The 127,865-nt window shown below is 38.1% G+C and overlaps 3 protein-coding genes across 3 annotated transcripts; 2 read left to right on the plus strand and 1 right to left on the minus strand.

Annotated features, from left to right (window-relative positions):
- The first annotated feature begins 2,602 nt into the window (after positions 1–2,602).
- Positions 2,603–68,720, plus strand: LOC139710485 (E3 ubiquitin-protein ligase pellino homolog 1-like). The gene is made up of 11 exons (XM_071622400.1): positions 2,603–3,859; positions 27,831–27,962; positions 31,365–31,494; positions 36,286–36,390; positions 37,225–37,422; positions 45,393–45,578; positions 55,668–55,766; positions 64,978–65,085; positions 66,213–66,332; positions 66,920–67,035; positions 68,482–68,720. Exons 1-11 carry the CDS (start codon positions 3,750–3,752, stop codon positions 68,606–68,608), a joined length of 1,431 nt encoding a protein of 476 aa, XP_071478501.1. The 5' UTR covers positions 2,603–3,749; the 3' UTR covers positions 68,609–68,720.
- Positions 68,721–80,487: 11,767 nt separating this feature from the next.
- Positions 80,488–104,734, minus strand: LOC139710498 (uncharacterized). The gene is made up of 8 exons (XM_071622414.1): positions 104,592–104,734; positions 101,308–101,380; positions 92,660–92,764; positions 91,177–91,341; positions 89,775–90,150; positions 88,863–89,371; positions 82,059–83,424; positions 80,488–80,729 (listed from the first exon to the last, which is right to left on the minus strand). The coding sequence occupies exons 4-8, from the start codon at positions 91,315–91,317 to the stop codon at positions 80,488–80,490; spliced, it is 2,634 nt and encodes an 877-aa protein (XP_071478515.1). The 5' UTR covers positions 91,318–91,341; positions 92,660–92,764; positions 101,308–101,380; positions 104,592–104,734.
- An 8,379-nt stretch (positions 104,735–113,113) lies between these two features.
- LOC139710514 (zinc finger protein ubi-d4 A-like) lies at positions 113,114–127,085 on the plus strand. The gene is made up of 9 exons (XM_071622447.1): positions 113,114–113,568; positions 117,766–118,058; positions 118,335–118,555; positions 118,957–119,044; positions 119,529–119,654; positions 121,064–121,195; positions 123,200–123,312; positions 124,059–124,140; positions 126,921–127,085. The coding sequence occupies exons 1-9, from the start codon at positions 113,522–113,524 to the stop codon at positions 126,950–126,952; spliced, it is 1,134 nt and encodes a 377-aa protein (XP_071478548.1). The 5' UTR covers positions 113,114–113,521; the 3' UTR covers positions 126,953–127,085.
- Positions 127,086–127,865: the final 780 nt, after the last annotated feature.

The following is a 127,865-nucleotide window of genomic DNA, read 5'->3' on the forward strand; positions in this document are numbered from 1 at the left end:
AAGCTCCGCGAGCGGGAGGGGGAATCCCCCTTCCCCTAAGCTCTGCCTCACTAGACTTTATACATACACACAGATGGCGCACATTCGGAATAAGAGCTAAATTCCGCTATTTTAACACTTCGATGAAATAGTATTGCACCAAAAATTTGCGCCAGATCGCTGAATTTCAGGTCTGAAAACCCAAAATCACCTTCGTGTGGGAGGGGATATGCCCCTATCTACACCCTCGTGTGCATGCTTTTTCTGTTTGATTGCTGAACAGACAGCGTTCATGATATTCAGTGTAAGAATTAATACAAGAAGACTATAGCCGTAGTGTATTTAGATTATACCATTTTATAGGCAAATTGTTCCATAATAAACTACACTAAAACATACTGCTACCTTAAACAAGTGGGACTGTTTCAACTCGTTAAAACACGCAAAAACATGCATAAAATTGCACCATTTGAAACATCAAAATGCAAAAAGTTCTTACCATGGGAGGGGGGACGCCCCCCTCCTATTATTATTATTCTAGCATCAAATTGCACCATTTGCAAAATCAAAATGCAAAAAGTTCTTATCGTGGGAGGGGACAACCCCCTCCCACACCCTCCCCCACCCTCCCCTCACACACCCTCCTCTCCCTCCTCGCTCGCTCCGCTCGCTCGGCTTCAGTCGCGTTCATGATAATTATTCAGTGAAAAGAATTAATACTTAAGTGTATTTAAATTATACCATTTTATAGGCAATTGTTCAATAATAATCTACACTCCGCTCGCTCGGCTTCAGTCGCGTTCATGATAATTATTCAGTGAAAAGAATTAATACTTAAGTGTATTTAAATTATACCATTTTATAGGCAATTGTTCAATAATAATCTACACTCCGCTCGCTCGGCTTCAGTCGCGTTCATGATAATTATTCAGTGAAAAGAATTAATACTTAAGTGTATTTAAATTATACCATTTTATAGGCAATTGTTCAATAATAATCTACACTAAAATATACTGCTACCTTAAACAAGTGGGACTGTTTCACGTCGATAAAACGCGCAAAAACATGCATCAAATTGCACCATTTACAACATCAAAATGCAAAAAGTTCCTACCGTGGGAGGGGGGACACCCCCTCCCACACCCTCCCCCCCCCCCCCCTCGCTCGCTCCGCTCGCTCCGGTTCAGTCGCGTTCATGATATTCAGTGAAAAAAATTAATACAAGATGTTTATCTAAATTATACCATTTTATAGGCAAATTGTTCAATGATAATCTACATCAAAATAAACTGCTACCTTAAACAAGTGGGACTGTTTCACGTCGATAAAACGCGCAAAAACATGCATCAAATTGCACCATTTACAACATCAAAATGCAAAAAGTTCCTACCGTGGGAGGGGGGACACCCCCTCCCACACCCTCTCCCCCCCCCCCCCCCCCCCCCTCGCTCCGCTCGCAGACTAACCGCCCCCCCCCCCAAGATGAAATAATGTGTAAAATATGAGAAAAGTCGTTTAAGTATAATGGCGCAATTTATACTGGATGAAATGCTCTTTGCCCTGACTTTATAAGATTATGCGCATTGTATACTGCATGAGTGTAGGCCTATACAAAGAAAACACAAAGAAATAGCAAGAGATAATCACTGTATGAAGTCAGAACTAGTAACCGATTAACAACGTTTGGATCCACATTCATGAAGCTGAACACTATACCTGTGTAACCTCATATGTTCGTCTCAGGTGTCGTGATTCAATCGGATCAAAATAATGAATGTTTATTGCTGCAACATCAGAGTGCATGATGACAATCATCTTCCTCTGTGATGGTATTAGCTTGCCGTGTCTGTTTGAATCAAGAGATCCAGACACTGTCATTGTGGTCCAATTGCCAGCAATAGTATATCAAGTACCGTACACAGCGTTGCTAATTTTGTCCGCCACAATGTTGATCTGCATGTCTATAGTCATAACAGAAGTAAATATGAAGTGAAGAAGAATTACTGGTGTACATAAGTTTTCTGTGCATGATATTGACCAAGTAAATTTCTCACATTGGTATACATGATCCGCCTATGAATGTATCCTCTGGTCGTGTCTTAGGGTGGTATTCTGAAATCCTTCACCCTATAGGAAGAAATTTCTTCCTAAGTCAGGATTTTTTCCTTTATAACTACATGTATAAATGGTATTCTGAAAATCTCCCTGAGTTTCTTCCTAAGTCTGTTCCTAAGTTCTTTTTCCCTCAATTTAGGAAGAAACTTAGGAAGATTGTCAGAATACCACCCTTTAATTCTGTCTTTCCTAGACACTTTGTAAGTTTCTGACTTAGGAAGAAACTTATTATTAGGAAGATTTTCAGTTTGATTTCACTGCTAGTACATTGTATAACGCAAAACTCAAGAGGGCGCACAGCCCAACGATAAGACCGAGATAGCGCCTAGCTGTACGTGCACGTAGAAAATGCTGAAATGAAATGATGGCACAGAGGCCTGCCATGCATGCATGCACTTGTACTGAAATACTAGTACATAAACAGCAAACTGCACAGTATCTATATCGACTGCACATACGGTTTTATTAGGTACAATGCAGGCCTACGTATGTCAACACGTACACAGGTACGATGGAAAGGAGATACGTTTATAGATCATGATGATTTTCTACGTAAATAGCATTCGTAGAAAGCCGTAGCTACTAAGACCAGCGAAGCGAAAGTAGCCACATTCTTCTAAACGATTGTGTACTTCTATGAATACAGTTGCGGAGTCAGAAGATATCGTGTGGAGCTTTGGAGGATTGTGGAGAAGGGAGCATGGTTAAGTTTTTGGTGGCCGGTAGCTGATGCCTGATGGATCCATGGATGGGGCTCTGCCGGTAAATCTACGGCCAACGATGGTGGTGTAGCGACTGTTGTGTGGGAAACGGAGCGGCGTCGATTCCATTCATTGAACAAGCGTATTGAAACCACCCAATATGCCAATGTTTTTGCCAATGTCTAACGTTAGGCTCTAACTACGTGGGACATATCTGGACAAGTTGAGTACAGTTTGGGTCAGTTGAACTTGAAGTGCTAGGCTGTTGCTGAAGATATCAACCTCTGAGTCTGACAAAATGGAGAAAATAGAACCAAGAAAAGACAGCCTCTATATCTCTACCTGTCGTGACAAATGAATGATTGACAATGTTGGAATGATAGTTCTCGACCCTACTTACCGTACTTGCCTACCCTAGTTTAATTTTTTTGTTCCAACAGTCCAATTCCAAAGACCAAGCAAGTGAGCAGTGACATTTTAATTAAATTTGATCTGGACATCTAGGTATGTTTAGTTTTTATCTAAACACTTGCACAATCCAGTGATAGGACTAGGACATAGGAGACACCTGCACTGCTGCGCTGTTCTGTTGCTTGCTGATCTAGCTGTGACTGACTGTGTAATTTTTATGCCTGGATGATTTGATAAGTTTCTTCAAGTAAGATGATCACTTTTTAGTTTTGGATGGATAACTCTCTCATGCTGTTGCCATGCCATTAGTATCCAAACAGTCAGTGTCTACAATTCCGCTGCATCTTGCCTGCACTAGATTTAATGAAGGCTAATTCAAAGATCTACCGGTAACAAAAAGATTGGTGTTTATGCTTAACGTTAGTTTAGTGTAGCTGCCCAGCACAGCCATAGCCAATCGGCAAAGGGAAGGGCAGGCATTTATTGATTGTTCCTCCACATTGGACTTCTCACCATAAACAAGAAAGACTTGCTGAATTTGAAATGTTGCAGTCAGCAGGAAGTTCAAGGATGGACCCAGCAGGAGCAGCAGTGGAATTGGTGCGCCGTGACCTTGTCCCATCAGCTGTCGGTTCACAGAAGAGCCATTTGTTGTGAGTATTTAACAACCCCTGTTTATGTAGAATTCAATAGTTTCAGTTCCTTGTTTCACTCCAAGCCTCCGAACGACTTGGTCGTGTGATTATGATCATTTCTACATTGTATAAATCCTTGGACCTCATTTTATTTGACCCAATGAGACAAAAAACTCTAGATCTCCTTATTCTACAACTACAACTTAGTTTCAGTATGTATATGATCGAGGAAAGGGTAATGCTACACGTTGTATCTTACATGTACAATGTATGTTTAACACAAATGGCAGTGAGAGCATCCCGACTCTCTGTGAGAGGGCAGTATTTAAAAAAAAAAAGTATTATTTGAATCATCTGCAGGAGTCAAATCCATCAAAACCCTTACATTTTCTTGGGTAGTACATTGTATCCTGGTGATATTTCCTCTAAAAAAAATTGCTTTATAGAAATGCCTACATTTACATTAGCTTTAAAACAAAAGAAAACTTGAGTTTACGCACATATGCCCATTGATCAGTGTGTTAACAATATTGGCTTTTGTGAAATTTTATGCTACTATTGTGTCAACATTTTCATTTTATGCGGTACTTCGTATTTTACCAGAATGAAAGGAAAAGGTCTCCAATTATAGGCCCTAGCCATTTTCTTTGAAACAGCAGTTTTTAAAACTTCTTTTTTTTCTCTGTAAATTGGAAAATTGTTCAAGGTATCTTCATGGAACATAGTATATACATGTACTGACTGGCAGTGATTATCTAGAGAATGTAGGGTTCATGGGTCAAAGGTCAGGGGTCAAAGGTCAAGTGCAACACTTCAAAATTTTACTATTTCCCTCATGTTCATGCAATGCCAGCAGGATTATTTTTTTTTTTTTTACACTTGGTGTATGCATGTGTAACTGAATTGAAATTCTCTGGAGAGTTTTTTTTTTTTTTTTTTTTGCCTCAAAGGTCAAAAGGTCAAAGATCAAGTGAAAGTGCTGAACTAACTTTTCCTCCATATCTCAGAAGTGGCTCAATTTATCGTGAAATTTACTGCATATTTATGCATATTCTACCTGAAAGTGATTACTAGTATCTTATGAATTTTAGGGTCAAAGGCCAGATGAACATGGTAACAATTTACTATTCAGTACAGAAATTGCACTCTCTCTCCATACCGGTTTTATTTTAGGTTAAATACAGTTCAGGCTGGTCCACAAGGGGTTTGAGAATGTCGCTGCAACATGCTTGAATTCTCGTACAACATCCCTAAAAAAAAACGAGCAACATGCTACGCAATGTCCTTGAGGATTGCAACATGCTCAAAATGAAATGTATTCAAACATATGAAAAACATAATGTAAGCAAAACTTGAGAAACATCAAACCACCTAAAAAAAATTGTGTGCAAAACATGACACAGAGCAGTGAATATAAGCAACACGAGAAATAAGTCATGACATATTGCATATATGCACTCATGATGTGCATTCCACATACAATCCACAATATTCTCTCATTCAGAGCTTGCGACATGCTCAAATTTCAAGTTGTGGATGTTCCTGATACATTGTACTTACAATTCTGTACAGTGTACCAGTATTCCAGTGGTGCCATTAATAGACCAGTCCGCAGATAACTACTAGTATGGTTCAAATGACCTTAAATTTTAAACCAATTGTTAAAGTTGTATCGAACTATCACTTTACAGTATGTAATGCAATATTACATAATTCAAATATGAAGCAGATGAGGGACATTTTTTTTTAGTTATTATTATTTTTTTTAGCAAAGTTGACTTCGTTTGTTAGCTTTGAATCCAGTGTTCATAAGAATGATAGCATTTACATATAAGAACCAAACAAACCCACAAGATGTATCATACAGAACTACAAAATTTATCAAATCCAAAAATTAAAATTAAAAAGCAGGTGCAAAGTGAAATACACCTACATGTATGGATATCACAAAATGACAGGGAATTGCAATGCATTGATGTACATCTGGCCACTTCTGTGTGAGGATGGTCATTGTATGGGAACAGGGAGTCCAGCTAAAGAAGTCTCCACCTTTGTGTATGAATAATGAGCCCTATCCTGACAACCAGGCTTGTGAAGTTCCCTCTTTCCAAAATAAAGGTAGGGAGCCTTGTTCCTTTGTGGGCTAACAATGCAGTCATTTCCAGTTTCCCCTTTGTTGTGAAATTGCACAGCATTGTAAGGTGCTCCCAAGCCCCAATGAGCACTGTCACCATCCACCACACTGCATCAGAACCCATAATACTGTGTACATGTAGTATCTATCCTACAACGTTCAGATGTGTATGTAAAGACTTCATGTAGGATTTGTTGTGGTTTTGACAGTGCTGTTGATCTGGCTCCAGTCATGATTTGTGATTGATATCAACCCAGTGTCTTTTAATTCTGTAACTGTCCATCATTTGATTGAAATGAAAATATAAGCATCAAGTGACACGTATAAAACTTAAAGGCATACAATGTAATTTACCATTTGCAGATGAAACAAAACCCCAGCATCGGTGCTTCAAAATAGTTCTAAAATGTGAGTTAGGGATGGAAACAACCAATGTAGAAATTTGAACCATTACATTGTACAGATGTACCCGTAATCAATGTTAAGTATCTTCCAGACTAGACTGTCTACAGTTATACTGTCACTGTAGTTTAATGAGAAAAATAGTGATATCTCCTTATATTTTAGGCTTTATTGTAAAAATTTTATACAGTAGGATGTTTTGTGATACAATTGACCTACACATATAATGTATTAAAAGTGATATCTTGAGCATTTTTTAAATCACTGCTCCCAAAGGTAAACATGACCTTTAAGTGAAAACATACAGTACGTACATGTAGTTCTCGTGTGCTTTCGGAATTGTCCACTTTTCCTCTAATCTGTACACTTTAAACCAGTGTGTGAAAATACCATTGGGTAATGACGAAAATGTGAAATATTCACCAAAAAGGCTTATTGGAAGTACATTGTACTACAGTTTCTTGGCTTACCTGATTATGGTTGCTACGAAATGTTTTACATTAAAAAACATTGATTACAAACAAACTTTCATGGCGTGTACATGTACAATGCGTAGGCCTACATGTAAGTATACATACAGGCTGTTGTTTGTAATTTTATTGTTTTCATTTTCACAAGGATACTTCCCCTTGTGTCCATGTAACTGTGCATGTATACACTGTATACCAGCATTTTGAAAATCTGAAACCACTTTGGATTTGTAGGCAGGAGCTTCATACACAGTACAGTGTACAAGTGTAGGTTGTGTTTTTCAGACCATGGGTGTGAGAAAAACATACATACATGTACAAGTACGTTCATGCTACAAGAGTGTACACTGTACATGTACCGGTATTTGCAAATGAGGAGGCACTATTACAACTATCTTGTTTGCCATTTTTTGAGAACATAATTGCAGCAAAATTGGACATCTTCAATCCAGATACAGTATTCCTTATTTAGGTCATCAGTTGGAGTATTCTATTGCATCTGTCTCAAGAGTCAGGGACTTTATAAATTTGGTGCTAAATCTTAGCTGATGATGATACAGACATTTTAAGGATAACAGCGTATGGGAATTCACAAATTGTTCATATACACTGTACTGTACCTTTCTCTAACAGAAGGAGAGTGCTGCTGGCAAAGTGGGCTGTGATGTATGTAATAAGTTCAAAGGTATTTTGGACTTGATTCTCAGCATGGTCTGGCTTTCATATTAGCACTTCCACCCACTCTATGAAATCACATGACCCAGAATGACCCCAATATTCACCAAGGTCACCTGACCAAGGGAATCTTCATCATTGTAGAGTTGTAGAGTCACAGATGGAAGAAACATGAAAATTGATCTCCAAGATTTATATTGACAGATGGTAGAACTCCTGTCTTTGGCTACAGCTGCTGTTGCATGCAACTGAACCTGATGAAAAAGATATAAATAATTATGCTCTAGACTACAATGTACACTGTATGTGCAAGTGGAAGAAAATTGATATGAAAATTGTGTACTCATAGTACCGGTAACCAAATTCTTTTTTTTTTTTCCCCTCAGCTTTCAAAATGATTACTTGTATTACTGTACAACTTGTCTGCTTTTGTATTTCTTTTCATTTAGCCTTCTTTAGTGTATGGTAGGTACACGTAGTACAGGCAACAGTAAGGAAGGAGGATTTTTAGCATTGAGTTGAAAGGAATTCTAGTAGATATCCGAAAAATTCTTTATTCTATGTACAGCTGTTGAGAATACTGGTGCTACAGAGGATTTTTAAAGGAAAAATCATGGCATAAGAGTGAATTCCTTTGTACATTGTAAGTTCCAATGTTGTCCACAACATGCACACAGTATATTTTAGCTTGTATGATCCTTTACAGGTACATGTACCTCATACAATTTGTGCAATGTAGATCTATAATTTTTAAGAACACAGTTATACAAGTGTACATGTATGTAGCAGTCATAACATTGGTCTTTGAATTTGATTTAAACATTGGTCTTTGAATTTGATTTACACATACATGGTACAGTGTACAAATTCAATGGAGAGAATTTCTGTCAGTGCAACATTTTTGACATAAATGTACAAGCATGTACCAGTGTTTGCTGTGCAGTAATATGAAATTTATGTCAGCTACAGTTAAAGGCACATGGTCCCAGTGGTTTAGTCAAATGCGTATGCGGGGCGCACGGCACAAGTTTCCTATAGAGACCTACGCTATCGACTTCTGTCTAGTGCTTACGCTTTGGCCCATTTCTCCGAGTCCGAAGAAGTCCGATCCACTGTAGTCAGTGGTCCGATCACAGTTCGGCTCATGATTCGGCTGAGGGGGATGGCAGCTTTAGCAAACTTCTTTTGTGATGTCGTACCTTGCACATAAGCACGCTTCCTGGCATCACTACAGACTGCGTGACGCGCAGAGAAGACAACGTACAATGTTACCTAGCAACACCTACGCGCTTTACTCTTGATGACAGCTCAACTTCGGCAATCTTCGTATCATGCTAACGGTGATCGGCAGTATCATCCAACAGCGCCCTCTAACCCACAGGGACTATGCGCCTTTAAATGTGATAGATATGCATGTTATAGATTCAATGTTCACAGTGTGATGCACATTGTGGACCAATGTTCAGATTTACAGATGAACACAGTGTATTAACAAACTAAAAAAATTGAGAAAGAAAAATGTGTAATGAAATTTGTACTCATACAACTGCACAGAACTTTCTCTTCATTTTAGTCCTTGATCAGTGGCAAGTTGAAGCTTTACAAGATGAGAAATAATGAAACAGAGACTCCAACCCCCAAGCACCTTCTGATCTGGAGATTCTCCCGCCTGAAACCCCTAGCAAACGGGAGACTCCAACTTGATGTGCGCACGAGCGTAAAGTTCCTTGCGGTCAAGGGTTCTAGATGCTCTCTCGCGCTACACTGTATCTAAGGCTTATTTTTCAACATACAATGAAATTAAAAAAGAAATCATTTCAAGCGGGAGAACGGGAGATTCTGCAAAAATGGGCTTTCGGCGGGAGATCTCCCGTCAAAAGCGGGAGAGTTGGAGTCTCTGATGAAAGTTATTGGGTTGTAATGAATCTTACAGTGTATACCTATTGTATTGTTTTCATACAACTTTGTAGGAACAGAAAAATCAATAGATGGGTATAAAAGCTTTGAAGAAAGGCCTGAAATGAAAATCTCTACCAGTCTCAGTGACATATGGCATGAAAATTTGCCTTGCAAATGAGCATGACTGCCTTTGTTGGCTTTGCTTCTTTGCATAGATGAAACTTTTGTTATTGTTGCTGTATAGTAATTCCTTTTGGTTCAGCGGGTAACAGGAATGTGAAAGTGTCTTTCACTGTAGTTCAGCATGCCATCTGTTTAGAACTATTGTGATGAGAGCTGTTTGCCCTGTCTGCATACACAATGCTTGAAGTTGCATAATGCAATCACTTTAGTGCCAAAAGGCATACTTGTGTAGAATGCTGACAGAAATAGTCGTGCTACTTTAGCAAGAGTTGACAAGATGCTGGTGAAGAGAAGTATGATTGTAAAAGCATGTCACTTTCATCATTGTTGTTGTAATGTCTATATTTTTTCTCTCTGTCAGTCAGTGATCTCTTCAGTCGGGTTGTTTTAATGATATTATGACTGTGAGGACTGTCAGTAAGTTAGTGCCCTTTCCATGTTCATTCATTGTGGCTTCATATATCTTATTGTTGTTATCAGAACAGTTTGCAATTATGCAGTTTTCCTTATTGCTCTTACAGTATAAATGTATACCTGAGCTACGATATGGAAGGTATGCATTGTATTTGTCCATTATTCTGTCCAGGTGTGGGGATTGACCTGACCCCACACAGACTTCCTTCTCCAGTCTTTTCCCTCCTATTAAAGGTGGTGACTCACTGAGTCACCTCTTAAAGACCTGTCATGCACTAAAATGTATGCACACTGCACCATCAAACTGACTCATGAATACTACACACTCCCTGCCATGGGTATGCCCCTCGGCATAAGCCCAATTGACTACCGGTAAGTGTCAAAATACATCAATTTACTCTTCAGCCTCTCATTGGTCGCAAATTGACGACTGCAATCTCCCATTCCTACACAGTCTACATGTTGTATCTCTCCCTGACGTCTTAGAATGTATAACTATGCCTGTATGCATTGTATGATAAAATTCTTGCATGCTCACAGAGTATGGTAAACACACATGGACTTTTTTTCTTCCCTGAATGTGAAAAGTACCCAAAGTTGGGGTTGTGCCTTTTACACCAAGGTGACTGTAGAACCAGTATTCAAATGCACACTTTTACAATTAATGGATATCTTGATGGCACACATGCAATTTTAAGAAAAGTCCATGATGACATAGAACACATAAATGATAAGCATGACAATTTTCCAACGTACACGTTGTACGTGTACAAATTGTACATGGACTAACGGAAAAATAAGCATACTGTACCCTTTGATTTTTGTTTCTCGTGCCTAGAAAGTAAAAGAACAGATTAGTAAAAATTGAAGTTGATTCATTTTATAGAAATCATGATTTAGAAAGTGACTGCTTTGTCATCATTACACTCATTTACATGTTTTGTGAGTGGACATGGCAGATGTTTACCCTAAAACATCTGCATTAGAGGTGACTAGTCACCACACTTACAAGGTGCAATATGTAAATTCTCCCCAATATAATTCTTCATTAAAATCCGAGTGCTATAATGACATGGCCGTCACATTCTTCTCTCTTTATCCATGAAAACACACTACCTGAGGCTGTATGTTATGTGTAATGATTTAACACTGCTGAATAGTGATATGAAATGGGTGATACATACAGTTTTGTATGTGCTGAAAAGGTGTCTAGACTTGAATACTGCATACTGCATTAATGTGTAGGATACAGGCAAGTCTCCAAGCCTAATGTACTGGTAGATTATACACAGAATGTACACAACTGTACATGCTTATGTACACATAGTATGCTATGAGAATAATGAGGCAAAAATTAGGTCAGTTATCAATGGTTAAAACCATCACAATGGCCAGAAATAGTGTGATGAATAGGAGGTTAATTAGTCTTTAAGTATTGACTGTTATTGATTTGGACGTAGAGCAAGTTCTAGTCTTCATTCATGCTGTGCTAATTAAGACTTGCTGTCATGTTCATTAAGTCTACTACATGTATCATTGCACCTATACCTCTTTTCTGTTCAAGATATTATACAGGACCCCAGAGAATTGTTATAATGACCAAACCAGCAATTCAGTACTGTATACGCCAAAAATTTCGCAAGATTTGTATTTTCGCGAATTTCGCGAGTCAGATGCTATTCGCGAAATTAAAGACACAAGAAAATATTGACTCTGATCCCAATGTGTATGTGACGTATGCGTGTACATTTCTCCGGTCAGTACAAGACTCCACAATCGCGAATTTAACCACTCACGAAATCGTCGGGAATTCCCTATTCGCGAAAATTTAGACTCGCAAAATATATGGCGTATACAGTATGCACTGTGTATGATTGTACATTGTGTACCATGGTACAGTATATACAATGTACGTGTATTATATGCATTGGATTTCATGACACTTACCCATCAAAGTTGTTGGAAGTTTCATCTTATTGCTTCATCTTAGAAGAAAGTTGGTTTCAGCAGCTATGAAGCCATATTGATCAGTGAAATAGAAGCTAATGGCTCATTGTAAAATGAGGTACAAATACACTGCACATATTGTATCAGTCAAATGTCAAGAAAAGTCTGACCTTATTATCGTCAGTATGTCAGCAAATGTGGTGCTCTGTGATGTCTAAAAATAACTATTATGGTCATGTTTATCCTATGACCAGTGTAGCCATGAAGAAAATAAAATTCCTTTGCCCCGACTTTACATTGTACATACACAATTGTATGTACACTGTATAGCAAATTCTGTATTCTAAAACGTAATGCCTTTACACACAGTGCTTCTTCTAAAACAGATTTAATTCAATTTTTTTTTTTCAAGTTTGTGAACTATCCAGTGTACAATTGTACGTTTGTATATCTATTCCATCATTTTGTGTCCTAAACAAAAGTGATGACTTCGCAAGAAATATTTTACATGACATGTAGTCTCATGACCAAGACAGCTATTCTGAATTGTTCAGAGATGTACACCATGTACCTGATGGCAGCTGATGTAAAAACATTCAAACAGTCTCAAATTCTTTCTTTGTTAATACCATATGATTTGCCTGCTAAGTGTTTCCCTTCATTCAAAATATTCCTCTTCAGAGGATTATGTTTTCCTGCTAGTTATACTAGTTCACACACTGGAATGTCAGCTCTACCATACAATGTAGCTCTGAACATGTGCCTCTGTGCAAGTTTGATATCCTACACACAACACCCACACAGACTACAACACTTTGCCATCTTGAGTAGACATAAAATTTGTGCACGTTGCTATGAGCATTTTCCCCCTGCGGTATGTAGCAGCTGAAAATGCAATTTATGTTATCACAGACAATGGTGCTTCAATAAATCATACTTTGGGTTGTTGTTTAATTTTGTTTTTCTCCATTTTTGGCTGCTGCACCATCGCCTGATGTACTGGTGGGAGTACATCTACAGTGCAACTGAAAATTGTTAACTCATAGAAGGTTTATTTAGTATCTTGCTTTGATTTAATGATAAATCCCTCCAAGTAAGTGCGTGCATAAATGATGTTCAAAATGGCATTCATGGCCTTCATGTATTTAAATGCTTTATTTCTGCAGAGGGTTATATAATACATTTGTATTAATGTTTGTTTTCTATGTGGTTGACAATGTACTTGAGAGCTAAACATAAATTAATATTTCTTTACGAATTATGAAAAATGAGGGGAACATTTGCGATGTGTAGTATGTTAACAATGCTTGCAAGAACCAATGATGTAATTTCTATCATATAATTAATGATGTAAAGTATGTGAGTATTTACTGTTAAACTGTGCTTGTTGACCATTTGGTTCTAGCTCCTTGATGTGCTATCCTGATTTATATCACTTCATTTAGTGGGATATCAGTTGATTTAGCCAAAAAAAATATATTAAAAGAATATAAAAAATAAAGCATATGAATTTGTCGAGATTTTACCTATGATCAAAACAGAAAGTGGTATTTGTTTTATCCCCACGTACAATAACCTAGGGGGCACAACAAACAGAGCAACCACTGTTTTCAATTATGACTAATCCCCAGTGATCATACTGAAGTTGATATTTATTCCTCAGACAAGTCAATTTAATGATGATGATGTGAAACTGGTATAGTTGCAATTCTCTCTAGTTCTACTGGGTGGAGTACACTGTAGGTCTAAGATGTCAACCTCCCTAGGAGCCATGGTTATTTGCTGTAAGGCTGCCCTCGAGGGGGTGCTTCGTACCACCCGCCCCTTGATCTCCATGTCAAGATTGTCTGTATTCATTCTCTCAGCAAGTAGCGTTCTTTTAGCACAGTGCATTGCCTGCCTGAATGAATAGAAACTGACTTGTCGTAAAGTCGGCCAGTGATGATATAAATCATTTCTCCAGAAACACTGTACATGTATGTGAATGGCTGGCAGACTTCAATTTCATGCCAAATGATTAATTTTTATCACACCTACATCATTCATGAATCAGGCACCCCGACTAATGCCAAGTGTGCACTCAGATTGGATTGTAGGTACACAGTGTGTTTTATTTCTTTCAGCACCTCAGATTAGTTGCACTTGTGTAACTGTCTCAGGACCTTTTATAGTTTACCACATGCAGTAATATATCATCAATCATTAATGGTAGCAGTGATGATCTTGATTTTGATTGAATCGGTTTGTATTTTGTAGAAAGATTTTGTCAGTTATGAGTCATGCTAAAACAAAGAATGATGGAGCATAGTTTCATATTTCTTGTTTTTTTTTTATGCAAACCCATCTCAAGTGTATGAATGTAGACAGAGATGTCTCTTATTTGCACATCACAGCATGGTGCCACATTAGCAGTCAATTCCTGTTAGCCGCCATACATGTGGAATATCAGTGCATAGCCCAATGCTATTGAGATGCGAGCTGTCCAACGGAGTGTGTGCAATAAAGCTGAGCTGTGTCAATATGCATGTGTGATGCGTGCAGCAGAATGCAGCTCTAGTCGAAATGTCACAGTTCTGTCTATGCTACAGTGGGTCACTGTGAGTGTGACGGGGGACCAAGGGACTTGGAGTGCAAGAGGAATGTGTAGCTTGTGGGTGTTGCAGGATGCAATCGGTTAATATGGTATTACTTAGGGGAGATGGGCTGTACCAGTACAGCACAGCTGCATGAAAATTATGGGTTTTTTTAATGTTGTGAAGCTCTGTATTCATATTTCATATCTCACAAATTGGGAAATGAAATATGCATCATGAAACATGTGACTACCAACGGTATGCATTTCTTCCAAGTGACTGAGTTATTCCGAAACCATTTACCGGTATGATTATAAGCAATGGCGTTTGCTACTTTGAGTGAAAAATTGCACTTTCAGAAGAAGATGCTCCTGTATGTTGAATGCAGTTTAATATTCCGTACTTGCTAAGTTACAATTATTACAAGGCACCCACATATAGACGAACATTTGTCATTTGACAGTCTGCATATTTGCTGGCTGAAAGTGAAGTTTACTAGTTTTGAAATAAGAAATTAGTGAAATAATTGTTTAAAGCCACATGTGTTTCTTCTTTGTGTTGATCAGTTCTCCTTATCCCATATACCTGTAAACAGCGGCAGTGCTACAGAATTTCTGTAACGATGCTGTGCTGTTAGTGCGAGCTCTACATCCTGTATTTGATTGTACTTGAAAACATGGTGCACTACATCCTGTATCTCTATCCCTATTTTCTCAGCAATTTTTTTACATGAATGTATTGGGAAAAGAAATATGACATTTATGAAGTAATATAGTGCTCTGATGATGCATTTGTGTTGTAAACTGACAATGTTTTGGTCATGATAAAAAGAGAAAAAAAATTAAATGTAATTACTGCATATATACTGATACAGTATGCTCTGCCAATGGCTGCTGCACAGTACATTGTAACTCTGCATTACTGGAAATTCGCAAGTCGACTCATAATTGTGACCCCACTTGACCTCGACGTGTTGTGCGTAAGTGCGTTGGAACACCTCATTCACTAGCATGCAGCTTACAGTCCGTGTATAGACCAGACTGCTTGTGACAAAATGTTTACGTTTATTTGCAATACATTACAATTTGTAAAAGGAGAATTTTGTTTGAGATGAGGATGAATGGAAAAAGTTACACAACCTTTGTATTAGTCAATGATATCTGAATGCTTTGAATAGGAATGGTTTTTATGTATTTGGAAGCCTATATTAAGAAACAAATTAAATCTTTTGAAAGCTAGGGTTTGTTAGACTTTCTTTTATTGTGTTTCTTATTTTCTTGCCCAAAGAGGATATGACAACCTGTTTTATTAGGCAATTGTGTACAATGTACAATGTATGTAGAGTTTGGTTTTATAATGAGATGCAACGCTTTTGTATATGTGTAGTAATTTAAGATGTTGTACAGTCACTGAGTGTAGTTATGAGTATTGAGATATGGTGTATTAACGGCAGTTGTTGTATGATAGCATTACATAAAAGCACTCTACATTGATTCTTACAATCAATATATCATGTTACAGTGTAATTATTTAAGAAGGATAAGCAAGGACAAGGTGCCATGAGCAATAAGAGAATCAAATTAATGAGTGCTGGTTAATTTGATTGCCTGGTACTAGTGGTAAACTGTTGTAGCTGTCTGAAGGATCATGTGGAACAAATCTTGTAATCATACACTGCTTATACAGTACATCAGTCTGAGTATGTGATCTGTATAGGATGTATCATGTTGATTGACATGGTATTTTAATTGGAGTACAAACTATGTACTAACTTTGCATGGACTGTCATTGCTAGTCTGCTGACATTGATGCAGCCTTCCATTTGGAATCTTGTTACGGGGTGATATACACTTGTATGCGATGCGACATGTACAACTTTATATTAGAATGACTACTGCTCAGGGGTATTGCCCTCATTCTCATACATCTTTGATGAGGTCTTGAAATTTACATCAGGTCAGTTCCAGCTAGTTTGGAGAAGCCATTTATCCTGGGAATGTGGTTTGCTCTGATGAGTAGTGTTGACATTGCCTGTGATTTTGTCATGCAAAGAGAGCACTTGGGGTGTTTACATTTGGTTTTGTACAAGTGTGTAGATTAAGTGCCACTTTCATTCTAAAACGACAGTTTCTTGTTATCATGAAATGTACTAATGTAGATCACCATGATGCCAGAGAATCCAATGCCAGCCATAACACTTCCTTGTTGCTATAACAATGAAGCTCATCTTGTCAGTGCACGGTATACAAAGCCACATGCCTGGGGCAGCTAAAACTCACTGCTGAGCAGGGAATACTGTTTATGGGCAATTGCCTGTTAAAAATGCATGGGGTCCTTCTCTGAATGTTCATTCCTGCAGGTGGAAGGACTTAATTTTGTCATACTCTGGTACAAATCTTATTAATGGTCTTCTTGAAACTTGCCTGACACAGCAGTGATGATATGTACTGCATTCTATGTGCATCTTTGCTATACCTTTCAGGTTTCTTAGACTAATTTTGATCATGTGACATACGTAGATCCGTTACATTTTACTGACTGAATAGATTTCAACAAAGTCTATCATAAGTACAATGTAGAACTTTTTGCACAGTGAAGCTATAACCAGTTATAAGTTTGAATTGAATAAGAATTCGTACTTCAAGCTAAATACAAAACTGTAGATAAAACTCATTTTCATATTACAGTGTATGTGTAACAGACAATCCTAACTTTGTTTGCTCTGAGTAGGGTTTGAAGACTTCTTGCTGTGATTATGTAATCAATTACTTAAAATGGACTTTGCTGTCATAACAGCAAGATCTGTAAAAAAAAACAAAAAAACTCAAGGTATTTGACTTCAGAAATACTGTGATAATGGAGAATCTTCTGATGATACTATCCAATGTGCAGTAACTGTCACATCGTGCAAAATCTTCATGAAACGTGAGGTACAACTGTATTGTAAAAGCTGCACAGATTTTTGCGAATGAGGTCACAGGCATTCTGGCAAGATGTCGTTTTTGAGATTTATCGAGAGTGCACTAATGTCTGTCCTTTCGTGTGTTGTTAAATTTGCACCCCAGCAGTGATTCATAAAATTCGTGAAAATAACAGCTCTTACAGTATTACTATTATGCTCTGTATTTGGGAAATGCAACTCATTCTGATCTCTAAAGCATCAGACTATTCAGAGAGGCATGAAATGCGGCAAAAATCTACAGTTTTGACTATCTACCTTTGTGAAGCATGATGCAACCGTCACAAGTATCTGTTTACCTGAATATGGGCTGACATGAAACATTTACCTAATTCCTAAGTCAGAAAATGGGAAGCATAATTTCCGTCATGCACAGTCCTCCACCCTAAATCTTGCATTCCTGGCCTCAGGGCGCAGCTAAAATGAAGGCATTTACATATCTTATGAAGATGCCCTTGTGATGTACAGACTTCAGCACAGCTACAATCATGCACACACACACACACCATGCCAATGTTTATGAATATCAGCTGAACACATCTTTGCTCCCTCTTGTGTTTGCCGAGGGTGAGGTTTGAACACCTGCTTCTTGCACTGAAAGGCCTGTCTTGTGTCTCTGTCACAGTTGACTCTGAAAGGAAACTGTCACTCCCAGCTTCTGCACGCTGGCTTGCCATGGGTGCCAATGTTCAAGCCAGACATGCTCTGCATTCATAGAGTGAAGGGCATGTATTTTCGTCGTTTAGTCTTGTGCTTCATCAAAGACTTGTGTGTCTACCAACTGCTTTGAATGAGGAAATGATTGCATACACATCTTCTATGAAAGTATCAGAGTTTGTGTGCATTTAATCATTCTTCTTCTGCTGTAGTTATACACATTATAACAGATGATGTAGTAAAACAAGTGTTTTATCATCTATTATAAACCTTGGTATGTTTCTTTCCCAGGAACAAAAAAAGAGTATGATAGTGTCCTCAGTGCACATTGTTTATTGAACTACTGTACTACATGTGCACTGTACACTGTAAGTGCACATGCACACCTTACTTACGCTTGTAACTTTCTTGATTAACATAAAAAAGATAGTATTTAGGTTTCTCAAAAGACACTGTCTTTGTCTGAGGCAGTCAGCCAAGTTGCCAATGAATGTCTCTGGTTTAAAGAAGGAGAACTATGTTGACTCAAAGTGTGCGACCAGCATCGAGTAAAATCAGTAGCATCATAACAATTCTGTTTTTACCCTGGATGGAGACAAAAGGTACAATATACGTGGTTTAATTTGTGGTATTTTTATCTGTGCAAACTTTGTGAGTTGACTGATATTCGCAAAATTTACAACTCACGAAAGCATAGCCTGTATATCCCCAATATACATTTACATACTCTTCCCCTGAAAAGGGATAATAATTATTTATACCTTTTCATAAAAAAAGGATATTAAGCTGTAAGATTTTGTCATAGTAAATATGTACAGGATAAAACAGTAGCTGACATAATGTACATAGAAATGAATGCGTGTGACTCGGATAAGATTGAGAGTGTGGAAAGGAACAGCAATAGGCCACTGACCTTTTGAGGTCCAACGCCATAGACATAATAAGAGTGATGTGTCATTGAAAATACAATATAAATCAGTTATTAATTAAGTAAACATAAAGTATAATTAGCAGCAGGCACAACATACAATCATAGGGAGAACATGGACTTTCAGGGGACAAAATAAAACAAAACAATTTACAAAAAGAGACATATGTAACAGAACAATCTAAGACTACACATTTATGGAATAGTGTGAAATCAGCTGTAACCATATTTTCTCCCAAATGATACATGTGATGGGCTTTGTTTTAAATCTGTACTTATATTGTTCCACATTTTTGGACCCAAAAATCTTATGCTAATTTTGATGCGAGTATATTCAACTTCTTAAAAAGGAGAATCAGTAAGTTTTAAAAGATATGAATTTGCTATAGCAAGGATTGCACACTTCTTAAAAATGTATGCTTTATTCAATAAATAGAGTGCATATTTCCCCCAGCAGAAATACATTATGAATGGTAAAATCATAGTATATAAATTCTCTGAATTACAGTGGTAAAAACTCCTAAGTTATTTCAGAATACTGATAATTTTAGATATAATTTGCCAGACATACACAGTTTTACCATTGATGTGATATTTCCAACTCAAGTACTCTTCGATTATAACACCAAGAAGTTTAAGATGTTTACCTCTTGTGTTCTACTATTTTATGAATATGATCTCATTTCTATTTACATTCTTGGTTTACCATGTAAACAGTTTGATCAAAATTCATTGTGACTTTTATTCATCAAAAACCAATCACACACCTTCAGTGCAGAATCTAATGATTTTATCATATCATGTACATGTTTCTACCAAATAAATGGAATATAAAGGAATTAGATGTGTACTATACACTGAAGCAAAAGTCCCATGTCTTCTAATAATCTCCACGTATGCACCTAACAGCAGAGCTACAATTTCTTTTTTTCCCCCAATTATTTGCACTCTTCACAAGAACTTCTCAGTTGAATATTGATTGTGACTGACACCACCTGGTGACTTACTGTAATATTCATATTTGCATTATAAAATGCAAGTGAGTGTTCCCATGTTCATTAGCAAATAAATTGATTTCAGGGCCAAAATAATGCAATGATATGAAGTAAAATGACAATAGAGAGCTTGTGCTTGAGTGGAGCCCAGTTTATTTCACAGTTCAACTCAAGAATTCCCTTTACCTGTTGGTAGATTGTGTGAATAAATTAGGCCAGTTTTCTTAATTCCTAGAATAATTTTATACACCTGTATTTAATAGATACAGCAGATAGTTCTTGTGTACTATAAATCCTGTCATCAAGCTCTCAAACAATGTAACATTTGGCTGTCAGGCTATAGTAAAGAATTTCATTTCATATACCATGAAAATCACAGACTGTCTCTTTAGAGGTTGAAAAGATGTGTTTAATACTACAGGGTGCCTGTAGAACAAAACTCAGTGTAAGATACTGTCTTTTGTGCACTTCACATCAATCATGCTGTGTATGATACTCAGATCAGGAGGGTGCCCAGTCATTTGGTTGTTTTCATGACAATCTAGTTCCTTGGCAATGGTAGATTACTACCATCCTTGACTGCAGTCCCCTCATCAGGGAATGGAGTTTGCCTGTATGAGAAGCACCACCAGGATAGCCTGTGTGCTGATTGCCAAGTTTGTTTGTTCTTGCTGTGTGTCATCCAGTGAATCATGAGGAACAATTGTCGTTTGACATCGTCTGTGAGAGAGAGAGAGAGGGAGCTCTGATTAGCTGCTATGAGTGCAAACGTGCTCCCTTCATCCTCGGAGACTGATACCTGTTGAGCTATTCTTTCATGGGAAATGATAGAAGACATGCAGATGACTGTTGTCTGAACTCATCGTCATGATGGGTTTCATTGAAAAAAAAAGAAGCAGTGAATATTATACTTTGTGATGATGCTTTGAATGAATGACTGTTACATGAAATGGATTTCAAGCAATGAGTGGTGTATTGTTTTGTTTTGTTTTGTTTTGTTTTGTTTTTTCATGCTGACATTGTCAGCTTTGCCTTTTGAATGACAGGTTTATAATACTGTGTATTCTTCTTTGGCCTTTGCGCTGTACATACAAATATATATCTGTCTTTACTTCTCGGCATGACTTACAATAGATATTGAATTCACCCAACCATAAAATTATTCAAGGATTGGTGTTTACACTTTACACAGTCTTTCATTGCACCATTTAAAAACATCCGTGTATTTCTCTAAGTTGGTGACAACATCTCTGTTTTGGTTTGCTAGCCTAACGTATGTGTCCATGGAAGAATTTGGTGCGTGAAGTAGGTTCATGAAAGAAAATCCAAAAATGATAGGGTTTCTGCTTAAAACAAAGAAGATCTATAATTGTTATTCCATTGAGGGAAATTTGTGAGGATGTGAGGAGACATTTCCTTTCGATTTTTCTAGTCTAACAAAATCAGAATGAAAGAATGCATTGACTGAAAGGTAGCCATGTACTCGTTAAGTCAGTTGAAACTTAGCATATTTTTTAGACAGAAGCTGAACTTATCATCCAGACCCTGATTCATTCTTGATTGATGCTGAAATTCATGCAGACTTCTTCCAGCCATTGGCAAAAAACTTCATTAAAGCTGTTTGCTACCTTCACAGAACAGTTACCAAAAAAAAAAAAAAAAAATAGATGGCTTTAACACATGATACAGTGTTGCTTATGTACCTGCTTCTAGTATCACTGTTTCCGTAACTTGCTTTTTTTAGATTTTATTTTTCCTAGTTTTATATCTATCCCATTTATTGAAGCCAGCTTGACCAGTTTCAAAATTACACAAAACCCGAGTGTGTGTATTGATTATACGTGTAAACATAAGATGTTTTTACCAGAAGCATGTCTAATGAAGTGTTCGTTTGATTGAAGGTCTCAAGGTAAATTCTTACATGCCCTTTTCCAATGTGTCAATATGCTCCTTCCCATTGAATGAGTATGAAACACATCCCATGAATAGAGAATTAAAGCAGAATATAACTTGTGAACCAGGATTTAGCTGGCTATATATTTACATATTTCTGAAATAGATATTTTATGTGTGTGTGTGTGTGTGTGTGTGTGTGTGCGTGTTTCTGTCTGTCCTTTGGAACAATTATCTCTTACAGCTGTACTTACAATTAACTTAAGTAGACCTAGTTTTAGTAAGCAACTTACATTGTATAAATATATCTCAAGAGCTTGTGAATTTTCACAATCATACAGTGTACAAAAGAAGGCATCATATGTGCCTACAAGTGTAGATAACCATAAACTGTAGGCCTACACGGTCTTTAAACAGGTGGAAAAACTATTAGTCCATTTGTTTCCTACTTACTTGTACTTGTCAAAGGTCAGGATGGAGCAATTTAGATGAGTTTAGACAAGAGGATGAACGTGTCAGCGGGTGTTGTTTGTTTCTTTTTTTCCTACCGAGTTTAAAGAAAGATAGACATACACTGTGGCTTTCTTGGCAGATTCTAATGATTTAAGTTCTCAAATTGGAAATAAATATCTTATTTCCTCAAATGCTAATCTCTGTTCTGTGACAGAGTTGGATATGAGTCAACTGCTGATAAAACTGTCATTGTATCTGTAGTAGTTGCCAGGGCTAAGTATCATATTTGTGCCACCCCCCCCCCCTCCGACATTTACTTGCGTGCATGCACACATTCGCACACACACTGTCTCTCATACACAAAGTACAATGCGGCACATCTGTAGACATATATCACTAACGAAGGGCCCCCTGAAATAATCCAGTGGTGGATTAGTAATCGGGACAATCAGTGGACAGTTTAAGTGGTTTGTATCTTTAAACCAAGGAGCTTCAAAGTCAGAAGTCAATGTAAAGTGCTCCGTCGTAGCAGCACTCTCAAATCAGCTCGCCCTCCCTCCTCGTTAGCCTTGCTTTGAGGGGGAGGTTCCATGTGCTGTGACTTTTGTGCGACGTATCACTTTGAGTTCAACTTAATTTGATGTGAGTGTGACATCAGGGAGCCCATTGCCGAATGTAGTTGAATGTATTTTTGCCATCTTGATTACTGCAACAGTGAGGCCTAGTAGGCAGACTATGGGAAGCAGCTAGGACAAGCGCAGGCTTAGACGGAGGATTCACCCTAAGTCTCTATCCAGACAGTGTGCTCTCTGCACTGAAAAGTGAGCCCAGAATCAATTAGTTTCTGGCGAGAACTTTCTCAGAAAGTGTAGTCATGCCGTGAAAAACAAACTGGAAAGCCGAGTTTGGCCTGGTGATGTGGTTGAGCTTCGTGTATTGGGTTCAGCTCTGATTGTGTCAAAATGGGACAGTGTCCAGCCAAGAGGTACATGTAAGTAAAGTAAGAGAGCATGATATGGTTCAGGCTGGTTAGGAGAGGGGCTCTTTTGCCTTGATTCTTTGAGAATTTAATGTCCTGAATAAAATGATCTACATGTAACCTAATCTCATGTATTGCTTGACAAATGCATATTCAATACCCTCTTTTCTGTCATTGATGTTTATTCAGTGATTATTTGATTCATTTTTTTTTCACAGTGCATTGGATGTATGCACTTTTTTAAATCTTCTATGTGCAGTAGATTACCATGGATATCTTCATCTCACAGTCATTATATGTAGTCTCTGATAGTAAGTTAGCGTGTTCAAGTTCTTTAAAACTTCCTTTATTTGAGGTGTGCTACTTGCATGATTATGGGACAGGCGGGAAAAAAAAATATTGAGCTCTTTCTTTGACTAGGAGGTGAGACCTTTATAATGGACCAGACCTATTTGTAGTTTTGTCAGTTTCAGTTTTATGGGCACAGAACTACATGTATGATGAATCCTAGACTCAAAATATTTATAACCAGAATTCTGTGTTTTCAAGAGTAGAAGAAACAGTTGTGTGGTTTTTTCGCTCAGTTAGATGATCTACGTGGTTTGAGGTGACCACAAGCCCTCCAGCAGACTCCCCATTGTTGTGCTGAACTTGACCAGCAGTCACCCACTGACCTGCATTAGAGACCTTAGCCATCACTTTAACCTCCTCTCAAATACCCTCCTCCCCCCCCCCCCCCCTTTCACTTTTCATTGTGTGCTGAGGAAAGTGTTTCTGTTTTCCCTTTTTATTCTGTGTAAAACATGTTTGAAAGTGATTTCATTTTGAAAAGAAAGAGCATTCCAAGTACGTGTGTCCCTGCTAAGGTTGATATTGTTTTTTACTCTGATTGAATGTAACATTGTAGCTTTACTGTACAATGCCATTCACACTTTTTTGAAGCCCTTTTAAGTCCAGAATGGACTTACAAATGTGTGGACCTTGTCCTGGAAGTTTTGGTTCAAATCGCACTCGAAGACTATAGAAAATATCCGTGACTAGAATAGACTGTCACATCACAGTGTGCAGTGTTGTTCTATAAAGGTCTCTGTTTCCCCTGTGGGCCTACATGTAGTCTATTTCAGAATTTCTTGTAGCGGAAAGTAGCCTCTTACCGCGAAAGAGCTATTCTTAGGGCCCAGGCTGTACGTGTTGTGTCAGAAGGGGTTCAGAGGTATAATGTGACGCATAACAGCTACGTATCAGAGTTTATGTTGTAGCAGAAACCCTGACTTCACTTCAGTGCATAATACATATTTTGAATGTACCATATCACAGTCAAAAGCCTCATACTTTGTGGGTATTTGTTGTAGACTATCATATTTCGTTCTTTCCTCTCAATTACAATCATCATCATTAAAGTGCTATTTTTACGTCAAATTGCATCACTGTTTGTCTGCCACTTACATTCAATCATTCCATGGCAGACAATGAATTACATGATTTTTATTTTTTTATTGAATGTCAGATAGAGAACAATGAGATTGCAGGACTGATGTATTTTTTGTAAACCTAGACACATCTCCCAAGGATTTGAATAATGTAGTTCTGATTGTACTCAGTTGATGTGTATGAACACATAAACACTGCATAAGCTTCCAAAGTATGCGTTCAAATGGTGACAATGACATGTTTGTTCAGTGTATACAATGGTGCTACATGTATTATGGTTGACTCATAAGTGGTCTGTTCTGACTCAGAAAAGGAGAACTTGCTAGGTATGCCATGAAGTAAAAAGTCCACTCTGTGTTCAAATATACTTAAAAGTTTGATAACAGGACCATATTCATTAGAATTATGCTGTAGAGTATGTTCACAACATCTAAAATTGTCACATGCAAAGTATATTTGTATACATATGCTTAATAGAATAGTAATATCCCTCACATCTGCAAATATGTTGCTTTAGTCAGAGCATTACAATCTTCCCATTTACTTGTGCCCAATCTTCTCTAGATTTCACTCAATTTCCTTGGTAAACTAAAAGAAGCATTTGCTGTCCTGCGTATGAAATTGTTTCAACAATCTAGCGATGGCACCATCATCAGATAAAAGGGGGTTGTTACTGAATGACTGACTGCACTTTTCATCAGTCAACGTGAACATGGAGTGCAGTTTCCCTTGAAGGACATCATGAAATTTCTGTTTTCCCTACTTTCAGTATAATATCACTTGCATTTAGATCTTAAATCTTTGGATAGCATGGTGAAATGTGAGATCATTATGCCTATTGCTTTTAGAGGGTGCCTGAGGCGTTATGTATTTGGGTTGTGAGGCCATCCATATGCCGCAGATTACGTCTATGTGATTAAAGATAAACCTTTGGTGGATTTGCGTAATACTCTTACTCCTAGTCTGCCCTATCAGGTTTAAATGTGTTCATATGAGTTTTGCCAAATCTCTCAAGGTCAAAGGACAAATATCAGTGAACTTATAAACAAGATTTTTGTCAAAATTCCTTGAGGTTAAAGGTCAATGAACATTTGCTAAAAATTTTGTTAAAAAGGCCACATCTCCAGGAAGGACTCTGTGCTGATGGTATTTGATAGAGAGAATTGGAATTTAAAAGTATTTGCACAGGGAAAAGCATACAGGTCAACGGTTACCAAACATTGACTGAATTGCCATTTCCAAATGTGTAAGTCCTAAGGGTATGATTTTGTAGGAAAGATGGAAATTAGTTGAATGAAATGATTAGGATATTAGCCAAAAAGTCAGGTCAGTTGTCACTGTCTTTTTGAACTAAAATGTCATTTTTAATTGTAGCTATCTCTAGGAACTTCCAGTGGTAACATAACTTGCTTGGAAGGATGGAATTAAAAAGTTTCATTTGAAATTAGATGAATGAAATGTCAAAGGTCAAGGTCAACAGTCATTGAAAGTTAGCTGAAAATATGATCTCTTGCCAGAATTTCTATCCAGAAGTCCAGTGTTTAATGTTATTTGCCATAATGGTTCATAATTTAATGATGCATGGAGTGTCAAAGTTCAGTCCTCAAGGTCAATGGACAAGATTAGAGAATTAAAAAAAAACCCAAGAATGTAAATAAATGACCAAACCTATGAAGAGAATAGTCAATCGCATGTGAAGGTGGAGACGTCACAGTTAATGGCAAGCTGCAATCAAACTTAATTATTGTTATCATCATTATTATTATTGCTGTTGTTTCTGCTAACATCAACACCATCATCATTACATCATGATCATCATTTGTAAACCACACATTTTTCCAAGTGTACATGGACGGAAAACTTTACAGAAATGAAGATGTATGGACAAAGAACTGTGCAAAATATACGAGACTCGTTAGAGTGCAAGTCACTATGTCTCACATGGCATTCACTCAGCCTCCCAAGTGTTACAAGAATGCACACGCTACAGACTGCATGCAGCGGTACACTGTCACTGTCAAAAGTCCTGTATGGCAGCATGAGCATGCCCATTAGATAAACGACTGGTAATCACTTCTGACCAAGTGCAGCCCTTCTTGAGAGGATGCAGCGTTGGAATTCCAAAGAAAAGCGTTCGGCACCATTATCATTTGATGGGCTAGGCATGATGGGAGCAGAGCTGCAAAATCCATCATTCAATCAGGGAGGAATTATAATCTTTATTAGCTCAGAGCTATGTGTGCATCCAGAGACACTGAGATAAGTGTCTGTGTGTATGTGTGTGTAAGGGGAATATATAGGTTGATAGATTGATGTATATAGATAGATAGATAGATAGATAGATAGATAGATAGATAGATAGATAGATAGAAATATAGAAAAAAAATGAGAGAGAGAAAGTGTGTGTGCCATGTGTGGTGTTTGATAAAGAGTATGACATAGAAGGGATGAGATATGAGTGATGTGTAAGATGCCTTTTGCCATAAATATTCCATGTAATCTTTGCATTGAACATGAGGTCAGGAACACACGAAAAACCTTCTGCGCACATTCATGTTAACAAGCATCATTGAGCAGTACGTCTTGACATTCATAGCATTACACATTATGTATTTTGTCTTTGTTTGTTTGTTGTTGCTGTTGTTTTTTTTAGAGAGAGATAGAGGTCTATGTTAAATGACCAGTAATGCAATGAAGATACAGTACCAGTTCTAAGATTCAGGATATTCTTTGTCTCTGAATCAGAGATTGCGTGTAGCTATTTTTATGATGTTTTGGGGACTTACTGCTGACTTTGTGTGTGCACTGGCATTTGATAAGTTTGTACAAATTTTTTAAGCAGTGTTTGATTCACCTGACAGGGTAATTCACTTTATATATGAACATTTTTCTGTGTTTGGTAGTCATGCAAGTTTGGTATCAATACTCTGGAAATGAGACAAAAGGGAGACAGTCACTAATCATGATAATCTTGTATGTTCTTTTTATTTTATGCAGGAGTGGACAAGATAACTGTGGGCTTGGTGTTGTCAAGGGCGAGATTCCACCAGGAACGTGCAACTTTGACGACGAGGGTCAGAGATCACCGGGGACACTAGCCACAAGATATGGACAGCTGGTTGTGCTTGGGTATGTGAAATAACATCACTTTTAATATAATGTAAGAAAATAAGACTAGAGGCACATGGTGTCACTTATTTCTAGTTGGATTGAATGAGGTAGCATATTGATAAAGCAGAATTACAGATAACTGAAAATGTATCAAATCGGTCTCACTTTTTATCAGATTGGTTTTTTTTTTCATATCTCCTTCTATGAAAGGTGTATATTTCCTTTGCAAGATTCAGAACGTAGTGATTTGCTTTTGTAGTGGTGTTGTATCACATTAAGGTTGCATATTGATGTAATCATCCCTCAGTTTCCTCTCAGTATTTTCATCTCTTGGTTGCAACATGTCAGATTTGCCTATCAGAGCCCCCTGGCTTCGCTTCCAGACTATGAAAAAGTTGTGGTATTTCATCAAGGCTAGTTGCTGTTATAAGCTGCTGTTGTTTTATACATAAAACTTCCCACAGTGCTTTGCAAACATGATTGCCGTCAGTGTCTGTGGCTCCCAAACAGAGGCAGAGTTCACCGAAAAGTTCAGGGGTAGTTTAGTCATGTACCAGCTATTGTCAAAAATACACCCAGTCTTGCACATTTCCCATCAGGTGGCCGTGGAAAAGAAGAAAAAAAAGTCTGCATGAAATGACACAATGAATGTTACTGCATATCATTGTTAATAGAAACCCGGACAACTACCACCTAAAGACATCTCGACATATGTTAAACAAAGTATCATGATCACCCCTTTTTTACTTCAGTATTTGAAGGTGTTTGTGATATTACATACATCAGAATGACAAGGCTAAAAAAAAAAAAAGAACTTGTGGTAGAACAGATATGGGCTGTGTGTATCATCTTCCATGTTTCTAACACGTTTTAATACCCACCATCGAAACATGTTTGCAAAGGCCTTTCGGATAGTTTTTTTTTTAGTTGTTGCATTTATCATCTTTATTTTGAGTCGAGAGGAAGACCTTGTCACTGTACAGCACCATTGCATTGTTTGACCCGAGGAGCATGCTGCACATTGGTATGGATCTAGGTCCGAGCTACAAACACACTTCAAAACAACTTTTTTCTGGCTCAAACACATTTGAGATCGCTCTCTTTTTGATGTTTCAGAAAGGCGTTTCAAATGCCATAATCAAAACAGCTTTTTTTTTAATCATCTGTCCAAACCTCCATGAAAGTTGTTTGGAAACCTTAATTCTATGCCAGAAGTGAGTCGATGAATGCATCCTTAGATACACGAGATAAGGTATCTGTGATCACAGATTGTAACTACTGAAAAGTATTGTGTTTGTTCTCAGTAAGTTGGTAAGCAATTTTGTTTTTGTTTTTGTTTGAGAACAAGTTGTTTTACAGTCACTTGTTTACATTTGTAAATCTTTATTTGTATGACCATGTCAAAAGTAAGGCTGTACAGTGAATTTGACCGTAGTCAGTTTAACTTTGGGCACACCATGATAGAGTTGCATAATCATTGGCCATGTCATTTGCATCCAAAATTGAATTCTCCTAATAAAACATATATTTTTCTCTACATACTGGTAGTTTGAGGTAAAAAAAGAAGAAGAAGAAGAAAATCACATGTTGGTAATCTGTTTTGGAAACATACAAATGAGAAAGGGTCATCCAGGAATGTTGGTATTCACTAGCTTCATAAATGCAAAGTGCACATGTGTATGTATCTTTGTATTCAAGTGTTCAAAGCAGTGCAAAGACAATGTATCCTTTTTGGCCCATGCACAACTCTGTCCTGGGGTGGCCAAGTCCATGATGCTATTTGACATTGGCTTTTTGCATCATGTGTACTTAAAGATGGCAGCTGGAGTGACAGCCCTTTTCACGCTTCAGTCCAACTCGCTACATCCATTATTCAAAGGGTGTCTGTGAATGCTTTACGGTGCTCGTCACTGAATCTATGCAGGCTGTAAATTAGCTCTTGCCCTGCCACTGGCGGACTGAGGGGTAATGCGAGAACCGAAAATGTCACCAACACTTAGACGTGCTGCATCCGATGATTGTAAATGCAGGGAAGATGCTATGTTGCATTTCACAGCCAGAAATTGTTTAAATGCTCAGTGTGACATGAGTCAGTGAAAAGAAAAGCCATCAATGAGCTTTCGGTGTACTGGTGAACTAATTGTCCCTCCAGTTTTGGTTCTTGGATCTCGTCTATACTCCTGCAAATATTAGCATAGTTTGCATTACTGACTTTCAGCTATTTGTTCCTGTTTCACAAGAGGCTAATGTACTCATTTACTCGAAGTGAGGGGTAATGACAAATGTCTGCATGTGGAGTGAGTAGTTCTTCAGAGGAAATTTGATTAATCGGAATCGGGAATCGGGAGACTGCAGCATTCAGTCTCACCTCCCTGGTTTCAGCAGCTCGGCACTGCAAACAAAGAGGCATGGGATAAAGAGGCACATTACACAAGAGACTGGATGCAAGTTTGAACTCGTTTCTGTTTCATGGGAATGCCTTCCTATGGTTGACGTAGCATAACCTGAGTGCACACAGGAACTACCTATTTAGGAAGCAGTGTTGGTGGTTACCCAAATGAAAGAAGACAATCGCTGCTATTGACAAGCTGCGCTAGGGGCCCCCATGTGTGATGCTAGGCATCTGTTCTCACTGCATAAGTGGGAAAAATGAGAGGCTGAAAGCTTAAGACACATGGGACAAGGTCTTCGTCTTTATTTTTGAAGTACATTCTCACATTATGGGATAGATTGATTAAGAAAAGTGATCTCTCAATTAGCTTTCATTTGTGATTGGTTTTTTTTTTTTTGGTGTGAATTCAGGTAGTAGATTGTTTACTCTGTACACAATGATATTTAAATGACATTCACTTAGAATATCTGATTAGTCTCGTCTTCGTCCTATTGTTAAGTCAGAGGGCAGTTAGTAACCTGTAGCTTGTAAGGTCATACTCAGTCAAGCTACAGGGCAGTGCTCTACCGTCCGCTTCCCCAACCAGCCGTCCGCTTCCCCAACCAGCCGTCCATACCAGGGCCGTCAGGATATCCCATGATTCATCAGAATTGGAGATGTCTTGTGGCAAGGGATAGTCAACCCATTATGCATGGACTGGCAGGCGAATGTGCTTAGATTTACAGGTAGTTGCTAGGACATACATCATAATACCATGCAGCTCTGCCTCATAAAGCGGGATGATAAATCTTTATGGGTGAAGTAGACAGGGATAACATAGTAGGACAACCTGAATATGTCTTTCTACTGCCCCAAAGCCCACTCCCCCCCCCCCCCCACACACACACACTTCTCAAAAACTTATTTGATATGCATGAAAATTACGTGTTTTAATGTTTGTTTTTTTTATTTTTCTATGCCTCTGTTACCTTTTTGAATTTATGTCATACTAAGATGATGAAGCATGACTCTTTTCCCCCTCATCCCAGGTACAATGGCGTGCTTCCGGCTGGCAATCGTGGTAGGAGGCGTAGCACGTTTGGTCTGTTCAAGCGAGACGCAGCCAATGGCGTGAAGCCTGACAAACAGTATGAGATCAACGCTGCTAAGCAGGGGGAGGTAAATAGAAACACACCTTCACTGATTGGTAGATGAAGATTGGTAGATGAAGATGAAGTTTAATTTATGAAAAATGAGTTATTCTAATTTTGTGTTTTGCCTAATGTCTTCTGTATCTAGCATTGCTTGGGTAGGTTTTGATAAGAGTGACAACTCTCATTGTAGGAACTAGGGCTGAAGACCATAAACTTTGTTTGTGCTGCACTGAAATAAAAACCTTTGTATCTGCAAATACATAATTCCTAATTTTTTAGTCTATCTTTTATTCATTAAAGAGTAGCTTAAAGGGTGTGTACAGTTCTGGTCGAGGTGTAGATTTAGCTTTTAACATTTTGCGAGATATCCAGAAACCGCTCTATGAGATGTCAAAGAGCATGCAGTTCTAAGGTGTATCAAAAGTTTATTCGATGAAAATCGGTTTTGAAATGGCTGAGATATCCAAAAACAAGGTGAAACAAAGAGATCCTAATAAAGTTGTGGCATGTCGCCTTTTATTATTAGCTCTTTTTTGGATATCTCAGCCATTTGAAAACCAATTTTCATCAAATAAACGTTGAATCCTTCTTAAAATTACATGCTCTTTCATATTTCATAAGAGGCTTTTCATTATCTCACTTAGGAATGTTCTAAACATGAATCCCTACCTCAACCAGTACTGTACAGTCCCTTTAAGTTGTCAATAAACAAAGCAAAATATAGAGTTATTTCATCTATGTACTTTCCATCAAGCAGGCCTCTTGTGAGAGCTCATTTGATTTTAAATGGAATAATTTTGAGACAGATCTTGATTTTGGAGTTCTTCAGATGTATTGTTTTCCTACACATGCCAGACATTAGGAAGCAAAGCAGAGATACCATTGATAGATTCAGCTGCATTTGTTTATTGTTTCGTGATCAACAATGAAATTACATGGCATGGAATAGGATCATCAACTCGGTGTAAGTCAGTCTAATAAAGCCCAGCCAGTTGTCATTGTTACATGGACGTCAGTTTCATTAGAGGGGATATATTCCAAAGAGGGCTAATTAGTTTTATCTGCTGATTTATTAGGGGAGAATGTCTGCTGGACAAGATTACTCATGTAACCAGGCAGACGGATATTAAGGTAGCAGGCAGGTTTGTCATCCCTCTGACGTTTGCATTAAACTGCTGATGTCAGAGTTAGGATATGTCATGTGTGAATGAAGACTTGGGTAAAACTGCTACAGACAATTAATGCAAGTTGGCATCAGCTGTTAGTTTGAGGCACAGTTCATCATGTGGTACTGATCGGTGCAATCTGTTGCTTCTAGTTACAACATTAAAGACAGGTTTAGTATTGGATAAACATGTTGCAAAAGGACATTTGAAGGCGCTTTTACATGTGTGACAGTGTATCACTTATAACTACCTGTATATGAGTCAGGTATATGGGGAAAAATGCATCATGTTCACAACATAAATTAAGCTCTTTTTCTGAGGGAGATTATTGTATGTTATTGAATTGGAGTAGTGCGTACAACAGGGGCATATCAATAAATGCTGTACATAGTGTCCCAGCATGCCGTGAAATGTAATGATGGAGCACGATCACAATTGATAGCAGTGTTATGCCTGCAGGGCTTGAATGGTTTGACCTAATATGCTGCACTTCCCTGGTAATAACACCAAGGAAGAATTTAACATATGATGCACGATATGTAGAGGTCATACATTTCTCATTATATTACATATGTACATTGTATGTGATGATAATATAGATGATGGAAAAATAGATTTTGTGTTCCATATGTTGTGGCCACAATATTGTCACTCCCATTTGTGTGCTTCATCTCTCTTGTCCTAAAGGGGAAAATCCAGTCCAAATATCATTCAGTCTGATAAAAAAGAGTAAAATCTTATGAGTTCAACGGTAAAAATTTGACTGAATTTGATGAAAAATAAGAAAGTTATGGCATTATGAAGTTTTGCTAATTTCTGCAAAACAGTTCTTGTACAGTGGATATGAATATACCCCCATGCAAAAGAGTGAGCTAACCGTATCATAACCTCATAATTTTTCTTTGATTGTGTAAAAAAAAAAAGACAAAACTTCACTATTTCTGTCATTGAAGTCTGAAACATGATGTTATTCCTGGTTGAATAACTTAAGAATAGTGATCAGTTAGATATACGAGGATTTCAGCCTTGGGCATAATTGCATTTGAATGAAAAACTGGAAATTTCAAAGTTTTATGTACAAAGTATATCATGGCAAGTTGTGAGGGGATGACATGCTCACTTTCCCATTTGCATAGGCCTATATTCATATTGACTGTTCAAGAACTGTTTCTTGAAAAATTAGCAAAACGTCAAAATGCCATAACTTCCATATTTTTCATCCGATTTTGATCAAAATCATACCGGGTTGAACTTGTAATATTTTACTATTTCTTTAATGAGACTTAGTTATATTTGGACTGTATTTCCCCTTTAACCTTTTGTCTTTATGATGTAGTAAACACGTTTGTTGCTTTACCTTGTTTATGTGATTCTTTGTAGGTAAGGAGTAGTAAACAAGAGTCGCCTGTAATCAAGAAGGTAAACAGACTGACAGTAGGAATGTGAAAGCTGTTTTCATGACTAACAGATCCTAACTTGCTGTTAACTGATGGGAGTAAATTATGGAAAAAGTCAAAACGTTATTTATGTACACACTGCCTTGTATAAGGAGCACAACCAGGTTGTAGTATTGTATACTGTGTATATTATGCAGAAGTCTCTTTACCATGGTCTTTGAAAAGAAGTTTTGCGATGCCGTTAGCTTTAGGTCACTAAACGCAATGCATTCTAACCAGCATGTATAATGAATTACTGATATACATTGTAATAGCATGGCTTGTGTGATTTGTCGTATCTTTGATGATTTATTTTGGTATAGTTTACTAGTTCTTAGAGGATATCTCAGCGAGTATCACTTCATCACTGATGATGTGCTTTCTCTTTGACAGTAGTCCAGATGTACTGGAAATGCTTGTCATATCCAGTCAGCCTTCATGCAGTGCAAGATAGCTATGAATGTTTAACAAGCTGCTCACATACACTGTAGACTTGACGTCATTGCATTCATATCAATCATGAAACATCTAATGTAATAACTGTTTTGTTTGACATGGGAGGAATCATTTTGCAGCAAGCTAGGAAGATATGAATGTCTGATTAGGTTTTATTCAACCAACATTCACTTAGTTCTCTAGGGAGTGTTTTATTTCAGTTCAGAGATGCAGTAAGTCATCTGTCATTCTGTTACAGCTGATTATAACATAGGCCCTGCCTCCTCCATCTCACTGACTTGTTGAGCCCCGCAGTAACAATGCTTACAACCTGCCACTTGCAGCCTTAGTAAGGCTTGTGGTGTTAGAGCAGTGTTTTTTATGTGGAGTAGTCTCAGTAGGCTCTCAAAGGTTGACTGTAAGTTCCCATGTACTTTGAATGGTTGGATTGTAAAATTGTAAATTAGTGGAAAATTGAGCAAAGAAAATGGGATTCCATCGGGATAAAATTATAAACATACATTTATGTGGGACTATCATCTATGAAAAAAAAATGCTTCCTAGTTAGACTCATGCATGTGTACATGTCTGCATTAACAATTAAGAATAATTATGTGTACATGTATGTATGTATTCATTCTGTAAAGGAAATTAGAACATTTTGGTCTCAAATTTGGCTGCATGGGTCGAGGGCAATTACCCCCTGGGCAATTACCTCAGACCTTTTCCCTGACTCTAATCATAAAAATCCTGAACCTAAACCTAACCCTAAACCTAATCTTTACCCTAACCTTATCACTAACCAGTATACCAGTAAGGGGGGGGGGGGGGGGTAATTGCCCTCGGGGGATAACTGCCCTGATATGGGCTGCATTCATGTTATTTCAGTATCTTCTGTTTTAACAAGTGTGAAATAAAAACCATACTTTTGTCTTGTTTCCCCATATAGTATGAGGCTTTGGTATCACCTCACAAATTGAGACCTCTTAGAACCCAACCTGCTCTATTCCATGCATGTAAGCTGGAGCAGTGGGATCTCATAAAAGGTTCATGTGAGGTGTCATAGGCACGCGACTAGATCATGAACCTTGAGTCGTGCATGGTTGATTTATGCGTATGTAGGCTAATTTAATTACTTGGCTGAGTTTAGCATCTTTTCCCAGCACTATTTTATTTATCATTGTGTGTGTGTGTGTGGTGGGGACTGGAGGGAGGGATTACAAATCATTTGATTAGTGGACCAAAGTCAACTAAAAGTGTTACAAAATGGAGCTTCATTACAGAAGAAAGAAGTTAACTAATTTGTTGTCATATATTGTGCAGTGGCTGAACAGAAAAAACTTTATGTGTATCCAGGGAGGTATTACACACATGTGTGATGCAGGTACCCCCTTGGTGTAACTTCGTATTTCGGTCATTACGACAACTGACCCAGTTTATACTTTACATATTTTACTATATAATGATGTGTTAAAATTTTCTACAATGACTGTGCACATCCATTTTCTCCTTCCAGGAAGTTATTATTAAGAAGATGACATGGGAATCCATAGTGTTTGGCTCATGATGCTAATTCTCTCTTCTTTTTTCACACCTGATTCTCTTCAGGAATCCTGCCACTGCTCGTAGGCAGATATGAATACTATATGACAATTATTTGTTTGGGTGTTCTTTTGTACCATTATGATCATAGCACTGCTGCCCGAGAATTCCAATAATTTTGTGTCAGTTTTGTGGTGTGTATTCATGAACATGTAATTGGTCTTCTCTTTAACACAGGCCCTCAAGACGAGTAATAGCAAGCACACGATAGCATACACTCTGTCTAGGCATCAAACAGTTGTGGTAGAATACTCCAGTGATGCAACAACAGACATGTTTCAGGTGAGACATTTGTAGTCTGCACACCTCTGCTTCATATTGAAACAGAGTAGTCATGTATGGAAAATGATGTTCAAGATATATTTTGGACTTTGTTGAAATCAAAGCAATGATCTAACCATTTTCCTAAAGTTGAGTGCTGATTATTCGTCTGCAGTTTGAAGGGCATTTCCAAATAACAGATAGCAATGTTAATCATAAGTGTACATTACTTTCATGTGAAATGATATCAATTATTTTTATTATTTTTTGCGGTGATATAGTGCCACTTGATTTTAGCATGCTAAAATTCTACATTTTAATGCTGAAATTATACTTTTTTTCCATACCTTGAAGGTTATTCAATGCATAAAGGTAATAAAACTAGCATATGGTTTATACGTAATGCATAAATACTGCACAATGATTCTGTAGGGAAAGAGTTTGGCCATGAGATCAAAGGACAAGTGAATATGCTAAAATCCCTGAATACCCGCTGTCTTAAACAATTTAGCCATCCATTTTAATTGAACCTAATTCAAGGAAAGTAAACAGTCAACACATGTTTGACAAACATGTTTTAATTTGATGCCAGTAAGGTGAAACTGTTGTTACACATTGACAAGACGTACTATAGACCTGTTGGGAGAACAATGCATTATGGCGGAGGCATACCAGTCACTGTATTTCTAGTTATTATTTGTGTTAATGTGTTAATTGAACTGTATAACAATTCACTTTTGACCATGAACATTCACTAGCCTGGATTCTTTGTGAGTATTTTGGCATCTCTGTACAGGTAACTAAATAAAAAAGCTCCATTTCCACAAATGCTGTATATTGTTACTTTCTCCACAGATTGGCAGATCAACAGAACCCGTCATCGACTTTGTTGTCATGGATACGGTGCCGGGTGCCAAGACGCAGAAGGATTGTGTTGTCTCAGAAAGCACAATATCACGCTTTGCGTGTCGCATCATTGTTGAGCGGAGTCCCCCACACACATCAAGGATCTATGCAGCAGGCTTCAACTCAACAAATAACATATTTCTTGGGGTAAGGCTGGAGTTCACCCTAATTTTCTGTACAATTATGTTTGCAAATGTACCGTTATGCAAACTAAATGTGTAGCAACAAAATTGTCCAGAATTTACATTCAATTTTTCTTTTTCCGTGGCATTTTATGTGAGGTTACAGCTTATGAAGCTGACAATGCCTAAAGCCATGGTCAAACACAGTCTCACTGTCATCAATGATGGGCAAATTAGTTTCTTGTTGTGAGCTACATTTGCACTGTGCTGATCATTGATAATATGACTGGTAGATAGCTAACGATGAGCTATGCTGGACAATAATAAATATCCGGAAGTGCAACATGTATACCAGCATCTTTCACCCTTTTCTCTTGAGTTCACAGGCAGTCACAATTGCACGGAAGTTGTTATATGTTTTTTGTCTATCCAACAATGCAGAATCCTTTTTATTTTCCTTTCATTAGATATGCTATTATTATTTGTATGGAAACAACTAAAGCTTATCATGAGAAATTTTTGAAACAAAAAGTTTATCTATATTCAGAACTCCCAATTTGATTTTAGAAAATTGAAAAAAAAAAATCAATTTTTGAAAATTGTTTTTATCCTCTTTATAGCCCAGACATAGTGCAGGGCCAGTATTATTTACCCATTCATCAGCAAGAAACCAAAATCTGCTGCTGTTATTTTCAAGTTGTCCCTGCATTATCACAAAAATATGATATGGATAGACCATGAGGGGGATACAACATTTATTGGGTGAACGAGACTAGACTCGGGCAATACGATTCTATAGTGAGGGCAATTAATGTCATATCTCCTGAAAGTAGCCAGTCCCTGTTATTAACAAAATCAGACATCTGCAGGGAACTTGAAAATATTGACAATTAGTACATGCACTAGTAATCACATCTTAACCCATTGGAGACTAGTCCCGAGAATACTTGGGGAGGTGTCTATGGAAAATGCGTGTTATAGCAAAATCAGCCCATCCTCAAAGAGTGGTAATGTATTTCAAAGAGGGAAAGACAGAAACATTAGGGCAACTTGTAATTACTGGATGCACGGTTACGGCTATCGTCGATATGTGAACACTTGCCAATTGTGCGAACATTTGTCAAGTACAGTGGACAAAATCTTTTGCAAGTTTACAATGTCCATCCAAATTCCCCTGGATGTCGGCTCAATCTTATTCTTGCGGTCGGCTACACATCACTTCCGGTTGACTGGAGTGAAAACAAACAGCTTGCAAGCGCGCTAAGCCTGGGGCTGCATATATAAATGCACATACTGCATGCTGTGCATGCATGTGCAACGCGTATTATGTGCAACTCTACGCAGACGTATATGGGGACTGTTTTTCATTATTCATTTTGTCATTTGTGCCATCATTCATGAGATACATGCATCATGTCTTGCCAGCAATATTCTAAAAATCTGGGAACTGTCGATCGATCGGTCCCGGTATTTTGCCAAGGTGAAGGCAGCCGGACTGGACCTGTGCCTGTATGAAATCGCGGCAGGACTCTGGATCAACGACCCGACAAAATGACCAGATGTGCAGTAGAATCTCTTTGAGTAGGCCATACCCCGATATCTACGCTTACTTAGTACCTCATAGAAGGTCTATAGGCCTAACGTTAGTACTGTAGTAGGCAAAGGGTAGGGCCTAATTTAGGGTAGGCCTAGCCTGCCTAGGTAGGGCCTAATCCTGCTGCCCGCACAGCTACAGCTTGTGCTAGCGCTATGCTCGCGGGGCGCCCCGGCAGAAAACACGTACAGCGTTACCACTCCAGGCTCACGCGACTATAGACTATGGTTTGTTTTCACTCCACCACTATCCATCACCCGTGACAAGCAAAATACCCGGATGTCCGACCATGAGAATTGCCTGCTACTTTATGTGCATTTTTCTACTGACTTTTCTGAGGGGGCAAAAACAAAATATTGACTGGTCAATAATGATGACGGTCAAAACTTCAGCAGTAAAGAAATAAAATTGTCCTGTTTAGATGTCTGATATGGTTAATGATATTGAATATCAAGTCATCTTTAGGATGTGTAGAGCAGCAAGAAGTGTCTGTAGGATTTCACAGATATTATTTGTAGGACTGGTTGATTGATTGATTGATTGATTGATTGATTGATTGATTGATTGATTGATTGATTGATTGATTGATTGAGTGATTGATTGATTGATTGATTGATTGATTGATTGATTGATTGTTTGATTGATTATAACTGAGGTCTTGTAATGCACTGTGCTATGGTCTTAAAACCCCTCAGCATGTCTTAAGGTCTGCAGACAACATCAGCAGAAAACCCAAAGCATGTCGAATGCTGAGAATTTGTGAAGTTTGATGCACTTGTGGTTCCTTTCAGTTATTACATAGCAAGTAAGAAGTGGCTAACTCATCAGGTAGTTTATGAAGTGTATGTCTTGAAGGATTAAGCAAAGTAATGGTAAGCATTTATCTCATAAATCCTTGAAATTTGTTTCTGTCTCCCCACAAGCCTCCCACACACCTTCATAATGTGGTAAATTTAAACATTCACTGGGATTTAAAGAGAATTGTAATGCTTGATAATTTTCAGAATGGGGTAGACTATTTCTATGCAGCGTTACATGTTTGATGGTCATTATGGACTTAATTGGAGACTGTGAGGTTCCATTCAATCTTAGCCAACTGACGGGCCAGGAGCCTGTTAACTGTGGCCATTATTGTAAATTGGGGTGTTTATACCCGAGCTATATTTGTAGCGGCGTTCTAGTATGGCTTGACAAGGGAAGATAGAGAGAGCAAGAGATAGATAGAGTCAGAGGAACATGGGACTGTAATGGGTTGCACATCAAACACTGACAAGCCACATGCATCGCATTAGGCACACATTAATGCCCAGGGAGAATGCAGTGACGCGTTCTGGAGTGTGTAATTCAATTCCAGCACTCGCCACAGAATGCCGGTCCATGCCAAGTAGTGGATGTGATTCCTGTCATGCAGTGACATCATGCCTCATTTTACATTCGTCACAAATCATTTCAGGATTTTTTTTTTTCCATGTCAGTATGACAGGACCTTTGGGATAATATCTACTCTACTAAATTTTTATTGTGCATAATTGTGCAAAGATGCTGGGATGTTTTGCGTGTATATAGAAACTGTGAATATTTATCATGTTTTGTCTTTACATTTGATTTTAGTGTGATCTCATGTAGTTACGGCAGCCTGCTCTATTAAGTGACATTACAACATCAAGCATTTCTAACTGTTCCTTTGATTGTCTATTCTTTGTGAGACTATTATGTAATTCTTAAACTTGAACTGATTCTCTGATGTGAATGCACCTGTGTGTCTTCAGTCGTGGGAATGCGTGATTTCATGTCCGGTGTCATGCTCTGTGTGTGAATTTCCAAGCCATGAACTGCCCCCAAGTTCAACCACACATTTGCAAAGCTCATGCATCATAATACTCCACCTCTGCCCACATCCCCCCCCCCCCCCCCCTCCCCCTCCAAAAGAAACAATATCTGTCAATGTCCAATGGATGTTCATGCAGTGAAGCATTCAATGTGCTAGTGTACCATGAACAAGCAGAACACAAATCAAGCATAAGCTTTTCTCTACAAGCCTTCATGCACCAAGTGTTAGGTCTCTGCTGCTATGACCATCAGCTTCATGATGGGGCCTCTCTAACTTTTTTTTTCTTTCTCACATCATGGCAGCACCTGTTTGAGGGCTGTGAATAAAAGTTCAGTGAACCTGTACCATGGACAAATTATTTTTCTCTTTCTCACGCCAAATCTAATCCTGGTTGGATGACCGTTAGTAACTCCCACCATTCCCACCAAGAGAAGATTGACATGATCAATTGACTTTAATTGTTCCCACTTGAGCTAATGAACTCATACACTTGTATGTCCCCTTGATATCAGTTGACATGAATCAGCTTACATTGTCATGTACTCTGGGACGCAAGTTTCAAAAGACACTGTAACAATCTATTAGTTTGTTCTTTATGTGCAGTGATGATTTAAAAAGAAAAACCAACTTGATAGCCCTCAGATACATATTTTGCATGTGTAGAGTGTTCACTACAGAAACTACATGTAGCATCAGTAACAAGAAAATTCATGAACTGTTATATAATCGGTCTAAAATTTTGAGGTGAATTTAGACTCCTCCTATTTCAATACTCACATCTCTAGGTAAAATAAGAAGAATTTTGGAGGGATAAGAGCGGATTACTCCTGTTGAAACTTGAAGTACATCTGTGCTTAGTGACAACAGACTAACAGGAGAATTATTCCAAATTTGCTCAAAATGATTAATCAGTAGTAAGGCAGACCTTACATACAGTGTGAATGAAACTCAAGAAGTTGTACAGAGCTATGTGCAAGTAAAGCTTTCAGCATGATATGGTATCTTGAATGACTAATGATGCTAAAAATCTCTTTAGGTTATGAAAGTGTGATTAAAGCCTTGTTATTACCCTATTGCATTATCAACAAGCCTGTGATTGTTCATAAAATCTCACTTTCACATAAAATATTGGTAATGTGTGTGACTATGCATAAAAGGGATATTTTGTCATTCTATTAGAAATTGAAGAAGAAAAAAAAAGGAAGGAGAAAATAAATCTTATAGTGTGAAACTGTAAGTGTGCCTCAAATGCAAGCATTCAATTTTGAACATGAAGAGATCTTATGATGTTTATGGATGATATCATGTGCAGGCTATTTCAAATGATGACTTCAGTCATAATAATGATGACAAATTTGAAGTTATTACTTACGGTATGGTTGCATTTTAAGTTGGTATACTTTAAAACTGGAAATTTCTGTGTGCATGGCATGAAACTTTCACAAATTTTGTGAGGAGCAAAGATTTGTGAAAGTAAAATGCATGTGGAAAGTTGTTGTCTGCGTAAAGCATTGAATTCCAGCCTCCTTATTGTGAAAATTTCATGCCGCAATTGTTTTCTGGTTTTACAGTATGCTATAGACAACACTTGAGTGTGATGTCACTATATTTTTATAAGATTACTGGCAGACTTAAAGGACAACTTCACCTTAATGTACATGTGGAATGAGTGAATGCAACAATATCAGCAGAACATATCAATGAAAGTTTGAGGGAAAATCGGACAGTCCGTTCAAAAGTTATGAATTTTTGAGGTTTCCGTGCTGCTAATGATAGATGAGAAGACTACTGCTGTTTGCAACATCACATGCATAGAACAACATTAAGAAAACATGAACTTGTCCTTTAATTGACAAGAGTGCCTTCCTTTTAGTATCTAATGCTACTCTCAGTTGCATAATATAGGTATCAAAACAACATGAATGAAGGAATAGAAAGGGTACAGTGTATTTCTCTTCAGATTGTGTGCTTGTATATTATACCTGTGGTATTTTGGTCAGTATGATACCATATGCATGTTTAAAGGACAAATTCAAAGGGCAAGGGGAATAATCTTACCCTAAACATAAGTTAGTAGCGAGTCAAGGGAATGTGCATTTTTTCAAAAACATGAAATTTTGTCAAATTCTCTTTATATTTCCTTATAAATATTGTTCTACGCATGTGACATCATATGCTGTAGTCTTCTCATTCAGCAGTAACTGCGTAAAAACTTGAAAAATTCATAACTTTTGAACAGATTGTCCGATGTTCCTCAAACTCTCACTGATGTGTTCTACTAATATTGCTGCATTCACTCAATCCTTATGTATATGAAGGTGAACTTGTCCTTTAACTAATACCAGGTGTAACGATTAACCCATTTTGTGCCAGGGATTTTTTACTAAAGGATTTTCTTTATCAATCAACACTCAAAGCACAATAGGGGTTAACAGGGTAGGAGGAGCAACCAACCAGAGTATTGTCCTCAATATAACCCATGTGTGTGATTGAGTAATTTAGAGTGTTTCGAGGTTTGTTCATTTTGGGGTGTTTTTTTTTGTTTTGTTTTGTTTGTTTTTTCATTGTACTGTGTAGGCCTACACACTGTGTACTCTAGTGTGACAGGCTTTGAGAGGTGTATAAAGGACTATTCATGCATGACAACCGAAAACAAAGTAAAGGTATGCCGTAGAAAATTGTGAGTGTGTCACCCGCACTGTAACTCAGGCAAGTAAAATGCCTCACTTATTCATGTTAGGCAAACATGGAAGTGTTACAGTGTAACATCCGTGTTGACACTGAACGTTAATTGTCTCACTCCCCTTGCCAAGTACTTTTTGTTTGTTGTTTTTTTTCCCCCTTAAGGAGAACCGACTATGAACAGCTAATACAACATCATAAATTCATGCGCTCCAATTCCAGCTACACATAGAGAGGAATCTAGTCTATCCAGCAGACTCGGCAAACTATTGATAGCTGATAGTGAATATTTTATGTACTCCCATGTGTAATTGTCATGTATTGGAGACAATGGCGAAAGGGGTTTTACAGAGAAATCATGCTGAAGCGTATTAAATTTCTGTTTCTGTATGAATCATGAGGCATGACGGGTGATAAAAAAAGTGTGGCTCTGGTAGAAGCAAATCAAAGACAGTTTGTGTTTTGACACTACACTAGGGCTGAAGCTGAAGGCTGTAATGGTATAGGAAGGGATGAAATGTGACTGAGTATGTGTGTACGTGTTGAAATGTGGGTCTCCTTCATGAGTGAAAATGAAGTGTTGATGTACAAATGTCTCATGGGGGAACCTTTTCCACAATGTGTCTTCATCCAGTAAATGTCTACCACTGTCTGAGCATTGTCCCCCATCTTTTAAAACCACATCCCATAGTTCTCAGAAATCCTTACATTGTAGTAGGTGCGTATGGTTTGCGTTCTTTTTATATTCCATATGTAACAGCCATTACAATGGACATTTTTATGTTTCTCCGTCATTTCCACTGATTGTTTGGAGTGATACCACATTTTTTATTTTATTTTTATTCTTTAATCTGAATCCGGAATCGGATACATCACTTATGTCAATGTGACGTTTTAAGAGGGGCTTATACCGTACCAAGGAACTGTGGGAGTGTGTAGGATATATTTGTGTGTAATATGCTTAGAGGATGTTTTGATGAGTAACAGCTTGAAGTGGTTGTGGTTGCTACCAGACTCAGGAGTGGGTTAGCATAAATATCTTTTTTTTTTCTTTTTCGTGGTGCGTGCCAAGGTTTTAATGAAGACTGGGTGCGAAGGCTGTTTGCAATGTACAAATTGTTTGTGCCAGTGTTATTTTGGGGACTTTGTGAATATGCTGTCCTGGCAAAAAAGAAAGGATACAGTCACTGAGCATATTTACGGAGTATGATTTTAGCATTGGAAGGCAGATTGAATACTGCATACATTTTGCTATGTAGTGGGTGTCAGAGATTTATGATATTTGTTTTCTGTCCATGTTTACAATTTGTACTTAATTCAATTATTTCGTGCACACATGTACAAAAGGGAACTTACCTTACAAGGCCTTTTTGGCTTTATTCAGTTTCTCTCTTCATTTTCATAGTTACAATGTGAATATGTAAATGATTTATTTTTTTCTACTGTATTGTAAACTTTCATACTGTTGTATCTTTTTATCAGAAAATGTGGTGAATTCATAAACAAATTGAATCGAACGGAATTGAATATCGATATATTGTATTTTGAAAGATGTCACTAGTTTAGAGTTTCAATACAAGGAATTTACTCCACTTCCTGTGATGAGAAGATGCCATTTTGTGAAAGAGAAATGAATACTTTCATGTATGCCATCATGACCCATGAAAACAAACAAATTTCAGATTATTTTCATCAGATGTGAATCAGATTTCAAACATGTTAATTAAGACGAGAGAGTCACGATGTATGAGAGTGAAACAGATAGATTTCAGTCTGTTAGGGTTCTTGCACTCTAAAAAGATGTCAATCAAAGTAACTACAGATACGATGCACCGCAGAATGGTTCAAAAATTATGCATGTCACATGACACACTCTTGTCCAATCCAGGAGAAAGCCTGTAAGTGGAAGACAGAGTCCGGGATGGACGGCTTGACCACCAATGGGGTGCTCATCATGCGGCCGAAGGGTGGCTTCCAGTCGGATGCCACGCCGGGGGTCTGGAGGGAGGTATCCGTGTGCGGCAACATCTATTCACTCAGGGAAACGAGATCATCGCCACAGAGAGGCAAATTGGTGAGTGGTGAACCTAGCCCTATAGGGCTCACACGGGAAATATTTCCCTTTAGAGACATGTGTTAAAATTCAAAATTCAAACAATTCTGTAAAATAGCTGGGAGAAATGAGGTGTTTCATCTTCACTAACTTGAAAAAGTGAGATATACCCTTTCATCCATCAAATTTCCAGTGGGGGTTCTTCTGCTCAAACTCTGTCTAAGGTTTCGCAAATCCAGACTACGAATTCTTTTTACTCAAAAAATCACCTATTTTCTGTACGTGTGCCCAATAAAATATAGTCCCTTCAAATTCCATAAGAAAAGCTTTCATCTTCCAACCAAAATGCAAGTTTGTAGAGGAATTCATAATCAATGTATGCCGCTATTCAGTTTTTTTGCCAAACTGCATTTCTGATTTTTTATTCATTTTTTTCTTCATTTATTTTAGTATCTTTGGTATGATTTTGTGAAGCTGTCGGGGACATTCCCGTTATATTTACAGGTGTGAACCCTGTAGGGAGAGTGTTCAGACTCTTATTACACTGGAAGCCCTCATTTGCAAGGCATTCTGGGAGTTTGCTACTAAAATCTGATGATTTCCTTAGTGTTTTATTCATCTCGCTATATTGTGAGATCTTTAAATGCAAAAATTTATTCACAAGATGACTTGACATACACCTGTGCTGCTCTGCCAAAAATCTGAAGGAAAATTCAAATTGCATCAATACGTAGCTGAATTTGAATTTTGTTTGTGTTATTCATACCCTGCATTAAAATTTCAAAGATTCTTTTTTTTTTACATTACGAAGATTAACAGACAAGGACGAAGACTTATGAATTGAATTGAATTGAAATAAAAATTTATTTGATTGTGTCGCAGCTCTGACAAAGACCACCACACAAACATAATGATTTTAACATAAATAATGAATTTTGAGATGAATAATGAAGTTTTAACATGAGACGTGGGATGAGATGTTTGATTTTCTTTTCCATTAACTATTTTTTCCAGAACATTCCATGATAGAATGTTGAATGTAGTAGCTTTTGTCATAGGTGGAGTCTTATCTTGCAGTGACTGTGTCACAATTTGTTATGAACATGCTGATAGTAACGTTTCACAAGAAGCATTTTTTATTTCATAATATTACTGCAAGATTGTCATGTTTGCTGTGGCTTCTGATAGTCCACTTTGGTAGTCTTGTTAGGCAGTATTGATTATTTATTATCTGGTTTAAGAATAACATATTAGCATAATCTTATTAGCAGAATGTATTGGCATAATCATTCAATGATACTTCAAAAGTCTGTGACCCACTTACTGACCAGCACATGATCAAGGTGAAGCTGGGTTCGTACAGTATTGGTAGAGATGAGAATTGGGCTTTAAACTTTTTGCGAGATACCAAGAAAACACTTATGATATAGTACAAAACATACCATTTTAAGAGGAATCAAAGTCTATTTGATGAAAATCGGGTTTGGAATGACTGAAACATCCAAAAACAAAGTAAAACAAAGCAATCGTAATAAAGTGTGGGTCCCACACTTTATTAGAATCGCTCTTTTTTGGATATCTCAGCCATATCAAAACCAGTTTTCATCAAATAAACGTTGAATTCCTCATAGAATTACATGCTCTTTCATATTTCATAAGAGGTTTCTCATTATCTCACCAAAAAATGTTAGAAACCTGAAATTAGGTCTCAACCAAAACTATACGATCCCTTTAACGCTGTAGCGTTGAAAACTAAAAATTCCAGAGTTAAATAGTATGTATAAAGATCAAAAGTTCAACACAAATTTCAGAATAAATCCCAATACAGATAATTTTTCTTCTTGACTAGCGTTCATTTACATTGACGTTTCAAGAATTACCTATTTTTTGTTATTCAAATATTGTAACATGAAGTGTTTGGTTCAAGGGTTTGTATGCTAGAGTGGTAAAGTCAAAATATGATGTTTCTGAGACACTTAGATTTGCTCAACTACATCATGGGTTTGATTTGTATTCAGCGGCATGAGGAGAGTTAGTTTTTTTTTTTTCCAGTCAACAATCGGCTGAAACCCCCTGCTGCAAGCCTTCGTGACTGGCCTCCATGTGATGTGGTATTCTTAGCAGCGTTCTCTTCCCACTAATAGCAGAAAGGCCAGCTTTAGGTCACATCCAGTAACAGGCTTGAAGGGTTACTCCCTTGAGGGGGTGTATCTGTAGAAAATTCTCTGTACTCTACTGGATTAGCTTGAGCCAAAGAAGATCATAGGCTGTTTTCACACGGGTCGAGAAATGCAATTGCAGTGCTGAAATATAATTACGATTTGAAGTATCATCCGTACCCACAATTTCGCGGATTCTGCAGTTTTGAATTTCAGAGCAAGGAGGGGAGGTGTGGCTTATTTCTGACTTCCCATCAATTACCCTTGAGTGATTTAAGTAGTGTGCGCTTTGACTGCAGTGCAAGCATTTGAGAAGCATGTTTTTTTCTGCGAAAGTGGTTGAAAGGTCACTGTAAGCTCCGCCCCTTCTTCCGAAACACAGTGAGGAGGTCAATCCATACACACGGTTGTTTTGTTTCATAATTTTGGAGAATCGTAATTCTGGACCACCAATTGAATTACGATTCAAATCACCCTCCGCGATTCCAATTTGTATCAACACATCCAAAATTTGTCATTTGAATCATGATTCTAGTATTTAATGATCGGTTACACACGAGAGAAAATTCGTAACTTGAATCATCATTGTAATGATGATTGCAATTCGTCTTTAGAATTATAGGACCTTACACACGCTCGCTCGAAAACTGTGATTAGAATTCGAATTCTCGAGCTAAGGCATTACGTTATCCTTGGTGACTTGTCAATCAAAACGTACGATCGAGTGCATGCATGCGGCGCGCGTATTATCCATGGAAGTGCTTGAAAGGTCACGTAAGCTCCGCCCCTCAAAAGATGTTTTGGAGGTCGAGCATTACACATGCAAATTTCGCACCGTAATTTGAGTGAAACTTCACTGGAATTCACCTCCGGACTAGAATTTGAATTCGTGATTGTGATTAGCATTCGTGATTCTAATTTGCTTCCACACGTGCTAAAAGTTCGTCATTAGAATTATTTTTCACTGGAATCATCATTCAAATGAAGAATTTTTGACCGTGTGTAACCGCTCAATGCATCATTAAAATTGTGATTCAAATTACGCACTCTTGGCACGTGTGAAAATGGCCATGGTTGAATTTCTACTTCTGTAGTTTGTAGTCTTCTGCCATGGATGTGAATTATCTCTTTTAGCTGCTGTCCAGGATGCAAACATTACATGCAAAATTTTACATTTGTTTGCACTGATATGAATAGAATAAAATGCATTTCATGAAGATGTATCAGTGATACACAGTACCTGTTAAGTGTCTTCTATATGATTCTGGATATTTGCAGATTTAAAGTGTACATTTTTCCTGGCATTGATTGTGATTCCTAATAATTATTGAATGAAAATCGGTCCTAATAAAGGGTGGGTCCCTCCTTTTATTAGGACAACTTTTTATGCCTCCGCCACGAAGTGGTGCCGGAGGCATTATGTTTTCGGGTTGTCCGTCTGTCCGTCCGTCCTTCCGTCCGTCCGTAATGAATTTTGTGGACAGGGTAACTACCAAAACCTTTTGAGGTATCCTAATGAAACTTGGCATGTATGTGTATTAGGGGGTGAAGTTGTGCCTATCAACTTTTGGGTGCACATGCTCAAGGTCAAAGGTCAAAAGGTCAAGGTCAAATGCTTAAGATTTTACTATTTCCCCCATATCTATGCAATGCCTGAAGATATTTTCTTGAAACTTAGTGTATACATGTACTACCCAATTAAGATTCTCTGGTGAAAGTTTGGGGTCATGAGGTCAAAAGGTCAAAGGTCAAAAGGTCAAGTAAAATGTTAAAATTTCACTTTTTTTCTCTGTATCTTGGAAATTGTTCAAGGTATCTTCATGGAACATAGTGTATATGCATCTACTGACTGGCAGTGGTTATCTAGGGAATTTAGGGTTCATGGGGTCAAAGGTCAGGGGTCAAAGGTCAAGGGCAATACTTCAAAATCTTACTATTTTCCTTATATTTATGCAATGCCAGCAGGATATATTTTTTTTAAAACTTGATGTATGCATGTCTAACCCAATAGAGATTCTCTGGGATTCTTTTTTTGCCAAGAAGGTCAAAGGTCAAAAGGTCAAAGATCAAGTGAAAGTGCTGAACTTACTTTTTTCTCCATATCTCGGAAGTGGCTCAAGTTATCTTGAAACTTAGTACATGCTGAATTTATGTATGTTCTGCCTGACAGTGCTTCTCTTATAAATCAAAGGCCAGATGAAAATGATAACAATTTACTGTTCAATACAGAAATTGCGCTTTTTCTCCATACCTTGAAAATTACTCAGTGCATAAACTTATGAAATGGTCAAAGTCAAGTTAAAGTTCTTAAATCCCCAAATACATGCTCTCCTATTCATCCAATTAAACATAGGTCAAGGAAGGTAAACATTCAATACATTTGTGACAAACATGTCATTTTAATAATTTGCCAATTTTGTGAAAATGTAATCACACATTGTCCACATGTACTACTGAGTATAGACCTATTAGGAGAATCATGCATTATGGCGGAGGCATACCAGTCGCCATAGCGACATTTCTAGTTTATACTCTGTTTTGTTTTTTTCTGTATCTTGGTCATTTCAAACCGATTTCATTAAATGAATGTTTGATTCTTCTTGAAATTGTGTTCTCATAAATATCTCAAATTAGTCTTTTCCAATATTCTTGAATGAAGTTAAAACCTGAATCCCCGTCTCAACAGAAACTACAATGTATACCATCCCTTTAAGGGGCAAGAGCTTATCCTCGAAGTTTAATAGCTCACCTTGAAGTTTAGGATCACCGCCTGAACGTAACTTAACTCACACACTTTTTATAGTGTCTTCCCATATTGACATATGAATTTATGTGTTTGTTTTTTTAATGCTGTGCATTCATTTTCTTCTCCCGAACCATTCCACCATGCCAAGTAGACAGCAATGTTGGACACTGATTAATGAAGCCATCTCGTGTAAGATTTATGTGTGTATATTACTATGCACATTCACGTCTCTGTTCGATCTCATAAATGTGTGGGCCTCCCGGACTGATTATTGTACGTGATCAAGATCATATTCTAGATGTGTTTTGTCGAGTCGGCGGATGATTGATGAGAAATTCAAGCTATGATTGCAATGAGAATTAAAATATTATGTATTAAAATTCAGGGAAAACTTCTGCTGTCATGATAGTGCTTGCATCAAATATGGCTGAATTCCACATAATGAATACACTGTAACAAAGCATTGGCAAGAATGTGCTGCAACAGTTCAGTGCTATGTCCGATGCTCACATCACCATGCTGGTGATGTGATTTTCCCATTACCATACCCCCTTTCCTGTCCTTGCGGTGAACCTTGTAATGAGCCAATTTAGCGAGAATGCGGGTGTGAAAGTCTCCCTGACTGCAGTGCTGAGAAATCTGGTGTGGGATGCTGAGTGGATGGGTATTCTCCAGTAACATGGGGAGGCATCGGTCCTGCACATGCTCTCTGTAAACAAGATTTTTTGAGTACTTTTCAGCAGATCCGTTCCACCTTGGTTTTACTGGGCAATAAACTTGTCTGGCAGATGATCGAGAGTTTTGAGGGATCTCTTATCGTGTGACATTTATATATGCCTACTGGTGTAGATTCAAGCATTGAAATAAATCTCATCAGTTTCCCTTGATAATGGCATAAAATCAATGGTGACAGCCACCTTTTGGCAAGGTGTAAGGCAGTAAGCTGTAAATAGACATCTTTGCATGGTAACCACCAACAGATACACTGTTCCACAATGCTTCTTCCTTTGGGCCTACGCCAAGATTACCAGCAATTAATTTTGAAGTCTTCCTGCCTTCAGGATTGATACCATGTAAACAATGTCCCTGGGAAATGGAGAGGTAATACTTTCTCAGAATTAGAATTATAATATGCTGTTATATACTAGCACGTTTGGAGAGGGATGGTGGTGGGGAGAATAGACAACATCAGGCATTATTACCTATATAAGGTAGTTTTGCTGGGCAATTGTAGTAGGTATTTTGATTGGTCGGGAAACCACCAGTTTCCAGCGGGCAATATTAGTGGGTATTTTTCTTCTTCTGGGTTTCGCCATTAACTTTACATGTCAATGAATTTCTCTCAGATTTTGATATGTTGTAGCTGAGATTTTAGGCTATCGTGAATGTATCCTTCGTTTTTTCATACGATGTCGGGATTACGTTAAAAAACTTGGTTGAATTTAAAGTTTATCTGTAATGTATTGAGATGTTTCTTTCTTTCTGCAACTTTCTTTGCAATAACTCAAGAAAAACAATTTCTATCACCCTCAAATTTTGCACATGCTTAGTTCATGTCACATACATTATTTCATAAAATAACAACTTTTTGATTAGACACTATTTTGGGTATGTAAACTAGGGTCAAAGGTTATAAATGTTTCATCCTGTATCTTAGTGAATACATGTCCTATCTCTTTCATATGTTTTACATTGATATAGCTGATTCTGGGTGCATGCACTGGTAGGTGAGGAAGGTCTCGAGCCTCAGTGATTAAGTTTGCCTTTTCCTCCCCTGGCAACCAGCAGCATGCACCTGGAACCACCATAATTTTTATATCATGTATTTACGATTTTCTGTTTGTATTTTATGTCAGCTTGTATTGTATATTGTATATTGAATTGCCGAATAAATAATAATAATAATAATAAACACTCCAGTCAATCACCAAGAGAAAATACGCACTTCATATGCCGTACACACTCAGCAAGTACAAGCGCGTACTTTAGTCACTCATTTCTGTAGACAACTTCAACCAATCAGTTTCGCGTACGTACGTGTACACACGATGACTGACTGTGACTGTGCGGCTTCTCATTCGTCTTTCGCAGAAAATGGTCACCATTTCTGTGCTAAATTCAAGAATCTGTGTGGACCACATCTGTTGACGTTCGAGGTGTTGTATAAAACAAAGTGATAGTGTATGGTCTTTTATGCTCGTGAAATGGAACAAGATTTCGCACTCGGTGAAAGATGAGACGCACTTCATAGTTACATGATGGTGATAATTTACAGGTAGGCCTAAGTCAAATGTAGCTAAGCTAGATCTATAAAGAGACTCTAGTGTGTTCACATACAGTAGGCCTTGGCCTATTTGCTTAATTTATCTGGGGGATAGGTAATGATTATGATATTGACTGGCCTTTCTTTCAGGAGATACCACAAAATATTGCCCGACTGAAACCATATTGCCCTCATCTTCGATTTGGGCGATATTCTTGCAGTTTGGGCAATATTTTCTGGTATCTCCCTCAAGGCCAGTCAATATTATATAATTAATGACATTCATTGATATACCCTTTGATACAAAATACACCCTAAAGTGGTATATTGAATGCTTTAGACTCAAGCTTCTGTAGGTGAAATGCCTCTCATTAGGGAGATGAGCCTCCCTGCTCTCCACCATACAGTCTGTTTCCTGCTTCGGTCCTCCACATGGTGCTAATTTACATGCAACCAGTCTGTAGCCAGGTATTTATTCTCTTCACCCAAGGACACCCGCTTTGGATGAGAGACCTGTCTGTTTCAGGAATTCTGACGGGAGACTGTGCCCCTTTCGTGTGTTTCTGCTCTGTGGAGTCTGCGGAAAGGGATCTTAATGATTAATTCATCAATTGTACAACTGTAAAGCAGAAAGACCTTAAATCTGTGCATGTTGAATATCTTAAGTTCCTCTTCTATTGGCAAATGATGATTCCACTGTAATTTGTATATTCTGTGTTATGCAGATATCAGTTACCCTCTAGCAGTTTGTTCGTATGAAATGTTCATGATTTACAGTGCTCTACTGTTGCATGACTTTGCATGGTCTTGATAAATCTTCTTTCATGACTGTAAAGAACCAATTTATAGTTTGGGTTGCAGAGTAAAACAAGTACCTGGGTACCATTGTATGTGTATCAAACTCAGGCTAATGTGTCATATTGTGATTTGAAGCTTACAATCCAACATATCCTCGAGGCCTCCAGTGGCCTCAATGCCACAGAAAATTCCCTTGCAGAGAAATTCAGTGTGTGACGGCTGCCAATAGCAACCTTTGTCTAAGCTGAAAACAGCATGCATTAGAGTTTGCACCATTTGATGAAAGATTAGACAGTTTAAGCTAGGCACATGAAACATTAAGAAGATTATGTTATGTATTATAGACTGCAGATATGGCTGACATATGAACTGCACTAGGTCTCTTTGGAGGAGATACAAACTTTGTGCTTATGTGTAGCTCCCTTTTTGGAGTGCCATAATTGCCACTAGTGTGTTCTTCAATTGTACATGCTATGTCAGCATAATCTTAAGTAATTATTTATTCCCCCACCACATACATGTAGTTCATGAATTGTGTTCAATATACCCCTAGTTTTATTGGATCCAATTAACTTTCCTATAATGATGGCATGTCGCAGTGATGCTGTTTCATCTCTTAGGTGAACATTTATCAACTCTTACAACAGTTGGGCATTAAACAATAATAATCCTGTTCAAGTTCAAATGACTACCAACCTGCTTGCAGTGATCCCCTTTCTTCAGTGGCCGCTTTATATCAACCTATAAACAACAGAAAATGCTCATGATAACAATCAGCACTAAAGCTAATGATTCAGTTTACAGGGCCCCCTGGAAAACAGTACTTGATTACTGACGGGGCCACCCTGTATAAATAAAACGACGTAATAGTAATGATAATAATAATAATAATAACTATGTTTATTAGCATTTTTCCTTTTTGTGTAGGTTTTGTGTTGTTCCTTGGTTTTATCTTTATATTTTTCAGCTCAGTGACTATGTCAGAGTAAAAGAGCAGTTTAAGTTCTGTGATCAACTCAGACACCATTGTTAACCCAGTGTTGCAGTGGTTCAAGGAAATATAGTGAATGCTACCATATCACCTTTTGCAATCTAGACAGCTTTCAAATTTACTTGGCTTCAAACCGTGGATTGGATGAATGGAATTGACTGCTATATAAACCCCTCAGATTTGTGCCAGCCATGTAGAATTCTGGCAAAGTCTTGCGAGCAAAATTGTTGACTTTTTTGTAATATAGGAGACATTCCATTTAACAATCTCCATTATATCAATGGCAAGACATTGTGCTCAAAGTATATTTGTTTCTTTTCAAGAAGAAGTAAAGCCGAGTGAACACAACAATGTGTCACCCAAAGCAAATTTCCCATGCAATATTTGGCTATTCTGCCATGAGGGGGAAAAATGAAATATCCTGTCTTGCTTAAAGCACACAAACTTCATAAATATTGCTAGGCTTGTCCTGCACTACACAATTTGCCAACGTAAATCTTCAAGGTTTTCTTAATTTTGTTAGCTTTATGTTTCTGTAATATTGTGCTCTCTCTCTCTATTTCTGTAATAGTGTACACTCTGTCTTTAGTCATGAATTTGTTGCAAAGAGGATCTATATACTGACATGATGCTGGGCTCAAATAAGATGATGCCACAGAGAAGTGTGTGCTACTGATGTCATTGAGTGTTTCTGGCAGGTGATAATTCCGCTTGCGAGTCCTTGAAGTCATTGCCGAATGAGTTGTCAGTGGTTGGATTTGGGGCTATCGATAGGCGGATGGTGGCTCAACGAGTTGTGAGGCTGAATCACCTGGAGGCTGATCTGAGAGCAACCCGCCCCTAGAGGGCTGGGGTACAGCAGCTCTGCAGATGACATTTTATATTCATGAGTGCAACATAATTATGTAGGGGACAGAGCATATACACTGTATATGAAAAAAGAAAGGCCCCACCCCACTGTCTAACGTTTCCAGTTTTCATCCCTTATTTTCTTTTTCACTGTTATGAATAATGCTGTATGACTGTAATAGTTTGCTATGAGACAAAGTGTCTCAAGTTGACCATCCATTTCTGCCTATAAGCAAGTATTTGTTTGCCTATTTGATGAAATACCAAAATAAATCAATGTTTGTTTACTTTGTTTCTTGACTAGATTGAAGATGAAGATAACATTCTAGAGGATGGTACTTTGATTGATCTATGTGGAGCCACATTACTATGGAGATCAGCAGTTGGACTCCTCAACACTCCAGTAAGTTCAAACTATTTCAAACAGATTTCTCAATATTATTGCTGATTAAATTTTTTTTGCTGATGAAAAGATTTTGAAAATGGTTGTATGTGCATTTTATTCATATTAGTATTCATTTCTGGTTGAAGAAAATGACTCGGTATTGTCACGTTAACATTGACTAAATGCGCAGAAAACTCCTTTGATGTACTGAGAAAGCAACCTACCATCCGAGTTTATTTTGAAAGTGAGTTTTCATGGCTTAGGTTATATGTAGCAAAGTCATGAGACGTCATGGGAGGCAGACATGGTGAACATACTAGAAGTCAACTTGAAATGGAACATGAGACTGGCATGTCCTGCTGCATGTGGGAATGTAAATATCTCGTCCATGGTCAGGTGTGATGTAGCTTAGCACACAGATAGCCATTTATGTGTAGATTAAGCAATTAGTGTTTTTAGAGGTAGCAACATTTATTTTGATGTGTCATTGGGCCATGAACATTATTGAATCATATGATAATAAGTCGTTTGCTCAATTCTCGGTGTTGATGTGATATTTACATGGAAAGTGGACATGTTCACCATGAGTAGTCAGAAAACGTGTTAGCATTCAAAGGATATTGTAATGTTGACACTGCCTAATGTTGAGGAGGTGTTGGTCGCTAATGGGGGATATTCCGTTTCAATGCAAATTACTTCATACAAATGAGATTCTGTGCAACGGTGAGATACCAAAAAATGTCTGACACGTTTGAGTTTATTCCAGTGGGTTGGGTGTTGTAATGTTCCATTATAAAAATGGAGTACATTTTGTTTGCTGAATATTACCATATCTGAGATACTCATTTCTAGGAATGCTTACTTGCAGTCTCGTATGCAGAGTAGACTCTTCCAGGGAGTTTGTTGAAGGAAACCCAAACCTAAATATAAATGTGGATTCAGTGAAAGCAGAAATAGTAGTAGAATACATAGGTGAAAGTTTGAGGAATATCAGAATTTTTAAAGTTTTGGTGCCGTCATTGCTAGATAAGGAGGCTCCTACACTTCATGATATCATTATGGACAAAAATATAAAGACGAGACATGAAAACTCGTCACATTGAGGACGAGTTAGGTGATACGCTTGTGGTCATCAGATGACAGTCATCTGTGATCGACAAAGAAAAGAATGTGATATAGGCACCTTGAAGTTATATTGAGCGTACATGCGAAACCGTTTCTGTAACCACTCGGCCACGGGTCATCCACGGAAATGGTAAGACAAAAAAAAAACAATGTATAGATATAACAGGGGGAAAGTCAATGCCCACTCAACCAACGTGGCCGTGTGAACATCTATTGCATTGCTAGACGGAAAAGCGGCCTTGTAACGACTGAGGTCGCTATGCCATTTCTGGCAACTTGGGAAAAATACGTCCCGCAGACATAAAACCTATAATCGGCTGGTTTTCATACCTTGCCTTTAATCACAATTTTCAGTGTAATGACGTCATCAAATTACAAAACAATGACATCGTCTTGAAAGACAATTGTTCAAAGTACAACACCTCAGTCGTCGTCATTACATACTATGATCGGTTTGACAAAGTCAACCTGCAAAATTGTGCTGTAGTCGAAGCAATGTGGTCTCCAACACACAAAAAAGAGGGATATGGCGTGTGTGTGTGTGTCTGTGTGTGTGTATAGGTGCGTTTATATACGTACGTGATTTCTACATGGACGAATATGTAATACAAAATTGAAGAAAAAAAAGTTAAATAGCTAAGTATTTTGTTTCGTGATCTTGTGGGGTTCCAACCCGCAACCTTACGTCTCTGAGACGTCGCCTTTAGCCACTCGGCCATACGTCTCGACGAGAAAATATGGGGAACGTAAACTTATGTATGTGAAAGATACATGAGGAATCGTTTTGTCCACGTTCCATTTTCATTTTCAGTTTTAAACTGCAAAATTGTCAATCTGATGAGGAGATTTCAAAGAATAAAATGCATGATTACTGCAGCTTATTGTCTCAGCTACAACATACTAAAGTTTCAGAGGAAATGAAGCAAAATCAGCTGAGATAGAGGTGCTTAAACGTTGTCAAGTCAATGCATGGTTTTAAAAAAAAATCACCTCCCATAGACATAACACGTAAACTTGTCCGATTTTGTGTCTTTACTTTTATCACAATTTAAAGTATGATGACGTCATCAAACTAGAAAACATCGATATGGATTTGAAAGACAGTTGTTTAATGTATAATATAATAATCGTACGTTGTCAGTTTGCTATTGACATGACGATCAATCACACGAATATGAGGCAGCTATTAGTACCTGTATGAAATTATTATAGGCATGGTTATCAAATTCCCTTAAAATTTCCTTATTATTGCTTTATTTTTACACACAGTTAAGCTATCTCTTTAAACTCGTCACAGTTTAATGAGAATCATGAACATCATACATTAGTACCATATTCAGTTCCATAGCTGATCGCGTTTGCTAATTAATTAAGATTTATTGTCTAGAATGTGCCATATGGCCAACCTGTATACACACGTGGACACACAAACACAATGCTAAATGTATGTATCAAACCTCTGTAACACAACTTTGAACTAACTGTAGAAAGTATCGCTGCACTTATCATACATACTTTTTATCATTATCTGAAACTCCACAAAAACCACTAATTGACAAATAATCATCAATACAGAAGACTGACTTAAAGGAACAATTCAAATACCTTTTTTTACAATGTATAGCTTCTTACATGTATAAAATCAGCACAAAGTAACCACGACTACATTGTGTTACTGAATTGATATGAACAAATTTCATTTTGTTACAATATACCATGATCAGCTTGAAAAGCCCAGCCTGCAATATTTTGCAGCAGTCGAAGCAATGCAGTCTCCAACGATAAACAAAGGGATACTGTGTGAGTGTGTGCGTATAGGTGTGTTTACATGCGAATGTGACTTCTACATGGACGAAGGTGTAGTACTCCATTGAAGAAAAAAAGTAAAAAAAAAATATTATTTTCTTTCGTGCTCTTGTGAGGTTCGAACCCGTACGTGTGCAACCTCACGTTTCTGTGACGACACCTCTAACCACTCGGCCATACGTCTCGACGAGAAAATTAGAGGAACGTAAACTTATGTACGTGAAAGATGAATCAGGAATCGTTTCGTCCGCATTCCATTCTCATTTTCAGTTTTAAATTGCAAAATTGTCAACCTGATGAGGAGATTTCAAAGAATAAAATGCATGATTACTGCAGCTTATTGTCACAGCTAAAACATACTTCATTTTCAGAGGAAATGAAGCAAAATCATCTGAGATAAAGGTGCTTAAACGTTGTCAAGTCAATGTATGGTTTTTAAAAAAATCACCTCCCATAGACATAACACGTAAACTTGTCCGATTTTGCGTCTTTACCTTTAATCACAATTTAAAGTATGATGACGTCATCAAATTTCAAAACCATGACATGGACTTGAAAGGCAAATGTTCAAAGTAAAACATATCTGAATTTGGGGTGATATTAAGCTTAAACAATAGAGATACGAGTAAATGAATGTCAGAAAGAGTACCTCAAAAAAATTAATTCCACTTTTTTGATTTCAGATGATGATATGATGACGTCATGAGTTTTCCTGGCAATATTGGTACTTGAAACGTTATTTCCAATTCATATGCTTTTGTAATATGCAATAGAAATATAGGGTCAATGGACGATTTAAAGAGCTATGGCGACATAAACAAAAACATGTTTTTTCACTATATTTGCAGAAAGACGCGCGCGCGGAATTTCAACTTTGACGCCAGTGCATTCCTTTGTTATAGGTCAAAATCGATCGGAAATCAATGGATATTGTTACTCAAAGTATCAGAAATCCAAATCAGTCAAAAAAATTGCATTTTCATGTTGGTTACGCCCTCTGCGCGCGAAATTGCGCGGACGGACGCGCACGCGAGAAAATGTTTGAAACGCTTAGAATTGTCTGAAACTTCGAGATTTCCCATTGGGAAGTCGTTTTGAGCCTTTTAAAATTTTGACGCGCGCAAACGCGCGCGTAATGATGACCTTGGTAACTAGCGTTAAAACGTAAGATAGAGCCTGACCTGAACTTTATGTCCACCGAAAATGATACAGAAATGATATCTAGTTATGAAGTTATGATCGATCATGTGACAAGGTCCGAAAATCACAAAATGGCGCCTAGATGACGTCATAGATATGTTACTGTCATGAAAACCTTATTGTGGCTAGATATTGTTATGAGACATGTTGACTGAAAATGTTATGTTATTCCGTAATGTCATTGTTGAGATATTGACGACACAAAATGTGGCAGAAAGAAAGAAGAATAAAAAAAAAGAGAAATTTTGACAATCACAATAGGTGATACGCTGATAGCGTATCACCTAAATATATGAAGAAAATTCAACACATTTCACTTTTCTTCCATAATGAAAGAACATTTGACTTATATCTTTCAGAAAGCTGGGGAATAATATTGCACTTAATGTGTGTCAGTTACAAGTCAAGGGAATGTGTACTTTTCACAGGAAATGAAATTTTGCGGAATGCTTCTTATATTTTCTTTTAATATATTGTTGTCCATAATGATGTCATGAACTGTAGTAGTCTTCTTATGTAGCGGTGACAGCACCAAAACACTAAAAATTCATAACTTTTGAATTGGTTGTCAGATTTTCTTCAAACTTTCACTGATGTTCACTGATGTGTTCAACTAGTTTTGCTGCTTTCACTCAATCCACAGTTGTATTTGGGCTTTAGTTTCCTTTAAAAGGCACAACACTGTCTCTCGGATAGGCCATTGAATGGAGGATCTGTGTGTGATGGAGTCACGACTCACACATGCAAAGATCTCACTTCACTTCCTCGCAAAGAGCAGGGTGCTAACCCTGTGAAATGGTCTGTCTGACACACCTACACCAGAAAATGGGTGAATGATGCTGACACCCTTGCAGTCCGTGACAAGCAATAGTCAGCAACTGGGCACATTGCACCATATGAAGAAGAAGAAAAAGAGAAAAGGAAGGAGATATATCATGGCTAATATTAAATGATCAGAATGGAGTATAAACTGGTGTACAAATGGGGTATAAACCACATCGATTCAAAAAAAATGGAGCGTTGATGGCTTTACCAGTTCACAAAAAGGAGGTCTATTTGCTCTTTCAATACCCAGATGGCTTAATGCCTCAAGTAATGTAAAAGTGGAAATTTTCGCGGTGTAGAAATTTTCGACCAGAAACCAGCGCAAAAATAAAAACATGCGAATATTTTTGCATTCCATATGTTTCACTAATAAATGTCTTGATTCTGTGGAATTAAAAACAAGCGAAATTCATCTCACCCAGCCAAGCATGAAAAATTACTCATGTGAAAATAACCATGTTTACAGTACTTGCCCAATTTTGAAATCCCCTGCCAAAACCCACCCTTGCATCCCCCACCCTCAAAATATTAGTATGTTGCTGAAAATATGCAACACACACAGCCTTGGCTGCTTTTTGCTATGCAGCTTTTGTGATATGTTCTCAAAAGTCCATGTTTAAACACTGATTTCACCTCTTGGCAAGTACCCTCACACTTGTTTGTTTGGTTGGTTTTTTTTTTTCAAAATTGAGTTTGAGTTACCTTGTAGATCAGCTGAAGAAAAGATTTGTAATATTTTAGAGTTCAATGAAATCTCCCATTGATTCTTACTCTCACAGCATTTGAATGTTTAAAACAAAACTCTTATCACAGATTGATCTGAGAAGTCCTTGGTAGTTGCAATGGGGAGGTACATTCCTTTTTGTTGAACATTTTTGTCTATCTAATTATTTGTTTATTTATTTATGTTTGGTGTATGTGTGTGTGGATGGGGATGGAGTAGAAGTAAAGGATAATGTTGACAGCTTCCGTGAGGGAAGATCCTGGCATGTTATTCACGGTTCCCTGACTGAACATCCTGAATTATTGATGTCAATCTCATCATGATCACGTTTCCTTGGGAATTCTATGTAAGAGGGATCCTTGAACCCATAGTTGGAAATCCTGGCATCCCGTTTCCTGGAGTCGACATGCCACCCCTTGTACGCTGCATCCCACGAAAGCTCGCTGGAATTGTTTCTGTGTTAGGTATGACAAAAGCGAGGAGGAAGATTGCAGGGATATGACACCACATGTGTTTGCTGGAAAGTGAGATAAGAGGGAAAATATTTTTATTGCCCAATTTGTCGCTGACAGGGAGGTGATAACCCCACTCAACCCCTTTCCTGGTCAATCAAAACTAGTCGTGAGTCTATCCAGTTCTGGTGTAGGACAGGCCCCTTGTTCAGACGCAAGACAGTTTATACCAAGACTCGATAAAGAAACGACGTATAAAGAATCATTGTATAGCTGACAGACCGTTCAGATGCTAATCTCGACTGTTCTAGAAAATGTCATATAGATGTGCAGTTTCCCATTGGGCATGCATTTGTGGTCAATGAGTGACAGCTATGGGGCCACCTTCCGTGCGCGTTGCCATTAAGCCCTGCCCAGTTATACCGTTCTGTGGTCGCCATACATTCAGACGCATAATGGACATGATGGAATGCTGATTCGTTATCGAGTTCTGGTCCGAAACGATGCTCTGACCGTCTTGTCGTTATACGTCATTTCGTTAGTCAGTGTTCAGACGTATAAATTAAACGTATAGCTATACCGTTTTGGTATAGCTATACCGTTCTAGTATGATTTTTTTTTTTTTTTTGCGTCTGAACACCCTGAGGGAATGTGTGACAGGGATGATGATCATTGACACTTGGTTTTCCTCTGTTTTCTAGCTTTCCAGAGACAGATCAGTGCCATGACATAGGACAGATCAGATATCCATGTTGTTTATTAAAGGCCATGCCAGACCTATAATTTGTATAGTGACTTCTGAATTGTGATTCTGCACGTCCCTATTGTTTACCAGAAATACATTCATTTGGTATCAGCGTACATGTTCACTCACACTTTGACTGTATCAATATCCTGTTTTTTGTGATTGCTTGTATGGAGTGGCTATGTTTATACTTTTGCTAGATAGTTTCCTTCAAATACAAATAGGTATAATCCTCTTTTACATCCAGAATATTGTCTACAGACAAACAGAATATGTATTCATCTGTTATGAATGTGAACAGAGTTCTAGAAAGCTATTCCGTATGTTAAACGTAATTGCTCCCTGGATTTCGAAGATAGAGAAATCTTCCATTGACTTTACAAGACAAGCAAAAATAAATAATTATGATGATAATAATGTTCAAATGGAAATGAACCATTTCATTTTTTCCATGTTCCCACTTTAAATTTTGCCACAAATATAGTACTTCATGGCTATCCGTCTGGATTATTTTGAATGATGACTCAAAACACGTTGATTAGAGTGTTATACAATCAAACCTCAGAAGGGTTGTATAGTGATAAGACAGTTTTGCCACCAACATTATGAGTGAAATGAAGCTATGCTTTGGGTCAAATGTAACATTTTGCAGACACAGTACATTCATTTGTACACAGCTGAAATATATGAAATATGAAAGATCAGTTAACTCTGGTCTAGGGCAGAATCTCTGTAGGGTCAGGGGTCAAAGGATCACATTAAAAATATTCCATTTTTTGTTTCAAGATATTTTTTCCAAGTGCTGACTTGGTATGATATCACTTCTATCTGATCAGATTTACGTCACAATGAAAGGGTCAGGTCAGATTCTGACTCAAATACTTGTTTAATTTTGATTTGATATCGATATCACAAAACATTTATCAAACCTCCTATGTGATGAATTCATGACAGCATCATAACAAGATAATCAATTAGATTTGTTACAAACTCTTTTGAGAAAATTACGTTTGGAATGTCAGTTTATGTTGTTAACTGGAGTTGATTAGTAATTGGCGTGTATCTGACATAATATCATCAGAAATGTAATGTGTCCTTGTATTGCACGACTATGACTAATTATGTTTTTGAGTCAGTAGGAGATACTAATACCATACACTTAAAGCCACATAGGTCACTATTACAGCATGGAATGTGAAGACATGATTATCATAGTACATAGTGCAGTCAGATAGCAGGACACGTCTAGTTTTGAGCAAAACTGAATTGCCCGTATACATTCTGAAACGAAAAGCCCTCACACCATGGAATGTCATTTGACATTGTCCATTTGGTGGCAAGTGATGCGTCGGTGTTATTGTTTTGAAATTCAGGTTTAGACCTGTCACAAGCCAGTCATATCTGAGTCAATCCTTGTTATGTCCTCAAACTAGAATCAGACCATCGTCAGTGTCTGATTTCCTTCCACAGCGTCAGATTGTGTTTTTGGCTGTCACTTCCTCTGTGGAATCGGCTGTCATTTTACCTCACAACTATTGTCAGGAATCGCCTGTCATTTTCCCTCAGAGCTATTGCGAGAAATCGTGTCTGTTTTACTTGTTCATTTGTGTTTTTGAGAGTATGGAGAGTCATTTAAAGTCATATGAAAATTCAAAATATTATGCCATTTCATATGAATGCCAATTGTAATATTTGACTTGTTTAATAGGTGATTTCTAATCATTCCCTGTATTCATTTTGTATCATTCCAAGCTGTTTTTCATGAGAAATCTAAGTCCAAGTACAGAAGTTTAGATCTAAAGGACTATGAGCTCAAGCACAATGGTTTCCTGTACCCTGTTTATCTGAAGAAACCTTGGGAGAGTGTGATATTAGATTATTACCAGTAGTTGTATTCATATCCCTTAAGAACAGAGCCATACAATAGCTATACATTAGAAACTGTTTTGTATATGAATTTGAATTTTTGAATGTAAATATTCAAACTTCATATTTTACAACACAATACAATACATATCAATATTGGAAAAAAGAGTATCAAAATACAATGGAAAGCATAAAAACCATTTACTAAAATAGATGCAGTGCTGCATGAATAGGTAAATAAAACATGGCTCATATTTAGACAAATGAAGAAACCAAAGCTTGGAGTCCATAGCAAAAGAAACTGAAACAATAGATGTGGCAAGAGTCCATTGTATGCCACTGAAAGATTGGAATTTGAGACTTTGTGTGTGTGTGTGTGTGTGTGTGTGTGTGTGTGTGTGTGTGTGTGGGTTAGGGGTTTACATTTAAGAGCCTATCTGTCATATTGCTTTGTAATCATTGTTATTTGATTGTTCTCACTCACAGACACAAAGACATCTAGAGAGACTACGGCAAGACATCAATGATACGAGACCTCAGTGTCCTATTGGTTTCAACACTCTAGTCTTACCCAAGTATCGCCAGCATTCAAAGGTAAGTTTCTCTCAAAGGAAACATCCATGTACATCACCCCCAGTCATGCGTGTATTCTGAGAAGGAAAGAATTCAACACCTCCCAGTAGTAACTCAATAACACTATATACGATGGCAACAAGCACATGATATCTATGAAGTTTTTGGCTGTTACTTATATAGTTTCTGTTACAAGTTTCTGTCATTGTAAGCAATAGGGTTCTGATCACTGATGAATTACAAGCTGAGAATTCCTGTCTGACAAATATGAAACATTTTATTATCGGGGTTGTCATTAACCATTAATACTTGGTCTTCTTAATTCAGTTTGCATTTGTAAACATGGCCCTGTTCTGTTTACATCATATCAAACAAAGTGATTTTACAGTATATTGTTTTGTCAGTCCAGCTAATGCAGCAAATGATACCAGGATACAAGTTATTGTAAAAGTAAGAGCTTACCCCAATCATTTCAGGGACTTTCACACACTTTGGTCAATTCATTGATATTAACCCATTGAGGATGGACTGATTTTGCTACAACACGCGTTTCCCTTCGACCCCAGCCCACGTATACTCGGGACTCGTCCTCAACGGTTTAAGAATTTGTGACAATAAAGCAAACACTAAGAATTAGACCATGATATGATATTATGCGATAGCATAAGGAAAATCTGTATCTACTTTATGTTTACTCTCCATTGTTGGCTGACATTCCTTAGTACCATTGATGTATAAGGTTACATTTCTAAGTGTAATGTTCCCTCTTGGACTATGCCAGTGGTATTAAAGGTCCCTTTTTACCTTTGGGAGCAATGAATTGATTTAATGAAATGTTCAAGATATCACTTTTGATGCATATGTGTAGGTCAGTTGTATCACAAAACATCCTACCATATAATATTATGCAATAAAGCCTAAAATATAAGGAGATATCTCTATTTTTCTCATTAAACCATAACTGTAGGCAGTTTAATGTGGAAACATTTTTTTTATAACTATTGTTCCCATTTTGTATATGTAACAATACTTAACATTGATTATACTGGTTCAAATTTTTAGAACTATTTTGAAGCACTAATGCTGGGGTTTTGTTTCATCTGCAAATGGTAAATTATGCCGTTAATGCATTTGTATTCCTCATTCAGATTATGGAAGAGAAGCAGCCGTATGCCTACCTGAAATGTGGCCACGTGCACGGCTACCACGTGTGGAACAGTAAAGAGACACAGAAGAACACAGAGAGAATGTGTCCAATGTGTAGAGAAGTAAGACTGAACATTTGTCAGTAGTGGAGAAATCATGTTGTTTTTTTTGTCTTATTTTTTATTGTTACGTTTTGTGCATTTTTATCTCAGCTCTTTCAAGGCCGATCTAAACTATGAACTAGTTAATTTCTCAGAATTACTGTCAAGAGTTTCCATGTGCATACTCAAGGTAGTGAATATCATGCGGTTTATAGCAAGTAGTGGGAATTTATTGATGTGATGCAAGTGAAGTCTTGTCTTTTCATATCTGTACAGATATATTTCATTTTTCTGTGCCATATTGTTGAACCTTCTTTATGTCCAATTTTTCTCTGTAGTTTCAGTGTGGGCATAATATCATTTCATTGTGGAGGACAGTGGGGATCATATCTTTCTTAGAAATGCTTGTTACTCATCAATTATTTGGAAGAGTCAATTAAACAGAAACAGAAAATCCAGTTAAATACACCAGGTAGTAGATGATAGTGACAGGAATACAGTTTTAAATATCTGTAAGAGAAGTGAACTTACAATGTAATGAGTAGATGACTTTATGCAGGGTTTGTAATACACCCCTGATGAGATGTGTTTTGATCCCCTTCCCCCAGGTGGGACAGTATGAGGCTCTCATCATGGGTAATGAAGCCAGCTTCTATGTGGACCAGGGAGCGTCCACTCACGCCTTCTGTCCTTGCGGCCATGTGTGCTCAGAGAAAACTGCCAAGTAAGTCTATCTCTCGCTCCCACACATTAACCCGTTCAGGACAAGTCCAAAGTACACTCTGGCAAGCATATATGGGAAATGGGAAATGAGTGTTGTAACAAAATCAAACCGTCCTCAACGGGTTAATATGTCAGTGTTTTTGGCATACAAGTTGTGTGCACACCCCATGTACCTCATGGGTTTTTTCTAGTGTTCTGAGTGGTCTGATCAGAGGCTTATTACCTCCGCCAAGGGGGGAGGTTATGTTTTCGTTACCGTTGGTTTGTTAGTGAGTTTGTCCGTGTGCAAAATAACTCAAAAAGTAGTGAACGGATTGGAATGAAACTTGCAGGAAAGGTTGAGAATGACACGAGTAACAAACGATTAACTTTTGGTAGTGATCCGAGAATTTTGGGGGGATTTATGAAGGATTTTGATATTTTTTCAGGTAGGGTCAATGAACTTGAGGTTTGCATGCGCGCACTAAAGTGCGTGCTCTAGTTTCTGCTGGGGTGAGGCGCGCCGTGCAGCTGAGGGCTTATGACGTAACAAAGGCTTCTATATTGGGAAATCAGGCAACTTTCAGCACACAATGCTATAAGTACGTATGGGTGGAAATTACTGATATCTCTATGGAAGAACAAGATCAGTGGTGAAAATGATTTGCATGCTTGGCGGAGGTCTACGCTCTCAGAGTGCTTCTCTAGTTACTCTTCATTTCTAGCAATTCACACCCATAATGAGGATCTCCAAATCAAGTCATGAAATATGATCTGATGGTAAATTTAAATATAGAGTACAAGCTGTGATTCACTTTTTGCACATTGCAATCAAGGTTTCTCTACTTCCTGCATCTATGCAATCAACATACCAGTATTTATGACAGTGTCGTCACTTTATATCACAGTGATAACCCTTGATTTCATATTGATAAAGTGTGATTAGGGAAAGAATGCTAATTTCATATGGCCGAAGCTACTGTAAATCAAAACTTTACCAAGTGGCATGTTTGAATTGCATTGTACCCACATGCGATGCTTTGAATGCCAAAACAAGGGTTTTAGTGAGGACTAACCGATGCTGTTATCCATAAGGAACTTCTGGTATTCTGTACACCTCCCAACCATTCTGAATTTGGAGGAAAGAATCTGAATTTTTGCCATTCCCAGCTCTTGCTTCAATAGGAGTTTCCTATTTTTCTTAATAATTTTCCTACACACTCCTATGGGAACTGCTCTTTCTTTCCTACATTTGAGCCAAATCATACCTACTTTTCAGACAGAAAGGTTGGGAGGTCTGTTTAACTCGCAATGTACAATGGTGTATGTCATTTCTCAATTATGAGGGAAGGACTTTATGAATCATTTTATTTTTTAAAATTCAGATTATAGAATAATGGACTTCTGTAGGAGGACTTCAATGTAAGGTTCACTTCCTGTATGTTTTTCCCCCAATAAATTTCTCCAGATACTGGTCTCAAGTGCCCTTGCCCCACGGCACCCATGCATTCCAGGCTGCCTGTCCCTTCTGTGCCACTGCCCTCAGTGGTGACCAGGGCTACATCAAACTCATCTTCCAGGAGGCCATCGATTAGGCCCTCGTCAAGGCCCATCGTCCACCCCCGTCGTCTGGCTCCCACAGTCCCAGCGCCGAATGGTCCATCCACTGGTGACCAGATGGCCCTAACCTTGCCTCTCATCCTATCCACCGGAACAGTGCTCTGTGGCGGATCCTCTCACAGGAATGCACTGGACTTTATTCTGTGACTAAACTTGTGACACTCTAAGAGTGTCTTTAGCAAGTGAACACTGAGGGCGCTATAATGCTTTTTGAGTGTGGCATTCCCCTGCATGGAAGAGCCTCTCACCACAGTGGACTTATGCTCTCTTGGTCTACTACAGTGACTGGAGTAGTTGGTGAAAGATTTTTAGATGATACAGGGTGCCCTCAGTGAGGGAATTAATGTGGTAGGACATTGGATGGTGTAAACAAACTGCAGATGTGCAACTTCACTGCAAGAATATGTGTATCTCATGTGATTGCTGCAAGATTGTGTGTAAGTCTTAGGTAGGTAATTGATCTGGTGATTTGGAGGATCCTTTAGCAGATTGCATTAATAATTTGTTTATATTGATTAAGTGTTACATACTGACAGTGTGTACCTACTAAAATGAGACAAGCTTTCATTATATTTTGAAATCATTGCTGTGGAATGCATTCCAAGCTGTACTCGTTGATGTCATAATAGTGTTGGGTTTGTTTTTTTTTCTTTCACAACCATATCAAATGTCACTGACATAGTTTAATACCAGAACTAACACATCTTATATAACAGCTTAGATGTAACCTAAGATGAAGAATGACAATCAATGGTTGATGAGACATAGAGTGTGTTCATACAACAAGAAATGATTTACTAGGGACAGAAAGGAAAATTGGGCTTTTGAAAATTCCTCTCTGAAAATAAAAAAATGAAATCCTAGTAAAGTTCTTAAAATTCAGTGAGAATAGAGCAGGCATGAAATTCAAAGTCTGTTTCAAACAAGGCTCATTCTAACATGCTAGATACAGCAAATCAGTGTTTTCAGCTAGTCTTGTAATCCCTTTTTCCATTGACTCTTTTCTTTCACTCTCCTATCAGTGCACTATGATGTAGATAACCTAGTGTTCCCCATGGACTTTTCACACACAGTGTGTTTTAAGCCATCTTTGTGATTGCATTCGCAATTGCTGTGTTTTCCCCATTCAGAGAGGAGAAGTGGAAATACAGAGACATTTTACACACATCAGAAGGAGTTTCTTCAAGTTGTCTTGAGAGAAAGTGGTCATGCCTCAAAAGACCCTCATATGCTGATGAGTAACATACCAGGTGAAGGGGACACCATGAGGCCACACTGAGCTTAACTCCTCGTCTCCATGGCTGCCGTGGGCATGGAGTTGGCAGCCAATCATAGGGCAGCTAATGGAAGCAATGTGGCAATCAGCCAATGAGAATGTTTCAAGTTACAAGTTGTGTGTTGTTGTTGTTGTTGTTTTAAAACATGCAGTTATGTGCAACTCATACATGCAACTGGACCTTCTCCTGTCTGCCATAATTTATTTGCAAAGGAGAGATGTTATCTTGAAATACAAGATGGACAAATTGATGTGTTTGTTGAAGAATAGTGGTGCTGGAAAAAAAAAAGATAGAAAAGTTACCAGAAAATTTCCTTGGCACTGAGTGAGATGCTTTGCTGCAGTAAAGAGTTGAATTTGTCAATATATTTCTGGCTGAAATAAGAAGGGACCCCCTTGCAATGTTGGTATACACTGTATGTGTTGTACGTGAGGATATAATGTGTGATATATGTTGGACACGAAGAATATGATGCATAATATACTTCTGTGTAACTTTGGAGTTGACTCTAGCTTGCATACAAACTACACTGAAATGGAGTGCGAAGCCAATTTGGGTGCTTAGGGAAAGAGTGACACTGGTTGAGATGGATGATGCTGTTGTGATTTGTAATTGACGATATTGCAGAGAAAGGGTTGGTTTTTTTAAACTTGCACAATTTTTCAGTGTATGGGACTATTGAAAAATGGCTTGAAGTGAGTCCAGGGCTGGTCCTTGTGAAAGCTACAAGTTGTTACGAGTATGTGTAGATGTGCTACCCACACATTGCATTATTTGTCTGTATTTTTGGTCTCTGCATAGTCCAAATGAAGTGAAATGAAGTTGTATTTGGTCTCCGCAAGATAGTCCAAATTAATTGAAATGAAGTTCTTGATGATATATGCAACAAGCTACTGTAGAAAGTTACTGGATGAGATTTGCAATAAAGTTTGGTCCTCTTACATCAAATAATGTGATTGATCACAGAAAAAGACAAAATGACTATCAACATGTAAACTCAAGGGATATCAGCCAATCAGAACCATACATCTGTACACTAAAGAGCTTGTATTCTATTGTCACAATCAATCAAACACATTTTCATGTAGCAAGGTCCTTTTTTGTAGCATTTTCATTCTTTTCTCTATTTCAACTTGGCTACATGGTGTTAAATCATGAGTAATTCTTGCAAATGGCAAGAAAGTGTAAAATGGGAGACCCTTGTGATGGCAACTTACAACAATATCCAGATGGTGGCAGCTGTCATATTTCAATTTGCCATGTTTCATGGCAAATTTCAATTTGCCATATTTCAATTTGCCATGCATTATCTATACGTTCACTTTTCTCATAATCTTAAATAACCCTCCTGCAAACTACCGCTAATACAGTTCTCATTTTCTCATTCAGTAAAGGGAACTTCTCTGTACAATATTGTGCTGATAGTCTCCTTTAAGATTTTGTCATCTAGAAACTTGTCCAGGCTTGGGGTCAAGGATTTGACCCCCTAAGCAGCATTAAATACCACCAGAGGAACTTCTCAGTTGCTCCATGGTATGCCAGCAGGTCACTCTGTGGTACCATAAAACAGGATAGTAAGAAGGTTGTGTCCCATTTAGGGTTCCTGTGTGATCCTGGAGAGTCAGCCGTGTGCTTTGTCTTCATGTCATGACCAACTTTGTGTGCCTTTGCTCTACAAACTTCTGATGTCAATGCAAAACCATCCCTAACTGTTTATTGCAATTCCAATGTAGTGCGGCAATTATATCTTATTGATTTATTTACCAGGGGTAGCATATCTTGATGTGTGATTTAAGTAAAATTGCTAAATTGGTGTAAATGTTCTAAAACTGAATATAGGTTAATATGGGACATTACATATGAAACAGACACACAGTTATTTGATAGCATCCATACCTCCACAGATAAAGAAACATATATGCATCAATTTTTGTCGAGTCCAACAGAGGATGTTTTTATCTCTGACTTGCCATACACCTCAATGAGAGAATATTTTTTGCTTCTTGCTGCCTTCTCTATGATATTGTAGGGTTGAATGTGTGTTGAATGAATACATGTAGGTATTAATACCCTGCCTCTCACTAAAGAGATGGGGGGAAAGGGGGTTTGCCTCAGATATTGGGCCAATAAACTCTTGATGGTAAATTAGCATGAGAAAGACATGCCATGAATGTTATAGAGGTCATTGTGTACTCTCTCATTGTCTCAGCTGTGATTTATACATTTTGCATTCACAAATACTTAATGTCAGTGATATTTTCCCAAGAAAATATTGATTTTGAATTATTTCTCCAATTGCTTGAGTATTGCCAGTTTTCATTAATGGTTTTCTGAATAAGAGAATTTGAAAATGATTGAAAAACAAGATCTTTTGTCTAAAAATTGATGCAAAATTTGCTGCATGGAAAAAGCAAACAGTCAAAGATAAACTTGACTGCACAGACATATAACGGAGATACTTTGTACAGACTTTCCTCCTGTATGAATAGGCTTCCCATCCATCCAGTGAACGAAGAAACCATCATTGCAGAACAGTATGTCGTCATTACAAACAGTGTGAATAGTGTCAAATATTCCCCTATGGTCAGTCCAGAAATTCCCACCAGCTCCATTATCTGTGATTATAACCAATACTGACCATCTAGTTGCTTGACCATCACATTGTAGTTGTAATTAATGTCATATGATATGGAATACATGCATCATCTCTATCTTCATCCAAACATGAAATCATTTTTGTTTGATAATTGTATCAATATACTTTCTGTCATCATTATGAAGGCATACACATTAGTTGTCTGCTTCGTGTTACATCACACAGTAACAAGGAAGTGAGTTTTACCAGGGTCCGTACAGGCTAAACTGCACGTAGCTGGATAATAGATGTGTACTGTGTTTGTGTTTATCTTTCACAGGATTTATTTTCAGAGTTACAACAGAAAAAAACAACTCCAATTTGTAAATATAATGTATTGGACTTTTTCCAATTGTACATATGTCTTTTTTCAGTAGAGAATTTAGTATTTGTTGATGGAATTGTGCATCAAATGGAATGCTTCTACACATGTATGTATGTATGTATGTATGAAGACTATTATATTATTGTCTTGCTGGAGCACTTTGTCTTATTTATTACAAATCACTGCTAACTTATTGTCATTGGAGCTACAAATACAGAGATTTTATCATCAAACATTACGTTCTAACTGTCATATGTTGTATTTGTAAATTGATTTCTACAGAGCAAGAGCCTGCCAACGTGTGCATATTGGAGTCTATATTTTTTCACAGAGTGGTAAGGAGCACAGACGTCACTTTCCTATAGGCAGTGGTCATTTGTGTCAGTATTATTTACTTTCATCCCAATTTGTGGGTTGTGCATCATCTGTCAAAAGTGATTTGATTTCTCATTAAATGTCTTCATTGAGAAGTGTCTGTGTCACATACAAAAATAACTTTGTGATGATGTCAATCTTCCAGGAGAGCACAATGGTAAGAAGACCACGTGTCATTGTATGTGACTGTGGATACTTAGTGTTCATTGCAGACCAGGCGTTTAAAGTGGTAGTTCTGCCAATGCAATAATCTATTTTAAAAGGCCTGCCATGGGTTGATTATTCTATATGTGCTGTTTGCCATTAAAATGTGCATTGTGATGATGTATCTGTCCACCACCCGAGCAGGTTTTGCGCAGTTGCAGTCATATTGACGTATTCATATGTTCTTAATTTACCATGGTGTAACAAGAGTTCGAAATCACCACGTAGAGTGTATGAATGTGTGTACATGTGCTCCGGGAAATTTAAATCGTGTATCTCAGTATGACTTTACCCACCCAAGTACATTCCACATTCTAGGAGTGTCTAGCTGCTCATGTTGTCAAGGCACTGGTCTGTTGTCTGTCTACACAGAGTGATTTGTGCAAAACTATTGTGACAATTGGGCAAATATCTTCATGCTTAGTCACTTGATCGAGCATTCAATTGGACATTCTCCTCTCTGTCTTGCGGATTTTTAAGACCTGCTTAACAGATAGAATAATGCCATGGATAGAAAGATGCAAGAAATACAGTGAGTATTGCACAAATGTAGATGATTCTATGAACCAAACAAAGGGGTGAGTGTGATCTGAAAGTGAACTAATTGTAAGCAGCAGGTGCTCTCTCCTGTCACAGCTTTATACTTGTAGAGTGTGTGCTGTGTGAGCTCTGGTCTATTAGTGCTTGTGTGCAGAATTGAGCTCAAATACACAAGTTTTAGACTTTTTTGAATGGTAAGCATGCTCGAATAAGTTGTTAAGTCAGTTTAACATCAATGTCAGTGAAATCAGCTCAACCATTTCAAGAATGGTAACCTTGTTGCCATGCTACTGCATGTAAACAGGTTGCGAATACATGTACACGTAGTAGTTACAAAGATCATTTGATTGAGCACCATCCCTTATTGGAAGATTTTTGAAGTCCCAGTTGTTTGCTCCTACATTCATTGCCGTAAGACAAAGAAATCACTGTTTAGCTAGCTGCCTCAAAGAAAGTGATAGTAATCTAAAAAGCTTTTGCAGAGATGAAAGAATGTATTTCTACAAAAATCTTAGAAAAGAGTGAAGTTTGTTAAAAATTAATTTTTGTCATTAATGACAGAGTTAAATGTGTGTTATCAGTAAAGTGTCAGAAATGACTTTTTTTTTGTGACAATTACCGGTACTTGTTCTCCCCAGTGAGGTTTATCATCTTGACTATCAGTCATTCAACGGATTTTGGCAAAGCAAGCTTTGCCCACAATAGAGATATGCTTGCAAATTGAAAGGTGCATTTGTGTGTTGTGGAGAAACGGAACTCTGCATACTCAGCTAGTATCCGCCTGACTGCCTATACAGAAACTGAACAGATATATGTGTATGCATTAGTGATTTGTATATTGTGGCACAATGTGAATTAAAAAGGAAACCTTTCCATTTTCAGAAAGTCGAATATGTCTCGTGTGAAGTGGATCTCTCAAGTGGCATAACTAAGGTAGCAATCAGCAAACAATGCTCTAGGGAGACATTGTACAGTATGTCCCCAGAAAAGATTACAGTCAGATTTCCGCACTGATAACTTTCAATATGATTAAACTGTCTGAATGCTATTTCAGGGTCTAAAAATGTAAGATCTTACCTATATGTTGCAGGAAACGCCATTCAATTTGGTTAAGTGGTCACAGAAAAATATGGATCATTGTAAAGCATGTCATGGGTCTGTTTCTTCCAAGTTTAACACTTGGATACCTTTGGAACTGCATATTAATGTGTGAACACAATGGACAGAACTTGACATGCTCTACGAAGATCCTCATTTCTATTTGACCACTGACGCAAATTGGATGGTGTTTTCTGTAAGATGTGGGTAAAAAGTTATACATGTAGTTTCATATTCTGAAATTGTATTTGGATTGATTCACTATTAATTGTAAAGTTATCGTTGTGGAGGGTCCTGTTGTAATTTGGGGGGGGGGGGGGGGGGACATACGATACAGTACAAGATGTGAATGCCAGCTAGACAGCCCTTGATAAGTTCACATATGAGAAGAGTCATTTTATGAGAGTTGACTATTTTTGCATTTTTTTCTTTAGTTTTGACAGCAAGTATTCATATTTTAGTTATGTTAGTTTGTCTACACATGCCAGTAATAGCTGACTACATGCAGTAGTTTCCTTGATTATTCACAAAGAATTCAGACACCTGAAACATGTACGGTCACACATTCTTCAAGCATAGAAATTCACCATCATACTGCACACAGAAACACAGTTCATGCCCATAAGCCTTGAAGTTTACAAAATTTGCAATTTTATTATATCTTTTACATTTTCTCTCATCATATTTGCTATTATGATGCTGAGTACTCACAAGTAGATGGAGTGAAGTGTGGGAGAAAGTACACAAAGATAAAACAATACCAGTTTACCAAGACTTCGCTCGCATAACACTATCAATATAGTGGACTCACAGAAAGAAATGTCTACAAAACTGCCAGGTGTATTCATGCTAACCTTGTCCACACAAGAGTCAAAAGAGTTTGCTTATATTTTCTTCATGTACATTTGTCCCCCTTTTCTCCCTACTTAATCATTCAAAATCTGACACACAGAAAATTGCACAAATTACTCAAATGTAGACTCTCGGTGAGAAAAGAGTAAATAATAAAACAAAACAAGGCAAGCTGTTTCTTTATGCCTATATGACGATAGACAAGTTGCAAGAACTGCACACATCTTGGGGGGGGGGGGGGGGGGTCCACAAGCATATCATACAGGAAATATAGTAGAGCAAGACCAGTATCTCTCATCAGAGTTGAGAAGTCAGATCTTCAAAACTGGTATACACTGTATTTAAATACAACCCTAATAAAAATTCTTTGATTGGATGGAAACTGCAACAGAGCTCAAAGGCCAAGTTTGTAAGATTCTGTTTTTACTCCAACCATGGACAAGAATAAAAATATCAAATTTGAGGGATAATATCAATCTTATGGAAGTTTCTTATATCATTAGGGAGGATTGGGACACACACTTCATGTTTAACAAAACCAAGAGCAGGTAAGTCTATTTGTTAAAGGGAAACCATTCCAGCACACTACTTGATCAATGAATGACAGGGATTTTGTGTAGGCAGTATTATAACCTTGTCTACAAAACGAAATTTATCACACATTACAAACATTTCTGAGCAGGATGTAATTCATTATAGTCCACAAACTGAAAGCATGTATAATTCCAAAACAGACATCAGATCAAATAGGTACTAGAGAAATACAAAATATAGATATATCACAGCTGAGTCCAATATTCATGTGTACCATTTGCCTGTTATGGTAAATCAATATACTGCATGACAACATCCATACAGGCACAAGAATCAAAAGCAACAAATACAGCATAAAAGCTTTACCAAAAATCAAACTGCTATCAGATAATGTTCATATATACACAGATATCTTTAAGATTATTTACAAATACTTCTCGGAAGATACATATATTTGCTGTCGATAAATCATTCTGCTGTACATCATCAGTAAAAATCATAATATGAATATTTCAGTATAGACATGTTTTGTGTTGTTTTGTATTCAAAAACTATAAACAAAAAAAGACCTATGTTACTACCAGCAAATCATATGAAATGACTGTAGTGAGGTGGGTGGGAGAAATGACCCTAACATCTGGCTGGACCTGATCATAAGAAGATTGATGCTGATATTTTTCTTGTTGTGTTTCAAATCTGCACATGCATTCACTGAGAATGTGTCTGCCATTTCTGCGAAGACACTGAAACACTAGTATTACGACAGGAGATAGGATCGCATAGTTGTATCAGTTCCTGAGCTCGGCTAGTTATCCAAATTTGCTTAGCAGAGTATCCAATTTCTGTGGTGCTGTCCGCTTCACAACTTCAGAGAACAGATACGCGTAATCTGACATATAACGGGTCAATTAATGCAAATGGCATATCAGAAAAAGGTTTATCAAATTCCTGATTCAGATACCTGTTGTTACCAAAGTTGCACCATACTAACATATATGTGAGCAGTCAATGTATTGTTACCTCCCTCATCAAGCCCACTTAGAGTACCAAAAAAAAAAAAAAAAAAAATGCTTTAATTACTGCATATTCAAAAAGTTGTCACCATACTCTTTAGAAATAAGTGACAAGAGAGTAATTTTGGGGGGACATTTCCATCACCATGACAAAATATTAACTTGTGCAGCCATAGATTGATAAAATGAAGTATAATTCAGTAAAAAATGAATAAACGAAAACAAAATATCTATGCAAACATGAGTAAGAGTAAAACATGCTGAGCATGCAGAAATTCTTCTGGTCCAAATTGAGTCACCAAGTTGGGACAATATGAATTTCTGGACAGTTGCAACAGAAATGTTCCTCATTCATTTCATACAAAGGCTGTTGACAAAGACAGCAAGATAATGATTAAACAATTATATAAATCTCCCTTATCTGCATACACAGAGAACAATGCATAACAAGAAACAATATGCTGACTTTCATCTCAGCACTACTGCCTTTTACTTTTAGAGGAATCGTGATATATGCCTTGGGCTACAAGTGTGACCACAGTGCGATTTATAAAAATAATTTTTCTTCCCATAGTGCACTGCAAATTTTAGTACAACATATAATGCACACCACAGAGTGTGAAAGAGTGTGTACTTTAGATATCTCATTGCTCACTCTCAAAAACAGAACTACCAATATCCCAGGATGAAGACATGAAGTCATAGCTACTTCCCTCACCTATCTCAATATGATCACACATGAAAGGAAAACAGTGTCATTGACGCAGCTTTGTGTGTGTGTGTGTGTGTGTGTGTGTGTGTGTGTGTGTGTGTGTGTGTGTGTGTGTGTGTATGTCTAGCCTTGCTACAAGTCACTAGTTCACGCCATCAAATCTGACTGAAGCCATTTGAAATAATGTTGACATTATCTCATGGCATGCAATGAAAATAAACCTAAAAATAGTTTATAATACTGTACATTGTACATGGAACTTCCTGGCAGTCATGAAATGATATGAATGCTGGATCATCTATCAGCATTTTCTTCATTTTGTAACAAAATAACAGCTAAGATTAAAATAAATTGTGTTTAACAATTAAAAAGGTACATAAAATCAGTAACATAGAAATGTTGCCTCAATAGGTAATATAGGAAACTTGATTGACTGATGATGGTCGCTACTTTCTTCTTCTTCTTCTTCTTCTTTTTATGACCTCAGCTGCAAATTTCAAGTTATTCAGATCAAAAACATAAATATCATAAAGAAACTTTGCAGCGGGCTAAGAAATCAATGATACTGAAATGCTTTGTAAGCTATAGTTCATCAAACCTAGTTAACAGCATGAACACAACTACCTTGGATTCTGCAATTCTGCAATCCTCATCTTTCTTATTCTCTTCTTAGTATTATAAACTATTTTATCTTTGCACTTCTGAGCACATATAGATCGATTTAAAGTCACACACATAGCTGCATAATTACATTTACATTCCTTCATACCTCACATAGGCAGATGCGGTTTAACACTGAAGACAATCTTAATAAGATGGTAGACTAGCTTGCAATAAAGACACAAAGTAATGAATTCTGACATCACACATTCAACGCAAATACCACCATATGGTTGTGTTAAGCATACAGCAGAGTTGATCCCAACTTCAGTCAAATTAAGCTATCAGTAATTTTAGAATGGAATATTGGTCCTTCCTTTCTGCACCAACCAAAATTCACTTCCAATAGATGACTTTGGAAGAAGTAACCTGACAAAGGACATGTGTAGGTAGTGACTCCAAGTTGGAAAATACATTGGCCAACTGGAAATTCAACACATTTCTCTAATATTTTGAGATATACTGATATGATTTATGCTGGAGTATTTACAAATACATGTTAAGGGAGGTGAAAAAGCATGACAATACTGATACACATGGAGCTACTTTTTTTGTTGTTCATTTGGTCACATCATTTTTCTCTCAGAGTCATGTAATCTCCTTCCAGCACACTATGTGAATGATACGGAATATCCATAAGTTGAAATAGCAGACTGATGATTATTGGTCTGAACAAAATACAACATACATGTCTGAATAATTACATCTGTGAACTATGTATTTTGCTTGTTTGGATTCTTTGCACCACAACAAAGCAACAATAACCTGTGTAACAGGTGGTCTGAAGTATTTAACTTTTTAATGCCACTGGAAAATATCAATGAGGGGGAAATAAATACAATTGTTGTACATAGTTTAATACACATCACCAGGCCACTGATGTGTACTGGCACTATGCATTGTAAAAGGTATGAGGACAGAAGGCGCAAAAGGGCAAGAATGGGATTTAACTACGCATTAGCTTACACAGGGGAGAGGGAGACATCTTCAAACAGATATCACAATATTTATGGTCCATGTAGTTAAAGCTTTACACATGAAAGTGGACTACTGATACCTAACTTTGCATTGGCATGTCAACTTGGGCTGGAGAAAGAAAGTTTAGAGGAAGGAGGGGTGGAGAAAGGGGGGCTTGGGGAAGGAGGGCTGAAAGAAGAGCAGAAGGAAGAAGAGCTGGAGGATAGAGGACTGAGGGATGGAGAGCTGAAGGATAGAGGACTGAGGGATGGAGAGCTGAAGGAAGGACTAACAGAAGAAAGGTGGGAGGAAGAAGGATTGAGAGAAGAAGAGGCTGAAATAGGACTGGAAGAAGAAGGGCTGAAGGAAGGAAGACTGAAAGAAGAAGGGCAGGAGGAAGAAGGACTGAGGGATGGAGAGCTGAAGGAAGGACTGACAGATGAAGGGCTGAAGGAAGGAGGATTGGAAGGAGGAGGACTGAAAGAAGGACAGGAGGAAGGAAGACTGACAGAAGAAGGACAGGAGGAAGAAGGACTGAGGGATGGAGAGCTGAAGGAAGGAGGATTGGAAGGAGGAAAACTGAAAGAAGAAGGGCTGGAGGAAGAGTAGCAGGAGAAAGGAGAGCTGAGGGAAGAAGAGGTTGCAGAAGGGCTGGAGAAGAAGAGGACAGTGTCACGAGTCGAGGCCGAAGAGCTCCACGATAAGGGGACTGAGGTCCTGCTCCTGGACCTTGACGGCCATGATCTCACTGAGGTGTAGGATGGACATGTCCCTCAGGGTGGTCAGTTTGGTGATGAGTTTGGTGAAGAGAAAGGGCTTATCAGCATGGAAGACCTTGGTGGCAGCCTGGAGGGCCAGCACCATCTCAAGCTGCATCTGCTCCACCATTTGGCGGTCCTTTAAGTCTGACCGGTCTGTGGGAGGGCGGGAAAAAGGACGGGGTTAAACACAGAAGAGCTTTCAGATGTTTGACACTATGATAAATACAGTAGCTTGGTGCAATGTGAATGAGGCAAAGCTCACATTGGAAATACATTGCATCGCTCTATGCATAGACTATTTAAAGGCATACATTATACATCTTGATGCAAAAGACAATTTTGGGGATAAGCTGAGACAATTGAAACCTACTCGAAGAGCTTTCACACTAAAGGAATATTAAATACATCAGGAATTTTCTGGTTTGACAGCAGCATTGCCCTTTAAGTCACCAAATATTCAGAGGCATTATTTCATGGAGCTACACGTGAATCAGAGTAATTTAAACACTTTAATCTCAGAGATATACGGGTTAAATATATATGCCCATGGGTGATGGTGACTGTTCAGAAAGGCTCCTAACATATGACATGGACTTCGACTGTGATCCTTTAAAGGCATTATTTACCGTTTGCGGATGAAACAAAAACCTAGCTTTAGTGCTTCAAAATAGTTATAATTTGTGAGTTAGGGATAGAAACAACCAATGTAAAAATTTGACTCAGTATAATCAATGTGAAATATTGTTAAATATACAAAATGTGAACAATAGTTATGATATAGATTTTTCTTGACTAAACAGTCTACAGTTATGGTTTAGTGGGAAAAATAGTGATATCTCCTTATATTTTAGGTTTTATTGTAAAATTTGTTTATGGTAGGATGTTTTGTGATGCAACTGAACTACACATATGCATCAAATGTGATATCTCGAACATTTCTTAAATCACTACTCCCAATGGTAAACACTACCTTTAAAGAATATCTGAAATATGGTTGTCTGTTCTTTTAAAATGCGGAAGTATCATCAATCAAAAACTACTGCTAACACTGAAAGTCCCTTGAAAATGCCGTTACAAAAGAGCAATCATTATTCAAAAACTTCATCAAAAGTTGCGATTGATTGGTTTGTTTGATTTCCACAATATCCTTAGTAACAATCCATCTTGCATGGCAGCTCCCTGTTTTTGCTTCTGGCCATTTTCTTCGGCTGCAATGAAAATGTGAAATGAATGTAACTTTGAACTCCATCATATCAAACTATTATTTCTAGACATATGATTCCTATCAAAACCTTTTATTTCTGAAGGAAACAACTGAGAGTTTGATTTAATAAATTGATGGAAAGAGAAAAGAGAATGAACAAGAAATGTCAGAGGGATTGATATATTTTTGTAACTTTTTAATACCATGAGGTCCCCATGGTAAATGCATTCAAGTTCAAGACATGATAAAGTGGGTAGGTTGATATCTCCATGCTTTACCTGGTGAAAGCAGAGCAGCTGCAGTGAAGAGTGCGTATTCAGCTGTGGTAAGTCCACAAGCTTTTGTGTCCCTCATGAACTCAAACACAACTTCTGGCAGAGTGGAGAATCCTAACTGGTACATCATATGCACATCAAACTTATCCCCATTGGTATCATTTACAAGGCAGTCTTTGTCCAAGGCATACGAATCTGCACACCTCAGCAGCAGCGCGTCCACAATGCTGGATTTGATGAGGACAGCCTGGTCATCACACGAGAGTTTGGTGAAGCCAGGTATGCTCTTGGCAAAATGAATGGTCTGCTTGACCAGTACAGCAAACATGTCCATGGCTATATGAAGCATCTCCTTGTTGACAGTACGCTTGGCCTTGCCCGAAGATTTTGAGCCTGAGCCCATCTTGCCGCTGGTCAGAAAGGAGGTGACTCTCTGGAGAGACTGAAGAAAAGGGCTTGTCTTGACCTCATCCTCCCCGACATCGGTTGGCATGTAAAAGTTACTGCACGACGGCGACGATGCTTGCGAGGATGAGAAGGACATCATCTGTGGCTCGTCCTCACCCTTGAGGAGCGAGACAGCAGCACGTTTCACCATCTCTACAATTGTCTCCTTGTTCTGACTAGACGAAGCCATTGCTGCCAGCATGGCCAACGCCTCTGCAAGTCCACTGGAAGCTAGCCTTGCAACAGCAAGGTTATTGATGGATTCATCCTGTACAGCGGTTGGCACAGACTCGTTTCCATTTGCATCCTGACCCCCAGCAAGGACTCCTGGGACACTCTGAAGCAGCTGGGCATTGATGACATTGTCTGGGACTCCAAATGATCCATTCAAGTTCCCTGTGATACTCCCCAGGATTGTGTCTGCGAGAGTGTCATTGAGCAGGCCTCCACCTGTTCCTATGATTTGGCCTACTAGCTTGGACAAACTGATAAGGGTGTCCAGGTTTTGTCCCTGAACCAGTGCACCTATGGTCTGGATGACTCGCATGCCTTGTTCCGACGATGCCAGCACGTTTAGAGCACTTGTGGGATCTTTGATTTGTCCATTAGTGGCAAATGAAGTCAGTTTGTAGATCACATCGATGCTTTGACCAGTAGCGGCAGACAAGATGGCCAAGGGGTCTGTCCCCACCATGACCTTCGGGCTGGCATTAGCTGCTGCATCAGCTCCATTCATATTTGCCTGCTGATTTGAGTTTGTATTTGATATTGTGTCGGGGTCACTCATCAGTTTCATTTTCTTTGGATCAGATATGGCAATTACAAGTTCATCATCTTCATCCCCATCCTGTATGTCATTTGCACTTTCCTCTGAGCCTTTCAGTTTGCTCCAATACGTCTTTCTGAACAGAGGTACATCTTTCTGCAAGGATCGTATCAGAATACAATGGCATCAAGTGAATGAATACATTTCATGTTACAGCAAAAAAAATATACATTTTTCTAGTTCATACAAATTTAAAGGGGATGGCTGGTAACTGATCAGTAGGAATCAGTGGGAAGGCTGGGGGATGATTGTTCCAATTCTTGTGGAATTCATTTAAGAGTACATTATACAGTCAAACTCGGATACCTCGAATTCGTCGGGACTGAAGAAAATGGTTCGAGGTACGCGAATTTCGAGGTACGCGTACGTTGAATTTTCTTCGACTTATCCGAAGTTTATCGTTGTTCAACATGGTATCTGTTGTAGTGCCTATTGATTGTTTGCATGCTTGTCAATTGGAATTGAATCGACTTTTATATGAATGAATTGAATGAAAATCGGAATTGAAATTAAAATTTCAGAAATAAAGATTTTGGTGGCCCGATCGCGCCACCGAAAAAATTCGGATGTTTGCCTTTACTAACTTTTGAAAATGAATAGCGGTAACAATCGGCTACGTAAGATGCTAAAATAAATGTCAGATGTTTGCTTTTAATTTTGGAAATTAAAAACGGTAATATTCGACTCTGTGTGATACTAAAATAATTGTCGGATGTTTGCTAATACTTTTGGAAATGAATAACGATAAGACTCAGCTCCGTATGGTGCTAAAACTAATGTCAGATATTTGATTTTGCGTTCGAAAATGAACCAGGATAACATTCGGCTCCGGAAGACGCTGGAATAAATGTCTAATATTTGCTTTGACGTTCGGAAATGAAAAACTAATATTCAACTCCGTACGATGGTTTGATAATGTCGGGTGTTTCCTTATACTTTCGAAAGGAAATAGCAATAACATTCGGCTCCGGAAGATGCTAAAATAACTTTCTGATGTTTGCTTTTAAATTTCGAAATGAATAAAAGTAACATTCAACTGCGTTCAATGGTAAAATTAATGTTTGATTTTTGCTTTGACGTTCGTAAATGAGTAACAATAATATTCAACTTCTAACGATAAAATAAATGCTGGATGTTTGTTTTTCCATTTGAAAGTAAATTGCAATAACATTTAGCTCCGGAAGATGCTAAAATAAATGTCAAATGTTTGCTTTGATGTTCTGAAATGAATAACAATACAGTGTAATATCAAACTCCGTACGATGATAAAATAAATGCCGTATGTTTGCTTTTACGTTAGGAAGTAAATGGTAATAATATTCACCTCCGGAAGTTATTAAAATGCATGTCGAATGATTGCTTTTACGTTTGGCATGTTTGGAAGTGAATGGCGGTAACATTCTGTCCCAGACGATGTTAAAAAATATTGGATATTTGCTATTACATTTCGAAATGAATAACGGTAATTCAGCTATGTTTGATGGTAAAATGAATGTCTGATGTTTGCCTTGACATTCAAAAATGAAAAACAGTAACATTCGGCTCCGTACAATGATAAAATAATTGTCAGATGATTCATTTCACTTTCGGAAGTGGACAGCAGTATCTTCAGCTCGGGATACGATAATGAAATAAATGTCGGATGTTTGAAATGAATAACCGTAATATTCTGCTCCGGACGATGCAAAAATAAATAACAGATTGTTGCTTTTACATTTGGAAATGATTAACGGTATTAATCCACTCAGGTAGATGCTAAAACAAATAGCGGATGTTTGCTTTCACGTTTGGAAATGGATAGGGATATAAAAAAGAATTCAGCTCCGCCAAGATGCTAAAATGAATGTCGGTTGTTTGCTTTTACATTTAAAAATGATTAACGGTTATATTCGGCTCCGTAAGGTGCTAACATACTAATATATGTTGGATGATTGCTTTTACAATAAGAAATGAATAACGGTAACTTTCGGATGCTAACAAATGTCAGCAAATGCTCCCACTTTCTCATTTCAAACGTAAGTTTTTACCTCCTAGTATAAGCATCAACTTTTATAATAATCTCTACGCAAAATTTGCTAAATCTTAAAACACAGAATAAGATGATTGAATTTTCTATTCATTTCTTTAAGACATGGGCATCTGCATCACTTCAATAATGCTTAATATTAATTTTTCTATGTTTAGTAGGACCAATTTAGTTTTTCTAATGTTTTTCCCGTTTTGTTTTGTTTTGTTTTTTTTTTTGGCGTCAGCAGATTTTACTTTTAACCACCAAAAAATAAAGATCAATGACATTGGTGACCCGATAAAGTCAGTGTGGAGCCCTGTCTATTCCATTCTTTATTATGCTCGGCCTATACTTCCAGATCATGACATTATACGACATTACATGTATTTTCATAATCGCATTGCTGGAAAAAAAAAATCCAGTGCTTGCGTTCTCGGGGAAGAATAAATGAAACAAACTTCGTGAAAGGCCGAAAAAAATTTAAAATATAGGCACTACGCAGGAGATTGATGTTAGAACAGTGGACCGTGATTGATGCCAAAGATATAACTGTCAACATCTAAGCAGGTGCGCCACGACGGTTAAGAAATCTACGCGCACGGTATGACTACTCGGTATCACGATCAAAAATCAGAACACAGTGGTTAAAGAAAAGAGCGTATTGTTAACGTAAGTACTCCATTGGCACGGGTGCTATGTGCATATCGTGTACGTGTGTAGTAGGTAGGTGTTAGGGGTTTTTCTTGTCAGCTGTGTAGGCCTACCGGGTATTTCTTTGGGCGCGCGATTGTTAAGAATATTTACAGTCAAGTGTGAAAAGATTTGTGACGTGTCTCCGCTGTCCACGCGCGCTTAATCGGAGATTCTGAGTGACGTTGCAATTCGATTCGAGCTAAATGCTGGGAAAAACAATAAGTTAATTAAGATCGGGACAGTAGATTTCACTTCAAGGTAACCGAACTTCGAGTTATTTTCTTCGAGCTACGCGAATTTTAATACACGGAAACTCCATAGGAACAATCGGGACTTTCATTTTGCACCCGAGGTAAGTGATATTCGGCTTATCCGACGTCGAGGTATCCGAGGTTGACTGTATATCTATTGTGTGAAAATTATTTGCTCCAGAATGGTCTCATATTCAAGTAATGTGCAGTTTAATGTTTCCAGGTTAGCATGCCTGTACAGTGACGGGGCATTAAACTGCACATTACTTGAATATGAGACCGTTCTGAAGCAAATATTTTTCACACAACAATAGATATATTATGTACTCTTAAGTGAATCCCACAAGAATTGGAACAAACATCCCCCAGCATTCCCACTGATTCCCAATGATCAGCTACTAGCCATCCCCTTTAAGCTCTGGTACAAGCACTGTCTCTAAACAGTCACTTACAAAGCTTGCAAAATACATCACAACTAGAAATGTCGCTACGGCGACTGATGCCTCCGCCATAATGCATGATTCTCCCAATAGGTGTATAGTACAATGTCTTCACAATGTGTGATGACAGTTTCACATATCTGGCAAAATATCGAAATAACAGGTTTGTCAGAAATATCTTGAATGTTCACTTTCCACGAACTGGGTTTGCTATAATTGTCTATTAAAGAGTGCAGGTACACATATTTGGGGAATTGAAAATTTTTACTTGACTTCTGACCGACCTTATTATAAGTTTATGCATTGAGTATAATTTTCAAGGTATGAAGAGAGAGTGTAATTACAGTACAAAATATATCTTTTTTTTTCATTTAAACCTGACCTTTGACCCTTAACCTTTGACCTTCTGGCTGGAAATTTCCAAGAGAATCTCCATTAAGTAATACATGTACATATATTAAATTTTAAAACTAATAATGCAATCATTGCATATACTAGTATATGAGGGAAATAGTAACATTTTGAGGAGTTGACCTTGACCTTTGACCCCCTGGCTATTGACCCATGACCCTTAAATTCCCTAGATAATCCCTGCCAGTCAGTGCATGCATATGTACCAAGTTCCATGAAGATACATTGAACCATTTGCGAGAAAAGTGATATTGCAACATGTTCACCTAACCTCTGACCTTTCGACCTTTGACCTTATGACATGAAACTCTCTCTGGAGAATCTTTACGCAGTAGTACATGTCTACACTAAGTTTCAAGAAAATAACTGCGGGCATTGCATAGATATGGGGGAAATAGCAACATTTTTAGCATTTGACCTTGACCTTTTGACCTTTGACCTCTTGTCAATGTCACTAGAATCTACTCAACTAATTCTCCCATCATACATCATCCTTGGACCAAGTTTGGTAAAAGCTGCTTCATCCAGTTTTTAGTTATCAGGTAAACAGATAAATTTTAGGATTTGACCTTGATCTTTGACCTTTGACCTCTGTCCGATTTCACTGAAAAACTAATCAAGTAATCGTCCCATCATACATCATCCTCCATCAAAGTTTGGTGAAATTTGCTCCATACAGTCTTACGTTATCGCGTAAACGGATACAATTTCATGATTTGACCTTGACCTTTGACCTTTGACCTTTAGCCGATTTCACCCAAAATCTAAAGAAATCATTGCCCCATCATACTTCATACTTGGACCAAGTTTGGTAAAATTTCAGTAAATATTACTCGAGTTATCGCGTAAACGAAAGCGGACGGACGTACAGACGTATGTACAGACGTACGTACGTACGTACGGACGGACGGACGGACAACCCGAAAACATAATGCCTCCGGCACCACTTCGTGGCGGAGGCATAAAAACATAAATGTTCTAAGTTATGTGAAGCATCACAAACTAAAACACTAAATTGGAACAAACACAATATTGTGCATTCTACTTTCTGGGGTTGTTTTATTCCTGTGAAAGTAGGGTGAAAGTAGTGAGTAGTGAGACTTTTAAAATCACTTTACAATGTACAATGAACTCCCCATCCCATTTCTCATTACTATCCTTTGATTAAAATGAATATTAAGTGATTTCTTCATGACAGGTATTTCTCACCCCTACCTCCTAGCCATGTCCCAACATAAGATTTATACTATAGCAAACTTCGCATTTTTTCTTCAAATTGCAAGTGACATTTAGATGGTAAAGTATTGGCTGAGAAGGGGGCTTCAGGTTTCCAACTTCTTTGTGAGATAATTAGAAACCACTTATGAAATATTAAAGAACATAAAATTCTCAGAGGAATTCAAAGTTTATCTGATGAAAATTGGTTTTGAAATGGCAAGATATCAAAAAAACAAAGAGGTCCTGATAAAAGGTGGAACCAGTTTTTATTAGGATCACTTTGTTTTACTGTTTTTAGATACCTCAGCCACTTCAAAACTGATTTTCATCAAATAAACTTTAAATTCATCTGAGAATTGTATGCTCTTTAATATTTCATAAGTGGTTTCTAATTATCTCGTAAAAAGTTCAAATCTGAATCCGCCATCTCAACCACAACTATTCCATCCCTTTAAGTCCTCACTACATAGTAGCACACAGATATTTCCACAAGTCCAGCAGAAGCAATCTTACTGAGAGATGCTTGAGGACCTCTGTAGAGGCATTGTAGCCCCTCTCTAATGTCTGCATCAGCTGCTCCTGTGCTGGAGTTAGAACCAGACCTTGGGGTTGAGTGAAGACCATTTGAGTGGATGTACCAGGAGCTGCGTGGGTAGCAGGAGGCAAGTCCTGGAGTACAGCTGGGTTGGCTGTAGCAGTAGCCTCCAGGCTTGGGGGGATACCAGGGGCAGCGTTTGGTGGCTGGGAGACAGGAGTGACTGTTGGTGTGGAGGTCGGGATGGAAGGGCTGTTGGATCGCGTACTGGACGGTGAGGTGCTGAGAGACGCCTGTGCTCCAGATGGCAGGGGCTGAGGCTGGGGCGTGGGGGCTACTGATGCAGGGATGATGGAGACTGGTAAGGGACTGGCTGGAGGAATGCTTGCTGGGGCTGGAGGTTCCTGCACAACACCAGGCTGCTTCTTCTTCCGCTTTCTTCTGATGAGTGGCTTGCGTGTCTGCAGTCGATCCTTGTCCCACACTCCTATTATTGAGAAGATGACAATACATCCACACATTAAGATTACAATATATTGATATTACATTTGTAGTAAATGTCAGGTACAGAATTTAATGCTGTCCTAATCAATGGGGACATTTCAGAGGAAATAACTTGATATTGAACTCTGAATTTTTACAACATATGTGAGACTCAGCAATACTGTCTGATGTATCTTTTTCCAGTTTATCTTATTTGTGCATCTTTTGAAACCTTCCCAGAACTTCGGAGCTCTGTTTTACGGATAAAATCAACTTAATTGATGGCTGCAAGCCTTAAATCCAGTACTTCAAATCTGACTATGATAATGAGTGTTGCTCTGTTACTATACCATAGATTGTATCCAGAGGCACGAACTGGGACCACTGGGTTCCAGAGGACAACTTACTTTCAACTTTCATTCCCATCTCCAAACAGCGCTTCATCCGGCAAGCAGGACAGTGCCGCCGTGTGTACAGGTCCATGTTACAGTTTCCTCCCTGGGCACAGGTGAACGTTGCTCCAGAACGGTTGCTTCGCAAAAAGAAGCTTTTACAGCCCTCGCAGGAGAGGACATTGTAGTGCACGCCGTTGGCACGGTCCCCACAGATAAGGCAAAGTTTTTCCCCACTACTCACTGTCCCACTGCCAGAGTTATCATTGTTCACATTGGGTTTGCTTTCCACAACACTGGGGGAAGTAGACACACTGGGTGGTGCTTCACTTGGTACTGTCTGATGAATGGTAGTCATGACTGGCTCTGTGCTTGTATTTGGTGCAGGAATCTTTGGGAAAATATGGGAGAAATCAAATCACATTGAAGAGTATCTCCTATCAAAAAAGGTATCATGACATAATTAGCAATAGAAGAGAAATAAATCTATATGAGATGATTTTGGATACATTTACACATTAACCCATTAGTCACTGAACCGCCCGAAACAGCCCGTCAAGATTACTCCCTAAACGACCCGAAACCTCCCATCTGCTTTTACATAGTTTTATGCTTTTTATTGTTTTCATATAATGTAAAAGTGGATATTTTCGCGCGACTAATTTTTCGCGCTTGGCTGGGTAAGAAGAGTTTTGCATGTTTTTAATTCCGCGAAATCAAGACACTAAGGACATGAACATATGGTAAGCAAAAATATTCGCGTGCTTTTATTTTCGCGCTAGTTTCTGGTTGCGCGAAATGTGCGAAAATTTCAACACGCGAAAATTTCCGCTTTTACAGTAGAATATATAATAATGTAATTTGAAAGCGATCGAAGGTCAACAAAAGCATGTCAGAATAATTTCTGTGACACACAAGTCTCTTGGTGAAGTCTTACTAGGCTTTCAAAACACATAACTTACAATAGACGAAAATAAACATGCAGCGATCTATTTTGCGTACACATGTTTTAGACAGTTGTCGAAACGAGAGTAATATTGCTCTACTTCCCAAGGAACAACATGCCATTATGTATGAAATCTTCACTTGCTAAAGGGTAAAACATCAAAGAGCTCTTTGTAAATCACAATAAAATTCATAAAGAAGTAAAGAGAAGAATATAACTATGATTTTAAAGAAATAAAACATTTTCACAGCAAATAATTTCAACATTGTTTGAAGGTCTAAACTCCAACACCTAGCTCAATCAAATGAAGCAAGGATGACTTAAAATTGGCAAGAAATTGCGACAATGAGGTGTTTCTGAGAGTAAAGATGAATGAGGGAAAAGCCACCATTCTTCCACTGTTCAAAAAACCTCTGGCATCGTCTAGCTAAGGTTTAGACCTGACCATGGTCAGTGTCCAGACCTACTCACCGTTACAATCTGCATGACATGGCCTGGAGTCTGACCAAGCTGGGCCGCTGCTACGGCCGCTGCCTCTGCAACATCGGTCACGTTGAGCACCTGGACATAGGTCACTGTCCTGTCCATCTTTTGCTCTGAAGGAACCTCCATTGTAGTGGCTAGAAGTCATAAAAACTGTGAGAGAGAATAATACAAATATTAGCCATATTTCTCTCTTATTTTAGATTCTTGGTATGACACTGCACTCATATCCTTTTATTCAGCCAGTTCAGTTGCACTTTTAAAAAACCTTTAAAAACATTAAAAACCCTACATATCCATCCAAAGAATCATTTTTGTATGATGTTTTACTCATATAAGGTACTGAATTATTTTGGTAGAAATTCTTTTTTACATTAAAATTTGATGATATCAGTTACATGACATATATATCTTCGCTGGCAACAGAGAGCTTAAAAAAGAATATAATGAATTAAGGTGTACAGACATTCAAACTTTTTGATTTTGTAAGTAATCACAGCATACTCCTTTCTTCATGACAAGATCACATTAATGGCAAAAATATTTCCTGAATGGAATGATTTGGGATCTCTCTCTGAAGAAGTTTAAAAAAGTGTGAATGACCACTCTGTTCGATGGGCACTTAGCACTCTAATAACAATTCCAACACTCATAATGATCATAATTGGTCAAAAACATACAAGTTTACAATGAAGCACACCTTGTTCAATTACTATACTGCATTAACAGACATTACAGCTGCATTCCCATATATTGAGGTTAAGCACTGAAGCACAAGTCTTCCATGACTGCTCCAGATCAGATAAGTTGAAAACTCTCATATTTCACAATTATTTGGATTATTTCTCCTTTACTTGTCAAAAGTAGGTTGTCCTAAAGACCCTCAAGACCATCTACTCTCATACGATACCAGGGTTACCAGGAATTTGCCATGCAAAAATCATAAGGGATACGTTCGTGCCATAGTTCACCTGGAAATCTGAAACTCAACACTGTGAATCTCAAGTGGCAGTAATAGGCTCCATCTGACATGTACTTGTTCCAAAACTGAAAATATTCCTCTCCAATTATTGCTCTTATCACATCTTTCAAAGCTGGTGAGCTCAACAGTTACACAAGTATGACAAACAAACCAAATCTTACTTGGTCAACTTACTAAAAAGTGAATGCGAGACTTAAGTCCTGCATTGAGAAGTGATCTAATGTTCACTGGTTAAAAGCAACCATTGTGTCATAAAAATTCTTGATTGTCTTAAAACATTCTTTTGTGTTTAATGTGAAAAAGTATCATTGTGGTATCACAGTCTTCACACTGTCTCTATGGAAGTATGCAAATTTATACAATATGATAACCTTTCAAAAGTGATTCCTGTTTAGAAGCAACTGTTCTGATTTCTGAACAGCAATGCAAAGTTATGACAGACATATACAGCAGCTCATATCTGTGCAGAGCGAGTGGTAATGCACTTACCAAACATCAATAACACTGTGTGCTGTCTCACAATGCAGCAAATGAAATGGCTGATCCTTTAGCCCACCTCAGTGGATCCTGGGATTACATTGCAGCCCTGCAGAGCTGGGGGAAGCAGAAACGGAAAATATACAGACCAAACAATGTGAAAGAATAGCTTAGGCCGACAGTACTTTTATTCCAGCAGTTTTGTATACCAGATTTACGCAACATCAGAAACATTGTGCACCCCCCCCCCCTTAAAAAAAAAAAAAAATCTATTCATATTAGGATCAGTGAAAGTGAAAGTGGTACTCAGAACAACAGGAAAATGTATCTGTGCTTTTTGGATGTATTCACAAAATGGTTGCATAAAAATGAAGAAAAAAAGAACATGTCTACAAACATGCTAATACTGACAGTATGGTAAAAAGACTAAATCAGTCACATAATTTTTAATGTTCAACTCATTACTGAAGCATGAATGCCATTTACAGGGTATCATAGTAAATTGCAAGATACGACTGACTTTTGATTCACAAAAGAATGAATGTATGGTCTGCATTGAGTGTATGGTTGTAAAAGACTAGAAGTACAACAGCTTGCAATATAATATATGTGTTTCAACATGTGATTCAGAGACTCGCATGATTTCCAAGAATGACATTTAAACGGTTTCCTGAGAAGAGTCAGAATGGCCAAGAGCTTATAAATGAACAATCTCATTAACACACAGTGACTTAGACCACAACTTGCCACTAATTTTTGACATGAAGCGTTTTCAAAGCCAATAGCTGCTTCATTGCGAGTACATCCTTCCATGCACATGATCTATCATGAGTGACAGTATCACGGCTTTCATTGTAAGTATTACATTACAATGACTGAATGCGTTGTAATCTATCATGGTTATGTATAGGGGTTGGGGCCTTTGGCCAAGTACAGTTGAACCTCTCGTATCCGGACAAGTCGGGACCGGGGCTCGTCCGGATAAGGGATTTGGCCGGATACGGGAGACTCAATGCTTTATACATGTACATATACATACACATGTACTGATGTAGCCCATTGTAGTACCACATGTAGTAATGTGTATACTGCAACCTTTTCATTGTTACATTTGGGGATGTTTCGGGATGTTGAAATGTCTGAAGGTAAGCAATTTGGAAGGAAATTTGATGCAATGTATGTTAATCATATTGGAAGTAATATGTAATTCATGTGTGTTTGGGTAGGAGTTCTCATGGAGTTGGGAATCCCCCTTTCTTCCCGTAATTATTTAAAAAAAATCACGGCGAGATTGCGTCCGGATAATAGAGAGATCCGGATAAAGGGAGGCCGGATAATAGAGGTTCAACTGTAGCAATGTGTCTTTTATGTAATTAACAGGTTGGGTATTTGTACATGTTTGTCACAGTGACGAAAGCTCAGCAATGTTATGTGTTTTCATGGTCACTCCTCTAAGTATGCTACTGTATGTCTACACCATGTTCCCCACGTCAAAGCAATCACGTTTCAGGCCACTGCAGACAAAACGGGATGGACATGATACAACACTACAGACGGGAAGGGTAAGTGTGACAGGCAATGATTGCCTGATAAACTGTCAAAATATTTGCTACCCTGTCACAGCGCTGATGAAAAACCTAGTACCAGGTAGGTCTTAGCAAAACAGGGTGAATGCAACAAAATGTGACAGCACGCAATAGGCCGCAACAAAGCTTGACGGCAATCCACAGAAGGATGTGACAGAAAATATGTGTAGTCTACATTATGTAGCCTGATCAGATGCCGTGAGTATGGTACGGTGTCTGACAGATACAGGTACATAGGAGCAAAGACTGGAACAAACAAGACTAGAATATGGAGGGGAAAATTAGTAGAATATTTCACAGACCCACGGGGCAGTATGTTTTGGGAAAATGGGGCTGCCGTGAACATAGTGTACAGTTCTGTAGATGTAGGCCTAATGTAGCATTTAAGAGGCCCAGTGCTGCATCCCTGATGAAATGAAGGTTCCCTGTGTATCTAGAGACTTAAAACTTAAGACGAAGAGCCCACTTTACTTCTGCTCCCAAAGAGTAGGGTACCTTCTTAGAGGACTGCTTCATACCACACAGACTGGAAAATGGGCAAATGATACTCACACTTTATGGCTTGCCCCAGGAAACTAGTGCAATAGTCAGCTAGCGGTATCATTACCACACATAAAGTCACATGAATGACTGAATAAATGGTTATATACTTACAAGCATGTACCTCAAATGCAATGACAGCATCCAATCAAAATTTAGAAGTTTGAACTTCAGATCAATATGAAAAATTCAACATACATGGAAAAATTGTGATTTTAAACTTTCCTCATGGCATCAGTCATGTACAACACTTTCCTTTTTTATTTCTATCCACAAAGTAAGACAGCAATACACTTTTTGTCATTCATCCATTGGTTTCCTCGATGCAAATGTTACAGTCAGGACTAATGCCCTAATGGCACAACAGAGTAGGATACACACGCATCAAACACAACACTAGTGACAGGTATAAACTTAGTAGCCCTCCCCTTTATTTCACATATATGAAGCTCTACAATGTTCTCCCTCCCTATACCTTTCTGGTGAAATGAAGGCAATGTCATAAAGACTGCTACAATACATAATCATCACGGTTAAACAAAAAGACAGAAACAAAACAAATTTTTGTTCACTGTTCTGATCTTGTAAAGAGTACAGTACAAATACCTGTACATGTATATATAGCCTGAGGTGCTGAGGTCCTATGGAGGATTAGCAGGGAATAATCCTTGATTCATCATCAAGCTGGGAAGCACATGTTGGTTTACCAGCCTGTCTCCTTACTTCAAATGGCTAAAATAAAGGCCCCTGTTGAAATTACATTCCCCCCCCCTCCCCCCTCTGAAACATCTAGATGTTTGGGTCAGTGCTTACTTATTAATGTCTTACACATATGCGCAAGTTTGGGATGTAAAATGCACTTGCCTATCAAAGACTGTATGATTTGTGACAGACCATACCTAACAGCTTCTCATTTTCCCCAAATGATGGGTAAGCTCATTTTCTTCATGTAAGAAATGACATCGAAGTCCATACTCAGAACAATTGACAATTTCATTGCCATTTGGTGAGCTTATACTGTGATACCTTAAGATATTGAAAAAGACTATTCATTAAAGGACAAGTTCACCTTCATAGACATGTGGGTTGAGTGAATGCAGCAATAATAGTAGAACACATCAGTGAGAGTTTGAGCAAAATCGGACAATCCGTTAAAAAGTTATGAATTTTTGAAGTTTCTACTCAGTCACGGCTGGATGAAAAGACTGCCATAGCTTGTGATGTCACATGAGTAAAACGATATAAAGAAAGAATAAAGAAAATTCAACATATTTCCATTTTTCTCGCATAAAAAAAAGGAACACTCGACTTCTCTCTTTCAGAAGGCAGGGGGAATAATATTACCCTTAACATACGTCAGTAGCAAGTCGAAGAACTGTGCACTTTATTCAAAAGGTAAAGTTTTGAGAAATTCTCTTTTTATTTTCCTTATATAGTTGTACGCATGTGACATCATACACTGTAGTAGTCTTCTCTTCCAGCAGTGACTGTGCAGATACTTAAAATATTCGTAACTTTTGAACGGATTGTCCAATTTTCCTCAAACTTTCACTGATGTGTTCTACTAATGTTGCTGCATTCTCTCAATCCTTACGTATATGAAGGTGGACTTGTCCTTTAATTCAAGTGATCAAATACAAATTACAGTATTTCAGGATGATATACCTTCCTACAATGAACAGTGACTCAATGTACACACAATTATCATCTGCAAATATCTAAGTTTGCCAATCTGTAACAATCTACCAGACATGGAATAAGCCAGTTTGGTCCACTTTGCGCATGTGCTGACGAAAGGTCATTCGTACCAACAGGGCATATTGGTTTTAAATTCACTGAGATTTAAGTACTATATGATAATTCATGTAATCCATAAAATATGATGGTGCTTGCCAACACATCCAACTTAAGAGTAAGCCTTGTATTTGGCAATATTAATAGAAAAATTTGTCAATATATTCAATGCAAAATAATAAAAAGGATGCATCTCCAACTGCTAAATGACTGACATTCTGGTCACCTCATAAAAGCTGAGATCAAACGGACTTTAGAAAACCAAATAAGTCTGTGAAAAATCAATTCTGATTGGCTGATCCCGCACTTAAGTTTGATTTTCTGACTCATTCAAACTTCAGGATCTGATTACCTTTACCTTTAGAGGAAAATGTATCATACACTTATTCATCTGGAATTATCTATATCTGAAGAAAAACAAAAACATTTGGCTTAGTGAAAATTTGAGTAAAACCTGGCGAACTTTTGAATGCTGAGGCCATTTGAATGTCAGACAGTAAATAACATGATGTCATGTGGATATCTGAAAATAACATGTGATTTTGACCTTGCTTACTTTTGTCCAGAATGCCAATATACTACCATGACTCTACATAACATTTTTCCTGTGTCTCAGCTCAAGGCATACATAGAGCTCTTTCCCCAGGTTTCTCCACAGACAAAGGATGTGAACATCATCTTCAACAAACATTCTACAAAAATCTCATCATCTTCAACAAACATTCTACAAAAATCTCATCATCAGTGATTGTGTGTACAAAATAGTAAATGAGAATACCTTGCAAGACAATTTATGGCTAGATGAGTAACTAGTATATGGTGACTTTTCTGGATCAGATGTTGTAGGTAATGAAGGAACATTCAAATGGTCACATTTTATACTCAGCTTTGCCCTCTACTAATCAGTTTTTTTATGAATTTTATACTTTTCATTATACATGTTTTACTTTGTTCTGCTTTGTTATCTTTATGTGCTCTCCAACAAAGTATCACAGAAATTTGGATCTTCATATCAATTCTCAAATCAACCTGACATCTTATTTGAGTCTTAATTTGAGAAATTAAAGATACTGATTAGATTTGAAATGCGATCAACCATGAGCATTGACAGGCTTACAAACAGTATATGGAAAGCACTACTTCTTCAATCCAACAGTTAACCCTGCTTGAAAGAGCGTCTTTTTTACATGTGAAGAAAAAAGTCAAAATGAAATTAGAAATTTAGCAAGAAACATTTATTTGATAAAATCATTGAACAAGTGTGACAGTACATCCATTGTGCTGTAGTAGAAGACTAATTGTCAGTGTTTCAACCATTAAAATTTCAATGCCCTTGAATTCGTGTATGTTTGCAGATCTACATGTATAAATCAATAATATGTTTGTTTCTGAAGTGCAGACATGCTATGAACTTGTGACCTTATGCATCAATTTCCTGCAGAGTTTTTAAATTGGGATACAGTATTCTTCAGTTTGCCTGCAAAGTATGTAAATTGCAACATGCTGAAGATTATGATTTCTATCAACTGTGCTGGTAGCAAGTTTCAAAATTTCCTATAAATCTCGAGATAACTCACTGATATTGATAACACACATTTAGAGCCACTGAGCAATTACCAGAATCTCCCTGACAAACTACAACATACTATCCAACACCTTTAACAGCACAAACAACACTTTTCATTGCAACTGATCTCCAGGGAAGAATTTAATGAATTTGAAATAACACTATTCTTTGTGAGAATCAAGTCACATACACATGGCACTACTTCACTCAAACACACTGTATAAAAAGCAAACAATACTCTTCCTCAACACTAGTATGTGTAAAGAGAAACTAATATTACACACACTGATAGGAATGGGCACAGTCACGTGCAGATGAGTCGGCCTCTGTTGCCTCCTGTCAGGTTTGACCTCCGAGGTCAATCTCTGGTATTGTCAGCTCTCCTACCAACCAGGAAACTGCTCTACACAAGGGAATCCACACAACTTTACTACCATTTGTGGAGTTTATTTTTCTTTTTTCGCAAGCTGGACTGAAAATGGAACGGTGAAATGGCGGACATAAAATGTCAAACAAGTTTATAGAGCAGTCTAAGAAGACATAAATATGGGATACTGAATACGGAACTGCAGTCACTCACTTTCCAAACAGCTAGCTGTACTAAGAAATCATACTGCTATACACTAGGGGCTAATTTTTATTCTCTGAACTGTTGTAATGCAGAGATGATATATTCATATATCTTTCACATTCATTTTTGCATGCAGTCAAGCTGAAGTAGTTATAAAAATGTAGAAGAGAGCAAAACCTACATATTCTATGGAATCAGTTTACTCATAAAGTGCGTTGATCTTTGACCTTTTGAATACCCTTTAATTATTCTACATTTGTTCCCACCAAAGCACAGCAAAGAAGAGCTGTATGAGCATAGTCAGTACTTAACCTTTAGCAGATTTAACCTTTGGCAGGTTCTGTTTATATTCTATCATTCTCTGGATCATTTCCTAAATGATGGTATGTACATTGTAGCTGACTTGCGTATATTGCCTAAATTTAAGCATAAATGATGATAAATTGTGACAACTGTCATTGGAGGAGACTTTTCAATTAACCTGTTGAGGATGAGCTGATTCTTCTATATCTATAGGTAAACTGGAGCTTTAGGACAACATTAATGTACTTCAGAAACAAATTCCTATCACCATGTCTACATTCCTTGCAGTGCATGCACCCCACACAATAGAAACCACTGCTGGATAAAAGCTGCAAGAGTAATGATATGCCATGTATATTTAGTTCTAGACAATGGAAGGGAATGTTCCTAATTGTGATATGGCAATTAATTGACAATGCACAGAATGAAAGCCAAAGCTAAATCATTTGACCAACTACATACCTCAAATCAAAACTTTTCTGACTGAATGATGATACTCATTTGGGATACTTCGCACGGTCAAATCTACCTTTTATGAGTCATCAAAAGTTCTCATCATGTAAACTGAGAGGCAATACGGATTATCGAACTGAAATCATTTGCACCGAGCTGTTTCCCAAGCCTTATAACCATTTTAGTGACACTCAATTTTGTGGAGAACACTGCAAAGAGAAGTGGAAGAAAAACATGTCAACGGATGAAGGATGGAGAGTATGAAGATGTCCTTGACAACATGGGAAGTTACCCAGAAGTGAGCAGCACCCGCGGGCAGGAAGGAAGTGAGACTGAATATTAGTTTCATCTGCGGAGGAAAGGCATGCTTGCCTGTACCACTAACAACAGCCTGATCAACCCAAGAAGATTCAAGTGAGAATGTGAATGCAACTAGTACCTTGGTATGAAGAGCGCACCCTGTATCCAATTGCACTCTTCTTACGCACTGGAAGCATTTCACATAATTAAATTTAATAACTTCACACCTCAATGATATAACATTTATACATTAGATCTGGTTTCTTGTTTTTTTTTTTAATGTATCATTTCTGGATTCCACAAAATCCAGACGTGTATGTTGTCTTTTTTCTTTCTTTTTTTTGTGATGTTTGTTTGATTTTGACAATCATGGTTAGCTGCTTGAAGAGTGATGGAACAACAGACCTACAGGAATGGATAGGTTACAGTATGAACATAAACTAACCACTATATACTTGACCAATGGCAGAGCTCTGCAAGAAGTATTCTATACCCCCCCCCCCCATCATCTCTTGCGGTGATCCGAAAGGACTGTCCATGCAGTAGGTCATTTTGAGGTGTACAGGTACAGTACGTCAGCTTGGATGACACACACACACACACACACACACACATTCAACCTTGAGTGGATCGACATAAGTTCCTGTCCTACATCACAGACTGACGGGATGCTGGTTCCTGGCCGTAAAGATGAAGAAGAGTCCTAAAACTATGTATCAGAAGAACACCTTGACAGAGACTACACGTAGGTTCAATTTCTCGTTCTAATGCTTTGCGCATCCACAGACACGCAGCAATCACAGATACATATTGTATTTCTTCTGAGATATGACAAGTAGTGTGATAGAATTCTACGTGTAATGCATGCCATGATAAAGAGATATAACAAATAGCGAATGTAAATTTGGGGTGGGTAAGTATGGCGAAGCGCTGTAAATATAAGGTTGCAAGGAAAGTGAGATATTAAGATATTTCAGCTATTACTCCAAGATAATATAAATGTAGAGCTCTCTGAAATAATCATCTCTGACATAAGACTACAATCTGAGATATCCATTATACGCCTGTTCCATAATGTCAGAAACCACCTGATGGTCACACAGAATAACTTTGAAATATTTGTCTAACACAATATGATCAACTTTATCCCCATCTATGGTTGGGTCAACTTCTCATTTGTGAGGGGATGCCTTGACATCAGAAGTCAGAAAAGTTTCTCTCTCATCAAAGCATATACCAGCTTAAGGTCTCCAAAATAACTAGGGAAAAAGACTTGAAAGAACCTCTCATCATGTAACATCAAAATATCACAGCCACAAATTATGTCTAGTGAAATTTTTCAATGTACATTTGTTGTTTGTTTGTTTGTTTTTTTGCTATCTCCCTCCACTAAGCAGAGATACGACATATGTAAACTGGAAAATGCCGTTAAATCAGACATTAGATGGGGTTAGATTTGAGATGAAAATGTTTGAGAATTAAAAGGGTCCTCCAAAGAGAGTTTTCTCCTGCCCTCTCTAGAGAAAACACACATTGGTTGACATACCTCAAAGAAAATATGAGCACTGAATGGCCAGAAGTCCTCAAGCTGGTGCTTCCTTGACTCAGATCCTAGCACACTGCAAAGAATTGAAACAGAGGAAACTCTTTGTTAACACTGGCACAATTACTTCAACATTTTCTTAACCTTGTAAAAAACATTTTTTTTTCTTTCATGCATCTACATGAATCAGTATGGTGCAATATACAGTATGGAACCATATCAAATACTGAGTGTTATCTATACTAACTAACAAAATGTACCTTAACCAGCATTGGTAGTGGTGGAAAAGCAAGAGTAAAGCAAAAATTACTGGTAGATGGCAAAAATTATGAGCAGCCTAAATCAGAAAAATAAAAAGAAGGTAGCCTTTTATTTAATCTTAATCAGTTAACCTCTCACTTATTATTTCTTTTTTTTATTGGAAGAAAGTAGAAACTATGTTTGCTTTGTTTATTGATCATGAATGCACTATCTTGTAAGGAGCAGGAAACAAATAGCATTATTTTTAGAATCATCTCCACATGTAGAGGTGACCAAATACAAAAGAAACGATAAAAAGCCTTAACTACGTGGCACAGTAGAATAAAATACCTATAATGTAACCATACACCATAGATTTCATGAGTATGATATTTCATAAATTGGGACCAGCATGATAATTTTGCGAGTGGTTTAATTCAGATTGAGAACCATGGGCAAGGAATAAAAATATCCTTTTGAAAGAGAAAAGTTAGTGATTTCCCAACTTGGAAAACATGTACAACATCAGACAATGCAGTTGTGTGACAGAAAGCAATATTTTCATGAGCTGTGAATTTTGTGAATAATGATCAGTCAACTCAAGAAATGTATAAACATAAAAACTTTTGTGAAATATACCGGTAATGTACATATAAACACTATGCAGTGCTATCATACCCTGATCACCACACTCTCTATTCACAATAAGTACAGATTCAAAGTGCTTGAGGACACAAATCACACATTCCAAGCTGGTGGTACCCTCAATCACATCCAAGTTTCAAGAGTTCCCACACTGGATTAGATCCATGTGCACATGCAAATGAATATTCCGTAACTCCTGCAGATATTTATCTGCCATGCTCCTATCAAAACAATGAGAGTGTATTCATCCACAGTTTCTATTGAGCAGCAACAATTCTGATGGTTTGACTGCTCTACGAGAAATGGAAATACAAATATTTGCTAGTTTAAGGACAGTTTTACAACTTCGGAGGTCTGGTATTTGACCCACATGTATACAATTCCTTCATAAATCTGCCACTGTCGGGATATCACTCAATCTTAGAATGTCTTTAAACCAGAATCTCTTCAGAATTTGTTTAAGTTACAGAATGTGGTAGGTCTATTCTTTTATTTGTACAGTAAAAAGATTTCACAGCAATCAGTTGTAAGTGTAATTACTAGTACTACTTTAAGAACATATCTTATGGCGAGGAAGAGAGTCTGAGCATGAGTAATGCTTTATCCCCAAAACTACATCATGATCACATTCAGGCTTTAATCTCAAACACACACACACAAAAAAAAATGGATTATCAGATTCTAAATGGTAATGGATTATAAAAAAATCACAATCACTAATGCCTATTTTGTGTACATGAAGTGTACATTGTGCATTATAAGTCTAAAATTGTAATTACACTGCATGTTAACTCCGCTAAATTACTTGTACGTGAGCAATGGAAATGTAATGAAATAAGAATAGATGAGACATTGTGTACAATGTAATGCACAGCAATCTCATCGCAAATGTACTAAGCCTCTAGATGTTTTCCTCTCTAGAAGCACTTTTCTCATATTACTGATGAAGGCAAATGTAATACACTTCCGGCACCAACACTTTGACACATTGATCCTGAAAGGGTTATAATCTAAGGTCTACAATACCAGAACATAATACTCCAATACTGAAAGTTCTCTGAGTTAAAGAACAGAGAGAAAGTACATGAGTAGTACTAGTATCGGTCAAATAAACCTTTCCTGATGAGGGGCAGCAAATGACGCTGTTAGGAAGTATTCTTTTGATGCAAACATGAATGACTCTATTCATCCCAAATCTGACTTTCATCTTTTACATATCAGACTGAGTGATGAAAAATTAAACATCAATAAAGTCTAAAAGAGGAGTAGACACTGTAATGTCCCACCATATTGAAAGAAAGAAGATGGCATATATTTGTAGTGTTCTTAGAGTCACAGAGTATACACTGCATTCCGTATCACCAATTTAAGGTACTAAATTTTGCGGAATATACTAAAATAATGCAAAGTGTATCATATGAAAGATTTCTGAGAAAAATTGAACGGTTTGTTCAAAGCTTCCATGGCATATATTACATTTTTGTTCTTGATTGTTGCTTTCTTTTTTTCTTTCCCTAAGATGATGAATAACGTGACAAAAACCACTTGTGAAGTTTACCTGACTGATGACACATTGTTTGGACAAACTTTGCAATTTATCACAACCTTTCAAAGGCCAGCGCAAATCAACTATACGACTACAGAAAGCTGCAAACTTTTGATTCTGCATTGAGCTACACGTATATCAACAGCCAATGCTCCTTTATTCTCTATAGTGCAGGCAGGCTCTTATGATTGATCATAAAAAGTATTTAACCTCACTATCAGTGGACACAATTTTTATTCACTACCCACATGTTGTATGACCTTATCAATAGTTGCCAAGTCACAGAAATAAGAGTTTTCCACATTTATCCATGGCAATAGATACTACCTTACTGCTTAACTTAAAAGCTTAGGTGTTCAAAGACACACTTGCCTACAATAAATGATACCGCTTTTTGCTTCAGCCTTTAAATAACAAAAGACTGACTTTGAATCTCAAAATGACAATTAATAGTGAGTTGTAATTTCCATACTATCAACAAAGAAAAGTGTGAGATAAATATATCTAAGATGCTGCATGAAATATTAGTGCTTGAAGCGATACATTGTATCTATAACTTTACTGCTGCAAATCCCGGTGAATTCACACATCCGGGAAATATTACAAAGGAAAATGGAAGGGGGTAATCATTAATGCAGTCTTCATGTGAAAGTTTTGATAAAAGTCCTTTCATCTTCTAACCTGGCAAACTGTTAGTATCAAGCTGTGTGGATTCACATGAGACAACCATTGTGACCTCATTTTGTTCACCCTAAATCCACAAGGCACCTGCTACACTGTATGGTGCATGTACACACATCCACTTCCAACATACACCAGGCAAACTGAAAGATGTAAAGACTGACACATTACTCACCAATAAATCACAGCATCTCATGAACCACATTAAACATGGATATCAAAATCTGTTTCCAGTAACAGTAAGATTTCAGAAAGTTGTCGTCAGAATGAAGCAGGCTGATAAGAAAGCATGTTTTTGCTGTTGAACTTTGTCACACACATCAGGCCACAGCCATTGCCTAATTTAGGAGTACACATTGACACTACAAAGTCTGAAGTCCACTGATAATGCAGTTATCCATTCAACTGGAGTAATAGGGATCTAATATAAGAATAGAGCAATGTATAGACACAGCTGGTTAATGAAAAATCCAAATTACATGTACATGTCACTGCCCATCTTCTAACCTGCCTCTAGTCACAGAGACAAAGTTACCTGCATGTCACTACTGCTCTAGCCCACTTTGCCTAGCTGGGAAACCTTAGGGCATCCCAGCTCCTGATAATCACCAGGAATCTTGTAATTACTTGAACCCTGAAATGGTCGCTTCCATGTCTGCCTCCCTCATCACAGCAATAAGAACTAGAGAAGCACTCTGAGAGCGCAGACCTCCGCCAAGCATGCAGCCTATTTCAACCCTTGTTCTTCCATAGAGATCAGTGATTTCCCCCAAAGATAGTAGCAAGCGTCTTTGATTTCCACCCATACGTACTGCATTGTGTGCTGAAAGCCACCCAATTTCCCAATATAGCAGCCTTTGTTACATCATAAACTCTCAGCTGCACCGCGCGCCTCGCCCTGGCAGAAACTAGAGCGCATGCACTTTAGTGCGCGCATGCAAACCTCAAATACGCGCAGCCTTAACTCCCAAGTTCATTGATCCTACCTGCCAAAATATCAAAAATCCTTCATAAATTCCCCAAAAATTCTCGGATCACTGCCAAAAGTTAATCGTTTGTTACTTGTGTCATTCTCAACCTTTCTTGCAAGTTTCATCTCAATCCGTTAACTACTTTTTGAGTTATTTTGCACACGGACAAACGAACGAACGAACCAACCAACTAACAAACAAACCAACGGTAACGAAAACATAACCTCCCCCCTTGGCGGAGGCAACAAGAAAGGGCACACTGTCTACTGTAACCATTCACCTTTTCAATGCAAAAATGCACAAATAACATGTTGTTGTTTCTTCCAGGGGCCCGTTGCATAAAAGTTACTATTATGGTAACTTTGCCATCAAATAGTAACTTCTATGGAATTCTTGATTTTGATTGGCTGTTGAGTATTGTTGCCATGGTAGTTATCAATGGATGGCAAAGTTACCACAATAGTAACTTTTATGCACAAGGCCACTAACAGATCTTTTTTTTTTTGGGGGGGGGGGGAGGGGTTACCACTAAATATCACGCCAATGCCTCAACATGACATCTACCCTCACCGGGTACAAATATTCAAATTTCCTGTACACCTGCTCCTGCTCTATCATTTGATTGGCGGCTAATCGTTCACTGCTGCTTTAGGCTACGGTCACAAAGATTCGTACGAATGTCACTGTTCGTACAAATTCTGGAATTCATACGGCCGCCTTACGAAGAGAGGGTTCGTTGGAAGTTAAAAAAATCTTGTACAAGGCCATCGACCAGGCTACGAACTTATGAACGGTCTACGAATGGTCTACGAACGCTGGTTTCGAAAAACTTCTTAATTAAGAAGATCTTACGAAATTGTCTAAAAATCGTTCGTACGATGTTCGTAGCAGTTCTTAATGGTATTTGTGAACAAGCCATAAATCTGCTTGATAACACATACATCACAAACTTCCTAGGTGCAGTAGTTACATCATCATTCTTGCACAATTTGTATACTGTTACTCACTGCAACCATTTTCCTACAGACATACAACTGTACTGCATAGATACACACATAGTCATACACTTGTACAAAAATGTATGTACATAAATTGTATGGACTTGTATGTATGATTATCTTAATTGATCATAAAAATAATCATGCAAATTGTGGGCCATGGGGCTATCTCTCAACAAACACCAGCGATAAGACTTGGCTGAAAATGGAACACTTGAATGACCTTCCCGGCAAGGTCTCAATGACATCATCTACTTATGATGCTGAACATATAGTAACCTGGTACACTTTTAAACACAGACTCCGTGCCTTAAAATATGCACATCAGGTCCTAGGATTCTTTTTTATTTGTTTGTTTGTTTGTTTGTATGTTATATGAAAACATGCATTATACTTGCATTTCTGTGCTGATACCTGATCTTGCCTACCAATTGCACAATTGCACCATGATGAAAGTTACCAATAACCATATGACTTCCTGCTACAGGGTCCACGCAGCATTTTTCAGTGTGTGTGTGTGCCAGCAGCCCCCCCCCCCCCCCCCCCCACCCCCAACACTGAAAAATATTCTGCGGCCCCTGTAGCAGGATATCATTTTGGGGGTTTTGGTAACTTTCATTTTGGTACATTTGGAAGGCAAGACCAGGCATCGGCACAGAAATACAAGTATGCAAGGATTTTGTTTTAAAAACAAACAAACAAATGAAAAAATTTAAAAAAATCTTAGTTCCTGATGTGCATATTTCAAGCCCATCTACGGGGGGTTGACAGGAAGAATCTAAAGGAGGATTTTTTTTTTGTTAAAAATTTAAAGCCAAAACATAGTTCTGGTACACCTGCGAAAGTTGTCAAATTTAACTCCCAAATGTACATATATGCCTAAGAAATGTGTGGAATAATGCTGTGATAACAAGATATTCGATGGTTAACGACGAAAATGTGAATAATAACCAAGAAGGTTCACCGGAGTCGCAGTCTCAGAACTTACCCGATCGGGGTCAGGCTAAACTCGGACTCAGGGACAACTCGGCCTCGCTTTGACGGCGGGACGAGTTGTCCCTCTGGATTGTACAGTGTTGTACTATGGGAGCGGCCTGTAGCGCTTCGCGTTCTGGCTGGTCACAGTTGTGGTCCGAGTTGATACCAAAGACGCTTAACTGAAAAGACAGGAAAGTGCACGCTAATCCTGTACAAAACAAATGGACAGCGCACGCGCGGTCCTCAAGCGTATTACGCACATCATCTGAGATGCGCTGTCTTTGAAGTTGTTTTGTTGTTTATCAAGCATCTTTGATTGTCTTTTCAGTATGGCGATCACGAACTGCGTGTAAATTGTCTGAAATACGGCCAAGTTTTCCCTGAGACCGAGTTAGTCTGGATCCTTCTGGAATAAAAGTCGGTATACCGACTCTTATTTTTGATCTTGAAATACTCCAAAACAACTCCTCATCCCGGCAAATCGCGTCAGCCAGGTAAGTTTCTTGGTAGACTCTTTCGATATACTGCATTATATCTTAGGATTTGTAGACGAGGCTTGTACCATTCTTATTTCAGGGATGGGATGCGTGCGGTGCTGGATTTTGCCAAGTGTTGCATCTATTGTTAGACTTTGTTTTGAGTGCATTTTTTGTGAATATATAGTGTTCAGATGATGAAAGAATACTGAACCAAAATTATGACGAAACTGAAGACTTACTATTGTCTAGAAATCAATATAAACTTACTTTATCATTACTGTAAAGCCTGCATGATGTTTGTTTTCGTAGTTGATTTGCAATTATTCTAATAAAGGTAATTTGCCAATTTGATAGAGTGTATTTGTGCTTTTGTAACATAATGGAGTTACTGTCAGTTACCTGTGTGTGTGTGTGTGTGTGTGCACAGTGGTTTTCTTATTTTTTTGGTGTTTTTTTTTTGGGTTTTTTTTATGAAATTTGATTTCATTCTAGATTTGTATAATGGCTTTTTTTTGTCAATATTTTCTCATGAAGTGGGAATGATTCATAATCGAGTTATTCATGTTGAAGACAGTTTATTTGCAGTATAAATGGAAAATTGGATTTGTTTGTGTTTTGAATTGTATTTGTAAATTGTTTCTGTTCATGTTACACCCAGAATTGGTTGATTCATGACTGATTTGAATGAAATCAATAAATATCAAGGGAAAAAAGTGTCTATGTGGATGCGTGGACATGTCAAAAGGGGTGATTATTTCTATAAGCAGGGCTCCACACTAACTTTTATTTTTGGTGGCCCGATCAGGGCACCAAAATCATTGAGTTTTATTTTTTGGTGGCCCAAAAAAAATCAAGAAAAACATAAGAAAAACTAAATCGGTCCTACTAAACATAGAAAAACAACTATTAAGAATTACTGAAGTGCTACAGGTACCCATGTCTAAAATAAATGAATAGAAAATTCAGTCATCTTACCGTTATTCTGAGTTCTAAGATTTAGCAAATAGGCTTTAGATTATTAGAAATGTTGATGCCTATTTACAGTAGGTGGTCAAAATCTACGTTTGAAATGAGAAAGTGGGAGCATTTGCAGACATTATTTTGTAAACATCCGACATTTGTTTTAGCATTGTAAAGAGCCGGAACTTACCGTTATTAATTCTGATTGTAAAAGCAATCATCCAACATTTACTAGTATTTTAGCACCTTACAGAGCCGAATGTTACCGTTAATCATTTTCAAATGTAAAAGCAAACAATTGACATTCATTTTAGCATCTTACGGAGCTGAATGTTATCCTTATGCCCTATGATTTCTGAATGTGAAAGCAAACTTCCGCTATTTATCTTAGCATCTAACTGAGCCGATTGATACCGTCAATCATTTCCAAATGTAAAAGCAACAATCTGTTATATATTTTAGCATCGTATGGAGCAGATTACTGTTATTCATTTCCCACAACAGGATGTATACATTTCACAAGCAGGCACAGGATTTCAAGCCCAATGAGTACGATTTCTTTAGATGATACTACTATACAATGCTGCACAGATGCAAGGAACTTGGGTGTCATATTTGATCACAATCTGTCTTTGAAGACGTCATGTGAACAATGTGTGCAGATCAGCCTATATTTGCCCTACACAAAATTGGCAGCATCCGCCAATTTCTGATGAAAAAGACAACCCAGAGACTCGCTCAGGCACTGGTTATGTCTCGCATTGACTTTTGCAACAGTCTCTTGTGTGGTCTGCCTGATGCGCAAATCAACAAACTGCAGAGAGTTCAAATTCAGCTGCCAGGCTTATTGCTAAACGTCGTTCACGTGAGTCGGTTACTTCACTACTGAGAGAACTGCATATGTTCAGAATCCGCGAACGAATAAACTTCAAGATTCTTTTGTTAACTTTTAAATGTTTGCGAAATATTGCATCGGTTTATCTTCAACAGTTGATAACTGAATACCTACCCTCCCGGAACTTGCGGTCTAACAACAAATCACTTTTAATACCTCCTCCTGTCAATACACAATCTTATGGTTTTAGAGCTTTTCAGTCAGCATCACCTCAACTCTGGAACAGTTTACCTGAATGCTTGAAACAAACAGACTCAGTAGACAAATTCAAATCCATGTTAAAAATGTATGTTTACTGAGTAGTATTATGACTGTGTCTCATGTCTTATGCCATTTCTGAAACTGTACCTTCTTCTTTCTCTCTTTTCTTTCCTCTTCTTCCCTTTCTATTGGTTTCTTTTCCCATAGCGCTTAGAGACATTTTATGTAATAATGCGCTATATAAATGTTGTGAATCAAATTTAAAAGCAAACATCCGATATTTGTTTTATTACCATACGGGGCCGAATGTTACTGCTGTCCACTTCCGAAAGTGAAATGAATCATCTGACAATTATTTTAGCATCGTACATGTACGGAGCCGAATTTACTGTTTTTCATTTTTTAACGTCAAGGCAGACATCAGACATTTATTTTACCATCAAATGCAGCTGAATGTTACTGTTATTCATTTCGAAATGTAATAGCAAATATCCGACATTTATTTTAGCATCGTATGGAGCAGAATGTTACTGCTATTCACTTTCAAATGTAAAAGCAATCATCTGACATTTATTTTGGCATCTTCTGGAGCCGAATGTTATCGCTATTTACTTTCGAAAGTAAAAGCAAACATGCGACATTTATTTAATCATCATACGGAGTTGAATATTATTGTTATTCATTTCTGAACGTCAAAGGGATCATTCCGACATTTATTTTAGCATCTTCCAGAGTTGAATGTTATCGCTATTTACTTTCGAACGTAAAAGCAAACATCCGGCATTAATTTAATCATCGTAAGGAGTTGAATATTATCATTATTCATTATCGACGTCAGCTCAAACATTCGACATTTATTTCAGCATCTTCCGGAGCTGAATTGCTATTTATTTTCGAACGTAAAAGCAAACATCCGGCATTTACATAATCATCGTACGGAGTTGAATATTATCATTATTCATTTCCGAACATCAAAGCAAACATTCAACATTTATTTTAGCATCTTCCGGGGTAGAATGTTATCCTTATTCATTTCCGAATGCAAAATCAAATATCTGAAATTAATTCTAGCACCGTACAGAGCTGAAGCTTAAAGTTATTCATTCCCAAAAGTATAAGAAAACATCCGATATTTATTTAATCATCGTACGGAGTTGAATATTATTATTATTCATTTCCGAATGTCAAAGCAAACATTTGATATTTATTTCAGCAACTTCCGAAGCCGAATGTTATCTTTATTCATTTCCGAACACCAAATCAAATATCTGACATTAATTTTAACTGTTAGCACCATATGGAGCTGAATCTTACCGTTTTTCATAAAAATTTCCAAAATTACAAGTATAAGCAAACATTCCACATTTGTTTTAGAAATAGTATCATACGGAGTCAAATACACGTTATATTTAACTACAGATGGCGACTCAACAATTGCGCTCTGTTGGGTCGCCGACCCGGAGGTACGTAACTACCGACGTACTTGTACACAAACTTGTACACTATCGTGTGACCCGAGTTGTGGCTTTTATTCAATGTCAATTGGTGTTTGTGGTATGGTTGGGTGTTCATCACACCGACCAACTAACGTTTTTCTGTCAATAGAAACGTGAAAAATCTCACAATTTGCCTGAAATTTTACTCACGTGTGGAGAAAATACTCCGGATTCACAAGCGCGCACTGAAAATGCGATCTGAGGTACGCGCTCTAGATGGCGGCTTCGAACGCGTGGGTTGTCATTTTTTCCGCACTCAGTTGCCCTGTACATTTAAACCGACCACCCTGACAATACGTATAAAGCACACTTAAATGCGTTTTTTCGACAAGCTGCTGTTTTTTCAGCCATCATTTTTTCCCCAATGATATTTGAATATATTTTGAATCCTTCGATATTACTTTTGAAGGACTGTTTGATGAATTTGAATTGATTTTCATTAGGAAACTTTTCATCGTAATTGAAATAAATTAGATGAGTCGGTTTGTGTTTCACATTCATTTCTCGTTTCTGCTTCAACTCGTACGGTCGTAGCGGACGACAAAATAATTATGTCATGTGTATGTGTAACGTGTGTGTGTGTACGATCGTACACAAGCGGCGGAGTTTGAGAGAGCGGCATAATGACAATTTTGCGGTCAAAATCGTCAAATTTATTACGGAAGGATACTCTACATCCAACAACGAGTCAGCAAAGGTAGGCCTACTACGCCTAGTTATATGTAGTTACATGATAAATCTTATTCGATTTTGCTAAATTTCGGTAATTTAGAGGGAATACTTATTTGTTTTCGCCTCATTTTACTCGGTAGCATATAGCCCAGTGAAGAATCGAACACCGTTGCGCATAGTCTTATGCGTACATTTTCTTTCTGTACGCGCAATGCCATTATAGAGCGCGGTCGGTTCATATGGACCCGGTCGGTGTGTTGAACACCTACCATACCGCTACCAGTAAGAGGAAATTTGATTTAATCAGCACAATGATTTCAAGGTCGTAGGGTGGCGACTCAACAGTTATTGACGTTAGTGTTACAGTCAATTTCACAGTATCTGGTAGTGTTACAAATGGTCCATCAGTGTCCACGTCCATGGTGGTGTCTTGTTTGTGTTCCTGCTAAATTTAACGTTAATAATTTAGTTAAATAGTTTGATGTCACACTTCTCAGACTCACACATTCCACACAAGATGGATAAACTTACGAATGTACTAAGACCGAGGCCGAAGTTAGACAGTGTGCTGAAAGTGACTCTTGATCTTCTACGTCCTGCAGGATACTTGGTTACGAATGTGAGAAATCCTCCATTGCTCCATTTCTCTGATGGAGCACCCCTTCGAAACAGGGATGGTGAACACTCCGTGTAAACTTGTCACGAGATCTCACAGTTGATGTGTTGCATGCAGCTATATAGCGCTAGCTAGCTAGCTGTGTAGGACATGCAATGTAAAAACACGTACATGTACCGTATGCAGCCAGCTTGCGATCTGTGGAGAAGCAGTGCACTGAGTGCTTGCTGCCAACATCACAGCAAAACACTGCCCGTCGCACAACTTCGTATCCGAACTATCTTGTCGAAAAGCACATAATTAGGTATCCGAGCTAGTTACGCGTTTGTCATCGAGATCGAGACAATGCGAGTGTACTGTACAAGTGGGACAACACGCGTTACCGGCGGCATCAGCATTGCTGCTGCTAAAGTGCTATTGCTAGTTGCTGTGATCAAGCTGCTGATGGCCTGAGCTACCTGGGGGTAGGTGCGCAGTGCATCAGTGTTGTTGGCCTCAGCTATCAAACTGAGACAGACCAGCTGTAGAATCTGTTCTATGCCATGTTGTTTGTTGTTTTGTCTCCTGTTTGCACTAGTTTCAGCTCACTTGTAACTCCAGCAGGAAGTGTAGCAGTTGTTCCACCCTCTCACAGATCGGACAACTGCAGTGTTGAGAAGTGTGCCTGTGAAAATATCCAATCCATCTCTGGGAGTCTGAGACTGAAAGGAAGGGTTGGAACTCTTATAGCTCTACAACAGCACAGCAGACAGTGTACTCTCGACTAAATTTGGTTCTAGACTAATCTAGTCTAGACTTGTACTTGTCTAGAAGAGGTCTTGACCCTACTTCTCTCCATTATGTCGCATCAAGCCACGCAGGTGTACATAGGGACCAAAAAATCAAGGTGAGCCGCTGATTTTTCAAAGAGTTCTTTATTAGCGTTACTTACACTACAGCTGTGTCTAGATGTCTACGTATAAAAATATTACCAATATAGGGCCTAAACAATTTTCAAGATTCAAGATTCAGACTTAAGATATTTTCTTTGTCATGTAAAAATATTTGTATCCATAAGATTTATTTTCAGACATTTTTGTAGAGTGCATACCAGTTCGGGAAACCCACTCACAAGGGGGGTCCCTCCTTATAAGTAACCCGTCCCCCTTATAAGTAACCCCGTCCCCCTTATAAGTAACCCCCGGGGCACCCCTTATAAGGAGTCTCCACGCTTTTTTGCAATGCAACGCGAAAATGAAAGGACTGCGGCAATTCGCTTGATTATGTCCATAAAGCTTCACAAGTTTCCTAGTTACTCACGAAATTTGAGCAAAATCGGTTTGAGGCATCATATCTAAAATCATGGATTTAAATGCGATGTCAAACGACCCATGCGAATGCTGAAATGCGAGCGATTACTGGCGTGAGTGTCGCCAGGCGCGGTGCAGACGTGGCGACTGTGTCGCCACGTCTGCACTCAAGCATTGCCGCGCCGCCGCGCCTGGCGACACTCACGCCAGTAATCGCTCGCATTTCAGCATTCGCATGGGTCGTTTGACATCGCATCTAAATCCATGATTTTAGATATGATGCCTCAAACCGATTTTGCTCAAATTTCGTGAGTAACTAGGAAACTTGTGAAGCTTTATGGACATGATCAAGCGAATTGCCGCAGTCCTTTCATTTTCGCGTTGCATTGCAAAAAAGCGTGGAGACTCCTTATAAGGGGTGCCCCGGGGGTTACTTATAAGGGGGACGGGGTTACTTATAAGGGGGACGGGTTACTTATAAGGAGGGGCCCCCCTTGTGAGTGGGTTTCCCGAACTGATACAATGTGCGCTACGTTGTAGTAGTGACAGTGTACCTTCGCACCTCCTCGTCAAATGATTTCGAAGCATGCACAAACTTGGACAGAAAGATCTGTCTGCCCATCTGTCCGGAGGAGTCTTTTATTTTTTTGATGTTATCACTCTACTTCGGAGACATAGGAGGGGATCCGTGAAGCCAGACGCAGTCTCCACGGAACATCATATCCCCAATGACCAGATACAGACTGATCTTTCGGTCAAGCACAAACTCACCCTAACATACATGTACAGCTGTAGTTACATTGAGTAAATAGATAATACCGTAGTATGCCCATGGTTCGACCACAACCCCATCCAAAATTTGACCACCTGCTGCATGTAGAAACGTATGTGCTTTTGTGCACGGTCGAACTTGGCTTGGGCATGGGGTGGGAGGTCGAACCTTGGTGTGGGTACCGATAATTGCATCTGAGACTGAGTCTCCACAAGACCAAAGTTGAATCAAAGTGCAGACAGTTTTAATTGAACACTCTTACAATTGTCAGAAAATCATGATTGCTTAAATGCTGCTTTGTACATTTGTACACAAGCAATCGGCACAGTACGAATACGTTCATCGCATCGCATGTAGCGCAGTATAAGGGTCAGTTTGATTTGAATATAGCGATCATAGCAGCTTTTTCTATGGTATCTTTGAAAAGCTAAAAAAATGTGTTTTTCCCTTTTCCTCAGCCAAGTCTTGCGGTAGCAGTTGTAGCTTCTCACACAAAGCAGTGGATCCGTGGAGCGCATGTGTGTGCAGGCTTAGGCCTAGGCAAGGTTAAACTTTTTCATATGTTTTTTCTTTTCTATCTTTTCTTCTTTCAATTTCAGGTAGGCCTATTCCTAACTTTCCCTTCCCTTCCCATTTATAATTTCTGTGTGGGTTTCCTCTTGTCTAGCTTTCTCTATAGATTTCCTATTCAATCTTACTTTCTGCCCAACTGTTCTTGGTTACCTTCATGAGTTATCTTTCCCTCCATCTACCTTTTCTTTCTCTCAGGGACTCTCCAATAGGCACTTTATTTTTCTTATATTTCTTTGTGATGTATCCTTTTCTATATTTCCTTTTCAGCCTGTATGATTCTTTCTTTCCTTCCAGTTCCTCTTTGCTTTCATCCAGTTTTGATTCATCTCTCATTCTATCATTCTACATCATGTTTTTTGTTTTCAATTTTTAATTCTTCTTTGCTTTCCACTTTGCTTTTCAAAGATATCATCCTCTCCCTTGTTTTCCTTTATAATGCAAGTTTTTCTTCGTTCTTTCCTTCCATTATCTGTTTTTTATATTTTTGAAATGTACTTTTCATTTTGTAAACCTTTTGTTCCATTTTTTCCAGGTTTACCTTTTTAGCATTTTTTCATTCATTTCCTTCCCCCTTTTCATAACTTTTCTTTTATACTTCACCCTTGTCTTATAACCACATTTTTCACAATCTTCTTTCATTCACACACGACAAGAACAACAACCCCAAACCTCAGCAATCGCTGCCACAAGGCTCGGTACAAGCTGAGGGAATGGTGGAAAATCAGGTTTATCTTTTTAAAGATACCATAGAAGTACTTGTTGTAATCACTATTAGATGAGATCGCTATGTCCATTCAGATCAATCGCTGCGCTTGCTGTTATGCAATGAACATGTTTTGTAAACCGTGTTCCGCCGTCTGCTCCTGTGCAAAGCAGTTGTCGAAGAGCGAACTAGCTGCGATCAACATATATTCTGACAAGTGTAAAAGTGTCAAAACAGCGAAAATTCCATATCTCCTGGGCTTGGGTCTCACTCCGATGCAAATATTTAAGTTTGTGAATGTTTGGAGATCAATTGAGGAGGTGCGAAAGTACCCTAGCACCCATACAATGTAGGTGTTACAAACAGAACGACAATCAAAGTATACAGAACAACATGCAATTTAAAGTATCACTGTGTGGTTGTTTACGTGTTGGTTAGCGGTGTAAAAACTAATGTAAAATTATTGCCCATACAATTGTATAGCATAGCTTGCATTTATCATTTGCATCTTAGCAAGTTCATAAAACTAACAAGTTCTGTTAAAAGCAAGCTGCCCATAATTCTCCCAAATTTGACCGCCTGCAACATCTGGTAAAACCTAGTGGCTATGCTTTTGAGTGTTTTCAAATTTTGGCACAGGAGATCGAACCTCAGTGGAGGTTTTTTATCTTGCATTTTGTCTTTAGCTTCACACAAAAGAAATATAAATATTCTGCCACTAGATTTCTAAAATTTATAAAAATAGATGAGAACTAGAGAGAAGGCATTTGAATTAGGGAGACATCTCATGTTTGAGTAGAAGTTTTAGAAAACAAAAGTGTGTCAACTCAAAATCGTAGAAGATGGTCATATAATAGTCCAGACATTGTCAAAAACTAAATACATCATATTGAACCACGCATGTAAATTTGAACCACATTTGATGACCGGTACAGGAAGTGTTGATTTCTGCCTGGATATTCAATTATTTTGCGCAGTATACTTTGTCACAATAGCAAGTGTGTAGTCTGGGAGGTACATGACATGGATGTATTGAGAGACGATATTGTCGGAGACTTCAATTTTGATATGATTTTGTGTGTTTAAGAAAACAGTGAAGACGTTATAAGTAAAATTAGGTTAGGAAACAGAAACAGGGGCTTTTTTTTTTAATAGGTGAACACCTTACCATCAATGTAGTGTCTTATAATACAGTTTTTGTTACCTCCGCCAAGGGAGGAGGTTATGTTTTTGTTACCGTTGGTTTGTTTGTTAGTTAGTTAGTTCGTTAGTTAGTTAGCTTGTCCGTGTGCAAAATAACTCAAAAAGTAGTTAACGGATTGGGATGAAACTTGCAGGAAAAGTTGAGAATGACACAAGTACCAAACGATTAGCTTTTGGTAGTGATCCGAGAATTTTGGGGGAATTTATGAAGGGTTTTTGACATTTTGGCAGGTAGGGTCAATGAACTTGGGAGTTCAGGCTGCGCGTATTTGAGGTTTGCCTGCGCGCACTAAAGTGCGTGCTCTAAATTTCTGCTGGGGTGAGGCGCGCCGTGCAGCTGAGTGTTTATGACGTAACAAAGGCTTCTATATTGGGAAATCTGGCAACTTTCAGCACACAATGCTATAATAGTACGTATGGGTGGAAATCACTGATATCTCTACAGAAGAACAAGATCAGTGGTGAAAATGATTTGCATGCTTGGCGGAGGTCTGCGTTCTCAGAGTGCTTTTCTAGTTTTTAAATGTTTTTATTTGGACTTAGCACTGACTTTGAGCAGTTCTACAAAGAGGCTCTGGAGAATGCATCCAATTTCAACTCACGAATGATGGCAGAGCGCAAGCTGAGGCTACCCTTCCTAGACTCACAGACTGGAGTGGCCCAAAATAACAGCTACCTCTGGTTCCAGAAGCGGCATCGTGGACAAGGCCAAGATGCCGGCCAGCTCTACACCTACCCCTCCCGCAGGTGGAGGAAGAAGCGCAAGATGCACCAACCTGTGTCTCTTGAGGTGGCTGAGAACAGGATTCTTGCTGAAGCCCTTGGAGCTGACCTTAGTACGTAAAGCTGAACTTTATTTACCTTAATACAATGGTCTGTGGATCGTAACCCCAATTTTTAAAGCAATAGTCATGTTAACAAAAATTATTATCAATGTTCCTTGTGCAAATGTAACTTAAAATGAATGTCTGAAGTACTAATTGCAATTGATGAATGCATTTTGATAGAAAAAATTTGAATCTTGCAGATATGTAAAAGTTTGAAACACTATTTGAAACTTTCAAAACATGACAGTTGGTAAGAATGAACTATGTGTGTCTATGTTTGTGCAGGTGAATTATCTGGAGAGGTTGCTGTTGAGACAGCCCTGAATCCAGAACACGATCCCAGCCACTATGGGATCACCATCCACCCAGCCTTCCAGGAGCCGGATGACATCTTGAGGCAGTTGGAGGCAGAGGATGCTATCCCAGACGCTGGGGAGATCGACCGTGCTGACTCAGAAAGTGATGAAGACTACGAAGTGTCTGCGAGAAAGAGGAAGCAGAAAAAGGTTTGTTTCCTTTTTTAGGAAGGAAATTGAAATAAGTGGTGGACAGCCCATGGCTTGTAATGTTCTTTGGATTGCCTGAGCATGTTTCCTGATATGTGGCTTTTCTTGTTGTTGAGGAGATATGAGTTTGTAGACTTTAATGTATAATACAATTTGTAAGGAATTTTGTCCCAGGTATAGCTGTATAGATGTCAACATAATGAATGCACACAATTTGTACAAATAACAAGCATGATGGAGTGTGAAAACAATGTATGATTGATACCATGTTCGTAATGAGAGGTCATTTTACGTGTGCTGTATGATTGAAACTGAAGTCAAACTGAGATTAGCAGAAATGCCAGAAGTACTTATATGAAGTTACTACCAGTCCTGTCATGAAAATTTGCATGACTCCACAGGGCCGTGGTACCACTGGGCGGCGGTCTCGGGGACAGGATGCAGATATGCCTCAACTCACAGCAGAGGACAAGCCATTTGGATGTGAAGGTCAGTCCAGAAACAATGGAAAGAGGAAAGCTAACAAATTGGTTACCCCACTTGGTCATGTCACATGCATTCTGGAGTAGCTGTCTGTCCTTGTTTTTTTCAAGGCCTTTGTTTTTCAGACTTTTCAACTGAATAGTAAAGATGTGTGTGGCATTTGATCACATGAAGTGAGGTGTAGCTTCCACAAGAACTCAACAGATGAAACAACCTTATTCAAGACCTTACTAGAGTTCGTCTTAGCTGAATACCAATGAAAATGTGTGTAGTCATAAAATCAATTAATCTGCAGTTTGTTTTAGGAAGATGTGGAAAACATCAAATTTGAGGCTGTTACATGCTTCAACCAATGTGTAAGTGCGCATGCACTTGCAAAGTGTTGGCAAATAGTAATAAGAATGCAGACAGCAAATATGATAATGTGATTAGTAATAGAACTCTGTGATTTTTTTTTTTCGCCTTCTCTCTTTCGTCATTATGGTTTCAGTATGCAAGAAACGGTACAAGAATCGGCAGGGGCTGAGCTACCACATGCAGCATTCTCACAAGACCCCAGAGCAGACGATAGAGGAGGATCACTCCCAGCCCTCCCCCCTGGAGCCCGTTGAACCACGTAAGCAACCACAACCACCCTTCAAGAAGAGTTTGGACCCACAGGCAGCAGACCTTGCTGCCATTGCTGTGACAAGCGTGAACGAAAAGAGTCGTAAGTCACAGCCGGGCAGGGCACGATGATAAGGAACAAAAGTCCTTGAAGTGGTTGCACCTTGTCGTCTTAACATTTCACCTTTCCAGTGCCCTTCATTTACCCAACAAACAGTTTTAGATGCATGTGAATGTGTTTGAAGTCCAAAGGATGGAGTCTTTCTTGCGAAAAAAAGAAGGTTTTTTTTTTTAAATGATATTTTACATTTTTTGTATTTCTCCTTATATTATTTCTGTGAGGAATTTGAGAGTGTTCTGGGAGTGGTGGTTACAAATGAAGTACAGTTTCCCTGAGTCTTGTTTCATTGCTTTGACAGATTGAACTTGATTTATTGACTTTGCATGGGTTGTAAAATTTCAGTTTTGGGGCAGAGACAAAAAAGGGATAAGTCAGAAGACATTGACAAAACTTTAGCTGGATACAGTGTTGCATGAATCCATGACAATGCATTGGGTGGGTTGTGAAAGGCATCTCCATATCTTTGTTTCACAAAACACCAGAGAAATAATGTTATCATCTATGGAAATTAAGTAGCGAACTTACCATATCATCTGCATTCCTTGTTTTTGCATGTATATTTTTTTTCTTTTTATTATAACTCACTTTCAGTGATGCTACACAAATAGAAAGAGGATCAGAAATCTGCTCATCACCTACCTCATTTCATGTTTTATCGAAGGAAAAGGAGCCTCTCAAAGTGGTTTCATGATTACTGGAAAAGAAAAATACAGTGCACATTGATGTATTGCATTTGCCATTTGGTCCTAGTCTGGATATCTCTAAAGGAGCACCTATGATTTTATTACCTTTATAAGAAAAATATTGCACATAGCATCATCAGTAGTAGTTGTAAATCTCCATGGACAAGTTTGTTGGCATACCACTACTGACAGTTGCATGATTTCAACAGCTTGAAGATTAAAATATTATTGAAATAACCAACTTGCCAGGTTTTCATACACCTCCATTCAGTGCTACATATACAAAACCAAACTGTAGTCATTCTTATGATTTGTTGAATTCATAGTGCTTAATCATTGTCAGCCTCGTCTGTTAAATGTAGGTCCATTCTATTGACATTGGACAGGCGTTTACCAATAATCTTGTTCTTACAAACACAATGTAACTTACCAACAGTATTGTTTGGATTATCAGCTGATTTTTTTTATAACACCGGGCTTTTTTGCTTATTACCTGTTGGAATGGAGGCCTAACAAAAAGAGTCCATTTTGATGACTCTCCCCTGGACAGCAAAATTCTTTAGCCAGTTTAAAATCTTTGATGATTCATGACTTCACTCGTCCTTCTTGCAATAGCCGAACCCAGAGCCAAGAGTGGGGTGACAGAGCCAAACAACTACTGCGATTTCTGCCTGGGTGATTCCTCAGAGAACAAGAAGACCATGATGCCAGAGCCCCTCATCTCCTGCTCAGACTGTGGCCGATCAGGTGACCACAGAATATGAGCCATTCCTGGCAATGTGCTTCATTTTTATCAATATCAGTATTTATACATCGAATGTTGCTCATGAGACATGCAGTCATGTTGTCACACTCAGTAATCTTTCCATCTCATCTTTTGGTGTTCTATGGCAACTGGATGTATTTGCATGATTTCTACAATGAATGATTTATGGCATGAATGAAATATCACCTATATTGCAAAAGTTGGCAGCACTATAGAATATACGTTGTCAAATGCAGACTAATAAACTTGCTTTTTACTTGCCTTTTCACTAATGTCTGCATTACAAAAAAACAAGTAATATACACATATTTGATCTGTAGATATGAACAAAAAATTTCTGTAGTTTTAGTTGTGAATTAAATATGTAAATAAAAGTGCAGAATATGACAATTGAAAAGCAGCTAGATACAGTCCATCGTTGTAGAACTATCATATTGCTTGTAGTTTAATACCACATGTATTCACTTTAATACAGCCTCGATCACAACCCACTGTACTTGCAAGTGCATGCTGTCTACGTACAAAAAATCGTGAGCAAAATTTGGGCATCCGTACATGGTAAGTACCGCCTCAGTGCGGACTTTGGACTGTATTCGAGTTGCGGTCGGGCTACAGATTCACCCCAGTACGGGTGACGCGCGTGCTCTGTACAGCCAACTTGCACGCACTTACAACATACTTGAACAGCACCAGTAAGTACATTCTTGGTACGACAACGTGGCAGTCGCATGGAAATCGTAAGTTGTAAGCACGTTGTAAGCATGTACAACTTTCCTTCCACGTGCGCAATGTATGATGGACGCGCCTGCTTATGGCACTTATTTACACCGTGCGCAACCGTGCGAGTGACGTACTCCCTTCCTGCTTTTGCCACTCCTTCCCCATGTTTTCAGAAAAACGTGGCGGCTGTGGCCTCCCCAAATAACATACGGACTAAAAACATGCACGATGGGTTGTGACCGAGGCTTATGTACGTATTAAGTGGTATAGGATATGGGTATATTATGGCAATTTAAACATGCTACACAGAAATAATTCCATGCTTCCATGAAAAAAGTCACATGAAACATTGCATCATACACACTGTTCTGCATGAAAGACATCCTTGACATGATAAAACAAACATGTTGGTGTAGCTCGTGTGAGTTTGATGAGTCAATGTATGTGTGAAGGGATTACCATTATGGTCATTATTTGCAGATAAATACGTACATTTTAGACATGAGCCACTGTGATAATCTCCTAGTATGGATATGGATGTTGTATGAGAAATTAACAAGTCATGCAATGAAGTATGTCCATGTTATTTAGCCATTTTTTATTCATCGTTCTCTGTATACCCTCTATGATTGAGTCTCTTGTCAACAATGCTCCAGTCCACATTTCCAGTCATGTCTGCTCTTGCTTCACTCTGCTGCCCTCTAGAGCCCATTCAGGTGCCACTTTGTGATGCAATCAATGCATTAGTGTTGCACAGTAGACAAAGAGCTGATTGTGTCACAAATTTGAAGCAATGTCTGTTTAGAGAGTAAGGGATTCCTGGCCATATTTTGTCAGTGCTGTGTTATTGCAGAGGAATGATGGGCACGTAGAAATATGTTTTTATCATTTTTAATATAAATATGGCAACAGCAATAGCACCAAGTTTAGAGCATGCATGTTTAGTGCCAGTTTAAAATCACCCTTTTTTGCACAAAATCGTTGAATGCTGTTGGATAACAATACCCTTGTCATGTCCTTAGATGGCCCTGAAACAACCACAACCTGTATCCACAGATTTCCATTAAAATACCAAATTAAGTCCTGTTGAGATGCAGTACGCGCTATTGCTTTGCTGTTATTTGATTCATTAAAGTGCACTTGATGGTCAAAGAAGAAAGCTGCATCTTACTCTAGACTCTTTTTGGTGTTAGTAATTTTCCTGTAGGAATAAAAGATGGCGCAGCTTTTCAAGTCTTCCACTGTTGTTTGCTAACCTCATGCAGGGCATCCCTCCTGTCTTCAGTTCACGGAGACCATGATTCAGAAGGTCAAAGGTTATCACTGGCAGTGCATTGAGTGCAAGTCATGTGGACTGTGTGGCACTTCTGACAATGATGTGAGTATCTCAGGGCCACATGGTGTCACTGTCGGCTCTCACTCCGCCTCCCGTTGTACCTGTCATGTCCATCATCAGGCTGGGTGTCCATATCATGGGAATAAAGACTTCCGTGCATCGTGCTCACACCTCACTGCTCATGCTCACTTCTCTCACCCACTCGTCACCAAAGTATTCGAAACTGGAAATCCAGTCGAGATGAAGTGCTACAAGCAAACACTTATTTAGGCATTAGAAGACAGCTCACAGGAGACTGAAATGGCATGGTTTGGAGCACTAGAATGGAAAATGTGCTTGTTTGCTTCCAGTGGTCAGGGATTCAAATATATTGTTATTTGCACCTTAGAGGAAAACTAAAGACAACATCGTTTAAAGCACAGTAGGTTTGGATATTCTTGTACTTACTGCCAAATGAAAATCAGTTGCATGTGCTTCACTGTAACCTTGTATGTGATCAACACTATGCCAGCTGATGTGTTGATGATTGTAGCAGCAACAGCTGTAGGTTTGTTAGGGGTTAGAATACACAATTTTTATATTGGTATTAAAATAGTAATGTGTAAGCATGTTTCAGAATAATTTTGCAAACAGCTATTTTCTCAGAATTCAAATGCAAAGGAAGTGGGTAATTTTTTTCCAGAAATCTGAATAAAATCTTCATGTATTACAAAAGTGTTATTCCCTAGGTACTGCTAGCACTCTGTCATACTCTACTAATTTCTGGTTTTCATTTATCTACTATTTAGGACCAGCTGCTGTTCTGTGATGACTGTGACAGGGGCTATCACATGTACTGCCTCAAGCCACCCATGTCTGCCCCACCAGAAGGTAAGCTCAGTTTTAGTGTCAGTAGAGGCGAACCTCGTTATAATGAATGAGGATACAAGATTTCATTAATGAGAGCAGACTTTACCAGTAACTCTGTCAGTTCCCTTCTTTTTTACTTTGTCTTTTTTATGCCTCCGCCACGAAGTGGTGCCGGAGGCATTATGTTTTCGGGTTGTCCGTCCGTCCGTCCGTCCGTCTGTCCGCATTCGTTTACGTGATAACTTGAGAAATATTGACTGGAATTTTACCAAACTTGGTCCAAGTATAAAGTATGATAGGGCAATTACTTGATTAGATTTTGGGTGAAATCGGCCAAAGGTCAAAGGTCAAGGTCAAATCATGAAATTGTATCCGTTTACGCGATAACTCAAGACTGGATCGAGCAAATTTCACCAAACTTTGTCCAAGGATGATGTATGATGGGACAATTACATGATTAGTTTTTTTAGTGAAATCAGACAGAGGTCAAAGGTCAAAGATCAAGGTCAAATCCAAAAATTTATCTGTTTACGTGATAACTCAAAACTGGATGAAGCAGCTTTCACCAAACTTTGTCCAAGGATGTATGATGGGCAATTAGTTAAGGAGATTTTAGTGACATTGGCAAGAGGTCAAAGGTCAAGGTCAAGTGCTAAAGATGTTGCTATTTCCCCCATATCTATGCAATGCCCAAAGGTAATCAGTGTAGACATGTACTACTGCGTAAAGATTCTCCAGGAAGAGTTTCATGTCATAAGGTCAAAGGTTAGGTGAAAATGTTGCAATTTCACTTTTCTTGCAAATGGTTCGATGTATCTTCATGGAACTTGGTACATATGCATGTGCTGACTGGCAGGGATTATCTAGGGAATTTAGGGGTCATGGGTCAATAGTCAGGGGTCAAAGGTACAGGTCAACTCCTCAAAATTTTACCGTTTCCCTCATATACTAGTAGTTGCAATGCTTGCATTATTAGTTTTAAAACTTCATATATATACATGTATTACCTAATGGAGATTCTCTGGGAAATTTCCAGCCAGAAGGTCAAAGGTCAAAGGTTAAGGGTCAAAGGTCAGGTTTGAATTAAAAAAATCTATTTTGTTGTTGTTGTTGTTATTCATTTTCCATCTGTGAAGATGGCTGGATAGCCCATATTCAGCTACACTAAGCTGGTCTTCCATGGGGTCCAGTTAGATGTGGGGTGGGACCACTTCACCGGGTTAGACACCCTGCTCTTTGCGATGAATGAATGAAGCGGGATCTTTTACGTGCATGAGCTGTGACTCTCTCATACACGGGACCTCCATTTTATGTCCTATCCGAGGGACAGAGTGTTTTGCCTCTTGCTAGAGGGGACGGTATGTTTACACACAACATTGCTCAGTCCAGACTTGGGTTCGAACCCGGGCCGCGTGATCGTGAGGCAGACGCGCTACCGACTGAGCCAACTCACCGCCCACGTTTGTACTGTACTGTACTGTAATTACACTCTTTCTTCATACCTTGAAAATTACTTAATGCATAAACTTATAACAGGGTCGGTCAGAAGTCAAGTAAAAATCCTCAATTCCCCAAATATTTGTACCTGCACTCTCAGACAATTATAGCAAACCCAGTGTGAGGAAAGTGAACATTCAAGACATTTCTGACAAACCTGTCATATCAATATTTTGCCACTTATGTGAAACTGTCATCATACATTGTGAAGACATTGTACTATACAACTATTGGGAGAATCATGCATTATGGCGGAGGCATCAGTCGCCATAGCGACATTTCTAGTTTAACAAGATTTCTATGTAGCAAGAAAACTCTTTGTGTCCCGACTACTGTAAAAGTGGTTTTATTTTCGCGTTTCGCGCTTTGAGGTTGAACCGCGAATTTAACATCACGCGAAAATGTTTTGAGCTCGCCGCTTGTTACAGTGCTATTGCGCACATGCACACACGAAGATTCCGCACATACAGTGTATTGATGGTCAACACACACACAGCGATACCGCGCAATGTAGGTACAAGCATGTTATAAAGTACTCGAGAGACAAGATTTTAGGTAAGCCTGCATTTAATTCTAATTTTTATTTAATAAATAAAAGAATAATTTGATTATAGATTGGGTTTTCATGTGCAAAATAAAACAGTTTTTGCCCACTGTGAATTCACAGATTTTGCCGACCGCGAATTTAAGCACACGCGAAAAAGTCGGCACCGATGGATACCGCGAAAGTATCTGTACGCGAAAGAAACCACTTTTACAGTATCTGTTTTTAACAGGGTTCACCTGTATAAGCATCTCATGGTCACCTGAATAGCACTGGCATTCAAGTAAAAGTTATATATATGAGTACCGGTAAGAACTTTTTTAATGGGATAGCACTGGCATTCAAATAGAAAGTCATATGTATAAGTAAAAACTTTCTATATGGGATATAATATTATGATATATATCTTAATCTTACTGAGATATTGGTTACTGGGAGATTAAAAGTCCTCAACTTCCTGTGGTGTTTTTCAAAAAATGTCAAATCATGTGAAATTGTATCTGTATGTCTTGTCTCTAATTGCTTCTTTTTTCATGAATTACATATCTGTAATATCATCTTAGCATATTTTAATACACATAATGCATACTCCCTCCCTTATGTCACGAGGTGATCAAATAGGTTGATGGTCACTTTTAAAAATTGGGATGTATTACACTCTTGAGTTTCAGGGTTGGCAGCTACAATTCAGTGCTTGTTCCATTCATGTAAGTGGAGGCAATTTCTTGACACGTTTGTCGTCTTTCAATTCAATTTACAGGGAGCTGGATTTGTGACTTGTGTAAAGTGTGATCTCCAGTCTAAAGAGGAAAGACCTGCAGCAGTCAAACAGTCACTGGAAAGCCGTGACACTCAGAGGGATTTGACTAATGCACAGCAAACAACCTGGAGATGGGAACAGTGATTGGAGCATCTGTGTGTAACCATCTCGCTGTCAACTTGCCATAACATCTCAAGCTCTGCATGTAGTCTCTGCTTTGTATTACCATCTTTGGTGTAATGTTGTCCTCCTTGAATGCTTGCTGGCATTTGTGCTGAACTAATACAGGTATTGATGTATTTTTGTATATGTATCTTAACAAATATTTTTCTTGCAAATGACCTCAACATTAGGTTATTCTAATGTCTTCGCAGAGTATGTGTTCTTATTTTCCTGTTTTATTTCCTGATGATACTGTATTATCAGTAATGATTAGTGGGTTTTGACTGCAGACAGGAGTAAAACCATCATTGTTTCTAGTAAGTCATATCCATTTTGCATGACACTATGTTAAAGAAAGGATCTTCTCCAAATACTTGTTCAAATTGCTGGTCAAAAAATCAGTGAAATTAAATAAAACAACACTGTACTAAACATTCTTGGCGTCAAAAAGCATTACAATAGCAAAATCAAATTTAAATGTTTTATGCAATAATAAATTAGAATTTAACTGAGGTAATCTGAACAAATTGAGTAGAAATTCATTTAGACTTTGTACTGACTTGATTTATGCATAATTGATAGGGGAAAAAATATGCACAATGCTGAAATGTAAGGTGTAGTGTTCTTGTATGTTATTGTGATTATATTGGTAATTTACTTGCATACAAAGGCCTCCTGTATACAGGACCTCGTTGTGAAGGGATGGGATAGGGATTTGTGTAATGCCAAATAGTGTATATATGCTACATAAAGTAGAAAATGCAGCAGTGATAGTTAGTTACT

This window comes from Diadema antillarum, unplaced genomic scaffold (assembly GCF_040938485.1).
Source record: "Diadema antillarum isolate AM-2024a unplaced genomic scaffold, OU_Dant_1.0 seq00001536_RagTag, whole genome shotgun sequence".
NCBI lineage: Eukaryota > Metazoa > Echinodermata > Echinoidea > Diadematoida > Diadematidae > Diadema > Diadema antillarum.

Coding starts and splice junctions, on each gene's coding strand:
- LOC139710514 (XM_071622447.1), top strand. CDS start 113,522: ATGTCGCATCAAGCCACGCAGGTGTACATAGGGACCAAAAAATCAAG. Junction 113,569..117,765: donor ATAGGGACCAAAAAATCAAG/GTGAGCCGCTGA, acceptor ATTTGGACTTAG/CACTGACTTTGAGCAGTTCT. Junction 119,655..121,063: donor CCTGGAGCCCGTTGAACCAC/GTAAGCAACCAC, acceptor TTCTTGCAATAG/CCGAACCCAGAGCCAAGAGT.
- LOC139710485 (XM_071622400.1), top strand. CDS start 3,750: ATGTTGCAGTCAGCAGGAAGTTCAAGGATGGACCCAGCAGGAGCAGCA. Junction 27,963..31,364: donor GGACAGCTGGTTGTGCTTGG/GTATGTGAAATA, acceptor CCCTCATCCCAG/GTACAATGGCGTGCTTCCGG. Junction 67,036..68,481: donor TGCTCAGAGAAAACTGCCAA/GTAAGTCTATCT, acceptor AAATTTCTCCAG/ATACTGGTCTCAAGTGCCCT.
- LOC139710498 (XM_071622414.1), bottom strand. CDS start 91,317: ATGGAGGTTCCTTCAGAGCAAAAGATGGACAGGACAGTGACCTATGTC. Junction 90,151..91,176: donor ATGTCATGCAGATTGTAACG/GTGAGTAGGTCT, acceptor ATTTTCCCAAAG/ATTCCTGCACCAAATACAAG. Junction 89,372..89,774: donor GATGGGAATGAAAGTTGAAA/GTAAGTTGTCCT, acceptor TCTCAATAATAG/GAGTGTGGGACAAGGATCGA.